The sequence below is a fragment of the Oncorhynchus tshawytscha genome, linkage group LG18, assembly GCF_018296145.1.
Source record: "Oncorhynchus tshawytscha isolate Ot180627B linkage group LG18, Otsh_v2.0, whole genome shotgun sequence".
Taxonomy (NCBI): Eukaryota; Metazoa; Chordata; class Actinopteri; order Salmoniformes; family Salmonidae; genus Oncorhynchus; species Oncorhynchus tshawytscha.
The window spans coordinates 31,097,094-31,241,272 of record NC_056446.1 but is presented as its reverse complement, the minus strand read 5'-3'; the positions used below and the strand labels follow the sequence as shown (position 1 = coordinate 31,241,272).

Sequence of the window (144,179 nt, the reverse complement as noted above, 5' to 3'; positions counted from 1 at the left end):
TGCTCCGCCCACAACCGCAAGGCTCTCCAGAGGGCGGTGCGGTCTGCACAACGCATCACCGGGGGCAAACTACCTGCCCTCCAGGACACCTACACCACCCAATGTCACAGGAAGGCCAAAATGATCATCAAGGACAACAACCACCTGAGCCACTGCCTGTTCACCCCGCTATCATTCAGAAGACGAGGTCAGTACAGGTGCATCAAAGCTGGGACCGAGAGACTGAAAAACAGCTTCTATCTCAAGGCCATCAGACTGTTGAACAGCCATCACTGACATAGAGTGGCTGCTGCCAACATACAGACTCAAATCTCTAGCCACTTTAATAAATGTAGTAAATGGAGTTAATAAAGGTATCACTGGTCACTTTAAATAACGGCACTTTAATAATGTTTACATATCCTACTGTCACGCCCTGACCGTAGAGATCTTTTTATTCTCTATGTTTGGTTGGTCAGGGTGTGACTCGGGTGGGAAACTCTATGTTCTCTGTTTCTATGTATTGGCTGGGTATGGTTCTCAATCAGGGACAGCTGTCTATCGTTGTCTCTGATTGGGAATCATACTTAGGCAGCCTTTTTTCTTTTTGTATTTGTGGGTAGTTGTCTTTGTTAGTGGCCTGTATAGCCCTAGTAAGCTTTGCGTTCGTTTTGTTGTTTGTTGTTTTTGTTGGCGACATTCTTAGTAAAGTAAAATGTACACTCACCACGCTGCACCTTGGTCCGGTCATTTTCAGGACGATGTGCGTGACAGAACTACCCACCACAAACGGACCAAGCGGCGTGGCCGGGAGGAGCAGGCAGAGTGGACACGGTAAGACATTCTGGAAAGAAAGGGATCCAGGACGTGGGAGGAGATCCTGGCTGGAAAGGATCGCCTGCCGTGGGAGCAGGTGGAAGCAGCGAGGAGGGCGGAAGCACCTAGTCAAGGGGAGCGTTACATAGGGTCAAGGCTGGCAAGGAAGACCGGGAAGCCACTCCAAAAGAAATGTTGGGTGGGGACACACGGGGATGTCGGCGGAGCTAACTCCCCGTGCTCACGGCAAGGAGCGTGGTACTGGTCAGGCACCGTGTTATTCGGTAAAGCGCACGGTGTCTCCAGTGCACGTGCACAGCCCGGTGCTCTACATTCCAGCTCCCCGCATTGGACGGACTAGAGTGGGCATACAGCCAGGACGGATGGTGCCGGCTCAGCGAGCCTGGCCTCCAGTGCGTCTCTTCTGCCCAGGATATCCTACGCCAGCTCTGCGCACTGTGTCTCCAGTGCATTTGCACAACCCAGTGCATCCTGTGCCAGCGCCCCGCATTTGCCGGGCGAGAGTAACCATCCAGCCAGGACGGGTTGTGCCGGCTCTACGCTTGAGACCTCCAGTGCGCCTCCACAGCCCAGTGTATCCGGTGCCTGCTCCACACACTAGGCTTCCAGTGCATCTCCCCAGTCTGGTGAGACCTGTTCCGGTTCCACGTACCAGGCCTCCAGTATGTCTCCCCAGCCTGTGGCAGCTCCACCCATACATCTCCTCAGTCCAGTGAGACCGGTGATGATTGATGGCCCGAAGCCTCCAGTGATGATCCATGGCACGAAGCCTCCAGTGATGATCCATGGAATGAAGCCTCCAGTGATGATTCATGGCATGGAGCCTCCAGTGATGATCCATGGCACGAAGCCTCCAGTGAGGATCCATGGCACGAAGCCTCCAGTGACAATCCATGGCCCGGAGCCTGCAGTGAGGATCCACGGCACAAAGCCTCCAGGGTTGATCCACAGTCCGGAGCCTCCAGCGACGGTCCCCAGTCCAGAGCCTCCAGTGACGGTCCCCAGTCCGGGGCCTACGGCGAGGGTCCCCAGTCCGGGGTCTGCGGCGAGGGTCCCCAGTCCGGGGCTTGCAACAAGGGTCCCCAGTCCGGGGCCTGCGGTGAGGGTCCCCAGTCCGGGGCCTGCAGAGAGGGTCCCCAGTCCGGGGTCGGCGACAAGGGTCCCTGCACCAGAGGTACCTCCTTTTTTCCTTTTGTATTTGTGGGTAGTTGTCTTTGTTAGTGGCCTGTATAGCCCTAGTAAGCTTCACATTTGTTTTTGTGGTTTCTTGTTTTGTTGGCGACATTTATAATAAAGTAAAATGTACGCTCACAATGCTGCACCTTGGCCCGGTCATTTTCAAGACGACGTTCGTGACACCTACATTACTCATCTCATATGTATATACTGTATTCTATACCATCTACTGCATCTGGATTATGCTGCACGGCCATCACTCATCCATATATTTATATGTTCATATCCCTTTCCATTTGTGTTTATAAGGTGAATTTGTTAGATTACTTGTTAGATATTACTGCACTGTCGGAACTAGAAGCACAAGCATTTTGCTACACTCGCATTACCATCTGGTAACCATGTGTATGTGACCAATAAAATGTGATTTTATTTTATTGGTAAAATGAATTTTTGTATTATTCTAATCCATTTTAAGAGGAAATTAATCAGATTACATTAGTGAGTTTGGGTAATCCAAAAACTATGTTACGGATTACAATTTTGGACAGTTAACTAGTAACTGATTACATTTGAAAAGTAACCTACCCAACTCGTTACTCCCCAACCGTGATTACGATCCAGGTAAATTTAGATTGAGCACTAGGAGATCTAGTGTGGTCAGGCAAGATTCTCTGGTTGACTCAACACCACCTTGTTTTTTACTGATGTGGAACCAACTAAAAAAAGATATTTCTGTACAGTATGCATCCCACGTTGTCCTGTAGTGTGCCTGCTAGGAAGTAGGGCAGACAGTAGCCAACCTAGAACCACACAACGCATCATTCCACTGGCCTTCCTATCAGTCAAAACGAACAAAAGATCATTAACTGCAGTGCTTCAGCATGGACATTTAGTTAAAGGGAATGAATGGATTTATTGACTATGGAAAGAGCGACGTCGGCCCTCCAGGACTATGACAATGGTCTAGGGTCTATGGGAAATGATAACATATGTATATCCAAGAGCATAGCCTAATATATTAACGGTCTGTATTTGTGTGTGAACTGCACCACCCCAGGCTTGAGTCCTGCCAGGTCACACAGGATGCCTGGCTGGCTGTGGCAGGACTCGCTGGGTGTCCTGTATTCCCTGGTATTATGCTTCACTATGAGGGAAATGGGTTTCTGTGATGGGCAACATGCTTCAAAACCACTGTCATACTCAACACCCCATATTTGCTTAAACAACTCATAATTTTCCTTGCTGCACGCCTCAGTGATCCCTCCCACATCCCAGTCCCCAACCTCAACATCCCAGCAATGTGTCCCGAGTCAAAACCCACAGAGCCCAGCATCATCCTATTGTCATCCATCCTCTCCGGGTTGGCAGGAATTTTGTCATCATCTTCACTCTGGTTGTACCTCAAGCTGACCATACAGGTGAGAGTGCACAGGGAGGCTGTGTTGGGGTCCAGAATCACAGGGCTGTGTTTAGCTATTCCCTACATCTTCTCTGATACACAGAAGGACAGATTGCCCAGGTGTTTGGCCAAGTCTATCAGCATCCTGAGTCCAACTTTGGGTCTGGTAGTCTGCACAGTTATTTTCACTGTGACCTTGTAGGTGTGCAGGAAAGAGATGCTTTCAGCTCCTCCTCTATGGTTGTGATTGTAACTGAAAGTGATGACATCTCTCTGTTCATCCTTTCAATCTTAATATACACTGTTGACTTATAGCAGGTCTGTTTCACTTCATCAAAGGCCATCATCTTCTTCTTTAGGGGCTCCAGTGAAGTTGACTGTCTCCTTACAATCATGTGCAGCTTCGTCAGTCAGGCAGAAGTTGTGAACTTTATGTAGGTTCAAGGTCTGATACCACACAGATGAGCTGTTTTCCCTCCACACAGAAAAGCATGAGTTTCTCCTCCCTGTGCAGACTGCAGAACACCCCAGACCCAGCAGTCTCTGAAGCCCTCCGACTCCTCTCCTGGAGAAAGGCGTCGCACAGGTTCTTTACGACCAGGTTACAGAGTGGATTGTACTTCTTAAATATTTTCCGACACACTGGTCATTCCCGAGGTCCCTTATGTCTCCATTTTTCCTGCAGACATGCTTTACACAAGCTGTGACTACAAAAGAGGATAACAGGATCCCTGAAGATGTCAACACACAGGACAGATCTTTCCCTGTGACACCAGCCATGCTTTACAATACCTGTTCAGAGAGACACAGAAACAACAGGGTTTATAAAAAGGTATGACAAAGGTAATTAAATTCAAAAACAGAGCCAACCAACAGCTGTTGAGGGCCAAAGACTGAATCCCAGCTCTACAGGTATAGATACTAGAGAATGTGACAAATCAAGTGTTCGACAGGAAAACCTTCCCCTTCCAAACAATAGCTGGTTACCACACAAGGCTTTTTCTTCCTGCTTCAAGAAAGGTGAGGGTACATGATGGTCTGTCACCGCCGTGGAAAGCAGGGCTCTCTGAAGACAATCTGTCCAAGGAACATCACACGTAGAACTCCTCAACCTCCAAAAGTCCCGCCTTAGCTTCCTTGTTTTGCTTTATGTAACCATGTTTCGCCACAAGCAATTGTCTTTGCAAGAGGCTGTATCACAAGGTTACAAATTATGAGCTATGACAGAGGACGACTGTGTATCGCTTGGATGTTGCTGGACTCGACCAGCATGCCACAGCTAACTAGCTGTTAGCTAGCTACTCACACACAAACAATCTCAACTTCTTTCTAACCCCAAACCTTCTTATCAACTGTGTTGTTAAATATATAAAGCACAGTTTTCATTGCAATACAATTAGTAGCACTACTCATAATATGTTACAAACCTGTGTTGTATAAATGATTGCACATTTTGATCGTCGGATGAACAACTTTTTTGTTTGTTTTTTACGCTAAAAGTGGAAAGCCACTGACGTCGCAAAACCGGAAGCTAATGTTCACATGTTATGTTAAAATGCTTAATAAGAAAGACAAAATGTCTGACGTTTCTGTTTAATAATATATATATTTTTATCTAGGACTATTTATTATAATCAAAGTAAATATTTTGGTATGCTATTTCATCACCCACAATTGTGTAACTTACGTAATTGGTGTTGAAACTTGAAAGAATGACACACGTGCAGGAATTTATGCTGTCCAATCAACATTCAGATCTAGTTGCTTCCATTTTGTCACATGACATGGAGGTTGATATTTGTCTCAACTATAAATGTGTTGCCCTGCTCCCGAGCAGTGATGCAAACTTAGCAATTTTGTTGCTATATTTAGCAACTTTTCAGAGTACCCTGGCAACTTTTTTTTCAAACAGCACCTTGCAACAAATTTAGCTACTTTAAAAAATGTATTTTCTCTGTCACACACTCAGTCACAACACACGTGACTGGCTGCAAAACTGCATTGTGAGTGATGTCAGCAGCAGGCGCTCAGCTCGTGCACAGGCAGCAGCAGGCCAGCAGGAAATTCAGCAAATTGCAATCATTGTTGACAAACCCAATGAATATAGGTGGTCAAAAGTGTTTGATCTTGAACAGAACTTACAACATCAATCAACATGTCTCAATCAATAATGTACAGACAGAAGTACAGAAAAGAGTGGGAGTCTTTACCTGAATTTAAAGGGTGGCTGAAGCCAGTAATTGGGCATACTGTGCGTACTGCAAATCAGATATGCTTGCAAAAATGTATGACATCAAAAAACATTGCGCTACAGCAACGCATATAAATAAATCAAAACCGTACAACCCCACAACGCAGTCCACATTACCACAGTTGGTTAAAAAAGTGGATAACTGCAAAAGCGCAGAAGCTACTATGGCAATGGCCATTGCGGAGCATTGTTCGCTGCTAGCATGCGACCATTTAGGTGTGGCTTGCAAAGCTGCCTTTTCAGATTCTGTGGCAGCAAACTTCCAAGTGCACAGAAATTATTAGGTGAGTACTGGCTCCTTATTTTCTCTAAAGGGTAACATCAGATGTGGGGGATGAGAAGTTCAGTCTCCTTTTGGATGAGTCCACTGATGTCAGTGTCTCGAAATACCTGGGTGTGGTGATTCAGTATTTCAGTTCTAAAAAAATAACTGTTCTGTCCACATTTCTCAGCCTGGTTGAATTGGAGGAGGGCGATGCCAGATTAATAGCAAAGGCAGTAGTTGAGTTTCTTGAGAAGTGTAACCTCAAAAAAGAGAATCTTCAGGGTATTGGCACTGGTAGTGCGTCCGTGATGACTGGGGTGCACAACGGGGTGCACAAGATTTTAAAGGAAGAATGTGCATTGCCCAATTTGGTACTCATCTGCTGTGTGTGCCAGTCTTTACAATTGGCTGTCTGTGCAGCATCCAAAGAAACCATCCCTAGGAGTGTTGAGTACTTAATCAGGGAAACCTACAACTGGTTTTTGATTTCCCCAAAACGGCACGAGGCGTACAAAGCAGTGTATGCCACCATTAATTGTGGCCAGAAACCCCTGCAGATCACCAAAGTGTGTGCCACACGTTGGCTATCGATTGAGCCTGCGGTAACTCGTATATTGAGCCAGTGGGAAGAACTGAAACTCCACTTTGAGTTGACCAAGGCCAGTGAGCGTTGCTACATGCGGATGTGCTCCACCTCATGTACATGGACAAGTTGCAATGAAGTCATTTGAGAGAGACCAAACAGATCCGGTCAAGCTTTTGGACAATCTGGTACACCTCTTAACATCAATTTGCAGCAGAGTAGTCAACCCTATGGCAAAAATTGATGTCCTGAAGGATGCCATTGATGGACATCTCAGTCCATCGACCATACCTTCAGTATCTTTTCGAGAGCACGGTGTACCAACTCAGTCTTGCGCCAGAGGACAAAAAGGTAATTCAGAGACAGTGCATCAACTACATTCTTGCTTTAAGCAAGGAGCTGCAAGCAAGGCTCCCAGACAACCTAGAAGCCTTTCGACACATGGCCTTGTTCAGTGTTAAGGAAACACTAAAGCACAATATAGGCACCACTGAAATTATTAAAGTAGCTGAGCTACTGGGATACCAGCCCCAAACAATTGATAAAATTGTTTCCCAATGGAGAAACGTCCATCTGTTTAGGTGGGACTCAACTGAAAATACAGCCGAGTTTTGGAGTGAAGTCAATAACTACACGGACTCTTCCAGGTCAAATCCATTTGAAGAACTGTGCAAAGCTGCACTTGCTACACTCAAATGCGGAGGTTGAACGGCTAATAAATAGTTAATAAATAGAATGTCACTGCACACTCTCAACTCCATACTCCTGGTGCGGTATGGACTGAATCTGGCTGGTGATACCTTTTACCAGCATAAACTACCAAGTGAAGTTCTGCAGCAGTTTGGCACCACAGCAGCGTACAGCTTTAAGGCCACTCCATCCTCTTCTGCTGGTTCCAGCTCCGTGACAATGCAGTTGGACAGTGAATATGAAGAGGATTTCCTTGCCAATCTATGATTCATGATGTTTACAGTACGTATGCAAGAAGTGGGCTTTCTGGAACTGGCGGAGACACACAGCTGATGGTGGCAGTGTGCACTGCAGTGTGTAAGAGAACAGTGGCAATATCTGGAGGAAACCATTGAGCAGCTAGCCAGCCAAGCAGCACAACAACCTGAGAGAGCTGGAGAGTGATGCCTAGCGCATACATCATTATTTGAGTTAAGTTGCTTGTTCAGTAAGATAGCATATATACCTTGTTATTAGCCTGTACCTATAATTGTTGATCAGTTAGGTAGCTTGTTAACTAACTACCAAAACACTGCTTAAAACTATAATTGTTCAGAATAAGGAGGGTTTACTAGTTATAAAGAGAATAAATCAAATGTAATAACATATTAATAATTCAATGTGTTGTGTTTAAAAATAAAAATGTGATCATAAAAAATGTGTTGTGTTTATATTCCTTTTACAAATAAAAATATATGATAATAAACAAACAAATCTAAACTAACAAATGCCAAATCATATTTGTCGCCGAGATGGCCAGTCAATTTGAGTAACGTTATTGTGTAATCTACGTAATGACGCTATTTTCGTTATTGCGTAATGGCGTCATCACCCAATGACATCACAACGTCATTTAGCAACTTTTAGCAACAAATCGACCTGCCTCTAGCAACTTTCCCTGAAAATTAGTTGGTAACATTGCTCCCGAGTGTGTGAAAGTGTCTCTGTCTGTTTATAACTTCCTTCAAACGAAGACAATGAACAACCTAATTCGGTCGACAGTTCGCTGTCTTCGGTTGAGTTCGTCGGTCTATCCACCGAAGCAAGTTGATGGACAACATGCATCGTTGGTGTCCTCGGCCAGGCTCATGTGTTCTGCGGCCTTACAGAAAGACCTTGGTGATATGGTGAAGAAGGACAAGGTGGTGGTGTTTATGAAAGGGACGCCTGCCCAGCCAATGTGTGGTTTCAGTAATGCCGTGGTTCAGATACTGAGGATGCATGGTGTGAATGAATATGCTGCATATAACGTGTTGGATGACCAGGATCTCAGACAAGGTCAGTACAGCTCGCTACTTTTTACTTCAAAATACTAGCCTACATTGTATCTCGATCGTTTTAACCTTGTAGTTGGTAACAATAGTTTCATTAAGATGACAGAAATTAACTATATGTGGCTGGCTGTATGTATGTATGGTACATCGACCTGTCCAAAAGTAGTTGTGCTCCTTTTCAAATCTAGCTAACTAGGTTCACAGTATTTTTTTATCAGTGTTTTGCAGCAAGGACAAAGAGGGTGTGGTTCATTTCAAACGTTATACTACTTATGTACTGACATTTATTAGGCTTGTTATAGCAATATGTAGTCCCCTTACTTTTCACTGTGGCTGTTGCTATACAATGGGACTAGTAGAGACAACATTGTGTAACAGTCTATGAACCTTAAGGAAATGCTAACTTGCAACACAACAAGTGCGTCAAAGCAATGTCAGTTGGGGAACTGTTATCTTACAGCATCAGCATACTGCTGAAATTGGGCCATAATGGAAATGTTGTATGGATATTGTTAATAGTTACACATGTTAACTCTTTCTGTCTCTCTCACAGGAGTGAAGGACTTCTCCAACTGGCCCACGATCCCACAGATATTCTTAAATGGAGAGTTTGTGGGTGGCTGTGACATCTTCCTACAGATGCACCAGAATGGAGACTTGGTAGAGGAGCTCCAGAAGCTTGGGATCCACTCTGCGCTGCTGGACGCTGAGAAAGAATCCAAGTAGACAAACCAGTCGGTCGGTTTCCAGTGTAGAGAAAGCTGGTGGTTGACTTAGCCCCATAACCCCCTAGGCACTTGTGTAGATCTTAGAAGATTTGTTATATGTACATGAAAGCGCACCTTTTTCAGCCACATACTGAATGTTTTCAGAAGACACTGGTAAGGTGAAGCTACAAGCATGTTGTGCAGGTAGCTTAGTGGCTAAGAGCATTGTAACCCAAAAGGTTGCTTGTTTAAATTCCTGAGCCAACTAGGTGAAAAATCTGTCGATGTGCACTTGAGCAAGGCCCTTACACCTAATTGCTCCTGAAAGTCGCTCTGGATAAGAGCGTCTGCTAAATGACTAAACTGTTCTGTACATAACCATCTATTTCAGATCTACAAAAGAGCCTGGGGGCTAAGTGTTGATTTGGGATTGGGCGTATGAAATGTTGCCCCTTCCACAAGTCCTATAAGAAGGTGTGTAATACAATACAATAGAACCTGCAGAAGACCAAACTGCCCTCAGGTGCCTAGGATATGAGATATCAAACCAGCCAGGGGATCCCTTCAAAACGTACTGCCTGTATACGTTTACTGTTTGACTGCATTATTCCACAAACATGTTCTCGCTAAAGCATTTAGAGCCGCTCAAATGCAACAATCCACATCTTTCCTTTCTTCCGCAATATGATCACTGATCCAGTTTAATTATATAGCGAGAAGTAGTGTGATGAAGCTTGCTTTTGTCAAGTCAATAGTCTCATGTGGAGGAAGGGAGAGTACACATTAAAACAATATTCAAACAGGACTACTAGACTTCCTGACAATCAGTACATCAACATTTCCATCTGCTGCATACATACATTTATGTTATCTAATGCTCATGTAGTACACTGTATATTTAAGATATTGTACATTGAAATATTATTACATGTATTTTAGGTGCATGTAAACTCTCAATTAAATATTTTCCCACACAAATGGTCAGTGTTCTGGAAATTCTAGATTGTGAGTATGTTGCACTCTTTCCTCAGTGTGAGGAAAGTATTTTGTAGTTGACTTGTGTGCATGTGCAGCAGTCTAGTGCCCTTGTAACTACGGATGCTGGAGCTAGTTGTTGCTTTAGAGGTCATTGTGCCCTGCCTGGAAAATGATCTAGACTTACTTGGCCTATTTTCTCCACCTGCTCTCTCAGGAGGGTTTTCTCATTTGGGCAAAAGTCCATCTTTTCGCCGTGAACTGAAAACATAAGTGGTTGAGTGTGTCAATTTGTTGGTAGGCAAAAAGTGTCTTCCTCGATAGCCACATTTCATTGAGAATACTTGTATCCTACCGTGGAAGAGTTTTGACACCAAGATAAAGCAAAGCAGTGCGACACAAACAACACAGTTACACATGGAATAAACAAAACATACAGTCAATAACACCAATAGGGACAAACGTCTATATACAGTGTGTGCAAATGAGGTAAGATAAGGGAGGCAAGGAAATAAATAGGCAATTTAGCAATTAAACACTGGAGTGATGTGCAGAAGCTGAATGTGCAAGTAGAGCTACTGGGGTGCAAAGGAGCAAAAAAATAACAGTATGGGGATGAGGTAGTTAGATGGGCTATGTGCAGTGATCTGACAGCTGGTACTTAAAGCTAGTGAGGGAGATATGAGTCCAGCTTCAGTGATTTTTGCAATTCGTTCTGGAAGGAAAGGCGGCCAAAAGAAGTGTCGGGTTTGGGGGTGACCAGTGAAATATACCTGCTAGAGTGTGTGCTACGGGGTGGGTGCTGCTATGGTGACCAGTGAGCTAAGGCGGGGCTTTACCTAGCAAATACTTATATATGATCTGGAGCCAGTGGGTTTGGTGACGAATATGAAGCGAGGGCCAGCCAACGAGAGCATACAGGTCGCAGTGATGGGTAGTATATAGGGCTTTGGTGATAAAACGGATGGCACTGTGATAGACTGCATTCAATTTGATGAGTAGACTGTTGGAGGCTATTTTGTAAATGACACCGCCAAAGTCAAGGATCGGTTGGATAGTCAGTTTTACGAGGGGATGTTTGGCAGCATGAGTGAAGGATGCTTTGTTGCGAAATAGGAAGCCATTTCTAGATTTAATTTTGGATTGGAGATGCTTAATGTGAGTCTGGAAGGATAGTTTACAGTCTAACCAGACACCTAGGTATTTGTAAATGTCCACAAATTATAAGTCAGAACCGTCCAGAGTAGTGATGCTAGACGGGTGGGCAGGTGCTGGTAGCGATCGGTTAAAGAGCATGCATTTAGTTTTACTTGCATTTTAGAGCAGTTGGAGGCCACGGAAGGAGTGTTGTATAGCATTTGAAGCTTGTCTGGAGGTGAGTTAACACAGTATCCAAAGAAGGGCCAGAAGTATACAGAATGGTATCGTCTGCGTAGAGGTGGATCAGAGAATCACCAGTAGCAAGAGCAACATCATTGATGTATACAGAGAAAAGAGTCAGTCCGAGAACTGAACCCTGTGGCACCCCCATAGAGACTGCCAGAGGTCCAGACAACAGGCCCTCCGATTTGACACACTGAACTCTGTCTGTGAAGTAGTTGGTGAACCAGGCGAGGCAGTCATTTAAGAAACCAAGGATGTTGAGTCTCCCGAAAATAATGTGGTGATTGACAGAGTCGAAAGGCTTGGCCAGGTCGATGAATACAGCTGCACAGTATTGTCTCTTTTCGATGTAGGTTATGATATCGTTTAGGACCTTGAGCGTGGCTGAGGTGCACCCATGACCTGCTCGGAAACCAGATTGCTTAGCGGAGAAGGAACGGTGGGATTCGAAATGGTTGGTGATCTGTTTGATAACTTGGCTTTCAAAGACCTTAGAAAGGCAGGGTAGGATAGATATAGGTCTGTAGCAGTTTGGGTCTAGTGTGTCTCCCCCTTTGAAGAGGGTGATGACCGTGGTAGCTTTCCAATCTTTGGGGATCGCAGACAATATGAAAGAGAGGTTGACCAGGCTAGTAATAGGGGTTGCAACAATTTCAGCTGATCATTTTAGTAAGAGTGTCCAGATTGTCTAGTCCTGCTGATTTGTAGGGGTCCAGATTTTGCAGCTCTTTCAGAACATCAGCTATCTGGATTTGGGTGAAGGAGAAATGGGGAGGCTTGGGCAAGTTGCTGTAGGGGGTGCAGGGCTGTTGACCAGGGTAGGGGTGGCCAGGTGGAAAGCATGGCCAGCTGTAGGAAAATGCTTATTGAAATTCTCAATTATCGTGGATTTATTGGTGGTGACAGTGTTTCCTAGCCTCAGTGCAGTGGGCAGCTGCAAGGAGGTGCTCTTATTCTCCATGGACTTTAGTGTCCCAGAACATTTGGGAGTTTGTGCTGCAGGATGCACATTTCTGTTTGAAAAAGCTAGCCTTTGCTTACTGCCTGTGTGTATTGGTTCCTACTAACTTCCCTGAAAAGTTGCATATCGCGGGGGCTGTTTGATTCTAATGCAGGATGCCACAGGATGTTTTTGTGCTGGTCAAGGGCAATCCAGTCTGGTGTGAACCACGGGCTATATCCGTTCCTGGTTCAAAATTTTACTGAAGGAATGTGGCGTTGGTCAGCTTTAAGTCCCTTGGCTTGCACATCACTGACAATCTGAAATGGTCCATTCACACAGACAGTGGTGAAGAAACAACTCCCCTTCAACCTCAGGATGAAGAATTTCAAGTGGGCCCTTAAGACCCTCACAAATTACATATGCAGCATAGAGAGCTTCCTGTCAGACTGTATCACCGCTTGGTACGGCAATTTCAGTCTGCAACCGCAGGGCACTCCAGAGGGTGGTGCGGTCAGCTCAACGAATCACCGGGGTACACTGCCTACCCTCCAGGACCCGGGGTCACAGTAAGGCCAAGGATCTGTCACCCGAGCCACAGCCTGTTCACCCTGCTACCATCTAGAACATGGAGACGGTACAGGGGCATCCAAGCTGGTGTGCATGACCAATCAAATGTGATTATAGAGCGTTTAAGCTATAACAATTGTTGTGAAATTAAGATTGAATTGTTACTGTAAATTGTGGAAATAATGCATAATGTAGAAGATTAAGATGTCCTGAAGTATTTGTAACACCTTGGCTTTGAAGTGATGTATTTTGACTAAATGGAGCCTAGTCTCTAGCAGTGTACTATGGGAGCATGACCAAGCTGGTTCATGGCCTCCAAGTGGCAGTATACAGGAACTGCAATGATCAATAATAATGGAATCTCCCCAAATGACTTCTGTAAAGCATTGTCACTTACTCCTTGGTGGAAAAAACAATCGCCTTCTCACCTTTTGTTGATTTTCCCTGAGAGGCTCGAACTGGCTGGTGGGAGGAACTATAGGACAGGGTCATTATAATGGCTGGAATGTAATCATTGGACTTGTACCAAACGCATGGAAACATTTGACTCTGTTGCATTAGATTCCAGTCAAGACAATGAGCCTGTCCTACAACTACCAGCCTCCTCTGGACTAGAATGAACAGTGTACATTTTCTACTGAATGCAGGACTCTTCAGAAAGGATTTGAATATTGGGAATGGACATTTTTTTCTTCTCAAATTGATAAGTGACTCACTTCTTTCCTAAATGTAGTTTATTACAAAATACTATTTTACACATTGATATTACAAAAAGCACTATCTACATACAAGAAAACAAAAATGACATCACTAGCTGTACAAATGAGAGGAGACAAGTAGAGAAAGCCACTTCAACGATTGGGAAAGTGAGTGTTTGAGATTGGTAAATCAGCTAACTGAACTGTGGTAAATCATAATAAGTAGTCATTCAGGATGCGAGCCAGATTTGTAGAACAGTCATTCTGTAGTCGCTGACTAATGTAGTCAATCTCAAACACGCACATGGAGGAATGGAAGCGGTGGCGTTGACGTCAGAGTTAGGGGGTTAAGGTTCATAAGGAAGCGCAGCACCAGATCCCTGAGAGCGGTGCAGAGCGGCTCGTTGTTGTTACACACGATGTGAGTCCAGTCCTCCTCCAGGTGGATCAGTGTCCTCAGCCTGCAGGTGCAGAATGTGGCCCTCCGCAGTCTCCTTCACTTCTGTGTTGCCGTGCTGGCAGGGAACAGGACACATTGATGCTAAATCCCAAAATAATGAACCGTAAGCCTAACTACATGTTTGCATATATGAAACTGAATATAAGTTTGCCTGTATATATGTTTGCATATAAGAAACTGAATTGTTAGGCCGAATCTCTCCCAAGCCAATTGGAAGCTTGGAAGGAGAGCTATCACCATATTGTTGACATCAACCCCATCTCTTCAGAAATGCTGACGCCAATCAGTGTCCAGTGCTTTGAAGGTGTCACTCTCACCTTACGTAACATGGCTAGGAAGGTTTCCAGGGGGTACAGCTCCACTGAGCAGGGGTTTGGGTGCCAGCACCTCTGGGGGCTCCTTCACTACACGCTTCCTCTTTTTACTGGGGGGCAGCAGAGGGGGCTTTGGAACCAGCTGGTATCACACAGACAAGATAGTTAGTGGTGTGTGTGTCTGACATTTCCTTATTCAACGCTGCATACTCTCACACACTGACCTGTAGCATATGCTTGTTATCCTTGGACTGCAGAACTGCGGACACGGTTGCCACGGAGATGCCAGGTTTGATCTCAGAGGGCACTAGGGATTTGGCCAGCTGCAAAGGGACGACAGATAGGGGTTAGAAACTGTTTGGACAAATCCTAAACGACAACTCAATTCCCCATATAGTCCATACTACGTTTGGCCAAAAGGGGTTAATGTATTGCTAGCCTCGATTTCCAGGCTTCCTCAAAAACAGCAGAGTGATGAAGAACAAAACTTGGGAGAATGGTAATGCCAGTCTAGTGTGTTGCAACAGGCCCTACCTCTGGCAGTAGCTGGATGCGTTCCCAGCGGCGTCTGAAGGGCAGGCCCAGCACAGAGCAGCGGCGATAGGGCATGGGAGGGGGCTGCAGCTCCAGCATCAGGTCAGAGCAGTGGGACTGGGTGGGTGGGGGCTGGGTGTACTGCTCTGGATACACCACATGGAGAGGCTGTGAGGGGAGGTTATGGGCAAAAAAGTAAAATATGTGTCCAAGATGAAAAAAGGAAGAACGAGGGGAGAAGTGCCTTCAGAAAGTATTCACACCCATGTTGTGTTACAAAGTGAGATTAAAATGGATGTCATTTTTTTTTGTCAACGATCTACACAAAATACTCTGTCAAAGTGGAAGAAAAATTCAAACCTTTTTTTATTAATGGAAAACAAAACACCAATATATCTTGAGTAGATAAGTATTCAACACCCTGAGTAAATACGTTAAAATCACCTTTGGTAGCGATTACAGCTGTGAGTCTTTCTGGTTAAGTCTTAGAGTTTTGCCCATTATTCCTTTGAAAATTCTGTCAAGTTGGTTGTTGATGTACTTTTTTCCCCTATTGCTAGAAAGCCATTTCCAAGTCTTGCCATAGATTTTCAAGCCAATTTATGTCAAAACTGTAACTAGGCAACTGAGGAACATTCAATGTCATCTTGGTAAGCAACTCCAGTGCATATTTGGCCTTGATTTTTAGGTTATGTAGTGTTGCAGTGTCTCGCTTGTCGTGATGTGTGTTTTGTCCTAGATTTTTAACCCCAGCTCCTGTCCCTGCAGGAGGCCTTTTGGTAGGCTGTCATTGTAAATAAGAATTTCTTCTTAACTGACTTGCCTAATTAAATAATGGTTAAATACAATTTAATAAAAATATTGTCCTGCTGAATGGTGGATTTTCTCCCAGTGTCTGTTGGAAAGCAAACTGAACCATGTTTTCCTCTATTCATTTTTTTTTTTACTCCCTAGTCCTTGCAGACATCAAGCATACCCATAACATGATGCAGCCACCACCCTGCTTGAAAATATGGAGAGTGTTACTCAGTGATGAGTTGTATTTGCGTCAAACATAATGCTTTGTATTCGAGACAAAAAGTTAATTTCTTTGCCACATTTCTTGCAGTATTACTTTAGTGCCTTATTGCAAAAAGGATGTATGTTTTGGAATATTTTTATTCTGTACAGGTTTCCTTTTCACTCCATTTAGGTTAGTATTGTGGAGTAATAACTACAAGGTTGTTGATCTATCCTTGGTTCTCCTATCAAAGCCATTAACCCGTTTGAAATCACCATTAGTTTCATGGTGAAATTCCTGAGTGTTTTGCTTCCTCTCTGTCAACTGAGTTAGGAAGGACGCCTGTATCTTTGAAGTGACCAAAGTGTATGTGATAACTTCACCATGCTCAAAGGGATATTCAATTTGTTTTACCCATTTACTAAAAGGTACCCTTCTTTACGAAGCATTGGAAAATCTCCCTGGTCTTTGTCGTTGAATATATGCTTGAAATTCACTGCTGGACTGAGGGACCTTACAGATAATTTTATGTTTGGGGTACAGAGATGGGTTAGTCATTTTAAACACCATTATTGCACACAGTGTTAGTCCATGCAACTTATTATCTGACTTGTTCAGCAAATGTTTACTCCTGAAGTTATTTATGCTTGCCAAAACAAATGGGTTGAATACTTATTAGCTCAAGACATTTCAGCTTTTATAAATTTGTTATGGCAAGCCTAAAACATAATTCCACTTTGGCATTATAGGGTATTGTGTGTCGATCAGTGACACAATCTAAATGTAATCTATTTGAAATTCAGGCTGTAACACAACAAAATGTGGAACATGTCAGGGGGTGTGAAAACTTTCTGAAGGAACTGTACATGTATAATAGCAGTGCCTTCCTTATAAAAGTTCCAGGTGTGTATTGAGTACCTGGACCTCTGTGAGCAGCTTGGAGACCTGGTGGAAGTTGAGGCGAGTATCGATGGGACAGTACACACACTTCATGGCCAGTGGCTGGTACGGGGCTACCGCATTCAGGTAGGATGCATCCAGGAAGTCTGGTTCTGTGGGAGTAAGATAGAACCATCTAAAAAAACATTCATAGTTCAGTAGACCACATATTTGGAACCATGGGATCTAACCTTCTGTTTTATATCGTCTAATGGTATTCAAACAATGGAACAAAGTTTTAATGACAGGTCAAGTCTCTTGTGACAGACCAGCTAGCGCAGGATTTGGTTTTGGGTTCTGAGATTAGGGACAGGCTACCATGGTTGGTAAACTTGCCATGTTCTGGTACAGTTGTGCTCACCAGTGGAGATGATAGTGTTGAGGCTGGATTTGCCCCACAGTTCCATAAAGTGCACCACGTCCCCGAAGCGAAGAGACGGGTGCCCGTTGAACACCACACACGGCTGCCGGAACTCACTACTGAAGTCGCCATGGATACTAGGGTAGTGCTTCAACTTGTTGGTCTGGATCAACTGAGAGATACATAGACAGAAAGACAGACAAGTGTCTGAGATAGGCCAACATACAACTATAGCTAAATTATCAAATGAACAGTGTCAAAAAATCTGATAGATTGAGTAAATTAAAGATAAAACTGTAAAATATGGTGCAATGTCATTTCAATTGGCACCAACTCTCTTTAAAACGAATCAATTTAAAGACCAGCAGCCTTACCTCAGAGTGAGGGAAAGGAGGTTCTGGAAGGTAAACCTTAGACTGCTTATAAAGCCTTCCAGAAGATAAGAAAAAGGGGAAAGACTGGGTGTCACATCTCCACAGGCCAGCGGCAGGTCTGCTACCAACAGTAAGTTTTAATTTAACCCATTTATGCACAGAGCTCACTGTAAATATTGGTACAGCGAAGTCTTCTTTTGGCTCTATACTCCAAAAGTTTGAATTTGAAACGATGACTATGAGGTTAAAATGCAGCCTGTGAGCTTTCATTTGAGGGTATTTTTTATACATATCAGGTGAACCATGTAGACATTACAGCACTTTATGTACATAGTCCACCCATTTCAGGGGACCAAGAGTTTTGGGACAAATTAACTTATGTCTGTTGAAGTAGTAAAACATATTTGTTCCCTGTTTCTAATGGTAAATAAATGTGTCATTTTGGAGTCTCTTATTGTAAATAAGAATAGAATATGGAGCATATGCTGCAGATGTGCATGTAGGTTGTGTGTGTGAGAGTATGCAGTGATAAGTAAATTGTATGGAAGATGTTGTGGAGATGTTGTTTCCTACCCTCACCACCTGGGGGCGGCCCGTCAGGAAGTCCAGGACCCAGTTGCACAGGGTGGGGTCGAGACCCAGGGTCTCGAGCTTAGTAACACGTTTCGAGGGTACTATGGTGTTAAATGCTGAGCTGTAGTCGATGATCAGCATTCTTACATAGATATTCCTCTTGTCCAGATGGGTTAGGGCAGTGTGGAGTGTGATTGCGATTGCGTCATCTGTGGACCTATTGGGGCGGTAAGCAAATTGGAGTGGGTCTAGGGTGCCAGGTAAGGTAGAGGTGATATGGTCCTTGACTAGTCTCTCAAAGCACTTCATGATGACGGAAGTGAGTGCTACGGGGCGATAGTCATTTAGCTCAGTTACCTTTGCTTTCTTGGGAACAGGAACAATGGTGGCCTTCTTGAAGCATGTGGGAACAGCAGAGTGGGATAAGGATTGATTGAATATGTCCGTAAACACTCCAGCCAGCTGGTCTGCGCATGCTCTGAGGACGTGGCTGGGGATGCCGTCTGGGCCTGCAGCCTTGCGAGGGTTAACAAGTTTAAATGTTTTACTCACATTGGCTGCAGTGAAGGAGAGCCCGCAGGTTTTGGTAGCGGGCCGTGTCGGTGGCACTGTATTGTCCTCAAAGCGAGCAAAGAAGTTTAGTTTGTCTGGGAACAAGACATCGTGGTCCGCATTTGGTTATATCCCCTCCAAAAATGCTAACCTTCCCAGTTATTGTAATGGTGAGCGATTAGCATATCTAAGGGATCTGATATTTTTGCGTCCAACTTTCTCACTCATAATTATCCACGATTCATTCAGAATTATCAGTAATCATGGTAGCATCCACATTAATGTAGAAGTGTTTAGAAACATTCTATTTACAATAAAAGTTACTCCAAAATGATACATTAATTTCATTACCAGCTTGATGTAGTCATTAAATGACATTAAATGATATGGGACCAAATACTAAACTTTTTACTACTTTAATACACATAAATGAATTTGTCCCAATCATTTTGGCCCCATAAATTGAGAGGGGGGAGGCCTATGTACAAAAACTGCTGATATTTCTAAACGGTTCAAATTAAAGTAGACAGTCTGCACTTTAACGTCATAGTCATTATTTGATTTTTACTTTTGGAGTACAAAATTTAAAAAAATACTGTCTCAATAATTATGGAGGACACTGTAGGTAAGTCTCATTAACCCTGTAGGTTAGTCTCATTAACCCTGTAGGTTAGTCTCATTAACCCTGTAGGTTAGTCTCATTAACCCTGTAGGTTAGTCTCATTAACCCTGTAGGTTAGCCTCATTAACACTGTAGGTTAGTCTCATTAACACTGTAGGTTAGTCTCATTAACCCTGTTTTCACACAGTTTTTATGAGTAAAGTCATTCCATGTATTTGAAAAAAATCACGACAGCTGTGATGGAAACAGGAAGTTTTGGTACAATTTTATAAAAGCCGACAGATAATTTGTTCATTTGAAATGGTAGGATCTTTTTGTGTCAGTATAACGTATATGAGAAATGGCGGTGGAAATTATTATAACAAATATTGATTTATTGAACTATCATATCGACGTAAACTTGGAGTCAGGCGATGATGTGGTGTGTGGTCCTCCCACTAGGACTCGGGAAACCATGCAGTTTATTAAGATACAGATTAAATAAGTTATGATGAACTTCACAGGGTGTTGAAGTGTACAGTGATCTTGATGCTCCTTTCCAATAAATATTGAGGGTCAGATTCTTGTGACATGATGATCGATGCTTGACTGCTGTTTCACAAATAAAAATATTCTGTCTCTTCTCCATAATAATGTCATCATGTAGACTAGCCTACCTGCACTGTATCTGCCAGCTGTTGGCTAAAGAGCACATATCAAGACCAGAGTAAGGCACATTTGCTATTTAATGCAACAGTTTGTGACAAAAACTATTGGTAGTTTACTTTTTTTCAGTACAGGAAAACTTCAGCTAAAAAGTACATATTGTGTGCACTATGTCATCACGCACTGATTTTTATCTGGCAACAAGTCTGTTTGGTGGAAATGGTGGGGAAATTAGCATTTTTTCTTTATGTGGATTTTTTAATATTCGCATGAAAATCTGTCACCAATTGGATCGAAACCAAGCTAGTGAGATTAAAAAATTCTATTTTACAAGAGACCTGTTTGAGATAGTCGTAGTCAAATCCACAGATGGCTCAAAGACACGCCCTGCACACTACTTCAGCTCCTGAAGGTAGACGTGTGCAGGAATGTTGGTAAACTCAATTCATTAATAAATCCACAATAGACGAACAATATGTGACCTCATACTTTCTCAAGGTTAATCATGCTGTCTTTAAACACCCATCCTGAGGGCTTGGAAAGCCTTGGGCTGGAAAATATACAGGGTACCCTCATCATCATGGCATGGCACTTGTTGGGGCAAATATGTCTATTCACAGTAAATGTTTTTGCAACGTTAACCTAAGGAAGAAATACAGTACAAAGGAGGAATAACCCCGATGCATACTGAAGTGTGGCCGATGTACAACTGCCTTCTTGTTAACATCACTTCTGTCTCACCTGTGTACCAGAGGCAGTGGTAGAAACTGTAGCACAGATGTGGTGTCCAGTCCAACATGATTGTGCTGGATTTGAATTTTAGGACATTGCAAGGCAGTGTGGGGTGACCTGACAGACAGTACTGAATGGAAGAGATGCTACACATGTCATCTCTCAACAGGCATGATAACAAGTTAGCTAAAACAACAATAGCAACTTGCATAGCAAATGCAACAGAATAAAACGCTGCGATTACGGTCTTGTCAATGATTGGTTGCTGGCTTGTCAGTGTTCAAAAACTTGCAAATGTATGATAGCTAGCTAGCGTGGCAGCCATGGCTAACAACAAACGATTAAAAAACTACTGTAACGTTAGTTGGCTAGCCTAGCCAAGTAACGTTTACCATATCAACTACATTACTTAGCATACCAAAAAATAGCGTATCAGTTATGGGGTAAATTCTCGCCTCTCCGTGTTAAGTCAACTCACCAATTTCATATTTATCTCAAGTTCATCTTCAGCATGTCAGCATTGTGGACACAAACGCCGAGTTTACCACTGAATTTCTAAACTCAGAGGCACAACAAGCTAAGCAGACCAGACCGGGGTTTGGGGTTTTAGAAGTCAACGAGAGAAGTGAACAATTCTTACTTGGTTGTTAAGTTTCTCGAAATCTATAGGTACAATCTAGATTCTAACCAAGGTATTAAGTAGATCAACATGTTATTACTCCAATCTCGTGAAAAAGACAAACTGACATGTTTTCATTTTAGTAAAAAAAAAAATTATTTCGAAGGAGTGCCTTTGATTTGAAGGTCTGTACATGCAAAGTTCGGCGTGAGACGACCGTTAGACTCGAATGTTTCTGCATATCTTCTTACTGTACTGTCTTTAGTCTTACTTCTGGACTACCCACATATAGTTATAGAGGCCTCTAGTGGCCAAAAGGCTGTTATAAACTGGGTGGTTCGAGCCCTGAATGCTGATTGACTGACAGCCGTGGTATATCAGACCGTATACCATGGGTATGACAAAACAATGCTTTTTACTGCTCTAATTACTTGGTAACTGGTTTATAATAGCAATAAGGCACCTCTGGGGATTGTGATATATTGCCAATATAGCACATCTAAGGGCTGTATCCAGGCACTCCGCATTGTGTTGTACTAAGAACAGCCCTTAGCCGTGGTATATTGGCTATAGACCACACCCCCTCCTGCCTCATTGCTTAATTTTACCATGGTCAGCACAATTGAGGGCTTCCACCATTTAAAGTAGTCAAAGTAGTCAACTGGGTGGGGATTAGCCTCAATGACGCTGCCCATGCTGTCACAGACGGCGGTAGAGTAGCCTAGTGGTTAGAGCGTTGGATAAGTAACTGGAAGGTTGCAAGTTCAAACCCCCGAGCTGACAAGGTACCCCTGAACAGGCAGTTAACCCACTGTTCCTAGGCTGTCATTGAAAATAAGAATTTGTTCTTAACTGACTTGCCTAGTTAAATAAAGTCAAATAAATAACAGACATTATAATGGCACAGATATAAAGATGAGTTCTCTAACTCAGTGTTTCCCAGCCTGGTCCTCCAGTACCCCCAATAGTAGGCATTGTTGTTGTTGCCCTGGACAAACACACCTCATTGAGGGATTGTTGAATCAGGTGTGCTTGTCCAGGGTTACAATAAAATTGTGTACTGTTGGGGCTACTCAAGGAGCAGGGTTGGGAAACATTGCAGCTATGGGATTACCACTTTGTTGAAAACTTCATGACATCAATTGTTGCATTTACAGCCCCCTTACAGTCGTGGAGTACCAAATAAATGACATCAATTGTTCCATTACAGCTCCCTTACAGTCGTGGAGTACCAAATAAATGACATCAATTGTTCCATTTACAGCTCCCTTATGGTCGTGGAGTACCAAATAAATGACAGCAATTGTTGCATTTACAGCCCCCTACAAGTGTTCTTGCAAGTCAAACGTAAATGCCAAACAATTAATTATTAGCCAGAAAAACGTTATGTTGTGTAAGGAATATGACATTTTAATGAAAGCTATTCCCAATGTAATCCTTACTTTACTGAAGGATTGGTCAAGCTTTTCATGACATGCACTAATATATCACTAATATATATAAAAAAATGAAATGAAATGTTTTAGATAGATGTGAAAATATGTATCAGTGATAAGGTGGGTAAACCTGTAAGCATTGCCAAATTTGATACATTTTTTATTTTACATACACACACTGACAGCCAATCATTTGTGAATTTGTTAATTTATTAATTAATCTAATTGATTTAGAATATTAGGTAACATCCTTGAAAGGTATACATAGAAAATGATCAAAAAAGTATCTACAGTATTTTTTTATTTCAACTTGTCTAATCATGTAATATATACTTTTTTCAGTGTCTCTCTGGTTTAATTTATTTGCTTTTCTGTAATTGTTTTATATTTTTTTATTTAAACTTTATTTAACCAGGTAGGCTAGTTGAGAACAAGTTCTCATTTACAACTGCGACCTGGCCAAGATAAAGCATAGCAGTGTGAACAGACAACACAGAGTTACACATGGAGTAAACAATTAACAAGTCAATAACACAGTAGAAAAAAAGAAAACGTTTTTTTTTTTTTTTGTTATTTGTGATATTTGCATATTGATCTGTACAATGTTTGCGTCCTGCAATAAATATGTAAATAATTACAAAGCGATTGCCAACCATACTATTATCACCGACAGAACAATGAGACCGATATTTCACCAGATGTATTGATGTGAAGCATCTGCTTGGCGTTTCCACTCACGACCAAATATGATAGTTAGAGGAAATCCAATGTCCTGCAGTGGGAGAAGATGGAACGAGATGGATTTTCGCCGACATTCTGCAAATTTTCTCATCGGCTAAACATTTGATCTCAATACAGTTTTATGTTCCCAAAACTAGAATATGTTACGAACAGAGTGGACTGGTTTTGTAGACGTTACCTTTTGCCAAATGTTTAACAAATTACGTTGTTTAGAACGAGTGCAAAGGCGAATTGAGTTTTTGCACACGCGCACTTTAGAGTAGACGTTCCCCAACAGAAATATGCAAATATGAAATTGTACGCGCCAATCGGATCTTTGATAGCTGTGCTTGGCTCTGCCCACCTCCTTGCTTGGTTATGCCCACTATGACTCATTTGTTCCCGTTTAAAACGACCGGTTGTGGTGTATCTTGGTGTAGTGGTTTAGCTATACAAGCATCTTTGCTACTACAGCGGACAGAAGCAATGAAGACACACGAGACCATGCTTTTTGAAGGCAGTCTGTAGCTAGCAAGTGCTAATGCTAAGCTAACCAGCTAGTTGCTACGTCAGTTGGTGCATCACTAGTCCCGACTTGTCTAACCCAACTCTTACTAAATGTGTGTCCACAGACAGTGAATGCACCTAGGAAGCCACTCCCGAATGACATACTTTTAAACAGGTTTCACCTGATAATGTTGACCTAGCTAGCTAGCAACCCACGAGCAACTGGTACGTCTTTATAACTAACTTTATCAGGCAACCTAGAGGTCGATGTACGCTAATGGTGGACTCATACAGTTATTAGCTAAGAAGATTTATCAGTGGTCAAGGACAGGATCAGGTATGGATACGTTACTGAATTGAATCGAACTAATTTGTCATTGGTAGTTGTTAGCTTTAAAATGTAAACCATATTATAAAAACTAAATAGTTATAACTAGCATCACAAATCAACGTTTTAAACTTTTGGCATCTATCCATTCCTAGTTACTCATGATACTCAGTCAATTTCGTTCATACTTGCTAATGTTAATTCATTAATGTCATGATCTAGTTGGTTGTAACTAAATCAGTCTTAACGTCGTGGCTAGTTAGTTAATGATTTATGTCATGTTTTAACTGTCAGCTACATATACACATTGAGGATCCAAAGACATCTTGCTAGGTGCTGGCATTCATCACATAATTTGACTTCATGCTCCTTTATTGGGGAACTGTAGTCTCTCATGTAATATACGAAGAATGTTGAAATATACTTCCTACACCGTATCTACCATCTAGATATGTGCTTATTCATGCTGACTCAACTGACATTCTAATGCGTTTACAGATCAAAGGTGCACATTGAGTCTCTTTGCAGCTATGGGAAACTCCTGTAGCAACAACCTGGGAATCCCACCAGCAAAAGGGCCTAATGCTGTGGGATGTTCAGATTTCATGATGGATCATACTGTAGAGGTAAACAGTGTTGTTATTTTTCTCATTTTCCTACTAGCTCGGAAAAAGTATCTTTCCCAAATACCAAACCAACTGGTAACAACCATTTAAACTGTCTGTCACCAGGGAACATTTTTTAGGTTATACTATCCATGTGTAGTGTCCGACAATGCTGAAAAACCAGACTGGATCCCATGTAAAGGATATTTCTATGGGCTTGCAGACTTCATGAAAATCAACAGAGGCCTGAGTGAAAAGATTTTCAATTACCTCTTTGGTAAATACTTTTATTCTATGGTACACGTGACCATTTAGTTATTTTAGCTATAGTGATCCTGGAACATCGAACCCAGGTGGGCTAGATTTACAATGTCGCATGTAGTATACAGTAGAGGTTATTAAATCACAAACTGTGCTTGAGTTGTTATAACATGTTGTTTCTGGTGTTTTATAAAGGATCTTTTAAGATACCTGCTGCCCTGAATGGCTCATATAAACAAAATGGGAAGTATCCAGTAGTCATCTTCTCTCATGGACTTGGAGCTTTCAGGTACAAACAGAAGTTTATTGTTCGCCTTACATGTACATTCTCTATTATATGGACATTATATTATGTTATTATATGGACATGATCTTATGCCTCACCTCTTTTTCTCCCAGAACTTTATATTCAGCCATATGCACTGAACTGGCCTCACAAGGCTTCATAGTAGCATCAGTGGAACACAGGTACTCCACACTCTCTACACACACACTGTAAACACAGTCTCTGTCCACTTCATTCATGAAAAGAGACTTTGAGAAGCGCTCCCTAATCTAATGGACAGAGGAAGGGATGAGATTCCAGTCGACAGTTAATGTTCTTAAGCTAACAATGGCATAGGACTCTCCATAAATACACAGACAGTCGCCCTCGTATAGGCAGCAGGCGTGAGCGGCCTGCCTGTTTATCTCAGGGTAGGAGTGGTACAATGGTACAAACTAGGTCATCACATTTTTATCAGTATGGACTGCTGGTACTATATGGATAGCATAATGGCTGGTCTGTGGCCTAACCCTGTCTGTCATGGGGTTATGGCCCAAAGCCCACCACAGCCTATACAGGTTAAGCTTGCTGCTGTGGACTTCTGTGAATTTCAGCAGCACTGAACTGGCTATTGTGTTGTGTTACACATTTGTGTTGTGTTAAAGATGCAGTTAAATATATTGTCACTCTTGCACCTAACAATGGAATGCAATGGAGCAGAATTGTCTGTTTTCTCTTTTCAAAACGGGTTCAATTTTTATTTTTATTTTTTACCTTGTAGGTGCCTGTAACTTACCACAGATCAGATATATTACACATAAACGAGAATCACTTGCCTCCAACCAAATTAATTTGAATTTTGAATAATGTAATCTTGAAAGTTTTTGACTTTCAAGTGAAAAATCTCTATTTCAGTTAAGTTTATTTATTTTTTGTTCCTGTGCAGTTGTAAATCCAACAAATACACGTGTTAACACCAAACGTTTTATCAATCTGTAGGAATCTGGTTGGTTTGTCAACCGTTTTATCAATCTGTAGGAATCTGATTGATAAAACGGCTGACAAACTAATCTGTATGACTCTGATTGGTTTGTCAGCCAAACGAGTGAGTATGATAACGGAAGTGTTAGTGATATGTGTTAGGCCTAGATAGACAATCTCTGACTAATGTACAACATTACTGTTTATCTACACTTAATGTCATATTATATGTATGTATGCATTAATTACATTTCTGTTTATTTACACTTAATAGGTCAAATTATATGTATGTACAATACCAGTCAAAAGTTTGGACACACCTAGTCATTCAAGGGTTTTTCCGTATTTTTACTATTATCTACATTGTAGAATAATAGTGAAGACATCAAAACTTTGCAATAACACATATGGTATCATGTAGTAGTGTTCAACAAATCTAAATATATGTGATATGTATCCACCCTTTGCCTTGATGACAGCTTTGCACATGCTTGGGATTCTCCCAACCAGCTTCATGAGGTAGTCACTTGGAATGCATTTCAATTAACAGGTGTCCTTTGTTAAGAATTAAATAGTGGAATTTCTTTCCTTCTTAATGTGTTTGAGCCAATCAGTTGTTTTGTGACAAGGTAGGGTTGGTATACAGAAGATAGCCCTATTTGGTAAAATACCAAGTCCATATTATGGCAAGAACAGCCCAAATAAGCAAAGAGAAACAACAGTCCATAATTACTCTAAGACGTGAAGGTCAGTCAATACGGAAAATTTCAAGAACTTTTAAAGTTTCTTCAAGTGCAGTCGCAAGAACCATCAAACGCTATGATGAAACTGGATCTCATGAGGACTGCCAAAGTAAAGGAAGACTCAGAGTTACCTCTGTTGCAGAGGATAAGTTCATTTTAGTTACCAGCCTCAGAAATCGTAGCCCAGATAAATGCTTCACAGAGTTCAAGTAACAGAAACATCTCAACATCAACTGTTCAGAGGAGACTGCGTGAATCAGGCCTTTGTGGTCGAAAAACACTACTAAAGGACACCAATAAGAAGAAGAGACCTGCTTGGGACAAGAAACACGAGTACTGGACGTTAGACCGGTGTAAATCTGTCCTTTGGTCTGATGAGTCCAAATGTGAGATTTTTGGTTCCAACCACCATGCCTTTGTAAGACGCAGAGAAGGTGAACGGATGATCTCTACATGTTTTGTTCCCACCGTGAAGCATGGAGGAGGTGTGATGTTTGGTGGTGCTTTGCTGGTGACACTGTGATTAATTTAGAATTCAAGGCACACTTAACCAGCATGGCTACCCCAGCATTCTGCAGCGATATGCCATCCCATCTGGTTTGCGCTTAGTGCGACTATCATTTGTTATTCAACAGGACAATGACCCAACACCTCCAGTCTGTGTAAGGGCTATTTGACCAAGAAGGAGAGTAATGGAGTGCTGCAGGAAATGACCTGGCCTCAATAACCTGACCTCAACCCCAATAACCTGACCTCAACCCAATTGAGATGGTTTGGGATGAGTTGGACCGCAGAGTGAAGGAAAAGCAGCCAAGTGCATAGCATATGTGGGAACTCCTTCAAGACTATTGGAAAAGCATTCCTCATCAAATCAAATTGTATTAGTCACATGCGCCGAATACAACAGGTTTAGACCTTACAGTGAAATGCTTACTTACGAGCCCCTAACCAACAATGCAGTAAAAAGTAACAAGTAATTAAGGATCAGCAGTAAAATAACAATAGCAAGACTATATACAGGGGGTACCAGTACAGAGTCAATGTGCGGGGGCACCGGTTAGTTGAGGTAATATGTACATGTCGGTAGAGTTATTAAAGTGACTATGCATAGATGATAACAACCATTTGGCCATTTGATTATTTGTTCAGAGTTATGGCTTGGGGGTAGAAGCTGTTTAGAAGCCTCTTGGACCTAGACTTGGCGCTTCAGTACAGCTTGCCTTGCGGTAGCAGAGAGAACCGTCTATGACTAGGGTGGCTTGTGTCTTTGGTTATTTTTAGAGCCTTCCTCTGACTCTGCCTGGTATAGAGGTCCTAGATGGCAGGAAGCGTGGCACCAGTGATGTACTGGGCTGTACGCACCACCCCCCCCCCCCTGAGGGGCCCCTGTGTTGAGGATCAACGTGGCGGATGTGTTGTTACCTACCCTTACCACCTGAGGGCGGCCCATCAGGAAGTCCAGGATCCAATTGCAGAGGCAGGTGTTTTACATCCCAGGGTCCTTAGCTTATTGATGAGCTTTGAGGGCACTATAGTGTTGAACACTGAGCTGTAGTCAATGAATAGCATTCTCACATAGGTGTTCCTTTTGTCCAGGTGGGAAAGGGCCATGTGGAGTGCAGTAGAGATTGCATCATCTGTGGATCTGTTTGGTCGGTATGCAAATTGGAGTTAGTATAGGGTTTCTGGGATGATGGTGTTGATGTGAGCCATGACCAGCCTTTCAAAGCACTTCATGGCTACAGATGTGAGTGCTACGGGTCGGTAGTCATTTAGGCAGGTTACCTTAGTGTTCTTGGGCACAGGGACTATGGTGGTCTACTTAAAACATATAGGTATTACAGACAAGGACAGGGCGAGGTTGAAAATGTCAGTGAAGACACTTGCCAGTTGGTTAGCGGATGCTCGCAGTACACGTCCTGGTAATCCGTCTGGCCTTGCGGCCTTGTGAATGTTGACCTGTTTAAAGGTCTTACATCGCTTGCGGAGAGCATGATTACATAGTCTTCCGGAACAGCTGGTGCTCTCATGCATGTTTTAGTATTATTTGCCTCGAAGCGAGCATAGAAGTGGTTTATCTCGTCTGGTAGGCTCGTGTCAATGGGCAGCTCTTGGCTGTGCTTCCCTTTTGTTGTCTGTAATGGTTTGCAAGACCTGCCACATCCGACGAGTGTCAGAGCCGGTGTAGTACGATTTGATCTTAGTCCTGTATTGACACTTTGCCTGTTTGATGGTTCGTCGGAGGGCATAGCAGGATTTCTTATAAGCTTCCGGGTTAGAGTCCCGCTCCTTGAAAGCGGCAGCTCTACCCTTTATCACAGTGCGGAAGTTGCCTGTAATCCATGGCTTCTGGCTGGGGTATGTACGTACGGTCACTGTGGGGACGACGTCATCGATGCACTTATTGATGAAGCCAATGACTGATGTGGTGTACTCCTCAATGCCATCGGAGTAACCCCGGAACATATTCCAGTCTGTGCTAGAAAAACAGTCCTGTAGTTTAGCATCGGCTTCATCTGACCACTTTTTTATAGACCGAGTCACTGGTGCTTCCTGCTTTAACTTTTGCTTGTAAGCAGGAATCGGGAGCATAGAATTATGGTCAGATTTGCCAAATGGAGGGCGAGGGAGAGCTTTGTATGCATCTCTGTGTGTGGAGTAAAGGCGGTCCATAGTTTTTTTCCCCTCTGGTTGCACATTTAACATCCTGATAGAAATTTGGTAAGACGAATTTAAGTTTCCCTGCATTAAAGTCCCAGGCTACTAGGTGCGCCGCCTCTGAATGAGCATTTTCCTGTTCGCTTATGATGCAATACAGCTCATTCAGTGTGGTCTTAGTGCCAGCATCAGTCTGTGATGGTATGTAGACAGCTACGAAAAATACAGATGAAAACTCGGTAGGTAGATAGTGTGATCTACAGCTTATCATGAGATACTCTACCTCAGGCAGCAAAACCTCGAGAATTCCTTAGCTATCGTGCATGAAGCTTTTTGAGAGAATGCCAAGAGCGTGCAAAGCTGTCATCAAGGCAAAGGGTGGCTACTTTGAAGAATCTCAAATATAAAATATATTTTAATTTGTTTCACTTTTTTGGTTACTACATGATTCCTAATGTGTTATTTCATAGTTTTGACCTCTTCACTATTATTCTACAATGTAGAAAGTAGTACAAATAAAGAACAACCCTTGAATGAGTAGGTGTTTTAAAACTTTTGACTGGTACTGTATGTATGTCATCACTGTTTATTTTCACTTAATATGTAATATTATACATGTACTCAAAATGTTTTCCTATATCCTATTAATTAAAGCACACTTGTGTACTTTTTAAAAGAAAACACTTTTTTTCAGATCTCTGTCAGCATTGTACAACAACTGAAAGGATATAATGTCAGTATTGGTGCCGCTGAACGATATCTATTTGATGTTTTACTCTAGGGATGAATCTGCCTCTGCGACATACTTCTACCATCAAAAGCCTCAAGAGCCTAAGAAAGATGAGGCTTCGCCGCCTAAACCCAACCCCGAGGCCCCAGAGAACCTGGTAGAGGAATGGATGTACTACCGATCTCTGAAACCAGGCGAGAGTGAATTCCCCCTTAGGAATAAACAGGTACACATTTGAATATGTCACATTCGGTGTAATCATGTGTAGACCCTTTTATCTGCTTGTCTGAGCCATTCCTCAGGACCATACATTTGAGTAATACATTTGTTTTATGAATGTGATATCACTACTGCCATAACATGGAATATTACATTTTGTATTTTATTTGTACATTTTAGTCATTTAGAAGATGCTTTTATCCAGTGCATACATTTTTGTGCTTGTCCCCTGTGGGAATCAAACCCACAACCCTGGAGTTGCAAGCGCCATGCTCTACCAACTGAGCCACACTGGACATATTATTCCGCATTGCATTCTGTTAGGAAGACAATTTCATGTGTTTGAGAACTAAGCATAATATTGAACTGTCTATTTGTAGGTGAAACAGCGAGCTGATGAGTGCATAAAGGCTTTGGATACACTCATCCAAATCAACTCAGGAAAAAATATGGAGAACGTGCTTCAGACAGAGTTTGACTGGACGACTTTGGAGGTGAATATTTTATGTCTCAAATGAAACAATCAGGGACCAGCGGCTTTGGAACCCTTTTGTGTTCTCTGCCGCTGGGAATGAACTGCTTTTAGACAATACTCCGCCTACTCACAACACCACGTGAACCTTTTATGCAGGTGTTCCCAAACTGGGGTAATCGAAATGCCGTCAGGGGTACGCCAAATAAAAACGTGATTCACATTAAAAAATATATATATATTTTCCATTTATATTTTCCAACGGGGCTATACATTTGGGTGAGTTTTTTTTCCGCCTGAGTAGCCTCGTTTCACTGCCAAAAATAAAATTAAACCATCTAGAGTTCAACGAAATAACAACACAATGTTAAATACAGGTAGCCTAGTCAAATAATTAACATCCAATCACATTAACCGTTAATCTCCCGCGGGAATTCCACTAACGGTCCGTATGTAGCCAAATGTAGCTGTTGCTCATTCTGTTAGCTCGAAAACGGATAAATGGTTAAGAAAAGTAAGGCCCGTGTCCATAGAGACACATACCAGCTCTACTGGTAGTACTGCTACTACCAGCAGTACTACATCTGTACCTGTCAGCGACACAAGTTGTTCTGCGTCCACGAGCCCATCCAATGCTAGAATCAGTAATTCTACATTTGTTGTTAGCCCAGCTAGCTTGGACACTGACAGTTGTGAATCTGATGCAGCCGAAGAGCTACTGCCCCCTTACCCAGGAAAGCACCGAACAACAGACAGGGACATTGGACCATCGAAGAGATGCAAATATGATGAGAACTACATTGATTTGTGGTTCACTTATATTGGGAGTAGTGCCTTTCCTCAGCCACAGTATGTTATATCTGCAAAAGTACTATCTCACAACTCAATGAAACCTTCACTCTTGCGCAGACATTTAAAACAAAACATGCCAATTTGAGCAAGAATTAAGACGACTTTCGAGTAGTAAGACATGTATAAAAGCAACAGATACCATTAATAAGAAGGGGCTAGTAGCATCTTATATGGTAAGCTACCGAGTGGCAAGGACAGGCAAGTCTCATACTATCGTGGAGAACTTAATTCTTCCTGCTACCGCGAATATGGCTGGGAAAAGGCCAAAAAACTATACAGACAATATCTTCATCAAACAACACTGTTTCACGACACATCAGTGACATGGCAGGAGATGTTTTGAAACAATTACTGCTTCATATACAAGCCAGTGAATTATATGCGTTACAGCTAGATGAGTCAACAGACGTGGTAGGACTGGCACAGCTCCTGGTACATGTCTGTTACGTTTATGGGGGGGTCAATTAAGGAAGACATCCTCTTTTGGAAACCAGGACAACAGGAGATGGTATATTTTGAAGTACTGGACAGCTTTGTGACATCAAATGGACTTTGATGGTCAAGATGTGTTGGTATCTGTACTTATGGCGCAAAAGCCATGACATGAAGACATAGTGGAGTGGTAACGCGCATGCAAGCAGTTGCTTCCGACGCCACTTGGGTACACTGCAGCATCCACCGAGAGGCTCTTGCTGCCAAAAGAATGCCTCACAGCTTGAAAGACGTTTTGGAGACTACTGTGAAAATGGTTAACTTTCTTAAAGCAAGGCCCCTGAACTCTCATGTATTTTCTGCACTATGCAATGATATGGGTAGCGACCATGTAACCCTTTTACAACATACAGAAGTGACCTGGTTATGAAGGGGCAAAGTATTGACTTTTTTTTTTAAATTGAGAGACGAGCTTAAAGTTTTCTTGACTGACCATAATTTTCACTTGTCTGACCTCTTGCATGATGATGAGTTTCTCACACGACTGGTCTATCTGGTTGATGTTTTTTCTAGATACTCCACAACTATATTCAATGTGCAGGACAAAATTGAGGCTATGATTAAGAAGTTGGAGCTCTTCTCTGTCTGCATTAACAAGGACAACACACAGGTCTTTCCATTGTATGATTTTTTGTGTGGAAATGAACTCAAGCTTATGGACAATGTCAAATGTGATATAGCGCAGCTCCTGAGTGAGTTGGGTGCGTAATTATGCGGGTACTTTCCCGAAATGGACTACACAAACAACTGGATTCTTTATCCCTTTCATGCCCTGCCTCCAGTCCACTTACCAATATCTGAACAAGAGAGCCTCATCGAAATTGCAACAAGCGGTTTTGTGAAAATTGAATTTAATCAGAAGCCACTGGCAGATTTTTGGATTGGGCTGCGCTCAAGAGTATCCTGCCTTGGCAAATCGCACTGTTAAGACACTAATGCTCTTTGCAACCACGTACCTATGTGAGAGTGGATTCTCGGCCCTCACTAGCATGAAAACTTAATACAGGCACAAACTGTGTGGAAAATTATTTAAGACTGAGACTCTCTCCAATACAACCCATCATTGCAGAGTTACATTTGAAGTTGGAAGTTTACATACACTTAGGTTGGAGTCATTAAAACTTGTTTTTCAACCACTCCACAAATTTCTTGTTAACAAACTATAGTTTTGTCAAGTACTTGTGCATGACACAAGTAATTTTCCAACAATTGTTTACAGACAGATTATTTCACATATAATTCACTGTATCACAATTCCAGTGGTTCAGAAGTTTACATACACTAAGTTGACTGTGCCTTTAAACAGCTTGGAAAATTCCAGAATATGATGCCATGGCTTTAGAAGCTTCTGATAGGCTAATGGACATCATTTGAGACAATGGGAGGTGTACCTGTGGATGTCTTTCAAGGCCTACCTTCAAACTCAGTGCCTCTTTGCTTGACATCATGGGGAAAAGAAAAGAAACAAAAACTCAGAAAAATGATTGTAGACCTCCACAAGTCTAGTTCATCCTTGGGAGCAATTTCCAAACGTCTGAAGGTACCACGTTCATCTGTGCAAACAATAGTACGCAAATATAAACACCATGGGACCACGCAGCCGTCATACCGCTTAGGAAGGAGACGCGTTCTGTCTCCTAGAGATGAACGTACTTTGGTGCGAAAAGTGCAAATCAATCCCAGAACAACAGCAAAGGACCTTGTGAAGATGCTGGAGGAAACTGGTACAAAAGTATCTATATCCACAGTAAAACGAGTCCTACATCGACATAACCTCAAAGGCCGCTCAGCAAGGAAGAAGCCACTGCTCCAAAACCACCATAAAAAAGCCAGACTACGGTTTGCAACTGCACATGGGGACAACGATCATACTTTTTGGAGAAATGTCCTCTGGTCTGATGAAACAAAAATAGAACTGTTTGGCCTTAATGACCATCGTTATGTTTGGAGGAAAAAGGGGGAGGCTTGCAAGCCGAAGAACACATCCCAACCGTGAAGCATGGGGGTGACAGCATCATGTTGTGGGGGTGCTTTGCTGCAGGAGGGACTGGTGCACTTCACAAAATAGATGGCATCATGAGGGAGGAAAATGATGTGGATATATTGAAGCAACATCTCAAGACATCAGTTAAAGCTTGGTCGCAAATGGGTCTTCCAAATGGACAATGACCCCAAGCATACTTCCAAAGTTGTGACAAAATGGCTTAACCTCTCTAGGGAATGTGGGACGCTAGCGTCCCACCTGGCCAACATCCTGTGAGATTGCAGAGCGCCAAATTCAAATACAGAAATAGTAATTATAAAAATTCAGAAAAGATACAACTATTTTACATAGGTTTAAAGATTAACTTCTTGCGAATCCAACCACGGTGTCAGATTTAAAAAATGCTTTACGGCGAAAGCATACCGTAACAATTATTTGAGAACAAAGCCCAGCAGACAAATCATTACAAACAGTAACCAGCCAAGTAGAAGAGTCACACAGGTCAGAAATAGAGATCAAATTAATCACTTACCTTTGATGATCTTCATATGTTTGTACTCAGAAGACATTCATTTATTCAATAAATGTTCCTTTTGTTCGATAAAGTCTCCCTTTATACCCAAAAACCTCTGTTTTGTTTGCGCATTTTCTTCAGTAATCCACAGGCTCAAACGCAGTCACAACAGGCAGACAAATAAATCAAAATTGTATCCGTAAAGTTCATAGAAACATGTCAAACGATGTTTATATTCAATCCTCAGGTTGTTTTTAGCCTAAATAATCTATAATATTTCAACCGGACAATAACGTTGTCAATATAAAAGGTAAACAAGAAAGGCACTCTCTCTGGTCGCGCGCATGAAAAAGCTCTGTGACACGGCAGGGTCCACTCATTCAGACTGCTCTTATTCCCTAATTTTTCAGAATACAAGCTTGAAACAATTTCTAAAGACTGTTGACATCTAGTGGAAGGCATAGGAACTGCAACTTGAGTCCCAAGTCAATGTATACTGTAATGGCATTGAATAGAAAACTACAAACAAATAAAATCCTACTTCCTGAATGGATTTTTCTCAGGTTTTTGCCTGCCAAATCAGTTCTGTTATACTCACAGACATTATTTTAACAGGTTTGGAAACTTTAGAGTGTTTTCTATCCAAATCTACTAATTATATGCATATCCTATCTTCTGGGCCTGAGTAGAAGGCAGTTTAATTTGGGCAATCTTTTCATCCAAAATTCCAAATGCTGCCCCCTACCCTAGAGAAGTTAAGGACAACAAAGTCAAGGTATTGGAGTGACCATCACAAAGCCCTGACCTCAATCCTATAGAAAATTTGTGGGCAGAACTGAAAAGGCGTGTGCGAGCAAGGAGGCCTACAAACCTGACTCAGTTACACCAGCTCTGTCAGGAGGAATGGGACACAATTCACCCAACTTATTGTGGGAAGCTTGTGGAAGGATACCCGAAACGTTTGACTCTAGTTAAACAATTTAAAGGCAATGCTATCAAATGCTCATTGAGTATATGTAAACTTCTGACCCACTGGGAATGTGATGAAAGAAATTAAAGCTGAAATAAATCATTCTCTCTACTATTATTCTGACATTTCACATTCTTAAAATAAAGTGAAAATTGACTGCCCTGAGATGGAATTTTTACTTTGATTGAATGTCAGGAATTGTGAAAAACTGAGTTTAAATGTATTTGGTTAAGGTGTATGTAAACTTCTGACTTCAACTGTATGTGCATCCTTTCAAACACACCCTTCTCATTAACCTGTGGTGAGTTATTCACAATTTTTGATGAAAAATAAAGTTAATATGTAAGATGGCTAAATAAAGAGCAAAGTGATTTGATTATTATTATTTGTGCACTGTTCCTATAAGAGCTCTTTATCACTTCCTATGAGCCGGGTTGTGACACAAACTCACACTCATTGTTATGTTAATAAATGTATTGTATAGTGTGTGTATGTGGCAGGCTTACAATGATGGCAAAAACAACATTTGAGAGTGCGCTGACCCTAGAGGGGGTACACAGCTGGAGGTTGAATGTTTGAAGGGGTACGGGACTATGAAAAGTTTGGGAACCACTGATGTAGAGCAAACTAAAGAATCAAGGCCACCTGTTTATAATTTGTTGAATGACAGTTTTGATAACTGTTTAGACATATTCCTCCACATTGGATAATAAACAGGCCCTACAAGTTGTGCATGTTGGCTGAAAGTTTGATTGGTATTCAGCATCTCGTGTTCAAACCTTTAGTACGATGACTTTTTCTGCTGTTTGAATCATATCCGGTGTTACTGGTAATGAATGACATCACCCTGTATCTTCCCTCTTCCCCAGAACTCGATGGACTTGTGCCGGATAGCGGTGATGGGCCATTCTTTTGGGGGAGCAACAGTGGTAGAAGCCCTCTGCAAAGACGTCAACTTCAAGTAAGAGTTACCCCTCTCAATTTCATCACATTCAAAGTCGCTTCAGTTTTCACATCTTCATAACATTTTCCTCTCTACTAAAGTCTAATCAATTTCATCAAATGGCACATTAAGATGATGGTTCAAAATGATTCCTTGGAACATGGTGTTTGAATCAAATCAAATTGTATGTGTCACATGCGCAGAGTACATCAAGTGTAGACTTTACCGTGAAGAAGAGAAGAAAAATTAAATTAGATTAAAGTAAATAGTAACACAATAAAACACCAGAGTTGTGAGTTTGATTCCCCCCTGGCCCCATATTTTATACTGAAAATAATACACACTATACAGTGTCGCTTTTTATAAAAATATCTACTAAATTAGTGTTTCTTAAACCTCAATGTGATGTTGCAGACCAGTCCCCTGTCGTGGAAATTCAACACCTTGTCGTGGAAATTACCACCAGGGACACCTGAAGTCAATCTTGAATGAATCATTGTTTATTAACAGCAAGCTGGAGAGCTCACAGTCAAACTTAGATGCATAAAGTACCGGTCTGAACTGAGCTCTGTCGGCGCAGTCCCGTTTGTTCTCTTATATACTGCTAACACAGACGAGTTATATTTGCATGGTTCATAGGGTTGGTTCCTGCATGTGTCTGGCACTGTCTCCTATCTTAAAGAACATATTCTGCCAGATGGTCCTAAGGAGGGGGTGATGTCACCTCTCATATATTTACCAAGCATAGGCAGGAACCAAGGATTATTTATGACACGAAAAATAAGAACATTTTCAAGGATGTCTCTTCACACAATAACATTTTCCATCACATCACTCAGATGGTTGTTGGCGTACATCAATTAAGTCTGTTTTTCTAGTGCTAGAGAAGTACCTAGCTCTCTTGCTAAATTAACCCAGTGGCGTAAAGTACTGAAGTAGAAATACTTTACAGTACTACTTAAGTCGTTTTTTGGAGTATCAGTACTTTACTTTACTATTTATATTTTTTACTTTTACTTCACGACATTCACTTCACTACACTCCTTACATTTTCCTTGACACACAAAAGTACTCGTTAGATTCTGAATGCCTAGCAGGGCAGGAAAATGGTCCAATTCATGCACTTATCAAAATTATACATGGTCAACCCTACTGCCTCTGATCTGGCGGACGCACTAAACACAAATGCATCATTTGTAAATTATATTTAAGTGTTGTTGTGCCCATTGCTATTCGTACATTTTTAAAACAAGAAAAGGGTGCCGTTTGCTTTGCTTAATATAACATTTGAAATTATTTATACTTTTACTTTTGATACTTAAGTATATTTAGAACCAAATACTTTTAGACTTTTACTTGAGTAACTTTCTATTAACGTGTCTATACTTTTTCCACCACTGAAATTACTATATTATACTATTGCAGCAACCTTAACATAACACCTAGAAACCTCGTCAAGAGGTTCAGATCTCTTGGCGTAACAGATAAGATGTTGGGTTGACAGTTGCTGGACCCAGGATCGAGTCCTGGTTGGGGCACCCCCCCGAACTCACAATATTATTTGTATATTTATGTTGATCTCCTCAGGTGTGGCATTGCCTTGGACGCATGGATGTTCCCCCTGGATGAAGAGATCTATGTCAGGGTAAAGCAGCCCATCTTCTTCATTAACTCTGAGAAGTTCCAGTGGGCCGGGAACATCAGTCGCATGAGGAAACTGGACTCTTCCTCCACCTCCATGCAGAGGAAAATGATCACCATCAAGTATGGAAAGAGTATACATTCACTGTTACTGAGATGACAATGTGAAAGACAATAGATTAGTAGATTTTGTTTCCACACCTATAGACTGATTGGTTGTTTAGCAACAAAACCGATCCGTGTGCAACTATGGGGCAAAACAGACACAGTTGGCTTAAATTGTTGTAAGCTGTCTTTGGTCTCCAATGTTTATTGAAAACATAAATACATTTGCAGTCTCAAATACATCGTATAATTGTTGGTTAGCTAGCTAGTGAATTTTAGCCATTTAGCACGGTGGTTCCCTTTTGATTAGCCATATTAGTCAAAACAAGAGAAGGTGTCAAGAACAAGATGAAATGAGCCACTTTCTTGTCAGTCTTGCGAGTAATCTGGCTGTCCAGAATCAAAACAACCTCTCCCTCAACGTGATCAAGACAAGGGAGGTGATTGTGGACTACAGGAAAAGGAGGACCGAGCACACCCCCATTCTCATTGACGGGGCTGTAGTGGAGCATGTTGAGAGCTAAGACAGTCGTGAAGAGGGCCTTTCAGTCTCCTAGGATCTTCAGAAAGTTCTACAGCTGCACCATCAAGATTATCTTGACTGGTTGCATCACTGCCTGGTGTGGCAACCGCTCGGCCTTTCGACTGCAAGGTATTACAGAGGGTAGTACCTACGGCCCAGTACATCACTGGGGCCAAGCTTCCTGCCATCCAGGACCTCTGTCAGGGGGTGTCAGAGGAAGGCCATAAAAATTGTCAGACTCCAGCCACCCTAGTCACAGACTGTTCTCTCTGCTACTGCACGGCAAGCGGTACCGGAGCGCCAAGTCTAGGTCCAAAAGGCTTCTGAACAGCTTCTACCCCCAAGCCATCAGACTCCTGAACCAATTATTAAAGGGCTACCCAGACCCCTCTTTTACGCTACTGCTACTCTGTTTATTATCTATGCATAGTCACTTTAACTCGACCTGCATGTACATATTACCTAAATTACCCAGTGCCCCCGCACATTGACTCTGTACCAGTACCCCCTGTATATAGCCTCGCTATTGTTATTTTACTGCTGCTCTTTAATTATTTTTTAATTAACACCTTTTTTCTTAACTTCTTAAAGCATTGTTGGTTAAGGGCTTGTAAGTAAGCATTTCACTGTAAGGTCTACACCTCTTGTATTCGGCGCATGTGACAAATCAAATTTGATTTGACTCCTGTCCCATGGAAGCACTCACATCGTTTTCGTGATGTTGTCGGCTCAGCCCTCTCTTTGGTCCAGTTGAGTAATGCAAGAGAACAAACAAGCACCCTTGCTAAATCTGCTTTCCTGCTGGCCTTTATAACTCCTTTCAGGCTTACAATGCCACTTCCTGATTTTGAAACCAGTATGGGTGCAATAAATACCTCAGTTGTTTATTGCCTTCCAAGGAGGATCTTTTCACTTTTTAAATGGTTTGTTCACCATTCAAAGAATACAGTTGCCTCAATTGTTATGTGAGGGGCACATCATGACATAAAAAAATATATATTCTGTAGCTGACCCTGTTTCTCAGGGGGTTGGGTTAAGAATTGTTTTATTTATTTAATCTGAAAATGACAATGGACACTTGAGTCTTCTTCCCCCACAGGGGAACCGTTCACCAGAGCTTCCCAGACTTCACCTTCCTGACTGGCAACTGGATAGGGAAGATCCTGAAGCTGAAAGGAGAGATCGACCCTCAGGTCGGCATCGATCTCTGTAATAGAGCATCGCTAGCATTCCTGCAGAGACATCTAGGTAAGGATCTGTACAGAGTTAATTTGGTTCAACAGGTGCATCAGACATGTCCAAATGTCATTCTGTGTGCAGAAGCTTTTCTTCTTCGATTTTGTAAAACGGGTTTGCCTTTGTTTTGCAGGTTTAAATAAAGACTTCAATCAATGGGACCATCTAATAGAGGGCAAGGACCACAACCTCATTCCAGGCACCAATGTTACTGAAATATCTTAGTTCAGTTCCATCTGCGCTATGGACCTCAGAGGGATGCATGGTTTCCAGCCAATTCCACTAACTCAAAGTGCCAATATTTATTGCACTGAGCCTTGAATGTAGTTTCAATCATGGTTTTGTCAAATAGAGCACAGTGATTTCTACTACAGTCAGTCTTCACCAGTACCAAATTATGATTGCTTGGAGAGGTATACTGTATCTCCAAGTAATGTCAAGCTAATCAAGTTTTACAGTTTTGTAGGAACACTGCACTCAACAGTATCTATGTACCTGAACTAATTATGGTTGTAGTGTATAACATTTTACACCTGTATGGGATATTAAGTCCATTTTGAAAAGGCAGGAGTCTTTGGAAATATAATTCCAAGACTTTCAGTTTATGTATCTAGCATGATTGCACAGATTGAAGCAAAATACTACTTGAAAAGACGCAACAAAAATAGCATATTGAAAATAGTCACAAGGATGAAATGTTTGATTCCTTTGAACCAGCTCCATAAAGGTGCCTTAATCTACCTGTGTCATATTCATTAGGCACTAAAACAACCTGAACACTCATTACAGCCTTGGATCTCTCAAACGTTTGAATTCTGAAATACTTTCATTTCTACACTACTGTAATCCAATGCATCTGATTTGTATACAACTATAAATGATGGATACTGTGAGTCCTTGATCAATTATTCTGTGGGGAGAAATTACCATAATGGCCTATGTGAAGATGAACCATCTCTGTAGTAATGTTCTGGAATGTCATCAAATAATGCAAACAGCATTGACACGACTGCTGAGGACATTGTAGTAGTGGTGCTGTTGCAAGATTAAAAACAATCATAGCTGCTGGTAGGACAAAGAACGACGCGTGGAAGGAAGTGCAAGATTATGTATTGTGTAAACAAAACAAAAAATTCAGAACACTGCACCTTTCTTTACAGGAACAACCATCCAATATTTGAATATGGAAATATATAGAACTTGGGCAAAATTACTCAAACTAAACAGATCAATTGTGCAGTGTTCCATAAATACACTAGGCTGAAAGGAGTTCCGTTTAGAATACTGATGAAACATATTTCAAAGATTACCAAGTTTAGAAAAATTGACATAGAGAGTAATATACTACAAGGCAGGATTACGAGTTAGCTAACTAATAGGCATAGTCTGATTCAGCCAACTAAAACATCTAAATTTCACTTTTATATTCCAGAAAATCAATAGCCATTTCTGGATGCTTATCAAAGTTCTGGCTAACTCGTTGAACATGCTTTATAGTATACCCTCTGGGGTATTTCTGATCTTGAGCCAAATGAGGTAAAGATGGATGCTTACAGCTAAATAAAGAAGCAACGCAAATTACCAAATAAACTGGACACAGAATGCATACAAAATGCCACTGAACAGATTGATTTAACATCCCAGATTACAACAGAACTGAATGTGTGCCTTCACAACAACACACTAGTCACTGGACTGGCTTTGTTCCTGGGTGGTCCGAATCTCTGACAAAGATGACGTCGTCATCGGAGTTCTCCTCCACTCTCAGGGAGAGATGAGTCACCTGTGACATCCCAACTTCTGTATGGAGAAAGGTGAGGGCAGAGAGATGTGATGAGAAAATCAGAAATACAAATATCCTGTTTTTCCTGGTTACGAATGGTTTATCATATCAATGAGCTCTAGGCCCTCTATTCTTTTCACTAATGACCTGCCATTGGCAATAAACAAAGAGTGTGTGTTGACACAGTTGACAGTGCAATGTCAGAGCAAAATCCAAGCCATGAGGTCAAAGGAATTGTCCATAGAGCTCCAAGACCTGGGGAAGGGTACCAAAACAATTCTGTAACATTGAAAGTCCCCAAGAACACAGTGGCCTCAATTTTTAAACAGGAAGTTTGAAACCCCCAAGACTCTTAGAGCTGGCCGCCCGACCAAACTGAGCAATCGGGGGAGAAGGGCCTTGGTTAGGGAGGTGATCAAGAAGCCAATGGTCACTCTGACAGAGCTCTAGAGTTCCTCTGTGGAGATGGGAGAGCCTCCAGAAGGACAACCATCTCTGCAGCACTCCACCAATCAGGCCTTTATGGTAGTGGCCAAACAAAAGCCAATACTTAGTAAAAAAGGCACGACAACCCACTTGGAGTTTGCCAAAAGGCACCGAAAGGACTCTCAGCAATCACAGCTAATGAAGTCACTGAAACACTTAAGAGTTGCATTCTGTTTTGAAATGTGTAGCCAGTAATAAACTGGTCCTGAACATCTTCAAATAAGAGCATTGTACTTGGTACAAATAACTTCCTAAATTCTAGACCTCAGCTGAATCTGGTAATGAATGGTTTGGCAGTTGAACAAGTTGAAGAGACTAAATTACTTGGCGTTACCTTAGATTGTAAACAGTCCATGGTCAAAAGAGATTCAATGGCTGTAAAGATGGGGAGAGGTCTGTAATCAATAAAGAGATGCTCTGCTTTATTGACACTCCACAAAGCAAGTCCCGCAGGCTCTAGTTTTGTCTTATCTTGATTATCGTAGTGTCATGTGGTCGAGTGCTGCAATGAAAGACCTAAAGCTGCAGCTGGCCCAGAACAGAGCATGTCTTGCTCGTCATTGTAATCGGAGGGCTAATATCAATACTATGCATACCAGTCTCTCTTTGCTAAGAGTTGAGGAAAGACTGACTGCATCACTTATCTTTATAAGAAACAATGTTTTTAAAATTCCAAATTGTTAGCATAGTCAACTTAAACACAATTCTGACACAGACACTTACCCCACCAGGAGTCTTTTCACAGACCCCAAATCCAGAACAAATTCAATAAAGTGTACAGTATTATATAAAGTCATTATTGCATGGAACTCCCATCTCATATTGCTCAAATGAACAGCAAACCTGGTTTCAAAAAACAACAGATAAAGCAACCCCTCACGGCACAACGCCTCTCCCCCATTTGACCGAGACTAGTTTGTGTGTATGTATTGACATGTAGGCTGTGTGAGCCATTTTTAAATTGATGTAGTTCTGTCCTTGTCTATTAATGTTCTGTATTATGTCATGTTTCATGTTTTGTGTGGACCCCACGAAGAGTAGCTGCTGCTTCTGCAACAGCTAATGGGGATCCTAATAAAATACCAAATGAGTGTCAGAAATGATTTTTTTTTTTAAAGTTATCCCTCCATCATTGGCCTGTTTTATCAGACAGTATTATTGACCAACTAGTAACTATGGATCCCGAAGATAAGAACACATACCTGCAGAGTCTTCGCCAGGAAAAGACATCTCTTGCTCAAGCTGCACATCATTCTTAAATTGAATAGAAAATCATTAGTGTCATTCAAAGTTCAGACAATGAGTGCAGTTACATGCACACAAATGTGATTATGGATAGTCAGATTATTATAATAGTTTAATTAAAATGTTAGCATGCTTTCAAGAAGAACGATGTCCCTAATAATCCTGTTTACATGGAATCAGGCTACCTGATGTCACTGATAAAGGAAAAAATAAATTATAAGAATCACTCCTCAAAACAAATGTACCACAGTGAACATGTTATTTTTGGGAGGCATATTTGACTCCGAGTTTGGACAGTTTGTATGTGAAAACTAAGACGCATAAATTGTTGTTCCGAACACACTTCTACACGCGCTAAAGCGGGAAGCTCACTTGGCTGATGCTAACACATGCGCAGATCAAATACACAGCTGGAACACCGATTAAAGCTTTAACAATTCTAAATATTGCTCAGAAAACCAGGTGTTTTAATCAACGTATGTCAACTTCGACCTTACGAGAAGCAGAGTAAGGTGTTTACATGACTATTTCATCATTTGGCTACTGCCATAATCAGTTTAATATTGAAATATTAGTGTGCATGTTAACCTACTCACTGTGAAGAAGCACCCCTCCCTCCAGTGTTACTCAACAGTTCTGTTACCTTGTCCTGTGTAGCAGCACTGGATACTACTTCCACATCGGTCGCCTCTTCAATCTCAGCAAACTGTTCTGCATAATCTAAAAGACATTTACACTGACAATTCACGTCAACAAGTCACTAAACACAAACAGTCATCCCTCAATTGAGAAAATGTCTGAGTTAGTGTTGGAAGTCTGTTGTGTGAAGAGAAATCTTATACCTGAACAGACTTCTTCATGACAGAGCAGATCATCCTAAAATGGCACAGAATAACATTAGTGAAAGTTTGTTGCAGAAAATGTTAAGATTCCCCTCTACTACAACTCAAATAACTTTTTTTGCTGTGTGTGTATATATATATATATATATATATAGAGGCCACACACACTACTGAGCCTCATTTTGACTTGTTTTAAGGACATTACATCAAAGTTGGATCAGCCTGTAGTGTGGTTTTCCACTTTAATTTTGAGCGCGACTCCAAATCCAGACCTCCATGGGATGATAAATTTGATTTCCATTGATAATTTTTGTGTGATTTTGTTGTCAGCACATTCAACTACAGTGCCTTGCAAAAGTATTCGGCCCCCTTGAACTTTGCGACCTTTTGCCACATTTCAGGCTTCAAACAAAGATAACTGTATTTTTTTGTGAAGAATCAACAACAAGTGGGACACAATCATGAAGTGGAACGACATTTATTGGATATTTCAAACTTTTTTAACAAATCAAAAACTGAAAAATTGGGCGTGCAAAATTATTCAGCCCCTTTACTTTCAGTGCAACAAACTCTCTCCAGAAGTTCAGTGAGGATCTCTGAATGATCCAATGTTGGCCTAAATGACTAATGATGATAAATACAATCCACCTGTGTGTAATCAAGTCTCCGTCTAAATGCACCTGCACTGTGATAGTCTCAGAGGTCCGTTAAAAGCGCAGAGAGCATCATGAAGAACAGGGAACACACCAGGCAGATCCGAGATACTGTTGTGAAGAAGTTTAAAGCCGGATTTGGATACAAAAAGATTTCCCAAGCTTTAAACATCCCAAGGAGCACTGTGCAAGCGATAATATTGAAATGGAAGGAGTATCAGACCACTGCAAATCTACGAAGACCTGGCCGTCCCTCTAAACTTTCAGCTCATACAAGGAGAAGACTGATCAGAGATGCAGCCAAGAGGCCCATGATCACTCTGGATGAACTGCAGAGATCTACAGCTTAGGTGGGAGACTCTGTCCATAGGACAACAATCAGTCGTATATTGCACAAATCTGGCCTTTATGGAAGAGTGGCAAGAAGAAAGCCATTTCTTAAAGATATCCATAAAAAGTGTCGTTTAAAGTTTGCCACAAGCCACCTGGGAGACACACCAAACATGTGGAAGAAGGTGCTCTGGTCAGATGAAACCAAAATTGAACTTTTTGGCAACAATGCAAAATGTTATGTTTTGCGTAAAAGCAACACAGCTCATCACCCTGAACACACCATCCCCACTGTCAAACATGGTGGTGGCAGCATCATGGTTTGGGCCTGCTTTTCTTCAGCAGGGACAGGGAAGATGGTTAAAATTGATGGGAAGATGGATGGAGCCAAATACAGGACCATTCTGGAAGAAAACCTGATGGAGTCTGCAAAAGACCTGAGACTGGGATGGAGATTTGTCTTCCAACAAGACAATGATCCAAAACATAAAGCAAAATCTACAATGGAATGGTTCAAAAATAAACATATCCAGGTGTTAGAATGGCCAAGTCAAAGTCCAGACCTGAATCCAATCGAGAATCTGTGGAAAGAACTGAAAACTGCTGTTCACAAATGCTCTCCATCCAACCTCACTGAGCTCGAGCTGTTTTGCAAGGAGGAATGGGAAAAATTTCAGTCTCTCGATGTGCAAAACTGATAGAGACATACCCCAAGCGACTTACAGCTGTAATCGCAGCAAAAGGTGGCGCTACAAAGTATTAACTTAAGGGGGCTGAATAATTTTGCACGCCCAATTTTTCAGTTTTTGATTTGTTAAAAAAGTTTGAAATATCCAATAAATGTCGTTCCACTTCATGATTGTGTCCCACTTGTTGTTGATTCTTCACAAAAAAATACAGTTTTATCTTTGTTTGAAGCCTGAAATGTGGCAAAAGGTCGCAAAGTTCAAGGGGGCCGAATACTTTCGCAAGGCACTGTATGTAAAGAAAATAGTATTTAATAAGAATATTTAATTCATTCAGATCTAGGATGTGTTATTTTAGTGTTCCCTTTATTTTTTTGAGCAGTGTATAAAAACAAATTGTACTGCAATGAGGGCACTAGCACACAAACATTTCACTGGACCTTTTATACCTTCTGTAGAGTATGTACATCACAAATAGAATTCGATTTGAAGAGTTCTGTTACCTTGTCCTGTGTGGGAGCACTGGATGTAACCTCCACAACATTTGCCTCTTGAGCATCAGTTCTCTGTTCAGTGGACACTACAAAAGGCATTTACATTGGCATCAATAACTACACAGAAATACTACAGCCTGAATCCACAAAATGTCATCACAAACCTAAACAGTCTTCATCAGGACTAGACTTTGATTCCCCTAGAAGGTCATCCTAAAAATGAACAGAATATCATAAGCGTCCCAATCAAAGTGGATACAAAAAAACAATGCAACAACTCCTCTCTACCACTACAAATATGCTTACCCTTTCCTGCGGGGTAGCACTTGATATAACATCTGCATAGGTTGCTTTCTTAATCTCAGCACCATCATCTGTGGATATAACTGTAAAGGATACTTACGTTCATCATTTAAAAACAACAAACAATAAGAGTGCATTTGTCCATGTATGGATTTGTCTGACACCAATCAAATCAGATGTGATCACATACCTAAACCGTCTCCTATGGGACATGAAGTCACTTCTCTAAGACATGAGTCTTCCTCTAGCACGTCATCATCCTAAAAATGTAACCGAATATTAAGAGTATTCATAGTTCCATTTTATGACGACAATGTGAATGTCACTTATTACAACCAACTTCTTACCTTATTATCCTGTGTGGGAACACTGGATACAACTTCTACATCAGTTGCTGGTTCAATATCAACTAGCTCTTCTGAAATCACATCTGCAAAGGCATTGATCATGTTCAGAAACAGTACTTTTTTGGTTGTTTGCATTTAGCTAAACCTGTCAAATGATCAAAATGGGCTCTAGCAATGTTCCACTTTCATGTGTCTTCAGTACACCGGCATAAATTAAGACTGAGAATCAACATCATACCATCTTTGCTGATGTGTCATGTACTGCATTAGGTTTTAATCTATGATCTACAGATCTATTATGAAATACCACTCACCACTAGATTCATCTAATGGTGCACAAACATCAGCTAGAGTAGAGTCATCCTGGACCTGCGATAGAGCATGCTGGAGTTTAATTGTGAGTAACAGGAAATCATTCTCATGGGGAGGAAAAATGGGAAAACCAATGTATTAACATCTTGTTACAAAACACGCCCTGGTTTTGTACACTACAACAACGTTTTTGCACGGATCTACAATCTCAGTGTCGAGATACACCAGAAAGCCCTATAAAATACATTTTACAATGGCTCCATTTTAAAAACAGAGAAAATGCATAGAATCAATACAAAAAGTTTACAATTACACCTACCTCTGAGGCAGCCTTGTTCAGGTCATCTCCTGCAACGGTGTTGTCACTGTCATCTGTGTCTTCATGATCTGTATGTTAGCAAACCTGGGATAAGACTCCAAAATAGTGCAAGAAACTTTCACGTCACTGTGTTCTATATGAAGATGAATCCTTTGAGTCATATGAAAACGCTGCGTCTTTAAAGAGATCTGAGACATGCTTACCACGTTCTGACCCAGCATCCGAAGACGCTGTATCGAAGTCATCGCTCTGGTCAAGTTCAAAGTGTAAACATATGATGCTCAAATTAACAAACATCACAATGAAGTAAATTATAAAAAGGCCATTATCTCTATAGGAAATCTTTGTCATGTGAAGATGGAGGGAGAAACATTCATTGTTACAAACCTCTTCTGTTTCTGAAGACAACGGCTCAAATATATTGTGTGGGTCTACTATCATTTCAGTGTCGTGATCCAGCAGCAGAACCTAGCGTTTAAAAAATATATATTTTCCAGATAACAGCTCAGGATTATATTTCAGATACAAATATATGCAGCGATACGTCTCACACATCAGTTGGTCGTTTTTAAACACAGCGTGTGGGGGAGCTTGCTTACCTTTATGGAGTCCTCAAAGATCTTCAAAATCTTTGCTTTACACCAACTCTTCTTAGCAGAGGACCAAACGACACAGGATGATGACCCAACTGGAACAGTCGGCTCAACTCTCTGAAGTTTACCAAACTCTAAAACAGACACACAAAAAAAGTTTAACCTTTTAATATTAAACTAACACACCCAGTGTAATACGTAGCATAAAGTACAAAAAAATGTATGTACTCTACTGCACGTCGCTCTGGTTAAGAGTATCTGCCAAATGACAAATTTAAAATGTAATAAGTACTCAAATAGTACTCAGAAAAGAATGCAAAGTTCAAATAGTAAATAACGTGTAGAACTCACCAGACTCAGCTACAACAGCAGAGATGTTGACATCCTCATCTCTGATTCCAGATTCCTCTTTTTTGGTCTCCAACTCCAAAGCCAAGGTCTCCAGTTCCTCATCTTTGGTCTCGGACTCCTCTGTGACAGCATGTTCTGACTTTACACTCTCGACGACAGGCTCAGCACACAGTTTGAAAACTTCCTCATAGATGTCGTCTTGACCTTGGTAGATGATTGAAAGAGAAGTCTGGTCAAAGTGTTCGTCGAAGTACAGACGTGACTCTGAGTCATCCAGACTGAAGGCTTTTTCCAGTACTGATACACTCCCACTTTCGTCTTTGTCTACTTCCAATGTGTCCTTTTTAGTCCTTGAAACCAAGATGTCTTTGTTCCCTTGGGAGGTTGCCACTTGAGCCTCACATGAGACTCCACTCTCTGAGACACATTCGAGTCCTGCGTCACTTGGTTCCTCACAGATGATGATTGGAATGTACTTAGTCTCTATCCCTTCGTTGGGTGTCTTTACACTCAGACCCTGTATGGCGGTCATGGATTCTTGGATCTCATTTGTGTAAGACTGTTTTTCTTCCTCTTTGTCATCGTCAATTGACTCGGTGTTACCAAGGTGATCAAAACAGTCTGCATCTACTTGGAAACTTATCAGATCCACATCCTCTGCATGACCTTCATCTGTTGCTTGGGTGAGTACGGAGTTGTCCTGTTGCTCATCAGAAATGTCTGTGCATTTGTCCTCATCCACTAACTCATGAGTTTCACTATGGGCCAAAGCATAGTCTGTGTCATGCTCTCTGACTTTTTTATATGGCTCTTCGGGACTTGAGTTGGGCACGGCTGCCGCTTCCTCAACCAACTTAAATTCACCTACCAATGAAGGCGTGTCGCCTGACATTGCAACTCCTGTAGGATCGGACTTGTCTTCATCTTCAGACGTTTCTTTGTCAACAGAGCTCTTCCAGTACAGCTTCATAGTGTCATTTATCATTTCTTTCTCGCATTTCACCTTGAGAAAACATGTGATCCCACCCCGCTTTTGACTGGATACTCTCATAACTGTCAGGTGTAGAAGTTTGTCTTTTATGAGTTCTGATAACTGGTCAGCAGCAGTGTCATGCCAGGATCCTTGTGAATAATCAAACCCTTCAAGCTGACACTGGAACGCCTGTGGGGGAGTGTCAATGAGCACAGTTGGCATTGGCCTCACAGCTTTCAGATTGACTGTAGACTCATTTCCATAGTCCACAAAGAGAATGGATAGGGCATCTCCATCTTTCCTTAGGACTTCTGCACGATACCACTGTTCATCGTCCACAAATAGAGCAATGCAAGGGCTTCCAGTGCACAGGGTTTCAGTGTCAATTAACGTTGATGCCACAGCATTGCCAGCGTCTGCAACAACTTCAGTGATCTTATCAAGTTTGTCTGATTCAGCAGATTGACACCAAAAGGACTGAGGCCCATTTATAGTAGAGGCATAGACTTCTACGGTCTGTCCCTCTGAAATGTCAGGCTTACTATAACGAGCAGTCTTAACGTCGACCAAAGTGCTCATCTCTGGTGGCACACTTCTAGCAGAAGGACTTTGTTGGGGCTCTTCTGCCTCTCGGTTGGAGCCTTCTGATGTCTCATGTATCACATCAGACGAGGCTGTTGCGCTGCTGGGAGATATGTTGCATGTGATTGCTTTGCTGCCGTGCACTAGGCCAACCTCCCAAAAAGATCCAGACTGTTTCATGAACATGCACCCTAACCGTTTGTTACCGTTTAAACCAACTTTCTCTTTGAAGTTGGACACAACTTCCGGATTCAGTTCTGCTTGGTTTCCGACAGTTGTCACTCCACTTAGGAAGCAGTGAATACTGAACCTGGGAATTTCAAGGAAGTGTTTGTCAAGTTGACATATCTTGGAGACTGAAACTGTTGCTGTATTTCCAAAGTCTATGAACTCAACAAGAGCTGTTTCGTTTCCCAGTATTTCACTTACAACTGCACGGTACCATGACGAATCATCTGGAAACTCTGCATTGACCAAGTCTCCTTGACTCAAGTCCTTAGTGTAAATGGTTGCAGCAGTTGACTGTTCAACATTGAGTTTCTCCACAATGGAATAAATGTCGTCTTCCTCCTTGATCAACTGTACAAAGAAACTCTGTGGACTATTGCAATGTGAGACAAAGACATCGGCTACCATGCCTGGATTTATGGATTTTGAGGGCAGGTCTGAGAGTTTTGGAAGAACTTTCACCTTTGCTTTGGGGACTTCAATCTCCTTTTGTGGTTCACTGAGGGATGGCTTTGGCGCTTGTGGGCCTTTAGTTTCCACCTGAGGAATTGGTTTTTCTGGTTGTTTCCTGGCCTCTGAACAAACTCGCTCATTAGGTCTCCTCAGAGGTACCCGTTTTTGATATGTTGTGTAGGGTGCTCGAGGGAGTTTCTCAAACTTTTGGGTGTCCTCGTCTGTTTTTTGTAACACCTCTTTAGTTGTAGACAGAGGTTTGGCCTCAAGAGCTGATGTGTGGCTGCTGGTTCCATCATGTGGTCTCCTGCTTCGGTGTACCACTTGCTCCTCTCTGTGCATCTCAAGATTGAACTTCTCCTTTATCTTTGCATTCACTTGCATTTTCCTGTCATAGAGCTCCACCAGCAACTTGCCCCCAGGGTCTTTTGCCACCACAAGAGCCCTGAAGTTCCGGTCAGTCATACTGGTCTCAAACCAGCCGTTCACCTCACTTGTAACCTCTCCAGGGATATCAGAAAGCCCACACTGGACAGCTTGTACAGGCACAGACATGATCTCACTGGCCTCAATGGGAATGGGAAGCAGATCTGATTTTATTACTTCCAATGTGTCGCCATAATCCACAAAGTGCACCAGGATTGTTGGATTTCTAGACTTGATCTGCCCTCTGTACCACTCTCCGTCCGTGTATTTCGCAAAGCACACAGTTCCAAAAGTTTGGGGACAGTTGGTGATCTCCAACTGGCGACAAAGCGTGTTGATGGTCTCTGCAAGTCCTTTAACTGTATCTGCATTCCTTTTCAGCTGGCAGTAGAAGTGATTGACATTTTTCACACTTGTCACACTGACCTCTTCTTCACTCCCCGTTTTGATGTTGTGAGTGGAATAGTAGTAGGTGTCCAACCGGAAAGGGGAGGAAGGGACTTTTTTGGCAGGTGCACGGTTTGCCAGTCCTTTCTGAACCATCAAGTTGCAGACACTCTGAAAGGGTGTTTCCAGATCCACCACATTGAATACCACTTTCTGGGCATTGTACATGACAGCATATATGGTGCACTTCAAGACCCTGTGGTCGGATGCTGCAGTGTCCACAAAGTCGTGGAACTGTCTAATGGCATCTTCAGGCCATTCAGTGGTGTGAGAAGTAGGAAGGATAAGGTTGTACAAGCTGCAACGAAAGGCTTGACCTTTAAGTTGCATGAAGTTGGGATCTATGCGGCGCAAGTCTTGCAGTGAGACTGTCTTTGTCTGACCATAGTCTATGAACAGCACATCAACGTGCAGTGTTGCATGCTTCTGAATAACCAGGGCTCTGTACCACATTCCGTTGTCTGGGTGGCGGGCAACACAGGCAGGTTCCACAGGTTGCCCAAACTCAGTGTCAGCATAGTGCTGCTGTATGTCTTGCATGAGCCATTTTAGATGATTAGAATTTTGTGCTAGTTGGCACCAAAAGTCATTTGGACTATCAATGTAAGACACATTGGCTTCAACTGAACTTCCTATTGGAAACAGGTATTCCTTGAAGGCAGTTCTGGACTCTTTGACAGTGGAATCGCTGGTGGACAATCCTTGAGGGCCAACACTTGCCTTGAACACATCATAAGGAATGGCACGTGGGTTCTGTGTTGTGGGGGCGATGATTGGCCTTAAAGAGGCCTTGTGAGGGGTCTTACTTGTGTCACCCTTCTCTGCATAGCCAGCACTGCAAAGCAGCTTACTGACATCTCGCTCTCCATGTGCAGATGAGTCCATCAGTTGAACAATGTAAGCACCATGAGACTTTGCAGTTACGTGTACATCCAGGATCTTGTCTGCGATTGATTTTGTGAAGAAGTCTGTAGCATTTCGGCTCCATTTCTCCTCTTTTGGTCTAATACCGGCCAGCCTACACTTCAGTGCAAGTGCTGGCAACTCTTTAAACTTGTCAGGAAGGACTCCTAGATTGAACCAGTCAATCAACTCTGTGTTTCCATAGTCAAAAAAGAAGACCCTGGCCTTGTTCCCAGTGACTTCAGACACAGTCGCCCTGTAAAAAGAGTTATCTTGTGATCTGGCAGCACAATAAAGGCCAACTTTTGGACATTCGATAACTCCTGCACTGACTGGGTTGCTGTACAAATCAGCAAGATCATTCATCATTTGATTAAATGCATCTGCATACATCTGTGTATGAATCCAGAATTCTGAAGGGTTCTCCACATGTTGTACAACTGCCACATGTGAAGAATTCAGAGGGAGATCTTCGGCAGGATATTTAGCCTTAATTTCCATGGGATCACCAGAGTTTGGTGGTGCAGTTTCCTGAAATTTGATTCCATCTGGATGTGGAGGACTTGCACAGTTGTTGCGAACAGCATAATCTCCATGCACCTTCTCAGAGTCCAGCAAACATCTCTCCTTTGTGCCAAACAGTTTGTTGATGTTTGTGTTTTCATTCCCATAGAGTGTTACGTAGTGGACCCCCTCTGACAGACTCTGGTACTCGAACTTGGCGATCACAGTCCTGTTCAGAAGTAGGGATTTCAGATATTCAATCTGGGCAGCCGTCCATCCAACGCCTTTGTCGATGACGCCGTGGAGGGAGCAGACATATGTGACAACAGGCATTCTGAAGAACTCTGTGGCCAGTGGTCTGATGTTCTCCGCTTGGACAAACTGTTTCTTCCCATAGTCGACATGGAGCACTTCAACCACATTATTGGCTGGAAAGACATGTTGTAACATAGACCGATACCATCTTCCGTCACTTGCTCTTGAGGCACATGGGGAACCCAACGTTTCGGGTCTGGTGATGCCCGTTTCCACTCGGCCTTCATAGTGTTGTGTAATCTGCTCCGTTAGTTTCTTCAACTCTTGAGAAAACACCTTCAACTGACAGAAGACGCGCAGTGGGTTGGTTACCTCCGTGACAATGACCGTCTCTACGGTTTCCGTTTGCAGCTCTGGATACATGTAGTGCTGCTGCTTCTCAATTTGCTCACGGGTCTCTAGTGGGTCATTTCTCACGGAGGACTTCTGTGGATATTCTGTAGAGTTTGAAGCCCCACTCTGCAATGACTTTGAAACGTAGAGCTTGAACTTATCGGTGCTCAGCTTCTTAGCAAACCCCATTTCGTGCATCTGTCTAGATACGCAGGGCACATCCAGGAGGAACGTTCTATGGGGTACCAAGATGTCCTGGACACATGCATCAACCGTCTTTCCGCAGAGGGATTTCAGAAATTCTAAGGCCACTGGAGACCACCTGTTCTCAGGTGACACGGGCAACACATTGGAGAGAACACAGAATTCTACCTCAGGGGGTAGGTGGAAAAACTCTTTCTGACCCCAAGCCAACATGCTAGTGGTGACACCAAGCATTCGCCCTTCGTCAATTAGGAACACATTGTAACTTGAGCCATTTCTTGAGACTATGCGTACCCTATACCAAGTTTCATATATCTGAACCAGGCACACATCTCCAGGATTTCCCTCCAACTCACGAAAGATTTCTCTGGGAAACTGAATGTCTTTTCGCAGGCGTTGATAGGCAATTTTTCGCTCTTGATCAAAATTGCCCCATAGCTCCACAATATCACATTGGGGATTGCAGTTCACCCTTGTTATGAGAACTGAAACGTTTGAACCTGGTGTTGGGAGCCCAGGGATTGAACACATTTTGACGTTGTCAAAGTATTCTGTCTTCCATCAACTATCAATGTCCATCCAACAAATCCTAAATGTCAAGGTCCAATGAGTCTAAGAAAAGAAGTCAGTAGATTAAATTCTGTATTTTGGACACAGTGCCATTGAGAAACTTTGATAACAATAAAATAAAAAATACTCAGCAAATAAGTTGTTGGGCACATTGAAGGAGAAAATAGCTTTTTTAATATATTTTTTAAAACCTTTTACCAAATCGAAACTATGTAAATGGTATGAAGGATCCAGACACTTTTTTTTGCGATTTAACTTGTTTTTGAGAAACTTACCCCAACCCGGCTAGTCACTTCGTCATCCTTGTTGTGCTGCACAGGGCTCTGAAAAAAACATGAACAAATGCAGATTGAGTCGCATAAAATCGAATAAAACATTGCGGATAAAGTTCGGAATGACAAATTCATATGTCTAAAGACCTTCATCACTATAATGAGAGCTTTCAGTTTCTAAAAGGAAGTATTTGTATGTTTCAGAGCCCCTGTACTGCACAACCAGGATAAGGACTTTATCATTATAATGATAAAGGTGGGTGCTTATATTTGTCGTATTTCACAAATGTACACGTGTGCATTACAGGCATCTATGATTTGGAAATGTGTTTATGCATATCCCAACTCCCCCATAGACATCCTCGGAGAGTGGGGTCGCAGCCAGGATCTGCCATTATCAATGGCAATCCTAAACCAATTAGGGCACCGACAAATCTTGCACCTTGTCGGCTCAGGGATTCAAACTGGCGACCATTCGAATTTCTGGCCCAACGCTCTTACCACTAAGCTATCAGCTGACTTGCTGGTTGAGGTAAGATTCTCTAAAACAAGTGAAATGGCAAAAAAAAACATGTCTGGAACCTTCAATAACATGCCATTTACACTAACGATAGAGGTTTGGTTGTAAAAAGCCAACTTCTCCTTTAAGTTTGATTGTACAATTCAATCAAAACTAGAGGTCAACCGACTATGATTTTCCAACGGCAAAACCAATTATTGGAGGACCAAAAAAAGCCGATACCGATTAATCTGACGATTTGTTATATATATATATTTGTAATAATGTCAATTACAAAACTGAATGAACAATATACACTTATTTTAACTTAATACATAAATAAAATGAATTTAGTCTCAAATATAATGAAACTTTCAATTTGATTTAAATAATGCAAAAACAGTGTTGGAGAAGAAAGTAAATGTGCAAGATGTGCCATGTAAAAAAGCTAACGTTGAAGTTCCTTGCTCAGAAGATGAGAACATATGAAAGCTGGTGGTTCCTTTTAACATGAGTCTTCAACATTCCCAGGTAAAAAGTTTTAGGTTCTATAACATTTGTATTTCATATACCTTTGACTATTGGAAGTTCTTATAGGCACTTTAGTATTGCCAACCTTAATCTCGGGAGTTTATAGGCTTGAAGTCAAACAGCGCTGTGCTTCAAGCATTGCGAAAAGCTGCTGACACGCAGGAAAGGGCGGTTTGAATGAATGCTTAGGAGCCTGCTGCTGCCTACCACCGCTCAGTCAGACTGCTCTATCAAATATCAAATCATAGACTTAATTATAATATAATAAACACACAGAAATACGAGTTTATGTCATTAACCTCTCTGGGATATGTGGGACTAGCGTCCCACCTGGCCAAAAGCCAGTGAAAATGCAGAGCGCCAAATTCAAATAAATTACTATAAAAATCAAACTTTCATGAAATCACACATGTAAGATACCAAATTAAAGCTACTCTTGTTGTGAAGAGCCAACATGTCAGATTTCAAAAAGGCTTTTCATCAAAAGCAAAACATGCTATTATCTGAGGGTAGCACCTCCGTAAACAAAGAGAGAAAGCATCTTTCAACCCTGCAGGCACGACAAAACGTAGAAATAAAAATATAATTCATGCCTTACCTTTGACAAGCTTCTTTTGTTGGCACTCCAATATGTCCCATAAACATCACAAATTGTCCTTTTGTTCGATTAATTCCGTCGATATATATCCAAAATGTCCATTTATTTGGTGCATTTGATCCAGAAAAATCCCGGTTCCAACTTGCGCAACGTGACTACAAGATATCTCAAAAGTTACCTGTAAACTTTGCCAAAGCATTTTAAACTACTTTTGTAATACAACTTTAGGTATTTTTTTACGTAAATAATCAATAAAATTGAAGACGGATGATCTGTGTTCAATACAGGAGGAAAACAAACTGTAGTTAGCTTTCTGGTCACGTGCCTCTATCTAACAGTACACTTCAAGTGACCCTCGTTCAAGATGGCCGTACTTCTTCATTTCATAAAGGAAAAACCTCAACCAATTTCTAAAGACTGGTGACATCCAGTGGAAGCGGTAGGAACTGCAAGAAGGTCCCTTAGAAATCTGGATTCTCAATTAAAAGCCATTGAATAGAGTGAAATTAAAATTTGAAAAATCTGAATGTTTGTCCTCTGAGTTTCTCCTGCTAAATAAGTTCTGTTATACTCACAGACATGATTCAAACAGTTTTAAAAACTTCAGTGGTGTGTTCTATCCAAATCTACTAATAATATGCATATATTATCTTCTGGGGATGAGTAGCAGGCAGTTGAATTTGGGCATGCATTTCATCCGGACGTGAAAATACTGCCTCGTCACCAAGAAGTTAATATGGTAAAATCCGGAAATTATCATTTCGAAAACAAAATGTTTATTCTTTCAGTGAAATACGGAACCATTGTGTATTTTATCGAACGGGTGGCAACCCTAAGTCTGAATTTTGCTGTTACATTGCACAACATTCAATGCTATGTCATAATTATGGAAAATTATGGAAAATTAATTACGGTCTTTGTTAAGAAGAAATGGTCTTCACACAGTTCGCGTCGAGCCAGGCGACCCAAACTGCTGCATATACCCCGACTCTGCTTACACAGAACGCAAGAGAAGTGACACAATTTCAGGCACCGCATTGATTATATGCAACGCAGGACAAGCTAGTTAAACTAGAAATATCAATCACTAGTTATGTTAAGATTGTTTTTTTTAAGATAAGTTTAATGCTAGCTAGCAACTTACCATGGCTCCTTGCTGTCTGCACTCGCATAACAGGTGGTCAGCCTGCCACACAGTCTCCTAGTGGATTGCAATATAATCGGCATCCAAAAATGCCGATTACCGATTGTTACGAAAACTTGAAATCGGCCCTAATTAAAATCTGCCATTCCGATTAATCGGTCGACCTCTAATCAAAACCAGTAATTGGTGTTGAAGGAAAGGTTGAAAATAACTTCATGTACTGAGGGAATACATATTTTAATCATAGCCGAGTTGATTTGAGTCCGAGCATGTTCTATCGCATTAGGAATGCCCAGATAAAACTGTTGAGTAGCCTACATTAATCAAAACATGTATTAACTAGTAGAATGCATAAAAGGAACAGTGTTATTGATCGCTCCTTACCAGGTTGAATGAATATTGCACCATGTATCAAATTGATCTTTACAGCTGTTTAACAAGAACTAAATCAGTTCTCATCTAAAACTACTCAATACACCGACTGATCATTTAACTTCTTATGGCTGGGTGCAGTATTGAGTAGCTTGGATGAATAAGGTGCCCAGAGTAAACTGCCTGCTACTTAGTCCCAGAAGCTAAGATATGAATATTATAGTATATTTGGATAGAAAACACTCTGAAGCTTCTAAAACTGTTTGAATGATGTCTGTGAGTATAACAGAACTCATATGGCAGGCAGAAACCTGAGAAAATGGGCTGATGAGCAGCCATGAGCGCGGTCTCGCGCGTTCACGTGATAGTTACCTTGCGTTCCATTGCATTTCTACAGACAAAGGAATTCTCCGGTTGGAACATTATTTAAGATTTATGTTAAAAACATCCTAAAGATTGATTCTATACTTCGTTTGACATGTTTCTACGGACTGTAACAGAACTTTTTTACTTTGTCTGCTCGTGCGTCATGAATTTAGATTACAGGGCTGAACGGGCTAACAAAAGGAGGTATTTGGACATAAATTATGAACTTTATCAAACTAATAAAACATTTGTGGAACTGGGATACCTGGGAGTGCATTCTGATGAAGACCAAAGGTAAGTGAATATCTATAATGCTATTTCTGACTTCTGTTGACTCCACAACATGGCATCTCTCTCTTTGGCTGTTTTGGTCTCGGAGCGCCGTACTCAGATTATTGCATGGTGTGCTTTTTCCGCAAAGTTTTTCTGAAATCTGACACAGCGGTTGCATGAAGGAGAAGTTTATCTAAAGTTCCATGTATAATAGTTGTATCTCTTTTCAATGTTTATTATGAGTATTTCTGTAAATTGATGTGGCTCTCTGCAAAATCACTGCATGTTATGTTCAGTAGTTCCAAAACACACCAATGTAAAATTTGATTTTTGGATATAAATATGCACTTTATCGAACACAACATACATGTATTGTGTAACATGAAGTCCTATGAGTGTCATCTGATGAAGATCATCCAAGGTTAGTCATTAATTTTATCTCTATTTATGCTTTTGTGACTCCTCTCTTTGGCTGGAAAAATGTCTGTTTTTCCGTGACTTGGCGGTGACCTAACAATCGTTTGTGGTGCTTTCGCTGTAAAGGCTTTTTAAAATCGGACACTGTGGTGGGATTAACAACAAGATTATCTTTAAAATGGTATAAGATACTTGTATCTTTGAGGAATTTTAATTATGAGATTTCTGTTTGAATTTGGCGCCCTGCACTGTCACTGGCTGTTGTCATATCAATCCCATTAGCGGGATCTCAGTTAGTAAAAAAAACTGTCAATTGAATATGAATAGTCCAATCTGAATTTTGCCAAGGTGGTGCCTGGTTTACATTAGGGCACTGCACAATGGTTCGGGGAATAAAAATTGGTACCCGTTTTCAATACCTCACCTTGTCCTGGGTAAAGTAAACTTCATGATGCCTTTGACCTTAACAAGAGCCCAAGGACCAGTGGAAGCAAAATAGCTCCATAACATCAAAGGTACACCCCCATATGTTACCGTAGGTATGAGGTACTTTTCTGCATATGCTTCTGTTTTTCGACGCCAAACCCACCACTGTTGTGCCCTTGTTAAGGTCAACGGCATCATGAATTGTACTAAATATCAGGACAGCTTAGCCAAAAACCTGGTTGCCTCTGCCAGGAGGCAAACACTTGGCTGCAAGTGAATCTTTCAGCAAGACAATAACCCAGAGCACTAATCAATATCCAGAAAGATATAGTTAAATACAGTCTCTGGACTTGAAGCCCATTGAAAACCTGTGGTTTGAATTGAAGAGGGCAGTCCATAAGTGCAGACGAATGATATCAAGGATCTGGAAGGATTCTCTATGGAGGAACGGTCTATGATCCCTCCCAATGTGTTCTCCAATCTCAAAACATTTGAGGAAAAGGCTCAAGTGTCGTTAGGGGAGGGTGCTAGAGTATTGAAAACAGGGTGCCAATCATTTTGACCCCTATCTTTTTTAGATTTGTTTTACTTGTTAAACAAAATCGCTTTCTCTTGGCAATTGTATTATTACACAATATAACTTCCCCATTTAACTCCCATCCGGCCATGATTGGGAGTCCCATAGGGCGGCGCTCAATTGGCCCAGCATCGTCCGGGTTTGGCCATCATGGTAAATAAGAATGTGTTCTTAACTGACTTGCCTAGTTAAAAGGTTACATTTTTATATATATGTAAAAAAAATACTGAGCATACAATATAGCTAGTAATTGTATTAGTCTTTTTGCTCATCTTTATCAAGAGTGCCAATAAATATGGACGTGACAATATATAAATTGATTATGCACCAATGTAAAATAAGATTTGCATATCAAGGGAATTCAACATCCAGCAAGATTTGTGTTAAGTAGGCCTAAGCTATTTTTACTGCAATTCTTACTTCAACCTCAATCACACAGGAGATATGAACATTCAACATTAATGTATTGTATTGGCATGACCTTGTGCAGTCTTCACCCGCAATGTTACACTGACCAGTTGATCTTACAAGGAAAAAGAACCTGTGAAATGACAAAGAAGCCATTAAACGTGTCCTATTGGGTGTACTAGACAGAGCAGGGTTCCCTGGTTAATTTTATTTTGCCTCCCAAGTTCTGGGCTAAATAAATAAATAAATAAATAAATATATATATATATAGCTGCCAGGTGCACCGATTTGAGTGTGTCAAGAACTGAAACGCAGCTGGGTTTTTCACCCTCAACAGTTTCCTGTGTGCATCAAGAATGTTCCACCAGCCAACTTGACTTGGGAAGCAATGGAGTGAACATGAGCATGCATCCCTGTGGAACGCTTTTGAAGAGTCCATGCCCCGATGAACTGAGGCTGTTCTGAGGGCAAAAGTGGGTGCAACCCCATATTAGGAAGGTGTTCCTAATGTTTTGTATACTCAGTGTATGTGATCTTAAATGTAAGCAAGGTTTGAAATTATTATAGCTGTAGTCAAATGTTTTACATTTTTGGGCTTGTTGCAATCAATTTGCAGTCTACAAATGTGTAATTATGTTCCATAGGCAATCTTTTCAAATAATTCCCATTAGCCTACTATCTAGGACTAGGAACATCATACACAATCGATAATAACCCTTCCAATGAGCAAACCTCTCATTTAGGCCTATTTTACAGACATTTAAATAATGTAACATAGCAGGCAAATGATACAAAAGGCATCTCTTCTAAACAACTTTGTACATAGTCAAAATAGTTGTAGCCAACCAAAGAAATGTTATGATACCATCAATCTGTCAGTCCAGTTATTTCTTCCCATAAAGTCACTATCAACTTTGACGTTACTGCCACCATGTGGGTTAAAACGGTAATGGTTAGTATTCTTATTCGACTCCACCAAGTTGACATGTCTTTGAGCTATTATGGGTTCACAATCACAACAACAGTTGTCGGTCAAATGTGTTTATCGTGCAGTAACATGTGGTATACAGTTTTAAAAACACCAACCCTGAAAGGCGACGCTCTAACTACTAACGTTAGCTAGCTAACTACAGACCAGAAAGAATTACAGCACATGGCCAATGCAACTGCCTGTCGAAACAGTTGGGATAGCCAACTTAGCTGGGTAACCATCTCAATAGCGATCTATGAACAAACCATATTCAGTAAAAACCCGTTAACTATACAATTTCACAGTTAAAATGTCATGTATTAGCTGACAATCCACACAAACGACGAATGTACAATAACTATAGTAGCTAGTTTGCTAACGTTTGTTTGGCTAAAATGCAACCAAGCTAGCCGGAGCAGCGTGCAGGAGACATTAGCTAAAGAAAGGCAAGCTGAAGTCAAAATAAATTGGCTAACTAACTTTAACTAGATGAATTTAGGATTCATCATCCACGTCAAAATAATTCTCAGTAGTAGCTTGCTGCTCACCCTTGCTTTGCAAATAGTTGTCCTTCTAGCGCTGATCAACGACGTTTCTTCAAAAAGGGCAGAACAAGCACTTTCAAAACTTCCCTCAATTACCTCGTTAGCGGCGTCGCGCCATGGCGGGAGACTTCTCGTTCTCAAAATGAATATTAACGTTACTCACGTCATCAACGTTCGGAAGCTAGTATTATTGTGCAAGTTAAATAAAATATTTGATGCGATCTGCTTATCAATAGGCTACAGTTACATTTGAATCTGTTGGAAATTTGCATGCAGAAAAAGTAATACGATGCTTTGAAGATGCCGCTGTTGTTTGCAACTAGCTAGCTTCTTTTGCAGTAAGTGGAGTGAGTGACCGGATGAAAAACAATGCAACAGCAAAAAAAATGTTGCACTTGGCTTCTGTTTTCGTCTCCACCCCACTCAACAGGAGTTGGACTAATGGTATCATCAAATCACATATAAAGAGCTTTATTATCATCCGTATATTTAGCTTTCCATGCCTGCACATTGAGAAAGGGCATATGCCCTACACAAACCTACAAAAATCATGTAAAAAAATATATGAATGCTGTTGGATGGAAAACCTGGGTTACTTATAATGACATATAATGAAAGGCCGAAAGGTCAAATACATTTACCCTAAATTCTTTGAGGGACATGATGATCTGGGTTCTAGGACCAAAGAAGGTAGACTGGTTGCTGTCTCTGTTCAGCTGTTACATTCCACCCCTTGCCACTCCTACATTTGGCAAATGACCGGAGTGACAAGGAGTGGAATATTAGTTAGAAAGACTGGTACCCACACTACAAAGACGGGTCCACAGAAAACCATCTTTGACGGGTCTTTGCATATCAGTTTTATTATCAAGAGGCACTGCATAAAGACACTTCATCCTCATTGCAGGCAGAGGGGCTTGAGTTTGACCCTGAATTACAAGGCAAGGCCCCAACACATATGCCTATGTTTTCAAATCAAATTGTATTAATCACATGCTTTGTAAACAACAGGTGTAGGCTAACAGTGAAATGCTTACTTATGGGCCCTTCCCAACAATGTAAAGAAAGAAAATAGATCAATAATAGAACATTAAGACACGTAATAATAAAAGTAATACATTTGCACTCCCCTCATCTCCAAAGTTGATCTGAATAGGTGAAAGCAATATTGTGGGAGTGTATTACATAGTGTAATACATTGGGAGATCATTCAAAGAGTTTGAGTCAGATAAAAATGGTGGGAAAACAAGAGATGGTTTGTCAAAGAAGAATGGTAGAAAGTGTAAGCAGAGGGAGTTGAAGACAGAAGGAGAAACGGAAGTGAATGAGGGTGAAGTATCGAAGGTGGTAGGTAGGGTAAAGTCATCGGAGACCGAGGTATGCACCGAGGATCAGGATGAAGAAGAGTCTTTGACAATAGGAGTGAAGTTTATGAAAAAAGTGGACTCTTGCCTTTTGGCTGATCCATTTGTGGTTTCACGGTGGGTGAAATCGGTGAGGGTAACTAGAAGTGGTCTAGTGATAATTGTTTGTGTTTCTGATGGGCAGAGGAAGAATGCACTCAAAGTAAAATGACTAGAGGTAAGTAAAGTGAAGTGTTTCATTCTCAAGAAAAAGTCACCAATGAAAGGAGTGATAACTGGGGTAGCAGTAGATATAAACGTTGACCAGCTGAGGGCAAAGATTCCCGGTGTATGTGATGCCTGTTGTTTGATGCGACACAGACAGGGTGGCGAGAGTGGGGAAACAGAAGAGTCATTGTCTGTTCTTTTGAGTTTTGAAGTTGAGTCTTTGCCTGACAAAGTGAAGTTAGGATATATAAGTTATCCTGTATGAGCTCATGTGCCGATTACGTTAAGACGTTACAGGTGTCCAGCTTATGGACATGTGGCAGCAGTGTGTAGGAGGGAGGGTCCAAGGTGTGAGAAATGTGCAGAAGGGCATGAGACAAAGGAATGTGTAGTATTGAGGAAAGTAGTGGAATGTGTTAATTGTAGGGGTGCCCATTGAGTTGGGAATCAGAAAAGTTCCGTGCGAGAGAGGCAGGTTGAGGTTTCCAGGGTTAGAGTAGAGCAGAAGATGTCATATGCTGAGGCAGTGAAGAAAGTAGAGGAAGATGGATTAAGAGGGAGGAGTGGTGAGAGTAGTAAAGATATACCAGTACAGAGGAATAGGCCAACAAGTGAAATACGTTTCAGTAAGATTGGATTTTTAGCATTTATAAAAATGGTTATTAATTGTACTGCAGGGATGGATCGGGAGTCTCAGGAAATTGAGGTTGTGGTGGCAGCTGCAGAGAGGTAATTGGGTGTGCGAGACTTGACAGCAGAAGAGTTACAGGATGTGTTAAGTGGTGATGTCTCATCCTTTCAGGGTGATGGCATGAGGTAGGAATAAATACATTTAATTTGTGGAGTAGGGGGTGTTCATTTTATTTTATATAATTTTTAAATTGGTGTGTATAGCGTTAGATGGTAGGGTATTTATATAGTCCATTTTTATTTTTCAAGTAAAGTAAAATGGAGTTGTACTCCGGTCTAGTAGGTGGCGGTAATGCAACAAATTGGATGCCAACCGCCGTTAAACCTCATAGAAGAAGAAGATATCAATCAATGACTCAAGCCAGAACAGTTACTGACAGTTGTGGCTGCTTCATGTGATGTATTGTTGTTTCTACCTTCTTGCTGTTGTCTGTGCCCAATAATATTTGTACCATGTTTTGTGCTGCTACCATACTATGTTATTGTTTTAGGTCTCTCTTGCTGTGATGTGTGTTTTGTCCTATATTTTTATTTAATTTTTTATTTCTAATCCCACCCCCCGTTCCAGCAGGAGGCCTTTTGTCTTTTGGTAGGTCATCATTATAATAATAATTTGTTTTTAACTGACTTTCCTAGTTAAATAAAGGTTAAATAGCTACAATTCAATTCACTTTTCACATGAGTGCAGTGTATGCCTCTGCCAAGAAGGGTAGTTTTTATGCCAAAACCAGGTGGTAGGATTGAGGATAAATATCAAATGAAGATTTAGAAATACAGTCTATGAAAACTTTACTGACGGAAATATAATGTAATTTAAATAGCACTTCATCCTTAAATGACGTACCCGGAACTGTATCGTCTGGAATCGGAAATACGTAAAAAAATTATCTGCGTTCGTGTGTTGTCGAATATATTTTTCTTAGCACATTTTCTACACGAAATATACAAGCATGGCTATGCAAGCAGCTAAACGAGCTAATGTAAGTTGGCATGTATCATGTTTTTGGATTCAAATGATAGCTATAGCTAATCAACCTCGTCATGTTTAATTTATACTTAGCGTGGTAGTTGGGTGGCTAACGAAGCTAGCTCGCTAACTAGACACTGTAACGCTAAGATAAAGACAGGCGATTGGCTTGATCGATTTAATAATAATTTGATGGGTGCTTGTATTTGTCCCATTTCACACATGTACAAGCTATGCTTTATCGTTAGCCATATTATATTAAGACGTAAATATCAAACACCATTCAACTAAAACGCTTTTTTTTTGTGGGGGAAATGTTAATGTTATCTAACGTTAATTATTTTCACTCAAGTTAGCCATCTAACTTGCTTTAAACTGCGTAACTAACATCACTTAGTAGCATGATCATGAAACGTTACTGTTTACGCAACTTGTCACAGTTTATACTCATTTTACGTTATTTAGTTAAGTAAATTGAGCGTATCAGTTGCAAATGCTGTTTTCTATGCAGATTCGATTACCACCTGAAGTCAACAGAATACTCTACATTAGAAATCTACCATACAAGATCACAGCTGAGGAAATGTACGACATCTTTGGGAAGTATGGACCAATACGGCAGATTCGAACGTAAGTGGAAGATTGTTGATCTGGATGGAATGCTCAGATATACCATGGGTGATGTAGTTTACATAGTTTATTTAATTATTTGATTTAATGGCTGGAAATGGCTGCCTTTTATTTATTATATTTATATTTTATTTTATTTATTTAATTTTATATTTTTTAACCTTTATTTAACAATGACAAATTCTTATTTACAATACAATTTACAATAAGGCAACAGGCCTCGTGTGTGGACGGGGCCTGGGATTTTAAAAATAATTTCAATATAAATATAGGACAAAACACACATCACAACAAGAGCAACACATTACATAAAGAGAGACCTAAGACAACAACATAACAAGGCAGCAACACATGACAACACAGCATGGTAGCAAAACAGCATGGTAGCAAAACAGCATGGTAGCAAAACAGCATGGTAGCAACACAACATGGTAGCAACACAACATGGTAGCAACACAACATGGTAGCAACACAACATGGTAGCAACACAACATGGTAGCAACACAACATGGTAGCAACATTATTGGGCAAAGTCAACAGCATAAAGGTCAAGAAGATCGAGACAACAATACATCATACAAAGCAGCCACAACTGTCAGTAAGAGTGTCCATGATTGAGTCTTTGAATGAAGAGATTGAGATAAAACTGTCCAGTTTGAGTGTTTGTTGCAGCTCGTTCCAGTCGCTAGCTGCAGTGAACTGAAAAGAGGAGGGACGGACCCAGGAATGTGTGAGCTTTGGGGACCTTTATTTTTATTTCACCTTTATTTAACCAGGTAAGCTAATTGAGAACAAGTTCTCATTTGCAACTGCGACCTGGCCAAGATAAAGCATAGCAGTTCGACACATACAACAACACAGTTACACATGGAATGAACAAAACATAGTCAATAATACAGTAGAAAACAGTCTGCAATATGAGTGCAAATAAGGTCAAATAAGCGAGTTATGGTAATAAATAGGCCATGGTGGCGAAATAATTACAATATGGCAATTAAACACTGGAATGGTAGATGTGCAAAAGATGGATGTGCAAGTAGAGATACTGTGGCGCAAACGGAGCAAAATAAATAAATGCAGTATGGGAATGAGGTAGATAGATGGGCTGTATACAGATGGGCTATGAACAGGTGCAGTGATCTGTGAGCTGCTCTGACAGCTGGTTTTTAAAGCTAGTGAGGGAGATGGGAATCTCCAGCTTCAGTGATTTTTGCAGTTCGTTCCAGTCAGTGGCAGCAGAGAACTGGAAGGAGATGCGACCAAAGGAGGAGTTGGCTTTGGGGGTGACCAGTGAGATATACCTGCTGGAGCGTGTGCTGCGAGTGGGTGCTGCTGTGGTGACCTGTGAGCTGAGATAGGGCGGGGCTTTACCTAGCAGAGACTTGTAGATAACCTGTAGCCAGTGGGTTTGGCTTTTGTTGAATGTGGAGAATGAGGGCTGCAGTAGATATCTTAGATAACCAGATGTTTTTGGAACTAGTGAATGTAACGCAACAATGTATACTGAGATTTTTTTATATAAATATGAACTTTATCAAACAAAACATACATGCGTTGTGTAACATGAAGTCCTATGAGTGTCATCTGATGGAGATCATCAAAGGTTAGTGATTAATTTGATCTCTTCCTGCTTTTTGTGACTCCTCTCTTTGGCTGGAAATATGGCTGTGTTTTTCTGTGGCTTGGCTCTGACCTGACATAATCGTTTGTGGTGCTTTCTCTGTGAACGCCTATTTGAAATCGGACACTGTGGTGGGATTAACAACAAGATTACCTTTAAAATATATAAGATACTTGTATGTTTGAGGAATTTTAATTATGAGACTTCTGTTTTGAATTTGGTGCCCTGCTCTTTCACTGGCTGTTGTCATATCGATCCTGTTAACGGGATTTCAGCCCTAAGACGTTCTAAGGGTAGAGAAAGCTTGTTGGACACTAAGTAGTAAGCTTTGTTGTAGAGCATTTAACACAAAACCCGGGGAGGAGCCAGCTGAGTATAAGATTATCATCTGCATATAAATGGAGGAGAGCTTCCTACTGCCTGAGCTATGTTGATTTAAATTGAGAGGAGCGTGGGGCCTAGGATTGAGCCTTGGAGTACTCCCTTGGTGACAGGCAGTGGCTGAGACAGCAGATTTTCTGACTTTATACACTGCACTCTTTGAGAGAGGTAGTTAGCGAACCAGGCCAAAGACACCTCAGAGACACCAATACTCCTTAGTCGGCCCACAAGAATGGAATGGTCTACCGTATCAAAAGCTTTGGCCAAGTCAATAGAAATAGCAGCACAATGTTGCTTAGTATCAAGGGAAATGGTGACATCATTAAGGACCTTTATTAAGGTTGCAGTGACACATCCATAACCTGAGCGGAAACCATATTGCATACCAGAGAGAATACTAGACATCAAGGAAGCCAGTCAGTTGATTTTTGAAAAGTTTTTCCAACACTTTTGATAAACGGGGCAAAAGAGAAATGGGCCTATAACAGTTAGGATCAGCTTGATCTCCCCTTTTAAATAAAGGACAAACTGTGGCTGCCTTCCAAGCAATGGGAAACTCCCCAGAAAGGACAGACAGGCGTTTGACATGATACGGTCATCAACCTTAACTTCTTAAGGTATAGGGGGCAGTATTTTCACTTTTGGATAACAATATAAGATATGCATATTATTAATAGATTTGGATAGAAAACACTCTGAAGTTTCTAAAACTGTTTGAATTATGTCTGTGAGTATAACAGAACTTAGGTAGCAGGCAACCCCGAGGACTAAGCGTTCAGAATTTTTTTTTTTTTTGGTCTCTGTCTGTTCACTGTGTTCTCATTGGCAAACGATATTTCTTAGGAACTTGTTTTCAGTTCCTACCGCTTCCACTGGATGTCACCAGTCTTCGTAATTTGGTTGAGGTTATTAATTTGTGCAATGAAGAAGTAGGGCCATCCTGGAAAAGGGTAATGCTGTTGAGAGTTGGTCAAGACTTGAAAAGTAGTGTTAGTTTCCTTTCGTCCTCTATTGAAAACAGATAGACCCATCTTCAATTTGATCGATTGTTAACGTTTAAAAAATACCTAAAGTTGTATTATAAAAGTAGTTTGAAATATTTTGGCAAAGTTTATAGGCAACTTTTGAAATATTTTGTAGTGACGTTACGCATTTTGGAAGCTGTTTTTTTTTCTGGATCAAATGCATCAAATAAATTGACATTTTGGATATTATATGGACGGAATTAATCGAACAAAAGGACCAATTGTGATGTTTATGGGACATATTGAAGTGCCAACAAAAGAAGCTCGTCAAAGGTAAGGCATGTTTTATATTTTAATTCTCAGTTTTGTGTAGCGGCTGCAGGGTTGTAATATGCTACCCTCTTTGTTTACTGTTGTGCTATCATCAGATAATAGCATCTTATGCTTTCGCCGAATTTGCAGCGCTGCATTTTCCCTGGTTTTTGGCCAAGTGGGACGCAAGCGTCCCCTATACCATAAGAAGTTAAAGAAGAAAGGGTCTAAACCATCTGACCTAGATTGTTTTTTGGGGTCAAGTTTAAGGAGCTTCTTTAGGAGCTCTGACTCAGTGACTGCCTGCAGGGAGAAATGTTGTAGCGGGGCAGGGGAAAAAGAGGGAGAAGCATTGGGGATAGTCGCATTAGGAGGGGTGGGAGATGAGGAAATTTTGGACGGGCAAGGAGGCATGGCTGAGTCAGGATTTCTATTTGACTTAATGAAGTGGTGATTAAAGAGCTCAGCCATGTGCTTCTTGTCAGTAACAACCACATCAACTTTAAGGGACATGGGCAGCTGTGAGGAGGAGGGTTTATTCTCCAGGTCTTTAACTGTTTTCTAGAACTTCTTGGGGTTAGACCAACAAGGAGAGAACTGCTCCTTAAAGTAACTAACTTTGGCCTTCCGGATAGCCTGAGTGCACTTATTTCTCAATTGCCTGAACGATAGCCAGTCAGCCTGAGTGTGTGTGCCGAGCCTTTTGCCAAATGCAATTCTTGAGGTGGAGTAACTCTAAGATCACGGTCGAACCAGGGGCTGAACCTGTTTTTTTTATTTTATTCTCTTTTTTTATGGGGGTGTGTTTGTTAACAATACCACTGAAAATATTAAAAAAAGGTCCAAGCATCTTCGACAGAGGTTATCAAGCTGATCCTTTACCATTTTAGAGGCCAGGTCATGAAGGAAGGCTTGCTCATTTGTTTTTTTAGCAAGCATCTATGACAAATCAGGACAGGTTGTTTCACTGAGCAGCCATTACGAACACAGGCTGTAAAACAGTTGTTACTAAGGTCATTACAGAAAACACCAGACTGATACCTATCAGGATTATTTGTGAGGATAACATCGAGGAGAGTAGCCTTTTCTGGGTGTTTGTGGGATTGGTGATAATCTGAGAAAGATTTAGGGAGTGCCATTGCTTTAGGACTTGGTCAGGTGGTTTACGCATGTCCCAGTTTAGGTCACCTAGCAGGACAAATTCAGACTTTGTGTAAGGGGCCAGGAGAGAGCTTTAGGGCAGGTAGGATACAGGCAAGTGCTGATGGAAGACGATAGCACCCAGCAACAGTCAACAAAGAGCTATTTGAAAGTTTAATTCTTAAACCAGCAAATCAAATTGTTTGGGTACAGACTTGGTGGAGACAACCGAGCACTGAAGGTCATCCTTGGCAAAGATTGCCACTCCCCCACCTTTGGAAGATCTGTCTTGCTGAAAAAGGTTATAGCCAGAAAGGTTAACATCAGTATTCAAAACACTCTTCCTTAAACACGTCTCAGTAATGACCAACACATCTGGATTGGAGCTGTGAATCCACACTTTCAATGGATCCACTTTAGATAATAAGCTTCTAGTGTTAACATGCAGAAAACACATGTTTTTTTTGAGAGCAGAAATCAGTGAAGCAGATATCAGAGCACAAGTCAGAATTGGGGCTAGCAACAGTAGATGGGCCAGGGTGTACATACACATTTCCAGATATCATCAGCAGTAATACAATCAAGGCAAGGCAGAGGACCGGGAGAGCTCTGCAGTGTTGATTTGACATCTGAATGTGCATCAGATGGCAACAAGATCATATTGTACAGCAATTTCATCAGGTAACATGAATACAAAGCCAGCGAGAGATGGTTAGAATAGGATGGGAGGCCAAAAGTCTATGTAACCAATAGAGTCAGAGTCCCGAGTGTGGGGACAAACAGTCTGTCCCACAGTTGGGTGAAGAAAGTTTGTAGTCAACAAAGTATGCAGGATTCATGAGGCAAAATACGAAATATTTTTATATATATATATATATATATATATATATATAACGACTTGGGGCTAGCCATTGTAAGTTCAGAGTCACTTGCCCCAACAGTGCTTTTGTGCTGGGGGCGAGCGAAAGCTCGGGAGATAGGGGTGAGTCTGTACCAGACAGGGGGAGACAGGCCAGGGCAGACAGTGAACAAATTGCCAGGTGGAATCCAAGTAGCAGCGCAGCAGGCAATGGGAGCAGGTGTCACACCCACTTGGAAGAAGCTTTTATTTCTGGAGGCAGATTTCTTGTAGAAAATGCCAGTGAATGGTCTTTGAACAGTAGGAGGGGGCTTCAGAGGGCGCTTCAAAGACTCCTGACACTTGTTGGGTCAAACGCCCTTTTACTTTACACCTTAGTGCTAATTGAATTTGTATCTGGTCTGTCCTTTCAAGCCTGGGAGCTCACTTCCAGGTTGGATGGTGTCCTCTGGTCCCTGCTGTTTGCTAGTTCATGTATCATCTCCTTGTGTGTAGGCTAGTCTGCAGAACTGTGGCAGGTATTCAACCACAGTCTCATCATTGTCTTGTCTAAATGTATGTATTCTTATGCACTGTCTTTCAGTGGAAACACACCGGAATCAAGAGGGACAGCTTATGTGGTCTACGAGGACATCTTTGATGCCAAGAATGCCTGCGATCACCTTTCTGGATTCAACGTCTGCAACAGATATCTTGTAGTTTTATACTACAATGCAAACAGGGTACGTAGGCCTATAATCTCATCAATCAAGGACCTGACAAAGTCTCCTCTAACCATTGTTGATATATTTTCTCAACAGGGCTAGTAACTTTCATAGTTTTGCATATGGAGAAAATACCATACTGAACAAACATTGTAGGCCAGGGCTCTCCAACCCTGTTCCTGGAGAGCTACTGTCCTGTAGGTTTTCACTTCAACCCTAATTGAGCGCAGCTGGTTGTAATAATTATCTGGTTGATAAGTTGAGTCATGTTAGATACAGCTGTGGTTGCAGCGAAAACATACTTGAGGAGAACCCTCCACGAACAGGGTTGAGCCCTGGTGTTGGCATTAGTCAATGCTGGTACATTACATTTGTAGGTGTCTGGAGGAAGAGTGAAACTGCTTATTTTTATTAAACTGAGAGTCTGCAATATTATGCTGCTGCCAGAAACTGGATGAACCACAGATATCGCAGACGAGCGTGACTCAAGACGACAGAGGATCTGCACATGTACACTGATGTGCCTCACTCTGCTGCAACGTGTGATAGCTGCTAGACCAAAACGGCGAAGAAGTTTAGCCTTGCGCTTCGCACTCTTAGTTGTTGCGGAAGTCGGCCTGATATTTTTGTGTACTTTGTTCATCACTGACTAACTTTTAAGGCACTAATGTGAGGTAAATGTTGTAATCAATATGTTATTTTCTTTCTGACAGTTCGGCCTGTGTCTGGGTGTCACATGTAAACAGTGTAAAGTTTTGCACTTAAACATGCGTAACTCATGATTTTCATTCCACTGTTTCTCACAGGCTTTCCAGAAGATGGACACCAAGAAGAAAGAGGAGCAGCTGAAGCTTCTGAAGGAGAAATATGGCATAAACACAGATCCCCCAAAATAGTCTCCCCTCTTCCCCCTTTGGCACAGAATGTGCATTTAGACATCTGTACAAATTCATCTATTGCTTGTTGTAAGCCAATAATGTTTGCTTGTAGGACTCTTGTCTCCTGAAATGCTTTTTATTTTATTTTGCTTATTTTTTTCAATTCTAAATAATTTGTACATCTTAATTTGTCCAATTGCTAAAGGGGGGTTCTACTGATTGCTATGTGATAGTGGTTGCATTTTACAGGCTTTGACAGTCTTTTTGTTTAATTTCAGTTTTGGTATGTCTCTTTGGTGTGCAGTTTGAACACATACAATCTCTGTGGAAAAAATCTTCTGCAGTTTGATGTAAACATATTCATAAAAAAATGTTAATTCATACAGATTCACTTGCGTTTTTAGATTCTGTCAAATAAATTGGTATTTTCTGTAAAATAAATGGTCCTTGTATAAAAGATGCTGGCCATACGTCTTGCATGAATGCACTTCTGTCATAGCACTGTCCTCTTCCTGAACCCATAAAGGTCAACAGTAGTAGGTAGGTTCCAGCCCAGGTCAAAGTAGAGGTGTAGGTCACTCCTAGACAGGCACACACACGACTGCCAGCAGCGCTATTGTAATTCTACATACGCAATGCACAGGGTCTTTCACACTATCCTCTAACCAGGGCTCTTTGCAGTCAGTATTGCACAGTTTAGTCAGCCTGCTTTCCTTTCACATAGCTTTGTATAATGGCCAAGACCATATTTGTCACTGGGCCAGTTCAACTCGTATTTAGAGTGGAGATGTTCTGGATTGTGGTAGATCTATACCCAAGACATCCTCAAGAAGACAATCTCTACCGTTGGTTTGCCTGCTTATTCTAATATGAACACAACTATACAGATTGGTTTTATGTGCAGTACTGCATACTATCACAACCCCCCTCAACTCAATCTAGTATAGTTTCATTTTGTGCAATCTAATTCACACCTTCAGAAAACAGCCCATAGAGTTATTTTATTAGTTTAAATCACAACACAAGGACTAGCGCAGCCATGTCATCAGGGACACAATACATGCTACATGTACAACATAATCATTTAGTTTACATGGTTGCCATTGTTTACATTTGGTATCTCAGTTTTTTTCAGTACAAACATTTCTGGGCAAATATGTTCATGGAAAGTTTTAGATGACAGCCTAATCTCTTGAGGAATCGTGATGGATTTGGTCTTGGCATTGCAGGTCAATTTGAATATGATTAGCATAACTTCTCCCAAATATGCAGATGACATGTGAAACAAAATGGGTAGTTAGTTACTAAATTGTAATAGTGATTTATACAAGCAGGGTCTACTTTAAACTAATATGTACAGGGGAATTATTAAATATTATCCAGTCAGGCTGGGGTCTTACAGCCTGGTCCCAGGTCTGTTTGTGCCATCTTGCCAACTCCTATGTTGTGCCGTTACAATAACCAATAGGAGTTGTAAACCCGCACAAACCAATCTGGGATTAGGCTAGGTGTCCGAGGCTATTTCCAAGCTGGTGTCTTGCGTGGATGATAGAATACACTGCACCTGAAAAGGAAGAAGCTACTGTACAGTTTGCTTCAGTATGTGAGAGAGGAATAAAAAAGTAGAAAAATTCGAACAATAAAGAGCAGCGTATTGTTAGGTACACTTTGGGCAAACTGTATAGCCTACCAAAACACATGGCTTAAGGGGTTTAGTCCTCTTGGCTTGGTTCATTAGGAATGGCATTCACTAGTTCCTTTAAGACATTGTTTTTAAACACTAATTTTTTAAACTGAGAGAGACAAAACAGTATGAGGTTATACTGATCGATGTTTAACACAATGTTATACTGGCCTTAGTTATTTTTTTCTTTACACCTATGAGTGGTATTAATAAACTCATGACAGGAACTTCGTCGAATTCAGCACATTGATATGCAACCTGTATCTTCATTGAAGAAATGGTGTGATGACATAGGACTAAAACTAATTGGACCAATAGTAGGTAGGATAAAATACACTTAAAACCTCTTCATTGTTAAAGGGCTGAGATTCATTTTCAGATAGCTTTTTATATTACAACCTCTCATTGGTTATGACTCACAGGGTATAATTCCCCTGACAATACTGATGCTTTTATTTCAATTTATTTCATTTCTTTTAGACAAATATTTTTGTTGACTATTGGTTTTGTCATTGTTAAATATGCCACATTCAATATCTCCTCATTCCTAAATAGAGATGCAACAGGGATTTCTTAGCATCATAACTATTATTATCTACAAGTTTCATGCTCCCACAGGTACGGCAGTCAAAAAGAATGTCATGACCAAACACAAAAAATACATCCCATACATCAATACTTGTAGAAGGATCTATACGGTAATATGATTTTTCCTATTAAATTATTATTATATGTTATGTTTAACTAACTGCAATTCATTAATAAGGCTTTGTCTTCATTATTCTAATAGAATGCAAAATTAAGGAGATTATTTTTAAGGCGAAACCTAAAGGCATGCAAATGAACTACATTTATTTTTTCACCGACAGTACAAGCACGTTTGGAAGGAAACGTTTGTGATGAATAGGCTACTAATCCATCTCTTCATCTATCCAAATCTAATCTTTTATAAGAATGGATACATGGTTTATCAGAAACAGTTACGTTACCATAGGAATTTGGTTTGGTTGACATTACTCAATATATGAAACACATAGCTAGTGTCAGTAAACTCAGAACAATAAGTAGTAGCGTAATTCAACATAGCACATCACTGATGCTAAAGCGCCAGTGGATTGAGACGGTATCTATGGAAAATACATTGCACACTTTACATTTTGGCAGTTGATTTTAAATCATTTAAATAATATTTATATATCTCTAAATATATTTGTGCGTGGTGTGAATATGTAGTGAGTGTGTGGTGATGCGTGTGTATCTTTGTGGGGTGTGTCTCAGTAGGTGTGTGTGTATATGTAAATATTTTATAGCAAATTAACATTCTCATGCACACAAGTGTTTCAAACACAAGAAGCAAATCCATTGAAAGGTAGTCCAAGCAATATTTTTTTTCAGTGGAAATAGCTGCAAACTGAATGGAACATGAATCTTCTGTGCAGTCCGTGGTGGTTCTCAATCCTCCCTCTCCTCTATTTCTGCAGGTCACACTGCAGGAGTAATACAATGGAAGGGTCGCTCTTTGCTGCCTCTTTGAACTCGTCCAGTGATATCTGGTCGTCGTTGTTCTTATCCATCTTGCTGAAGATCTTGTCCACTCGCTGCTGGGGCGTCAGGCCGTCCTCATTCATCTTCATCATGATCACAGTCCCCACCATTTTGTAGATGGCCTTAACAGAGGGGGAGAAATGATAGTTCAGTCATTGTTTACTTAAGTTGAGACATTTATAGGTCAAACACGCTCTCTGAAAAACCCAACCAGATTAGTATTCAAGGCACACAAGAGGGCATTTGGGGCTAGAGGAGAAAATGTCAAAGATTCAGAAGGTAAAGAGTAGGGCCGGGACAATACTCCTTAGTATCTTGGCAAGGAAACAAAACAGCCCGAATGTTGGAAACAAACATCTTTATGTTGTTGTCCTCCAGTCACATGTATTTATTTTCTAAGCCATAGAAACACAATGTTTTACATACAGCAGGTTTTTAAAGGACCAAAGAGTTTGGTCTACTTCATGTTTTTATTTTTGCCATGGAAAACATATTGCGATATTGGTATTGTCCCAGCCCTAGTAAAGAGTAAACCCTGGCCATAAATTGGAGAACAAAAATATATATTTTTGATACTAATTTCCATGAATAATATCTCAACACTAATATGACATGAATGGCCTAAATGGCACACTATTCCCTATAAAGTGCACTACTTTTACAGAATAGGGTGCCATTTGCCACTGAGCATATGATTCATGATTAATCTCTATGGGCTGAACTCTGAACTTTACCTCGATGATCTCCAGCATCTCCACCCGTGTGATCTTGCCGTCTCCGTCCAGGTCGTACATGTTGAAGGCCCAGTTGAGTTTCTGTTCGAAGCTGCCTCGCGATGTGATGGACAGGGCACAGATGAACTCTCTGAAGTCGATGGTGCCATCTCCGTTCTTATCAAAGGTCCTGAACGCATGCTGGGCAAACTTTGATGCATCTCCGTACGGGAAAAACTGAAAGAGAGAATGAAAACAGAAGAGATCCCATTTGAATTAGTTAGAAGGTGAACCCTGGCTTATAGACAGCATAATCAATCATTCAAGACAATATCACATGTAGCTGGCTATACCTTTGATACACAGGAGGCTGGTGGGAGGAGCTATAGGAGGATGGGTTCATTGTAAAGACTGGAATAGAATAGTTGGAACGGTACCGTGTGTGTGCATGCAACTCTGATTGTGTGTCTGACGCTCAGTGTGTATGATACCAGCCCTGCAGCATATTGTTGAGATCCAGCAGAGGACTGCAATGCAGACCTAAGCTTTGTAGTCAGTCTGAGAGAGAGAGAGGAGGAGAGCTGAGGAGAGGAGAAAAGTGGAGAGGAGACAGGGAGAGGGAGAGAGAGGTGAGAGGCAAGGCTAATAGAAAAAGGAGAAGAGGAGTGAGAGGAGAGGAGGGAGCAGGGAGAATCCTCCATTCATCAGAGGGAACATTGTGGTGTTTTAACATGATTAAGCTCTCAAAAGGGCTCATGGCTCCAAAATGGCACAGCGGTCTAAGGCACTGCATCTCAGTGCTTCAGGCGTCACTACAGACCCTGGTTTGATTCCAGGCTGCACACAATTGGCCCAGCGTCGTCTGGGTTCGGGTTTGGCCGAGGGTAGGCCGTCATTGTAAATAAGAATTTGTTCTTAACTGACTTGCCCAGTTAAATAAAGGTTAAAAAATATAATAAATAAAAGGCAGCCATTTCCAGCCATTAACTTTAAACAGAGCCTTTCTACTTTAGAGCAGTGGTCTGACTTTTCTTAAGGATATATTTTTTGTTTTGATTCCACTTTTTTCTCCAGAAAAAATAACTGTTGTGTCACGTTCTGACCTTTATTTCCTTTGTTTTGTCTTTATTTAGTATGGTCAGGCGTGAGTTGGGGTGGGCAGTCTATGTTTGTGTTTCTATGTTTTTTCTATTTCTGTGTTAGGCCTGATATGGTTCTCAATCAGAGGCAGCTGTTTATCATTGTCCCTGATTGAGAACCATATTTAGGTAGCCTGGGTTTCACTGTTGGTTTGTGGGTGTTTGTTTCCTGTGTCAGTGTTTGTGCCACACAGGACTGTTTTGTTCATATTCACTTTGTTATTTTGTATTCTGTCGTGTTCAGTTTAACTATTAAAACATGGACACTTACCACGCTGCGTTTTGGTCCGATCCTTGTTACACCTCTTCAGACAAAGAAGAGGAAATCTGTCGTTACAGAAACACCCACCACAAAAGGACCAAGCGGCATGGTAACGGGCAACAGCAGCAGCGAACCCAAGACTCCTGGACTTGGGAGGAAATTCTAGACGGGGGAGGACCCTGGGCACAGCCAGGGGAACATCGCCGCCCCAAAGCAGAGCTGGAGGCAGCAAAGGCAGAGAGGCGCTGGTATGAGGAGGCAGCACGGCGGTGCGGTTGGAGGCCCGAGAGTCAAATTATTGGGGGGGGGCACACATGGAGTGTGGCAAAGCCAGGTAGGAGACCTGCGCCAACTTCCTGTGCTTACCAGAGAGAGGGACCGGGCAGGCACCGTGTTATGCGGTGGAGCGCACAGTTTCCCCAGTGCATGTGCATAGCCCGGTGCGGTACATTCCAGCTCCTCGTATCGGCCGGGCTAGAGTGGGCATTGGTCTCCAGTGCGTCTCCTCGGCATACATGGCACCAGCCTTACGCATGGTGTCCCCGGTTCGCCAGCACAGCCCAGTGCGGGCTATTCTACCTCGCCTCACTGGCCTGGCTACAGGGAGCATACAACCAGGTAAGGTTAGGCAGGCTCGGTGCTCAAGAGCTCCAGTGCGCCTACACGGTCCGGTCTATCCAGTGCCATCTCCACGAACCAGCCCTCCGGTGGCAGCTCCCCGCACCAGGCTGTCTCTCCGTTTTCTGCCTACAGGGTCTCCCGTCTGTCCAGCGCTGCCAGAGACTCCAGTCTGTCCTGAGCTGCCAGAGTCTCCTGTCTGTCCGGAGCTGCTAGAGTCTCCCGTCTGTCCGGAGCTGCTAGAGTCTCCCGTCTGTCCGGAGCTGCTAGAGTCTCCCGTCTGTCCGGAGCTGCTAGAGTCTCCCGTCTGTCCGGAGCTGCTAGAGTCTCCCGTCTGTCCGGAGCTGCTAGAGCCGCCAGCCAGCCAGCCAGGAGCTGCCAGAGCCGCCAGCCAGCCAGGCTATGGTAGAATAGCCCTTCACTCCTTAGCTGCTGGAGTGTCCCGCCTATTCGGGACCCATTTCTATGGTCCCCAGTCCAAGGTCGGTGGCGAGGGTCGCCGCTTTAAAGAGGCCACGGAGGCGGGCGACGAGGCGCACTAGAACTATGGTGAAGTGGGGTCCACGTCCCGCGCCAGAACCGCCACCGCGGACAGACACCCAACCAGACCCTCCCCTATAGGTTCAGGTTTTGCGGCCGGAGTCCGCACCTTTGGGGGGGGGGTACTGTCACGGTCTGACCTTTATTTCCTTTGTTTTGTCTTTATTTAGTATGGTCAGGGCGTGAGTTGGGGTGGGCAGTCTGTTTGTGTTTATATGTTTATTCTATTTCTGTGTTTGCCCTGTTTATCGTTGTCCCTGATTGAGAACCATATTTAGGTAGCCTGGGTTTCACTGTTGGTCTGTGGGTGTTTGTTTCCTGTGTCAGTGTTTGTGCCACACGGGACTGTTTAGTTTATATTCACTTTGTTATTTTGTATTCTGTCGTGTTCAGTTTATACTATTAAAACATGGACACTTACCACGCTGCGTTTTGGTCCGATCCTTGCTACACCTCTTCAGACGAAGATGAGAATCTGTTGTTACAGAAACACCCACCACAAAAGGACCAAGCGGCGTGGTAACGGGCAACAGCAGCAGCGAACCCAAGACTCCTGGACTTGGGAGGAAATTCTAGACGGGTGAGGACCCTGGGCACAGCCAGGGGAACATCGCCGCCCCAAAGCAGAGCTACAAAAGGCCTTTAATCTGTTAAATGCACTGATAAAACAGACTCTTAAATTGACAGCTAAGATATTTTATGTAAAAAAAATGCTACCACTCCGCGAATGGTGGTTTGGTGGTCCCCGGAACAAAAAAGGTTGGTCTGAAGTGGCTACCCACTAGGTATTGTCAAAAGTAGTGCACTTCAAAGGGAATAGGTTGCCAATTGAGATGCACACCTTGAGTGTTCCTCCCGCTAAGCTCATAGTCAGTGGTGTAGTGGAGGGTAAACAGTTTACCCACCTTTTGCAGAAAAATGAATTAAAAGTATTGGGAGTGTTACTTTTTTCACCGCAACCGGTGAGTTTACACACGTTTTTACCACTACTTCACTGTGCTACCGACTCAGTGGTCTTGTGGTTAGAGCATCCGCCCTGAGATTAGAAGGTTGTAAATTCAATCCCTGGCCTAGTCATACCAAAAATGGGACCTGATGCATCTCCGTTTGGCACTCCAAGCTATTGATAGATTGGGGGTTAAGCCCTGTGACAGGCTAGTGTCCTGTCCAGGGTGTGTACATCAAGCTGCCTCATGCTACAGAAACAGGAGATAGGCTCCTGCCCTATGAGCCTCTAAGGCTTGTGCAAGGCTATTTAGATCACTGCACCCAGTGATAAACAAAATACTTTAGCAGTAATATAATTGATAATTCTGCCTAAATCTTAGTGCATATTTCCAGAATTGTTATTATCACGTCACATTTCAAGGACATCATCGTCAATACAACATTCATTTGTTCATCTGTTTTAGGGAGGATGATGTCCCTAAATTCAAAAGTTCTTTACTACACTGGGATCAGCAACAACAAAGAAATCCCAGGACAAAGACATATCTGATATGGGCAGAAAGCTTAAATTCTTTTATTTTACCTTTATTTAACCAGGCAAGTCAGTTAAGAACAAATTCTTATTTTCAATGACGGGCTAGGAACAGTGGGTTAACTGCCTGTTCAGGGGCAGAACGACAGATTTGTACCTTGTCAGCTCGGGGGTTTGAACTTGTAACCTTCCGGTTACTAGTCCAATGCTCTAACCACTAGGCTACCCTAACTGCACTGTCAAATTTGCAGTAGCTATTACAGTGAAAGAATGCCATGCTATTGTTTGAGGAGAGTGCACAATTATGAACTTGAAAATGTATTAATAGACTAATTAGGCACATTTGGGCAGTCTTGATACAACATTTTCAACATATATGCAATGGTTCATTGGATCAGTCTAAAACTTTTGCATACACTCCTGCCATCTAGTGGCCAAAACCTAAATTGCATCTGGAATAATACATTATGCGCTTTCTCTTGCATTTCAAAGGTGATGGTACAACAATGAAAAATACATTATTTTTATTATCTTTTACCAGATCTAATGTGTTATATTCTCCTACATTCATTTCACATTTCCACAAACTTCCACACATTTCCACAAACTTCAAAGTGTTCCCTTTCAAATGGTATCAAGAATATGCAGGCAGTTAGATTTGGGTATGTAATTTTAGGTGACAATTTAAAAAAAGGGTTGGATCCATAAGAGGATTTATTAACTTCTACATAGTTAACTGAAACCTTTCTTGTTGAGTGCTGAATAAAACAAACATTCCCCAAATTCCCTGTTTTTTCAGAAATCCTGATTGGAAGATTCTGTATTTCATTCTTAATTCCAAGAACCTTCAAACCTGGATTTTTTTTTGTTGCAACCCTAACACTGAACCATATCCCTATTCCTGGACTTACTTTAGGCTGTGGTTCAAATAGTGCATCCATAAGCAATACACAGATGGACAGGGTAGAGGCTAATGGGCTACAAAGAAACACTATGTAGAATATGATGAGTTTCTGTAATCTAGATGGGAGGTTGTGGTTTGGTTGGGTTTTCCAGGGGACCAGGCTAATTCATTAGAGCAGACCTTCCACTTGCCCTATCTGATAGCAGGAGTAGAGGTGTTGGGGAGCCCTGCTCAACTCTCAAAACACATACAACACAATGGGATGTGCTACTGCCAGACTAATCACTTCAGATCTAATTGTTGTGAAAATGTTGCTTTGGTGTGTGGCACTGCCAGGATGTAATGCACACTGTGATGCAGCATGCACAAATGCAAAGTGACTCCCTCACAGGGCTGGCCCTGCTGCTCCATATAGCCTGGCACTGTCTGGCTGTTCCTGTTCAGCACATGTCCCTAATCAGTGCCTGTCCTTGTTCCAGTACCTGTCCCTGTTCAGTACCTGTTCCTGTTCATCACCTGTCCCTGTTCAGTACCTGTCCCTGTTCAGTACCTGTTCCTGTTCATAACCTGTCCCTGTTCATCACCTGTCCCTGTTCATCACCTGTCCCTGTTCAGCACCTGTCCCTGTTCAGTACCTGTCCCTGTTCAGTACCTGTTCCTGTTCATAACCTGTCCCTGTTCAGCACCTGTCCCTGTTCATTACCTGTTCCAGTACCTGTCCCTGTTCAGTACCTGTCCCTGTTCAGTACCTGTCCCTGTTCAGTATCTGTTCCTGTTCAGCACCTGTCCAGTACCCTACCCTGTCCAGTACATGTCCCTGTTCAGTATCTGTTCCTGTTCAGCACCTGTCCAGTACCTTACCTTGTCCAGTACATGTCCCTGTTCAGTATCTGTTCCCGTTCAGCACCTGTCCCTGTTCAGTATCTGTTCCCGTTCAGCACCTGTCCCTGTTCAGTACCTGTTCCTGTTCAGTACCTGTTCCTATTCATCACTTGTCCCTGCTCAGTACCTGTTCCTGTTCATTACCTGTCCCTGTTCAGTACCTGTTCCTGTTCATTACCTGTCCCTGTTCAGTACCTGTTCCTGTTCATCAACTGTCCCTGTTCAGTACCTGTCCCTGTTCAGTATCTGTTCCTGTTCAGCACCTGTCCAGTACCTACTCTGTCCAGTAAATGTCCCTGTTCAGTACCTGTCCCTGTTCATCACCTGTCCCTGATCAGTACCTGTCCCTGTTCAGTAACTGTTCCTGTTCAGTCAGGAGGGTCAGGACAGTAGAAAGGGAAAGAAAGACCTGCAGAAGTGGAGAGAGAGGGGCAGGGAGATAGAGAGAGCCAGAGATAGCAACACATAAATAGAGAGATGGAGAGGGTAAGATAGAGAGTAGAGGGAGAGAGAAAGAGAGGGAGAGGGAGAAGAGAGACTGCATCTCCTGCTGATTATTCCTCCCTGAGAATATATCCAGTTATGAAACACCTATGATTTTTTTTAATTTTTTTTATTTAATAAATGATTGCTAAATGACTAAAACCTAAACGTAAAATGTGAAAGCTCTAGAGAGATGTGGGCCAGGACAATTGGACTGACTGACTGTGAAACGTCTCCTTTTAAGCCCTAATTTACCTGGTCCTTTCCATTCCTGTCCTTATCTGATATGGAGGCTATGCATTGGTTAAAAACCAAGACAGAAAAAAGAGCAATACTGTACATGGAGAATTAGTAGTGGCAGGTATTGGTCATAGTAGCCTAGTAGTGGCAAGTACTGGTCATAGTAGCCTGGTAGTGGCAAGTACTGGTCATAGTAGCCTAGTAGTGGCAAGTACTGGTCATAGTAGCCTGGTAGTGGCAGGTACTGGTCATAGTAGCCTAGTAGTGGCAAGTACTGGTCATAGTAGCCTGGTAGTGGCAGGTACTGGTCATAGTAGCCTGGAATTGAAACTGATATGCTCAGTTTCATAATTGTTAACAGAGCACATAGCACTGTGAATATTATAACAGCCCATTTTCGCTTAACAGCGTGATGATGACCCAACACACACAATGTCTCTATGAATTACCAGTTAATATCCCCTGATAACGGACAGCTCATTAGAAAATAGCCATAACCTATATTTTATCACCACCATATTTTACAGTAGGTGTGGGTTTCTTTTCTGCTTCTGCTTACCCCTCTAGCACTGAGATGCAGTGCCTTAGACCGCTGAACCAGGGTTTGTAGTGACCCCTCTAGCACTGAGATGCAGTGCCTTAGACCGCTGAAACAGGGTTTGTAGTGACCCCTCTAGCACTGAGATGCAGTGCCTTAGGGGGTTTGTAGTGACCCCTCTAGCACTGAGATGCAGTGCCTTAGACCGCTGAACCAGGGTTTGTAGTGACCCCTCTAGCACTGAGATGCAGTGCCTTAGACCGCTGAACCAGGGTTTGTAGTGACCCCTCTAGCACTGAGATGCAGTGCCTTAGACCGCTGAACCAGGGTTTGTAGTGACCCCTCTAGCACTGAGATGCAGTGCCTTAGACCGCTGAAACAGGGTTTGTAGTGACCCCTCTAGCACTGAGATGCAGTGCCTTAGACCGCTGAACCAGGGTTTGTAGTGACCCCTCTAGCACTGAGATGCAGTGCCTTAGACCGCTGAACCAGGGTTTGTAGTGACCCCTCTAGCACTGAGATGCAGTGCCTTAGACCGCTGAACCAGGGTTTGTAGTGACCCCTCTAGCACTGAGATGCAGTGCCTTAGACCGCTGAAACAGGGTTTGTAGTGACCCCTCTAGCACTGAGATGCAGTGCCTTAGACCGCTGAACCAGGGTTTGTAGTGACCCCTCTAGCACTGAGATGCAGTGCCTTAGACCGCTGAACCAGGGTTTGTAGTGACCCCTCTAGCACTGAGATGCAGTGCCTTAGACCGCTGAACCAGGGTTTGTAGTGACCCCTCTAGCACTGAGATGCAGTGCCTTAGACCGCTGAACCAGGGTTTGTAGTGACCCCTCTAGCACTGAGATGCAGTGCCTTAGACCCTCAGAAGCAGGGTCTGTAGTGACCCCTCTAGCACTGAGATGCAGTGCCTTAGACCACTGAACCAGGGTTTGTAGTGACCCCTCTAGCACTGAGATGCAGTGCCTTAGACCGCTGAACCAGGATTTGTAGTGACCCCTCTAGCACTGAGATGCAGTGCCTTAGACCGCTGAAACAGGGTCTGTAGTGACCCCTGTAGCACTGAGATGCAGTGCCTTAGACCGCTGCGCCACAACCAACAAATGTAAACACCTGGAATTTCCTAAACGGCACTGGCACTTGGATCGGAACCGATGCTTTGGGCAGATGACATGAAAAAATATTTTATATTTTATATTTTCGGCCACCAGTGGTGGGTTTGGCATCGAAATGAGAATGCATGAGCAGAAAAGAAACCCATACCTACTTTTTGGGGGATTTTTGATGTTATGGGGCTATTTTGTTTCCACTGGTCGTGTGGCCCTTGTTATTAAGGTCAACGGCATCATGAACTATCCAGTATCAAGATAATTTGGTTGAAAACTTGGTTGCCTCTACCAGAAGGCTGAAAACGCAAGTGAATCTTCCAGCAAGACAATAACCCCAAGCACTAATCAAAATCCACATAGAAATGGTTAATTGGCCACATAATCAACATTTTGCAATGGCCATCTCAGTCTCTGGACTTGAAACCCATTGAAAACCTGTGGTTTGAATTGAAGAGGGCAGTCCATAAGCACAGATGAAGGATATCAAGGATCTGGAAGGATTCTGTATGGAGTAACGATCTAAGATCCCTCCCAATGTGTTCTCCAATCTCATAAAACATTTGAGAAAAGGCTCAGGGTCGTTATCCTTGCAAGGTGAGGTATTGAAAGGCATTGAAAACAGAGATGTAAATCTTGACCTCTACCTTTTTGATAAAAGAAATGTATTACTTGTTAGACTAAATATCTTTCTCTGACCAATTGTATTAGTATGAAATAATATAATCTCCCCAAAAATTTGAACAACATAGCTCAGTATTTGAATGATTTATTTTATAAAGTCTGGAGAGTTTGGAATCTGATTGATTGATTGCTTCTGTGGACAGGTGTCTTGTATACAGGTAACACACTGAGATTAGGAGCACTCCCTTTAAGAGTGTGCTCCTAATCTCAGCTCGTTACCTGTATAAAAGACACCAGGGAGCCAGAAATCTTTCTGATTGAGAGGGGGTCAAGTACTTATTTCCCTCATTAAAATGCAAATCAATTTATAACATTTTTGACATGCATTTTTCTGGATTTTTGTTGTTGTTATTCTGTCTCTCACTGTTCAAATAAACCTACCATTAAAATTATAGACGGATCATTTCTTTGTCAGTGGGCAAATGTACAAAATCAGCAGGGGATCAAATAATTTTTCCCCTCACTGTATAGACCCAAGCTCAGGCAGACACAGCTGGCCTAGTAAACGCGGATGTCAGTGGGGTAGAGAGGAATAGAGCACAGGTGAACAACGCCAGAAGCACAGCCAAGGGATGGAGAGAGACTGGAACAGGAAAGAGGGTGAGAGAGAGATGATCTATTTCACTTCCTTTGGCAATGTAAACATATGCTCCCCATGCCAATAAAGCCCTTTAAATTGAATTAAATTGAGAAAGCGATAGACAGATAGAGAGAGGGATAAAGAAAGAGAGAACTGCAGAGAGAGAGAGAGAGATGCAGAGACCTCGCTCGCTGTGGCCACATTAACTATGCAGTCACACTCATAATGGAGGCCATTTCACACTCTCATAACAGTAGTGGCCATGATCAGGCTCTGGATGGAACAAGGCTTATACAAGCAGAATGACAACAACCCTGTCTGTGGTAAATCACTCTACTCTCTGAGACATTATTTCTCTTAACAATGATAACAGGAGAACAAGTCAGAATAAAAGCTTTCACTGTAGCCTACATAATCTGAAACAGTTAGGATATCTTTCAAACAGCTATATTGTTATTTTAGTGACATGCTAACTGGAAGTGGATGAAAGGTAGAGACTGGGTGGATACCATCATAAGACCATGGCCATTACTATGCAACAACATAAACATCCATGGAGACTTCCCATAGGGAATAGGGTGCTATAACACAACAACATAAACATCCATGGAGACTTCCCATAGGGAATAGGGTGCTATAACACAACAACATAAACATCCATGGAGACTTCCCAAAGGGAATAGTGTGCTATTTGCGACGGAACCCTGGGCTGGATGGCCTGCCATCTCGCTAGTCTCTGCTCTAAACATGGCATGCTGAGTGACAACGCACATAGGACAACCAATAATGCCTGGGCCGGACGGGTGCTATGGCGACTCTCTCTGTCTCTGTGACACAACATTTTCCACTGGCAGTATGTCACATGGAGACATGGAGAGGAAGAGCATGTTTGTGCTAGAGGCTAGCCTTGGATGGGCCAGTGATATACAGCTAAATTAATGGAGTTGTAACCTGCATCTTTCATCAAAGAAACAGTTTTCCACAACACTTATTAATCACTTATTGATTAAAAAAATATTTAAAAAATAAAGAAATCAAATCAAATCAACTTTTATTGGTCACACTCACATGGTTAGCAGATGTTAATGCGAGTGTAGCGAAATGCTTGTGCTTCTAGTTCCGACAATGCAGTAATAACCAACGAGTAATCTAACTAACAATTCCACAACTACTACCTTATACACACAAGTGTAAAGGGATAAAGAATATGTACATAAAGATATATGAATGAGTGATGGTACAGAACGGCATAGGCAAGATGCGGTAGATGGTATAGAGTACAGTATATACATATGAGATAAGTAATGTAGGGTATATAAACATAAAGTGGCATAGTTTAAAGTGGCTAGTGATACATATATTACATAAAGATGGCAAGATGCAATAGATGATATAGAGTACAGTATATACATATACATATGAGATGAGTAATGTAGGGTATGTAAACATTATATTAAGTGGCATTTTTTTAAAGTGGCTAGTGATACATTTTTTACATTAATTTCCATCCATTTCCATTATTAAAGTGGCTGGAGTTGAGTCAGTATGTTGGCAGCAGCCACTCAATGTTAGTGGTGGCTGTTTAACAGTCTGATGGCCTTGAGATAGAAGCTGTTTTTCAGTCTCTCGGTCCCTGCTTTGATGCACCTGTACTGACCTCGCCTTCTGGATGATAGCGGGGTGAACAGGCAGTGGCTCGGGTGGTTGTTGTCCTTGATGATCTTTATGGCCTTCCTGTGACATCGGGTGGTGTAGGTGTCCTGGAGGGCAGGTAGTTTGCCCCCGGTGATGCGTTGTGCAGACCTCACTACCCTCTGGAGAGCCTTATGGTTGCGGGCGGAGCAGTTGCCGTACCAGGCGGTGATACAGCCCGACAGGATGCTCTCGATTGTGCATCTGTAGAAATTTGTGAGTGCTTTTGGTGACAAGCCAAATTTCTTTAGCCTCCTGAGGTTGAAGAAGTGCTGCTGCGCCTTCTTCACCACGCTGTCTGTGTGGGTGGACCAATTCAGTTTGTCCGTGATGTGTATGCCGAGGAACTTAAAACCCACTACCCTCTCCACTACTGTCCCGTCGATGTGGATAGGGGGGTGCTCCCTCTGCTGTTTCCTGAACAGATCGGTAACTGTCACACAAAATCCTGACATTGAGTCTACAGGGAAGAGTACAGAAGTCGAGGTTGTCATGAAACAAATCCTTCACTGAAAGTACAGAGTCATCAATAGATGCCTTGTCCCTTCCAAATAAGCCTACTAGCATACTACAATAGAATGAATCACCTGCAGGTATTCCCAAACTGGGGTACGTGCAATGCCGTCGGGGGTACGCCAAATAAAAATGTGATTTGCATTTTTTTTTTTTAAGATATCATTTTTTCTTCACATTTTCAAACAGTCCATTTATATTTTCCAACGGGGCTATAGTGCACTGGTTATCAAGGGGCAAAGTATTGACACGTTCTCTTTAATTGAGAGAAGAGGTTAAAAGTTTTTTTTACTGACCATAATTTTCACTTGTCTGACCGCTTGCATGATGACGAGTTTCTCACACGACTGGCCTATCTGGGTGATGTTTTTTCTCGCCTGAATGATATGAATTTAGGATTACAGGGACTCTCTGCAACTATATTCATGGTGCGGAACAAAATTGAGGCTATGATTAAGAAGTTGGTGCTCTTCTCTGTTTCCATTAACAAGGACAACACACAGGTCTTTCCATCATTGCATGATTTTTTTGTGTGCAAATGAAGTCAAGCTTATGGACAATGTCAAATGTGATATAGCGAAGCACCTGAGTGAGTTGGGTGTGCAATTACGCAGGTACTTTCCCAAAACGGATAACACAAACAACTGAATTCGTTATCCCCTTCATGCCCTGCCTGCAGTCCACTTACCGATATCTGAACAAGAGAGCATCATCAAAATTGCAACAAGAGGTTCTGGGAAAATGTAATTTAATCAGAAGCCACTGACAGATTTCTGGATTGGGCTGCGCTCAGAGTATCCTCCCTTGGCAAATTAGGCTGTTAAGACATTGATGCCCTTTGCAACCACATACCTATGTGAGAGTGGATTCTCGTTCCTCAATAGCATGAAAACTAAATACAGGCACAGACTGCGTGTGGAAAATTATTTAAGACTGAGACTCTCTCCAATACAACATTGCAGAGTTATGTGCATCCATTCAAGCACACCCTTCTCATTAACCTGTGGTGAGTTATTCACTATTTTCGATGTTTTACATGTAAGATGGTTCAATAAAGAGCTAAATTATTGATTATTATTCTATTATTACTTGTGCCCTGGTCCTAAAAGAGCTCTTCGTCACCCGCCACGAGCCGGGTTGTGACAAAAACTCACGCTCATTCTTATGTTTAATTAATGTATTGTATAGTGTGTGGCAGGCTTATGTGTAACAGTACAACTTTAGACCGTCCCCTCGCCCATACCCGGGCGCGAAACAGGGACCCTCTGCACACATCAACAACAGTCACCCACGAAGCATCGTTACCCATCGCTCCACAAAAGCCGCGGCCCTTGCAGAGCAAGGGGAACTACTACTCAAGGTCTCAGAGCAAGTGACGTCACCGATTGAAACGCTATTTAGCGCGAACACCGCTAACTAGCTAGCCATTTCACATCCGTTACACTTCCAATGATGGCAAAAAACAACACGCAGCTGGAGGTTGAATGTTTGAAGGGGTACGGGACTAAACACATTTTGGGAACCACTGATCTAATACATTACAAGTCGTTGCTATAAACCCATTGGCAGACTACGACAGCATTACAAGGCATTGACATAAGCCCAAGTTGAACTCTTACCACTGTTGCATTATGAGAACCGTGACACTAAACAAGACAGTGAGAGAAAGACTTTGTTTTTGATAAAGACATGAATCATGCATGAATAAGGATTTGTGTTTTATGCAAGTTCTCCAACTACAAAAGATACAGTTGGCCTATTTTCAGACCCTGACAGCACACAAGAAGCAGACCTTGAGTAGAAAAGCAGACAGAGGTGGCAGGGAGAGGGAGCTGTCAGCATTTTACTGCAATTGGCTGTTGGCAGGGAGCTGTTAGCATGTTACTGCATATAGCTGTTGGCAGGGAGAGGGAGTTGTCAGCATGTTACTGCATATGGCTGTTGGCAGGGAGCTGTTAGCATGTTACTGCATATAGCTGTTGGCAGGGAGAGGGAGTTGTCAGCATGTTACTGCATATGGCTGTTGGCAGGGAGAGGGAGCTGTTAGCATGTTACTATGTTAGCATGTTAGCATGTTATATAGCTGTTGGCAGGGAACAGTTAGCATGTTACTGCATATAGCTGTTGGCAGGGAGCTGTTTGCATGTTACTGCATATAGCTGTTGGCAGGGAGCTGTTTGCATGTTACTGCATATAGCTGTTGGCAGGGAGCTGTTAGCATGTTACTGCATATAGCTGTTGGCAGGGAGAGGGAACTGTTAGCATGTTACTGCATATAGCTGTTGGCAGGGGGACAGTTAGCATGTTACTGCATATAGCTGTTGGCAGGGAAGCATGTTACTGCATATAGCTGTTGGCAGGGAACAGTTAGCATGTTACTGGATATAGCTGTTGGCAGGGAACAGTTAGCATGTTACTGCATATAGCTGTTGGCAGGGAGCTGTTAACATGCTACTACATATTGCTGTTGGCAGGGAGAGGGAACTGTTAGCATGTTACTGCATATAGCTGTTGTCAGGAAGAGGGAGCTGTCAGCATGTTACTGCATATAGCTGTTGGCAGGGAGCTGTTAGCATATTACTGCATATAGCTGTTGGCAGGGAGAGGGAGCTGTTAGCATGTTACTGCATATAGCTGTTGGCAGGGAGAGGGAGCTGTTAGCATGTTACTGCATATAGCTGTTGGCAGGGAGAGGGAGCTGTTAGCATGTTACTGCATATAGCTGTTGGCAGGGAACAGCTTAGCATGTTACTGGATATAGCTGTTGGCAGGGAACAGTTAGCATGTTACTGCATATAGCTGTTGGCAGGGAACAGTTAGCATGTTACTGCATATAGCTGTTGGCAGGGAAGTTAGCATGTTACTGGATATAGCTGTTGGCAGGGAACAGTTAGCATGTTACTGCATATAGCTGTTGGCAGGGAACAGTTAACATGTTACTGCATATAGCTGTTGGCAGGGAGCTGTCAACATGTTACTGCATATTGCTGTTGGTAGGGGGAACTGTTAGCATGTTACTGCATATAGCTGTTGTCAGGAAGAGGGAGCTGTCAGCATGTTACTGCATATAGCTGTTGGCAGGGAGCTGTTAGCCATGTTACTGCATATGGCTGTTGGCAGGGAGAGGGAGCTGTTAGCATGTTACTACATATAGCTGTTGGCAGGGAGAGGGAGCTGTTAGCATGTTACTACATATAGCTGTTGGCAGGGAGAGGGAACTGTTAGCATGTTACTACATATAGCTGTTGGCAGGGAGAGGGAGCTGTTAGCATGTTACTACATATAGCTGTTGGCAGGGAGAGGGAGCTGTTAGCATGTTACTACATATAGCTGTTGGCAGGGAGAGGGAGCTGTTAGCATGTTACTACATATAGCTGTTGGCAGGGAGAGGGAACTGTTAGCATGTTACTACATATAGCTGTTGTCAGGAAGAGGGAGCTGTTAGCATGTTACTACATATAGCTGTTGGCAGGGAGAGGGAACTGTTAGCATGTTAATGCATATAGCTGTTAATCTTGGTTATGTCTCAAACGGCACCATATTGGGTGTCGCTATGGGCCCTGATCAAAGGAAGTGCACTATACAAGGACTAGAGTGCCATTTGAGACGCAACGCCTTGTCCTGCCAGCGCATCACTCACACAAAGACGCTGGCTTGTTCACAGAGCAGAAAGAGAGAGAGAGGGCTGCTGAGTACATGCATAATTCAGCATCCATCATTTGGATGTTTCAAGTTTTGTGTGACAGACTGACCGACCTACTGATGGGGGCTCTAAGATGCTTTCTGAATTCTTACATAAACGTCAGTGACATGCAAGGCAGAGAAAGGAGAGGGAGAGAGGAGAGAGAGAAGAGAGGAGAGAGAGGAGAGAGCTAAACTCAGGCAGCATAGCCAGCAAGCACCCTTCGGGACCCCAGTCTCAGTTATAAAACTCACGCACACAACCACACAGAGAGAGAGAAAGAGAGATGAGGCTACAGGGAAAGGGTTCACAGCAGTGCACCCACTCCCCAGTATCCACCATAATGGAAACATGAGAAAATACCAAACTAATTATGACAGATTATAGAAAAAAACTGTACACTACAGATATCCTCTAAAACAGCAGGGAGGATGGAAAGATAAGGTTGGAATTCTAACCACATTATGGTGTCAACAAACTGACTATCCCAAATGGCACGCTACTCCCTATATAGTTCACTCATTTTGACCAGGGAGCTGGTCAATGGTAGTGCACTACAGTATATAGTGAAGAGGGTTCAATTTGGATGCACTCTAAATGCCAGTATTATGCAAGTAACTTTTGTCCAAAGTCTCTTAGGATCATTCAGGTCTTGAAAAATGAGACACTGATTGTGAAAGCCTTCACGGGGGAAGTCACTAAATGAAAAAACACAGCCTTGTCAGATTATTTTATCAGTAATATTGCTTGTCTCTGTATTAACCAGCTAGTAAGTGAAGGTGTCTGTTTGTTTCAGCATTATGAAACAAAAGTGTTCAGCATAGCCCATGGGAGTAGGGTGAAGTTAGACGCTGATCTTGGATCAGTTTGGCATTTTCCCCACTAATGGTTAAAGTTAGGGTTGATCAGTAACTAGGAGAAACTTCACCCTGGTCATCATCTCGGCACAATACTGTCAGTGTGTTTATCAGCCAGCAGAGGGGGGCAGTGAGAGAGGAAGCAGAGGAAGGAGGGCCATCCAAAATGCCGGCATCCCTCCCTCTGACTCAGCTTTTAGTGGCTGTCAGGTAGACCCGGGGACAGCCCTAGTTTCTTACCCTAACCCTTTTAGTGGCTGTCAGGTAGACCCGGGGACAGCCCTAGTTTCTTACCCTAACCCTTTTAGAGGCTGTCAGGTAGACCTGGGGACAGCCCCAGTTTCTTACCCTAACCCTTGAAGTGGCTACCAGATACCTTCTTCATTTGCACAAGGGGCGACATTTAAGGCTGAGGAGTGAGTTTTACACCTCTCCATCTGCTACATATACATGTGAAGCATCTAGTCATGATTAAAATATATGCCATTTAGCAGTAGCTTTTATGTGCATACATTTTTTACCTACGGTTTGTCCCGGGAATCAAACCCACTATCCTGGCATTGCAAGAGCCATGCTCTTAATATAGGCTTCACTTAACAAGCCACAAGTTAACCAGCTTCATGATGCATTATGTAACATAACATTGGATTTTTCTAACTAATGTCTCCTCACGTCTCCTACCATCGTTAAAATCACACCACATATATTTAGTGACAGGGAACACTAATTAAGAGAGCATTCAATTGTTATGAAGTTAATTTAAAAAAGAGTTCAGTTCACACCATCAACATATTTAGTGTAGCATCTAACTATCTTTCTCTCCCTCTCTCACCCTTCCTCCACCCTCTCACACCCCCTCCCCTCTCTCTCTCTCTCCCCTTCTCTCTCTCTCTCACCCCCTTCTCTCTCTCTCACCCCCCTCTCTCTCTCTCACCCCCCTTCTCTCTCTCTCTTCTCTCTCTCTCTCTCACACCCCCTCTCTCTGTGTTTCTTTCTCTATCTCCCACATCCTCTCTCCATTTCTATAGTCAGAGGAGCAGTGGATGGGTATGTTGCCCTTTCTCTAGTGATTGAATTAGATGTGCAGTTGGCCTGCGGGATAACAAGGCCTGGCTGGCACAACACAGCACAACCCCCCTCTACTCTACTGCTCCAGACCTGCACACACACATACAGTATGCCCCCACACGCACAACACATATGCACACACATTATTATATAAAGGCTTTTTAGCTTGTCTCAAGTGGCCATAGCTAAACAAACTCAATACCCTCCCCTCCCCTAGCCCAGTACCCTCCCCTAGCCCAGCCCAGTACCCTCCCCTAGCCCAGTACCCTCCCCTCCCCCAGTACCATCCCCTCCCCTCCCCTAGTACCCTCTCCACGCCCGGCACCCTCCCCTCGCCCAGCACCCTCCCCTCCCCTCGCCCAGCACCCTCCCCTTGCCTAGCCCAGTACCATCCCCTCCCCTAGCCCAGTACCCTCGCCCAGCCCAGTACTCTCCCCTCCCCTCGCCCAGTACCCTCCCCTCCCCTCGCCCAGTACCCTCCACTATCCAAGTACCCTCCCCTCCCCTAGCCCAGTACCCTCCCCTCGCCTAGCCCAGTACCCTCGCCTAGCCCAGTACCCTCCCCTCGCCCAGCCCAGTACTCTCCCCTTGCCTAGTCCAGTACCCTCACCTCCCCTCGTCCAGTAACCTCTCCTCCCAGAGAGAGAGAGAGAGGGAGAGAGAGAGAGAGATACGGGGGCACCCAGGCCATCATTTGATTTTCAGGAAAGGCTTTACAATGTAGTAAAAAAGGTATATTCTAGGTAATAATGTTGTACTAATCTCATCAGGCATTTCTAAGTTATTTTCCTCAAGAATCAACTGGTATAGGCTTCAGCATTATTGAACAGCAGGTAATATTGCAGATTGCACCTTTAAGCCAGTGCCTGCTCTCCAGAACTCTAGTTCCAGTGACAAAGACAGAGTGTAACATACAGCATCTGTCATGGAGGTATTACGTCCTGTCTGTCAAACATCTGATCACATTATTACATCCCTCGTCATATTATGGAGTGTTGCTGCCCTCGTCTCTGTCCGTCACTGACCATAGGACTGTTTCCATTTGTGGAAATTAAAGCGTCCCACAGGGTCATTAATTCCAAACTTATGATAGTAATGCTGGGACTGTCTGGGAGAGGGGGTGGGTCTCACACACACACACACACACACACACACACACACACACACACACACACACACACACACACACACACACACACACACACACACACACATACACACACAGCATCAAATGCCCTGCAGGTATTGAAGTGAGAATTGCCAAACCAGAATATATCTATCCAGCCCATCAATCCAGGTCAGGGCACTGCGCTGTGTGTCCTGGTGTGGTGCAGTGTTAGGGATAGGTTTCCATCAGAGTGTGTGTGTGTGTGTGGGGAGGGGGGGGTGTTCGATCTGTGTGATTGCCTGCTGTGTAGAGAGAGACTAAGTTCCTGCATGGTGTTGTATGGGGTATTGGTGATGTCACTATAAAGGCTTCTGCATTGTGCTGTATGGGGTATTGGTGATGTCACTATAAAGGCTTCTGCATGATGCTGTATGGGTGGTTAGTGATGTCACTATAAAGGCTTCTGCATGGTGCTGTATGGGTGGTTGGTGATGTCACTATTAAGGCTTCTGCATGGTGCTGTATGGGTGGTTAATGATGTCACTATAAAGGCTTCTGCATGGTGCTGTATGGGTGGTTAATGATGTCACTATAAAGGCTTCTGCATGGTGCTGTATGGGCGGTTAATGATGTCACTATAAAGGCTTCTGCATGGTGCTGTATGGGTGGTTAATGATGTCACTATAAAGGCTTCTGCATGGTGCTGTACAACCCAGTGCATAAGCTCCCCTCAGGCCAATTATAGTCTGATAGCTGTATTCAGCAGGAACCATACATTAAGTCCGTTACTCTGCAGCTTATCACTGATGACACAGCAACATCTATATCATCACAACAAGACCAAACACACACTGGGAGCCCAGTCACTTACCTGACACTAATGTCATCACCCCGGACCCTAGGCTCTCTCTCTCTTTTGTGTGTGTGTGTGTGTGTGTGTGTGTGTGTGTGTGTGTGTGTGTGTGTGTGTGTGTGTGTGTGTGTGTGTGTGTGTGTGTGTGTGTGTGTGTGTGTGTGTGTGTGGAATGCCACAACATCTACTTAAAACTCAAAAGTAAAATGTCACTGAAAATGTAGTTGTACAGTATCTTCTTTACACTGGGATTACATACAACTCATCTCCTTCAAAACTGAAATTCAGCTCTGAGCAACGCGTCTTCACTGTGTTTTGATGGAAGCCAATGACGTAATAATCACCAACCATAATGGCCTTTTTTAACGATACTACCACTGACATTTTGTCTACTGTTAAACCACAAGTCAAACATTCTAAATTGTACACTTTCTTACTTCAATGTAGCCCATTCCAAACCCAGTAACCCATTCCAAACCCAGTCCAGACACCCTTGTGCTTCTAGTTCCGACAATGCAGTAATAACGAGCAAGTAATCTAACTAACAATTCCAAAAAAAACTACTGTCATACACAGTGTAAGGGGATAAAGAATATGTACATAAGGATATATGAATGAGTGATGGTACAGAGCAGCATAGGCAAGATACAGTAGATGATGAAAACAAACATGCTAGCAGTTCATTGTGCTCACAATAGCGCAACTCAATCTATAAAGCTGATCGATTTCTGAGTTCAGTCTGGAAAACTATAATTGGAAATCATTGGTATGGAGCTACACACGTAGAATAGAAATTGAATCTACCACCACAGAGGGGGGAAAAAAGCACCAAAGCCCTCAACATGCACTGATACTGTGCTCACTCAAAAAGCGTTCACTCCCTTGACGCCGATAAAATTATTGCCACTACAAACGCAGTTGAAATGAAAAGGAAGAGACTGAAAACAAAGATTTAACCCTGTTTTAACCTTGCCTATTTGAGCACACTGGGACTCAATAGACGTATAATAATTCAGTATTTAGCAGTGACAGAAATGGCATCTGGACAGTTGGCTCAGGTGGATGGAATGTGAACGAATCAAAGGCATGATGTCACGGTCGACTGCCCCTATCTCCCTTCTATCAATGTTTGTAGCATGTTCCTTAATTCCATTCTTTACATTTAGGTTGTGTGTATTATGTGTATTTTTGTCAATTGTTAGAAATTACTGCACTGTACAAGCATTTCACTACACTAGAGGTCGACCGATTAATCATGGCCGATTAATTAGGTCAGTTTTCAAGTTTTCATAACAATCGGTAATCTGCATTTTTGGACGCTGATTATGGCCGATTACATTGCACTCCACAAGGAGACTGCGTGGCAGGCTGACCACCTGTTACGCGAGTGCAGCAAGGAGCCAAGGTAAGTTGCTAGCTAGCATTAAACTTGTCTTATAAAAAACAATCTATCTTCACATAATCACTAGTTAACTACACATGGTTGATGATATTACTAGTTTAACTAGCTTGTCCTGCGTTGCAAATAATCAATGCGGTGGCTGTTAATTTATCATCAAATCTCAGCCTACTTCGACCAACGGGTGATGATTTAACAAAAGCGCATTCACAAAAAAGCACTGTCATTGCACCAATGTATCTAACCATAAACATCCATGCCTTTCTTAAAATCAATACACAAGTGTATATTTTTAAACCTGCATATTTAGTCAAAAGACATTCATGTTAGCAGGCAATATTAACTAGGGATATTGTGTCACTTCTCTTGCGTTCTGTGCAAGCAGTCAGGGTATATGCAGCAGATTGGGCTGCCTGGCTCGTTGCGAACTGTGTGAAGAAGACCATTTCTTTCTAACAAAGACCGTAATTAATTTGCCAGAATTTTACATAATTATGACATAACATTGAAGGTTGTGCAATGTAACAGCAATATTTAGACTTGGGGATGACACCTGTTCGATAAAATACATAAAGGTTCCGTATTTCTCTGAAAAAATAAACGTTTTGTTTTTTAAATGATAGTTTCGGATTTGACCATATTAATGACCTAAGGCTCGTATTTCTCTGTGTTATTATATTATAATTAAGTCTATGATTTGATATTTGATAGAGCAGTCTGACTGAGCGGTGGTAGGCAGCAGCAGGCTCATAAGCATTCATTCAAACAGCACTTTCCTGCATTTGCCAGCAGCTCTTTGCAATGCTTGAAGCACAGCGATGTTTATGACTTCAAGCCTATCAACTCCCGAGATTTGGCTGGCAATACTATAGTGCCTATAGGAACATAGGAACATCCAATAGTCAAAGTTATATGAAATACAAATGGTATAGAGAGATATAGTCCTATAATTCCTATAATAACTACAACCTAAAACTTCTTACCTGGGAATATTGAAGACTCGTGTTAAAAGGAACCACCAGCTTTCTCATGTTCTGAGCAAGGAACTTAAACTTTAGCTTTTTTACATGGCAAATATTGCACTTTTACTTTCTTCTCCAACACTGTGTTTTTGCATTATTTAAACCAAATACGTTTCATTATTTATTTGAGACTAAATTGATTTGTATTTCTGTATTATATTAAGTTAAAATAAGTGTTAATTCAGTATTGTTGTAGTTGTCATTATTACAAATATATATATAAAAATCGGCCGATTAATCGTTTGCGGCTTTTTTTTGGGTCCTCCAATAATCGGTATCTGCGTTGAAAAATCATAATCGGTCGACCTCTACATTACACCGCAATAACATCTGCATGTGACAATAAAATTAGATTCGATTTTGCGCCCTCACTCACAGTCACTGAAATGACCTAAGTCACACAGAACATACTTTCACACACACACGCACATCATTGGGACACACACGTGAGGGCGCATGCACACACACACGAGTGCACACACACACACACACACCCATTGGGACTCACGAGTGAACGCGGGGACACACACACACACCATTCCTTTTCAGAGGAACAGTCTGTCCAGCTAATGTGAGGTAATCAATGATCTCACTATCAGAGCCTTTGGATTTAAATAAAACCCTTTCACTGATATCCTGTTGCCTGGAAACACAATAGGACGCCGTGATAAAAGGTTAACTCGCCAGCAGCCATCAGCCTCTGAAACCTCTTTGGAACACCACTCTGTATGGTACATCAGTTTCACCCACAGTGCACTCGATGCATTGGTTGTCAATTATAGTAAGACGGTCTCCAGCATGTACATGTTCATACACTCTGTCAGCCTGTCACAAAGAACCCCAAATGGGGTTACGAGGGTGTACATGTAGGTAAACACCACAGATATTTGAATGTGTGTTTTTGTCTTATGGCGTTTTCTAAAGCCTCTTAGCTAATGCAGACTAGGTGTGCTTCCGAAAATGGCACCCTTTTCCCTTTATAGTGCACAACTTTTGACTTTGACCGATAGGGAATTAGGTGCCATTTGGGACACAGCCTAGAGCAGCATTGTCACGTTCTGACCATCGTTCGTATGTGTTTTCCTTGTTTTAGTGTTGGTCAGGACGTGAGCTGGGTGGGCATTCTATGTTGTGTGTCTGGTTTGTCTATTTCTATGTTTGGCCTGATATGGTTCTCAATCAGAGGCAGGTGTTAGTCATTGTCTCTGATTGGGAACCATATTTAGGTAGCCTGTTTTGTGTTGGGTTTTGTGGGTGATTGTCCTTATTGTCCTTGTTCCTGTCTCTGTGTTAGTTTACACTAGTATAGGCTGTTTCGGTTTTCGTTACGTTCTTTGTTTTTGTAGTGTTGAATATTGATTCGTGTTTTACGTTTGTTCATTAAACATGGATTGCAATCTACACGCCGCATTTTGGTCCGACTCTCCTTCACACCTAGAAAACCGTTACAGAATCACCCACCACAACGGGACCAAGTGGCGTGTTAACAGGCAACAGCAACAGTGGGAGGAAATCCTAAACGGAGAAGGACCCTGGGCTCAGCCTGGAGAATATCGCCGCCCCAAAGAAGAACTGGAGGCGGCGAAAGCGGAGAGGCGCCGGTATGAGGAGGCAACACGGTGACTCGGAAGGAAGCCTGAGAGTCAGCCCCAAAAATTTTTGGGGGCTCAGGGAGAGTGTGGCAGAGTCAGGAGTCAGACCTGAGCCAACTCTCCCTGTTTATCGTGAGGAGCCAAGGAGGAGACCAGAACCAGAGCCGGTGTTGGAGGTGAGCGAAGCAGAGACTGTGAAGGAGTTAATGGGGAAATTGGAGGAGAGAGAAATGAGGGAGTTGCTGTGTTGGTGCTTTTTGCATGGAATTCGCCCGACGGAACGTGTCGGGGATTTGATGGCACCTGGGTCAGCGCTCCATACTCGTCCTGAGGTGCGTGTTAGTCGGCTGGTGAAGTTGGTGCCAGCCTCACGCACCAGGCCTCCTGTGCACATCCCTAGCCTTGCACGTCCTGTGCCAGCACTGCTCTCAAGATCTCCAGTACGCCTTCACGGTCTAGCCCATCCTGTGCCACCTCCACACACCAACCCTCCGGTGGCAGCTCCCCGCACCAGGCTTCCTGTGCGTGTTCTCGGCCCAGTACCACCAGTGCCAGCACCACGCATCAGGCCTACAGTGCGCCTCGCCTCTCCAGCGCTGCAGGAGTCTCCCGTCTATCTAGTCTGCATGGAGCAGCCAGAGCTGCCAGTCTGCATGGAGCAGCCAGAGCTGCCAGTCTGCATGGAGCAGCCAGAGCTGTCAGTCTGCATGGAGCAGCCAGAGCTGTCAGTCTGCATGGAGCAGCCAGAGATGTCAGTCTGCATGGAGCAGCCAGAGCTGTCAGTCTGCATGGAGCAGCCAGAGCTGTCAGTCTGCATGGAGCAGCCAGAGCTGCCAGTCTGCATGGAGCAGCCAGAGCTGCCAGTCCGCATGGAGCAGCCAGAGCTGCCAGTCCGCATGGAGCAGCCAGTGCTGCCAGTCTGCATGGAGCAGCCAGAGCTGGTCTGCATGGAGCAGCCAGAGCTGTCAGTCTGCATGGAGCAGCCAGAGCTGTCAGTCTGCATGGAGCAGCCAGAGCTGTCAGTCTGCATGGAGCAGCCAGAGCTGTCAGTCTGCATGGAGCAGCCAGAGCTGCCAGTCTGCATGGAGCAGCCAGAGCTGCCAGTCTGCATGGAGCAGCCAGAGCTGCCAGTCTGCATGGAGCAGCCAGAGCTGCCAGTCTGCATGGAGCAGCCAGAGCTGCCAGTCTGCATGGAGCAGCCAGAGCTGCCAGTCTGTATGGAGCAGCCAGAGTGTCAGTCTGCATGGAGCAGCCAGAGATGTCAGTCTGCATGGAGCAGCCAGAGATGTCAGTCTGCAAGGAGCTGCCAGTCTGCAAGGAGCTGCCAGTCTGCAAGGAGCAGCCAGAGCTGCCAGTCTGCATGGAGCAGCCAGAACTGTCAGTCTGCATGGAGCAGCCAGAGCTGCCAGTCTGCATGGAGCAGCCAGAGCTGTCAGTCTGCAAGGAGCTGCCAGTCTGCAAGGAGCTGCCAGTCTGCAAGGAGCTGCCAGTCTGCAAGGAGCTGTCAGTCTGCAAGGAGCTTCCAGTCTGCACGGAGCTGTCAGTCTGCAAGGAGCTGTCAGTCTGCAAGGAGCTGCCAGTCTGCACGGAGCTGCCAGTCTGCAAGGAGCTGCCAGTCTGTAAGGAGCTTCCAGTCTGCAAGGAGCTGCCAGTCTGCACGGAGCCGCCAGAGCTGCCAGTCTGTAAGAAGCCGCCAGAGCTGTCAGCCTATATGGAGCAGCCAGAGCCGCCAGTCAGCGTGGAGCAGCCAGAGCCGCCAGTCAGCATGGAACAACCAGATCAGTCAGTCTGCCATGATCCGCCAGTCAGCCAGACTCTTCCAGATCTGCCAATCAGCCAGACTCTTCCAGATCCGCCAGTCAGCCAGACTCTTCCAGATCCGTCAGTCAGCCAGACTCTTCCAGATCTGCCAGTCAACCAGACTCTTTCAGATCCGCCAGTCAGCCAGACTCTTCCAGATCTGCCAGTCAACCAGACTCTTCCAGATCCGTTAGTCAGCCAGACTCTTCCAGATCTGCCAGTCAACCAGACTCTTCCAGATCTGCCAGTCAACCAGACTCTTCCAGATCTGCCAGTCAACCAGACTCTTCCAGATCCGCCAGTCAACCAGACTCTTCAGATCCGCCAGTCAACCAGACTCTTCCAGATCTGCCAGTCAACCAGACTCTTCCAGATCTGTCAGTCAGCCAGACTCTTCCAGATCCACCAGTCAGCCAGACTCTTCCAGATCCACCAGTCAGCCAGACTCTTCCAGATCCGCCAGTCAACCAGACTCTTCCAGATCCGCCAGTCAACCAGACTCTTCCAGATCCGCCAGTCAGCCAGACTCTTCCAGATCTGCCAGTCAACCGGACTCTTCCAGATCCGCCAGTCAACCAGACTCTTCCAGTGCCGCCAGTCTGCCCTGCGCCGCCAGTGCCGCCAGTCTGCCCAGCGCCGCCAGTGCCGCCAGTCTGCCTAGTGCTGTCAGTGCCACCTGTCTGCCCAGCGCCGTCAGTGCCGCCAGTCTGCCCAGTGCCGCTAGTCTGCCCAGCGCCACCAGTGCCGTCAGTCTGCCCAACCCTGCCAGTGCCGTCAGTCTGCCCAGCGCCGCCAGTGCCGTCAGTCTGCCCAGCGCCGCCAGTGCCGTCAGTCTGCCCAGCGCCGCCAGTGCCGTCAGTCTGCCCAGCGCCGCCAGTGCCGTCAGTCTGCCCAGCGCCGCCAGTCTGTCCAGCGCCGCAAGTTCCGCCAGTCTGCCAGGATCAGTTAGATCCGCCAGCCAGCCAGGATCCGCCAGTCTGCCAGGATCCGCCAGTCAGCCAGGATCTGCCAGAACTGCCAGAACTGCCAGGATCCGCCAGTCTGCCAGGATTCGCCATTCAGCCAGGATCTGCCAGGATCTGCCGGAACCACCAGCCAGCCAGGATCTGCTAGATCCATCAACCTGCCGGAGCTTCCTTTCAGTCCTGAGCTTCCTCTCAGTCCTGAGCTTCCTCTCAGTCCTGAGCTTCCTCTTGAGCTTCCCCTCAGTCCTGAGCTTCCCCTCAGTCCCGAGCTACCCCTCAGTCCTGAGCTACCTCAGTCCGGAGCTGCCCCTCAGTCCAGTGGGGTCCGTTGTTAGGTTTCCTAGGCCAAGGTTAGCGGCGAGGGTCGCCACTCAAGGGACGCTAAGGAGGTGGACTAAGACAATTATGGAGTGGGGTCCACGTCCAGCGCCAGAGCCGCCACCGCGGACAGATGCCGATGCCCACCCAGACCCTCCCCTATAGGTTTAGGTTGTGCGTTCGGAGTCCGCACCTTGGGGGGGTACTGTCACGTTCTGACCATCGTTCGTATGTGTTTTCCTTGTTTTAGTGTTGGTCAGGACGTGAGCTGGGTGGGCATTCTATGTTGTGTGTCTGGTTTGTCTATTTCTATGTTTGGCCTGATATGGTTCTCAATCAGAGGCAGGTGTTAGTCATTGTCTCTGATTGGGAACCATATTTAGGTAGCCTGTTTTGTGTTTGGTTTTGTGGGTGATTGTCCTTAGTGTCCTTGTTCCTGTCTCTGTGTCAGTTTACACTAGTATAGGCTGTTTCGGTTTTCGTTACGTTCTTTGTTTTTGTAGTGTTGAATATTGATTTGTGTTTTACGTTTGTTCATTAAACATGGATCGCAATCTACACGCCGCATTTTGGTCCGATTCTCCTTCACACCTAGAAAACCGTTACAAGCATTGATATTTCTAGCCATGCCTTTAGATATTCTCTAACATGGTTTAACATCTTTCATTATGGAGCATTTCCTGAGAGGACGGACCAGGGTTAGGATGTCAGTAGCTATACAGTGCCTTCAAAAAGTATTCATACCCTTTGACTTATTCCAAATTTGCTTTTGTTACTGTAAGGTATGCGTAACTGGCTGCAGGGAAGTCAGCCACAGAGAGAGCAGAATTGGGTAGCCAAACGGAGCCCCTTTATTACGGTGAACAGACACACGGCACTAAGAACAATAAACAAATACGGGTTGACATAACCCGGCGCAAACTTGTCTGACGTGCACATACACGTAACAACAAACAATTCCACACACAGACATGGAGGGAACAGAGGGTTAAATACACATCAAATAATGAGGGAATGTAAACCATGTGTGCAGGAAAACAAGACAAACCAAATGGAAAATGAAAAGTGGATCGGCGATGGCTAGAAGACCGGTGACGTCGACGGCCGAACGCCGCCGGAACAAGGAGCAGAACCGACTTCAGCGGATGTCGTGACAGTTACAGCCTGAATTCAAAATTGATTCAAATACACACAACACACCAAAATGTGTATTAAGGCGCTGCATCTAAGTGCTAGAGAGAGCACTAAGTGCTAGAGAGAGCACACCGACCCTGGTTCGATTCCAGGCTGTATCACAACCGGCCGTGATTGGGAGTCCCATAGGGTAGCACACAATTGGCCCAGCGTCGTCGGGGTTAGGGTTTGACCGGGGTAGGCCGTCATTGTAAATAACAATTTGCCTAGTTAAATAAAGGTTATATCAAAATAAATAAAAATTATGTGACTTGTTAAGCACATTTTTAATCATATTTAGGCTTGCAATAACATAGGGGTTGAATACTTATTGACTCAAGACATTTCAGCTTTTCATTTTTCATTAATTTGTACAAATTTCTAACAACATAATTCCTCTTTGACATTATGGAGTATTGTGTATAGACCAGTGACACAAAATCTCAGGCTGTAAAACAACAAAATGTGGAAAAAGTCAAGGGGTGTGAATACTTTCTGAAGGCACTGTCATCCACTAACAACAAATCTACACTCCAGGATGCATGATACTTCATTAATGGTCAATATTCATACATGGCTGTAGCTATAAGATCTTAACAATCTTATTTCAATTAATTAAATAGAAGATTATAAAGATTACATTTACCTATATAAAATTAACTGAACGTTTCATTAAACCTCTGTATTTAGGACTAGAAAATATAAAATTCTTCTCACCTCCCGCCTGTGAATAATAATTTCTCCCCGAGCCCCGCTACAGATGAGGAGATAAATATTAAAGGAGATTATAATCAAAGTGCTCTTGAGTTGTTCTTGAGTTGCTTTACCGTCGATTAGTTTCCTGCCCGGATACAGGAGGGAAAGAATAACATAACGGATACAGCTGAGGGAACGAATAAGACAGGAGAGTGATATCACATTCTGTAATGTACTCGTTACTAATTACAGTACTGTTATTGAGCTTGCCATAGAATCATGTTGTTTTGATTGCTTTTCCACTGCGATGACATATGCTTCTGTTATACTTACAAAGCTCCAAAACCTCTGCATTTCTGCTAGTTCTCAACATTTCTGTAGAGTATTGAGATGTATGGTTTTTGAACACATTCACTTGTGGAGAAATTGAAAGAATGTTGTACGACATCGCTTCCTCAACTACCAAGCCTTGGGGGTCCTATATCTATCCTTGTGTATTTCATTCCACTGCTAAACCAATTGGCCTATCGCACCAATAACGAGTGTACTATTCTACTCTACTCTACTCTACTCTACTCTACTCTACTCTACTATATGGAGATATTGCTGATAAAAGGGTCCGTGTCTGTGCAGATGTTGGGAAAGTGACAGGGTGCATCCAAAATGGCACCCTTATTCCTTATATAGTGCACTACTTCTGATGAGATCCTGATGGGCTCTGGCCAAAAGTAGGGCACTTTATAGGGAATAGGGTGCATTTAGATGTTGGCAGAGTGACAGTGTTCTGTAGCTACCTTCACATAGAGTTGTTGGAACTCGTCCAGATTGAGTCGTCCACTGGGGCAGTCTTTGAGGAAGCCTTTGTACCACTGTTTCAGCTCGTGCTCGTTAAATTCTGTGCTCTTTACCAGATCCTCCATCACCTCTGGGGTCAGCTTGCTGTTTTTCGCTCCCATTTTATCTGTAAAAGAATGGCAGGAGAATTATTTTAGAATGTCAGAGGAAGAAAAAGTAATGGGACATTATTTTTTGAGAATGTCTGGATGGAAAGAAAGAATGGTGCCTGATTACTTTGGAAAGTATGCAAAGAATGAATGGAACACATTCTTTTTCTATCAGAACAGGTTAAATACCTGTGGCAGTCTGGACTAACAGTGACAGAAATCTCTAAAAGGTATCAGCAAAGTCATTCATCAGGCTTGAATTGAAGAAAGGAGAATTTTCTAGCACGGGTAATTATATTCTAAACAGCTGTAGCTAAAAATAGCTGTAATGTATAATAAATCCCCTCAATCCAATGAATTATGTGATATTTAGGGCAAAGTAATAATGTTGAACACTATGTGTGGATTTATATACCATGTCTCTATTTGGCTACACCAGGAACGATAAAACACAGATGATCGAAGAATATTCCTGGATAGCTTTGATGATTGTCTTATGTTTTAAGACGTTGACACATTGATAGATCTTACGAGCACTAGGGAGTGGCCTACCTCCCCTTAGCTGGCTGCTACACCAACGCATATTGTATAATTAAAACAAAAATAAAGCCATGGTTGGCTGGAAATAAAGTATATACCATCACTTCTGCTCCACCTAAGTATCTACAATCACTCAACAACAAACAGGCACCAGGTCAGACCACTGGAGATTGAACTAGCAAACGAGTCTGTATCCAACAGCAATTCCTTGAGGTTGTTAGGCTAAGTGTCCCAGGTTGTTTGTTTTATTGTGATCTGATGCCATAATTGTGACTCTGTGTCTAATTTCCCTTTCGGCCCACTTTGCTTAGCCTTAGGGCAAGGGAGATTGGGCTATCTCCTTTTCTTAGCCTTAGCCCTATCTCATTTGCTTAGCCTTAGCCCTATCTCCTTTGCTTAGCCTTAGTCCTATCTCCTCTGCTTGGCCTTAGCCCTATCTCCTTTGCTTAGCCTTAGCCCTATCTCCTCTGCTTAGCCTTAGCCCTATCTCCTTTGCTTAGCCTTAGCCCTATCTCCTTTGCTTAGCCTTAGCCCTATCTCCACAGCCTGCAGGTGTTTGCACCCCAGCCTCTGTATCCAGCCCAGCTCACACTGCTACACACACACACACACACTGCTACACACACACACACACACACACACACACACACACACACACACACACACACACACACACACACACACACACACAAACAAACACTGCTTCTAATTCAGCCAGATTAGTTCATTAAGCACTCTGTCATTAGTATAATGAGCATGCCAAACGAACCAATGCTACAATGTGACTTTTACCATTTAGAAAATCTGGCCCCTCTCTCTAGTCACCAATGCTCTCACTGAATCACAAAAGGTCCCGAGCAGAGAAAGCAGATCTGAAATCTGGAGATTTTATTGTCAATGTGTAATGGTTGTGTAATTCTTAGTACGCTAGATTCATGTAAAAGGGGGAAAGAGCTAAAATTAATTCTGCTCGTATTAAACAATGAGAGATTATATGATACCATCGGAAAGGCCATATCAATTAATTAGGTGCATCCTATAGCAAACAAACGACTAGCACTTTAAAGGGTCAATTCTATTGTTTCTGATTGAATTATCACAGATATGACGAAGAGTATTCTCTATAATACATTGCAGATGATGATTTAATTACAGGCAGCATTTTAACTTTGTCTATGCTAAGGGGAAAACAACCACAGAAAAAATGATTATTCATCCAACACCGAACGCTTAATAACACAGAGTTCCGAATGAAAAATTATTTAATTTAATTTAATGGTTTAGAGATAAAACCCAATGCGAGACAATCACAATCACATTGCCATCACCAAAAACAATGATAGAGATTGCGAGCTAGCCACAGAACAAAACTGAATAACAATGGTGTGACATCACCAATAGAATACCTAGCCTAGTGCAAGGCGAGGCCTCAGATTGCCTGATAAATTAACTGGATGTCAGCCTCTCTGATCTATGGAGTGCAGTAGATAGATGCTCTTTGTCCTTGGAGATTACCTCAGCGTACAATGGCCTAGTCCCTTGAGATGTAGAGGGTACACTCACTATCACCTGCGCCTTGGCTCGCACTGACGAGCGGGGCAAAACAACCCTGATGTCAAGTCTCATACACTTTCATTGTAGTGAGTGAGGTAGCTATGATACAAATACTCTGTTCCATGTCCCATACTCTTTCATTGTACTGAGGAAGCAGCATGAGCCAGAACGAGAGAGTTAATTACACTGAACAAAAATATAAACGCAACATGTAAAGAGTTGGTCCCATGTTTCATGAGCTGAAATAAAAGATACAAGAAATGTTCCATAAGCACAAAAAGCTAACACTAGATACTAACTGGTTTTCTGATCCACGCCCCTACCTTTTTTTAAAAAGGTATCTGTGACTAACAGATGCATAACTGTATTCCAGTCATGTAAAATCCATAGATTAGGGCCTAATGAATTTATTTAATATTGACTGATTTCCTTGTATCAACTGTAACTAATTACAGTTGTTTTAATTGTTGCATGTTGCGTTAATATTTTTGTTCAGTGTGTATAATGTGAATTAATTACTGTGATATATTCTATTTAATGCTGACCCAAGTGATTCTTAGCCTCAACGGACAAGGCTTCAGTGAACGCCAAGGTAGCGATTGTTAGGCTACATCAAAGGACCATCACCAGACCCCTTGACATTTTTTATGTCATGGACACATTTGCAGTTCTGACAAGCACATACTGATTGCCTTCCCCAAAAACAACTCTATCATGTTCTTCTTGTGGTTCTTAGAATAACTGAAGAAGACATTCCACTTACTCTATTTCTGGAACTTTCATGTCATGGAATGAGATTGTACTCTAATGACAAATCATCAAAATGAACAGATATCAACTCTTAAGTACACCTTCTGAGTACCCAAAGTAGTGGAGGTAGTTTGGAGAACTGTGTTCTCATGATGCCATGGCTATGCTTTAGCTCAGTGGGCTATAAATCTGGCGATGGTATAGGCCTAGTAAAGGCTGGGGGGGGATAGTTCTCATTTCCATCCAGCCATTACTGTCTCCATGCCTCTAATGTCAATTATCTCTGGATCCTTATTAACTAGGGCACAAGAGGACTGAACACCAACACACACAGGACCACACTATGAACACACACACACAGGACCACACTATGAACACACACACACACACACACACACACACACACACACACACACACACACACACACACACACACACACACACACACACACACACACACACACACACACACACACACACAGGACCATGTTATGAACATACACACCACACTCCTGACCCACCATTGCAGCAAACCAGTGAACATGCTGACAGTGATAGTCAAAGCACATCTCCAGAAGAAGTTGTGTTGTTGTTAGCATAGAGTTACCCATAAGGCAAACATCCAGGGATAGATGGTGCTGTGTTCTCGAAGCAAGCAGTAGCCTATGTTCTGAGACATATAAACTGGTGACATTTTCCTTGTCACAATACGTGCCGTCACTCTCAATGAACTATGGGCCTCAAGACAGCAGCAGCACCAGACAGATCAGTCCCATGTGAGCAATGATGAGCATGTATAATCCACTACCGGGCTACTCCACTCAGAGGTGTGACACTTTAAAAGATCTTCCATTCACACAATAGTGGAGGAGCAGAGTACAGACTGCTCCAAGAGGTGCACCTGTATGCCCCAGTCTCATGTTTTGCATAGCACTCGAACACAGCACCGTTGTCAAGAGACTTAGGCGGCAGAGTAGGCTTTACGCTGATGATGAAAACGTCTGTATTGCTTCCCTACAGGTCCATTTCAGAGCAGCAGCATCATCATCAGATGCTCAAGGGCACATTGGCAGATTTCTTATCTAGTCAACTCAGGGATTCAAACCAGCAACCTTTTGGTTACTGGCTAAACTCCACTAACCAAAGTATATGGGTGTTAAATGCAATGTAAAGGTGAATGGAGGGAGGAGTAGAAGAGATGGGGCGGCAGGTAGCCTAGTGGTTAAGATCATTGAGCCAGTAACCGAAAGGTCGCAAGTTTGAATCCTCGACTAGGTGAAAAATCTGTCGATGTGCCCTTGAGCTCCTGTAAGTCTGCTAAATGACTCAAATTTAAATGTAATGATGTGAAGGAGAAGAGATCATGTGAAGAATAAAAAATGGAAATTGCAAGTCAGTTAAGAACAAATTCTTATTTACAATGATGGCCTACCGAGGAACAGTGGGTTAACTGTCTTGTTCAGGGGCAGAACGACAGATTTTTAGCTTGTCAGCTCGGGGATTCGATCCAGCCACCTTTCGGTTACTGGCCCAAAGCTCAACCACTAGGCTACCTGCCACCCCAAAAGGAAATGCTTTGACTTGACAATGACTAATTCCAGGAAAATCAGAGTCTGAATCTACTGCTGCAGTCGTGTTAGTGATGACAAAAGACCCAGATAGTGCCACTCGGTCACAAAGAAGTCTGTCTGCAGTGCATTGCAGAGGGCAGCATGCTGTCATCCACTCAGTACACTGAGACAGGGCCAAATAGATACATACAGTACATGTTTCTAAGGATCTTGGGCAGCCTCTTGGTACATTTGGTCATTTAGCAGATGCTCTTATCCAGAGAGACTTACAGGAGCAATTATGGTTAAGTGCCTTGCTCAAGGGCACATTGGCAGATTTCTTACCTAGTCAACTCAGGGATTCAAACCAGCAACCTTTTAGTTACTGGCTAAACTCCACTAACCAAGGTATAGTCATCAGCTGATTCTCTAATATGAACTAATAGTCCTCCTCTCTCTGTACACTGACCAGCCACATTATGTAACAGCATGTCCCTTTTCCATCATTTTCCAATAGAGAATGACCTTGAGAGTCAAAATCCAGCAAAGTACAACATACATTAACACATGCTCAGATCTATACATACAAGCACTATCGATGACATATTTAATACGCACTGCAAATCTTGCAATCATGATTTCTTAGCACTACCACAACAAAGAGCATGGTTTTAAGAAAATATATCAGTCTACGATGAAAGGACATACGATATAAAACAAATCTACATTTAAAAGTCAGTTTTCAGTTTTGGGATTATTTCTATCATTATTTCACCATGCCACGCATGCATTTGTTTCTAAACTAGCATCGCCCGGCAAATCAAATGGTTCCATCCTTGCAGCCAAACCAGCGCGAGCCCAGTCAGGGTGAGCGCATACAAACGTGCCAGAAGCGAGGCAGCATCCCCTAAGCACTACATCAGAACCACAACAGAGGAAAGAAAGCTCAGAGAAAAATGCCACATTACAACTGCATTTTAAAATGTCATATATTGCATTTGGAAAATGAATGAAAACAACACCACACATTAACTGTATCTATTGACATGTAGCCTGTTTCTAGTTGTAGGCTACTCTTGATACTTTTGTTTTTGAAAAATCCACCAGTGAAGTAGGCTAAACCACTCCCGCCCCATTCAGTACCAGGCTATTTGTTTGGGAAACAAAGAGCCATAACTGACATTATTGTTTTCTGTATTCTCTTAATAAATATATTATATGATTTGCAGTCCTGCTGTTGATCCATTATGATATAGCCTCTTAAGAAGATTGAGATATGCTTCCCCAATGTAAAATTACATCTAGCCTAACCTAATTAATTAATACAACTGTATTTGGCTGTAGTATAATGTATCTAGCAATGACTTATAAAGCTTATCTTTACAAATGATAATTGAATAGAGGGAAAGTTTCACTATGCATTTTACTGTAATCCACAATAAATAAAAAAACATATTTACCTTGCAAGAGTGCGAAGTTAACTGGTCTTTGCTCTCTTCTTCAGAGTAGGTTATATGTGCGGACAGAGACTATTAGTCAAACGTCTTGTCGAGGCTTGTGGTGACGTTTTCTTGGGAAGAAATGAGCCTCGTCGAAAATCACTGATGCAGTTCCAAGGGTTCTGCAAGTAAGTAGGACCGTCCACACGCACACACACACACGCTCGCTGAGGACACAATGAAGCGCAGCGTCAGACTGTGCGTATCACGACTCTCTCTCTCCCTGTCGCCCTCACACAGAGTGGTTGATGCCAGGCATGCAATGGACCACTGTTTTGGTGGGGTGTTTTTTGAGTTTGCGCATGAGGAAATGAATACGCCTTCTACTGCACCTATGCTATCTGTGAAGTAGAATGATTTTTATGTGGATTAAATGTGCAGTCTCATGAGGGTCGTTGTCAACATATATAGCCTATGATAGGAATATAAATTGAAAAATATATTAATATCAAAGTACATTCCCCAGATCCTGGTGGTAGGGGTAGGTCAACTACATGCTATCAATCTGTTATTATGCCTATTGATTATATTCTGCCATTACTATCAAATCAGTCCTACTTTCAAAGGGAACAACAGCATTTGAACAGTCAAAAAATACCGACTGATAATGTAACAAAGCATCTCTTTATGCTTATTTTTTTTAAAGGCTTCCACTACCAAAAAATAGGCTGATTATCTGTTCTTACAGCAAATCTGGCGCCAAGGTTTTTACTTACCTTCGTTGCCCCACGCACGCGCAAGTGGCATTTCGCGCCAAACAGCAACACAGCTGGTGGTGGCAGCAGCATCAGTACCGCACAGACCACAGCGTCCAGTTTCGCTACAAAATAAATGGCTAACTAGCTAACTGTAGCTAGTTACTTTGTTTTGAATCTGTAAAAGGTTTCTCTGGTAAGTCATCAAATAAGTGTCGGGTTGTGAAAACGCTATTATTGTAGGTAGCCACTTGTATTTTACAAACTATACACATCTACAATATTATGAGCTAGCTAGTTTGGTTGGTAGGGTAACTAAAGTTTGCTAGTTAGCTAGCTAGGCTTGCTAGCTATTATTTTCATAACGTTCAGGGATGTCAATAATTACATTATTATCTGAATCCATCTAAAACGGCTCTTCATTTAGTATATATTTAGATTTTGAACCAATACAAAGCAGGGACTTTTGTTCAACAATAAAATGATGTGCTTGTGGTGGCAGCCTATTCATATGGTTTTTAATTAAATTCAGAAGGTACAGTCGTGGCCAAAAGTTTTGAGAATGACACAAATATACATTTTCACAAAGTCTGCTGCCTCAGTTTGTATGATGGCAATTTGCTTATACTCCAGAATGTTCTGAAGAGTGATCAGATGAATTGCAAAGTCCCTCTTTACCATGCAAATGAACTGAATCCCCCAAAAACATTTCCACTGCATTTCAGCCCTGCCACAAACGGACCAGCTGACATCATGTCAGTGATTCTCTCATTAACACAGGTGTGGGTATTGATGAGGACAAGGCTGGAGATCACTCTGTCACGCTGATTGAGTTTTTTATTTTTATTTAATTTTTTATTTCACCTTTATTTAACCAGGTAGGCCAGTTGAGAACAAGTTCTCATTTGCAACTGCGACCTGGCCAAGATAAAGCATAGCAGTGTGAGCAGACAACACAGAGTTTCACATGGAATAAACAATTAACAAGTCAATAACACAGTAGAAAACAAAGGGGGGAGTCTATATACAATGTGTGCAAAAGGCATGAGGAGGTAGGCGAATAATTACAATTTTGCAGATTAACACTGGAGTGATAAATGATCAGATGGTCATGTACAGGTAGAGATATTGGTGTGCAAAAGAGCAAGTAAATAAATAAAAACAGTATGGGGATGAGGTAGGTGAAAATGGGTGGGCTATTTACCAATAGACTATGTACAGCAGCAGCGATCGGTTAGCTGCTCAGATAGCTGATGTTTGAAGTTGGTGAGGGAGATAAAAGTCTCCAACTTCAGCGATTTTTGCAATTCGTTCCAGTCACAGGCAGCAGAGTACTGGAACGAAAGGCGGCCAAATGAGGTGTTGGCTTTAGGGATGATCAGTGAGATACACCTGCTGGAGCACGTGCTACGGATGGGTGTTGCCATCGTGACCAGTGAACTGAGATAAGGCGGAGCTTTACCTAGCATGGACTTGTAGATGACCTGGAGCCAGTGGGTCTGGCGACGAATATGTAACGAGGGCCAGCCGACTAGAGCATACAGGTCGCTGTGGTGGGTGGTATAAGGTGCTTTAGTGACAAAACGGATGGCACTGTGATAGACTGCATCCAGTTTGCTGAGTAGAGTGTTGGAAGCCATTTTGTAGATGACATCGCCAAAGTCGAGGATCGGAAGGATAGTCAGTTTTACTAGGGTAAGCTTGGCGGCGTGAGTGAAGGAGGCTTTGTTGCGGAATAGAAAGCCGACTCTTGATTTGATTTTCGATTGGAGATGTTTGATATGAGTCTGGAAGGAGAGTTTGCAGTCTAGCCAGACACCTAGGTACTTATAGATGTCCACATATTCAAGGTCGGAACCATCCAGGGTGGTGATGCTAGTCGGGCATGCGGGTGCAGGCAGCGATCGGTTGAAAAGCATGCATTTGGTTTTACTAGCGTTTAAGAGCAGTTGGAGGCCACGGAAGGAGTGTTGTATGGCATTGAGTTTCAATAACAGACTGGAAGCTTCAAAAGGAGGGTGGTGCTTGGAATCGTTGTTCTTCCTCTGTCAACCATGGTTACCTGCAAGGAAACACGTGCCGTCATCATTGCTTTGCACTAAAAAGGCTTCACAGGCAAGGATATTGCTGCCAGTAAGATTGCACCTAAATCAACCATTTATCAGATCATCAAGAACTTCAAGGAGAGCGGTTCAATTGTTGTGAAGAAGGCTTCAGGGTGCCCAAGAAAGTCCAGCAAGCGCCAGGACCATTTCCTAAAGTTGATTCAGCTGCGGGATCGGGGCACCACCAGTATAGAACTTGCTCAGTAATGGCAGCAGGCAGGTGTGAGTACATCTGCATGCACAGTGAGGCGAAGACTTTGAGGATGGCCTGGTGTCAAGAAGGGCAGCAAAGAAGCCACTTCTCTCCAGGAAAAACATCAGGGATAGACTGATATTCTGCAAAAGGTACAGAGATTGGACTGCTGAGGACTGGGGTAAAGTCATTTTCTCTGTTGAATCCCCTTTCCGATTGTTTGGGGCATCCGGAAAAAGCTTGTCCGGAGAAGACAAAGTGAGCGCTACCATCAGTCCTGTGTCATGCCAACAGTAAAGCATCCTGAGACCATTCGTGTATGGGGTTGCTTCTCAGCCAAGGGAATGGGCTCACTCACAATTTTGCCTCAGAACACAGCCATGAATAAAGAATGGTACGAACACATCCTCCGAGAGCAACTTCTTCCAACCATCCAGGAACAGTTTGGTGATGAACAATGCCTTTTCCAGCATGATGGAGCTCCTTGCCATAAGGCAAAAGTGATAACTAAGTGGCTCGGGGAACAAAACATCTATATTTTTTAACCCACAAATTCTGACAAACTCCAAGCATTGATTATGCAAGAATGGGCTGCCATCAGTCAGAATGTGGCCCAGAAGTTCATTGACAGCATGCCAGGGTGGATTGCAGAGGTCTTGAAATAGAAGTGTCAACACTACAAATATTGACTCTTTGCATCAACTTCATGTAATTGTCAATAAAAGCCTTTGACACTTATGAAATGCTTGTAATTATACTTCAGTATTCCATAGTAACATCTAATAAAAATATCTAAAGACACTGAATCAGCCAACTTTGTGGAAATGTATATTTGTGTCATTCTCAAAACATTTGGCCACGACTGTACAATAGCAAATGGAAATTAGTGATGGGCATTCCGAGTCTTTTCGGTGAGCCGGCTCCTTTGGCTCCCAAACAGCTCTTCGTTGAAAATCGTTAAAATCTAACTAGAACCATGAACAAATCTCCGATGTAAATACCATTATGTCAGATCATGAAATTCAAATACAATTTTACCTGGCCAAATTATTAGATGGTCAGCTATTGTTTATGTGTGGACCAGATTGACGAACTTTCCGCACAATTTATTGTTTCTGAAGTGAGGATAATTATTTTGTAACTTAGTTGCAGAAAAATGTTGTTTTGAGCTCAAAAAGTAGTAGCACTATGCAAATCAGGGAGCCAAATTAACGCCTCTTTCATCGATGCGATTCGGTTCCCGACATTCACCAAAATGATCCGTTCAAATAGAGCAGTTTGTTCACGAAAGACTCATCACTAATGGAAATCAGACACATACAATTTACATTGGTTACATATTCAAACCGTTTCTCACCTGCTGTAATGTTATGTAAACATATATTATGTATATGGACCGTTTGTTTATTCAGTGCTACAGTATTAAAATCCAGTAACTGATGATTATATATTTTGCTTTGAAGGTTTTTGCTGAAGTACCTTTCATCTGTTGAGATTTGGTTTCACTGAAAGGTAAGTCATAGGAATAAACTACTGCTTTGATGTATTTTCAGGGTGCAAAGCTCCATTTTCAGCAGTTGGTTATAAATGCTGAAAGAAGTATACAGTTGAAGTCGGAAGTTTACATACGCTTAGGTTGGACATATTAAAACTCGTTTTTCAACCACAAATTTCTTGATAACAAACAATAGTTTTGGCAAGACGGTTAGGACATCTACTTTGTGCATGACACAAGTAATTATTGTTTATAGACAGATTCCAGTGGGTGAGAAGTTTACATACACAAAGTTGATGTGCCTTTAAACAGCTTGGAAAATTCCAGAAAATTATGTCATGGCTTTAGAAGCTTCTGATATGCTAATTGACATAATTTGAGTCAATTGGAGGTATACATATGGATGTATTTCAAGGCCTACCTTCAAACTCAGTGCCTCTTTGCTTGACATTATGGGAAAATCTAAAGAAATCAGCCAAGACCTCCACAAGTCTGGTTCATCCTTGGGAGCAATTTCCAAACGCCTGAAGGTACCACGTTCATCTGTACAAACAATAGTACGCAAGTATAAACTCCACGAAACCACTCAGCCGTCATACCGCTCAGGAAGGAGACACGTTCTGTCTCCTAGAGATGAAGGTACTTTGGTGAGAAAAGTGCAAATCAATCACAGAACAACAGCAAAGGACCTTGTGAAGATGCTGGAGGAAACGGGTACAAAAGTATTTATATCCACAGTAAAACAAGTCCTATATTGACAACCTGAAAGGCCACTCAGCAATGAAGAAGCCACTGCTCCAAAACCGCCATAAAAAAGCCAGATTACGGTTTGCAACTGCACACGGGGACAAAGATCGCACTTTTTGGAGAAATGTCTGATGAAACAAAAATAGAACTGTTTGACCATAATGACCATTGTTATGTTTGGAGGAAAAAGGGGGAGGCTTGCAAGCTGAAGAACACATCCCAACCGTGAAGCATGGGGGTGGCAGCATCATGTTGTAGGGGTGGTTTGCTGCAGGAGGGACTGGAGCACTTCACAAAATAGATGGCATCATGAGAACGGAAAATGATGTGGATATATTGAAGCAACATCTCAAGACATCAGTCAGGAAGTTAAAGCTTGGTCGCAAATGGGTCTTCCAAATGGACAATGACCCCAAGCATACTTACAAAGTTGTGACAAAATGGCTCAAGGAAAACAAAGTCAAGGTATTGTGGAGTGTCCATCACAAAGCCCTGACCTCAATCCTATAGACAATTTGTAGGCAGAACTGAAAACGTGTGTGCGAGCAAGGAGGCCTACAAACCTGACTCAGTTACACCAGCTCTGTCAGGAGAATGGATCAAAATTCTAAACTTTTCAGGAAAAGTTTGACTCAAGTTAAACAATTTAAAGGCAATGCTACCAAATAGTAATTGAGTGTATGTAAACTTCTGACCCACTGGGAATTTGATGAAAGAAATTAAAGCTGAAATAAATCACTCTCCTATTATTCTATTATTTTACTAGAATTAAATGTCAGGAATTGTGAAAAACTGAGTTTAAATGTAGTTGGCTAAGGTGTATGTAAACTTCCGACTTCAGCTGTACAGTTACTATCAAATCATACAGTAATGTTGTATTCCATTTAGCTGGCCAAATGTATTGCACTTGCCGTAAGCCTATATGTAAATTATCAACCATATTGAAATAAGAAGCTACAAAAGATTTCCTTTGCTTTTAATTCTGTAATCATTAGCTCAACAGTCTATAAGTGTGTTTCTCAAATGAATTGCATATTTGATATGCCATACAAACTTTATAAACACGTATTACTCAATCTTACTCAATGTGTTCTCTCTGGAATAAATATAGGTTGAAAGTAAATCTGTATTTGTTTTAGGTGTAGTGGATAAAAAAGGAATGGATCAACACACACAAGATGTCTGTTTTCCCATTGAGGAAGATACCGCTCCATTGTCTCCTAAACGACTAAGGACAGATTGCACAATAACAAACAAACACAGTTGCAAAACCCATTTCAAATTCCCAGAACCATTGAGTTTCCGGAACAACGATGGTGTCACATCACTGCAGAATAGGCCTATTCTTCAGGAGGATGAAACACATAGAGTTGAATCTGACCATGAATATCTCAAATACACAGTGACAGGATTTCATTGTGAAGAAATGGGAAAAGAGGAGAGTACAGCTCTCGGAGATAATCAGACATGCGCAGGTTCATGTGTAATCAGTCCTCACAGTACAGATGATGACTCTCAAGGTCTATGTCAAGGGCTAGATGAGCAACATGATCCACTTAGTGAAACAGGCACCTCTTCTTATAGCTTTCATTCTAGAAATGAAGCAGGGTCTGTGTCAGCAAAGTCTCACTCTTCTGATGACAGAACAACTGATACATCCTCAAGTCATGATTTCAATCAGCCTGGGAAATCACTCAAATGCAGTCTCACCGGTACTAGTCCCTCAGCAGATGAAGAAGCAGTGACTGAACAAAATGGTGAAAGCCGCCTCCCAGGAACCGACCACAGCTCAAGTGTGAGTGACGGTACTGAAGAATCTGATTACACCTGTGAAAGCCTGGCTCTGAATTCAGCCATTTACAGTATGGGCTTCATCAAAGGATCTACTGAAGGTGAAAATAATCACCAGATTCAGAATGAGGATAAACATGGATTCAATCAAAGTATCTGCTGTGAGAAAGAGGCCAGGCGTTACCCATTACCCAGTGATTACAGAGAGGGCTGCGTGTCATCTGGCTCTCATGCTGAAACTGAACCTTTTGGGAACTTTACAGGAGTGAAAAAAAATGAGGGATATGTAGCCAGAGAAAATGCAGATGTCTGCGATAGAGAAGCAAAAGCCCAAGTTAACAAGGAGTACTTCATGCATAATGACAGCTCTGCCGCAGCTGAGACAGTAGTTGAATATGTAGATGGCTCCGTTGTCACTTGTTATACGATATTAGACAGACCTGTACTGAGTGATGGGGCTGAGATCAATATGGGTCTTAAGCATGAGGATCTCTGTGAACAAACATTAGGGCACGCTGTTGGCACTGTGACAGTTGAAACTTTGTGTGAACTGGGTGTTGATCACAACACATCACAGAAACTGTCGGTTTCAACACACCTCAGTCAAAAGCCAGCTGATGTTAATCGCAACAAGATAGCAAGTGTAACCGATCATTCAGTTATCTCTGACATCAACGGAGTGGCTCTAGAAACGATGTCTCCTCTCCACCCACCACAATCAGAATATACCACGTCTCCTCTCCACCCACCACAACCAGAATATACCACGTCTCCTCTCCACCCACCACAACCAGAATATACCACGTCTCCTCTCCACCCACCACAACCAGAATATACCACGTCTCCTCTCCATCCACCACAACCAGAATATACCACGTCTCCTCTCCACCCACCACAACCAGAATATACCACGTCTCCTCTCCACCCACCACAACCAGAATATACCACATCTCCTCTCCATCCACCACAACCAGAATATACCACGCCTCCTCTCCATCCACCACAACCAGAATCTACCACGTACCCACCACAACCAGAATATACTATGTCTCCTCTCCACCCACCACAACCAGAATATACCACGTCCCCTCTCCACCCACCACAACCAGAATATACCACGTCTCCTCTCCACCCACCACAACCAGAATATACCACGTCTCCTCTCCACCCACCACAACCAGAATATACCACGTCTCCTCTCCACCCACCACAGCCAGAATATACCACGTCTCCTCTCCATCCACCACAACCAGAATATACCACGTCTCCTCTCCACCCACCACAACCAGAATATACCACGTCTCCTCTCCACCCACCACAACCAGAATATACCACATCTCCTCTCCATCCACCACAACCAGAATATACCACGCCTCCTCTCCATCCACCACAACCAGAATCTACCACGTCCCCTCTCCACCCACCACAACCAGAATATACTATGTCTCCTCTCCACCCACCACAACCAGAATATACCACGTCCCCTCTCCACCCACCACAACCAGAATATACCACGTCTCCTCTCTACCCACCACAACCAGAATATACCACGTCTCCTCTCCACCCACCACAACCAGAATATACCACGTCCACCCACCACAACCAGAATATACCACGTCTCCTCTCCACCCACCACAACCAGAATATACCACGTCTCCTCTCCACCCACCACAACCAGAAGATACCACGTCTCCTCTCCACCCACCACAACCAGAATATACCACGTCGCCTCTCCACCCACCACAACCAGAATATACCACGTCTCCTCTCCACCCACCACAACCAGAATATACCACGTCTCCTCTCCACCCACCACAACCAGAAGATACCACGTCTCCTCTCCACCCACCACAACCAGAAGATTTCCTTTTGAGGACTGCTGAATATGTCAGGAATGCTACTTTGGAGCTGTCTTTACATTTTGATGCTCAAAATGGAACACAACTCAAAGGTGAATATGAAGACACCTGTCAGTTATTGGTGGAACAGTGCAGCTGCACAACGGAGGAACATGACACAAGCAGCCATGGGATCCATCATTGGGAGCCACTTCTCAGCAGCACTCCTGGCCATGAAGAGAGTTATGATGCTGAAGAGGGAAGCAAAGTAAGTTCTGACACAGCAAAACACCTTTGTGAGGAATGGGACCCAGCTGGCCAGGTTTCTACCATTAAAGACTATCTAAAGACACTTGAGACTGTTAGTTTTCCATCTGAGTACGCAGTTCTGGATGGGATAATGGAGGAAAACGGTGACAGTGTTACAGAAACTGACCTGCATGTCGATTCAGTGAACCAGGAACTTGGGATGATACCTCGATGTGACATGCTAAGCACAGGGGTCATAGGTGCGATGACTGGTGAGTGGATCAACAACTCGCCCAAAATTGCCAACCTACCAGTACTCCACCTTCCTGCAGAAGCTACACCTGGAACTGTTCTCTTGCAGGCTGCCAAGGAGGATCCAGCAGTTGATCACACCGACGGAACTGAAGCACTACTCAAGATTGAAAACAATCATGTGGTCCCTTTCACCTCAGTACCCAACGATGCTGTCGTCCCAGGATCAGATTCTAACCCAGAGGATGACACAGTACGGGACCGAGAGGAGGACCGATCAGTCTCAGTCATGCCATCTGCGGCACACATTCTCTCTGACTGTGTGCCAGCTGGGTTTGACACATTTGAAAAGATCCAGCTCTGTCCCCTTGACACCAATGGCCTGGAGCACAGCCCTCTCCTCAGCAGCTCGCCCAGTCGAACGTTTAAAACTGAGTTCCAACACCACAGTGCTGGTGGCACTATGCACTCAGGAGAGAGTGATGAAGAGGACATAGCAGAGGAAGAAGAGGACCAGTGCCAAGAAGAAGCTGAGAAGGGATTTTTTCACTGTGAAAACACCAAGTTTAATGAAGTTCCTGTCCCCGACTTTATCTCACCCCAAATCTCTCCATCATTGAGTCCAGAAATGCCTTGCCAGTCTTCTATTCTTTTCTGTGAAACTTCCCAGTTTGATTCTCCCCCTCAGGCAAAACTCCCAACTCTCACCTCTGACAAAAACATCCATCCGGTCTCTGAAACCCATGACTTCCCAGAGTTTGAAATAAAGGAGAGGTTCGACATGGTCATGGAAGAGCTCAGTTTGTATTTCGAGATCAGTGACGAGGCAGGTTATCAATCATCCAAAAGAGCAACGTCTGAACAGTGCAGCGTTAGGGACCCTGGAGCTGAGGAGGACAACACTGATTTAATGACGTGAGTGTTTCTATTGTTTTTATTATGGTTACTGTGTGACTAACTAATTTACCTTTGGGGATTAAAGGGATACTTTTGGATTTTGGCAATTAAGCTTCTTATGTACTTCCCCAGAGTCAGGTGAACTCCAGGATACCATTTTTATGTATCTGCATCCAGTATGAAGAAAGATAGAGGTAGTTTTGCGAGCCAATTCTAACTAGCGTTAGCACAAAGACCGGAAGTCTTCGGGATCAGCTAGCGTTGGCACATGAAACTACCTCCTTATGAACCTCCTTCATATCCCAAACTATCCCTTTAATAAAGTATTATCGCTCTCATCTCCTAGACGGAGCAGTAGTGACCGTCCAAGCAGCCAGGTTGCAGTGGAAGACGAACCACGTGGAGGCACATCAATGGGAGATGGTGACCACGGTCTGAAAACATATCAAGCAGAACCAGAAACTACATGTACCACTGGGGGCCTTGACTGCGAGCAGGAGGTGCCTCTTGAATGCTGCCATCACAGCACAGAGGGAGAGGACTCCATGTACTCTTCAGTCAAGCACAAAGGTTGGTGTGATTCGACATTGAACAAAAGGCCTTGGTCTGATACTTCACTCTCTAGATAAATGTCTTGCATAAAGATGTCTTAGAAAACAAGTTTTTTGATGTAACCCCAACAAGAATGTTAACTGAGTAGTTTGTATTTTTATTTTTATTGCATCAATCCGACACCTATCGGATGGTGTTTTTTTTCTTTCTTGTTGTCAATTTGCAGACGATCAATACAGGTTCCAAAATTATATGCAACAATAGAATTAAAACACAGCCATAGAAAAAATAGTTTTGTTGTTGTTGTTGTTGTGGGGACAGTGATAGCTTATCAAAACATGAACAGAGTAATCCTGCCTTAACATGACAGTATTATTATTGGATTGTGTCGACAGATCACTCCAGGGGGCAAGGAGCAGATGAGAAATGCAAGCTGTGGTCTCCTGCGTTCATGTTTCTCCCATGCCTGGACCAGTTAAACCAAAGTGGGTTACACATTCCCACTCTGAGAGGAGTATTTTGTTAAAAATCAGCAGGTTGTAAAAGGTTTTAGTTGAAGTAAGGCGTTTCAGTAATTGGAGTTATTTATTTATTCACTGAGGCCTTTTACAGCTCTTGGAGCATCATGCTATCGACAGCAGCTCTCTAACATATCTGGCCTGTTAATTGGAGGCCTAGATATTGTACACTACACTATACTGTATGCAGCAGGTGGTAGTCTGTTCACACACATAAGTACAGTACTAAATAATGTATTTATTCTTGTCTCCTTGCCCCCAGGAAAGCCTGAGCAACCAAAAAGATTGGAGCCTCTGAAAACATGCACACGTCCCATCAGGGTTGGACTCTCCAAGAAGGCTAAGACTAAACAACTTCACCCCTACTCCAAGTGAGCACTTGATGAAATGTATTTATGCAGGATATGTTAACTTATTTTATTTTAACTTCATTAACACAGGGAAGTTCACCTTGAGACCCAGTTCTCTTTTACAAGTGAGCCCTTAACACATAAAATACCTTCGTCTTTATAGTATACTATTTCTGGGTTTAACTCTAGCTCTATGCTATACTATTGAAAATATAAGAGATTATTACAAGCCTTACTTTATATGAGAAACTGAGCACTTCATGTAATGTATTTACAGTGCATTCGGATAGTATTCAGACCCCTTTACTTTTTCCACATTTTGTTATGTTACAGCGTTATTCTAAAATTGATTAAATAGTTATTTTGCCCTCATCAATCTACACAAAATGCTCCATAATGACAAAGCAAAAACAGGTTTTTAGAATTTTTTTGGAAATGTATAAAAAATTAAATAATAAACGGAAACAGTACATTTACATAAGGATTCAGACCCTTTACTCAGTACTTTGTTGAACCATCGATTACGGTGATTACAGCCTCAAGTCTTCTTGGATATGACGCTACAAGCTTGGCACACCTGTATTTTGGGAGATTCTCCCATTCTTCTCTGCATATCCTCTCAAGCTCTGTCCGTTTGGATGGGGAGTGTCGCTGCACAGCTATTTTCAGGTCTCCAGATATGTATGATTGGGTTCAAGTCCGGGCTCTGGCTGGGCCACTCAAGGACATTCAGAGACTTGCCCTGAAGCCACTCCTGCGTTGTCTTGGCTGTGTGCTTAGGGTTGTTGTCCTGTTGGAAGGTGAACTTTTCCCTCAGTCAGAGGTCCTGAGTGCTCCAGGATCTCTGTTATTTCTCTGTTCATCTTTCCCTCGATCATGACTAGTCTCCCGGTCCCTGCCGCTGAAAAACATCCCGATAGCATGATGCTGCCACCACCATGCTTCACCATAGGGATGGTGCCAGGTTTCTTCCAGAAGGGACGCTTGGCATTCAGGCCAAAGAGTTCAATCTTGGTTTCATCAGACCAGAGAATCTTGTTTCTCATGGCCTGAGAGTTCTTTAGGTGCCTTTTGGCAAACTCCAAGCGGGCTGTCATGTGCCTTTTACAGAGGAGTGGCTTCCGTCTGGCCACTCTACCATAAAGGCCTGATTGGTGGAGTGCTGCAGAGATGGTTGTCTTTCTGGAAGTTTTTCCCATCTCCACAGAGGAACTCTGGAGCTCTGTCAGAGTGACCTTCGGGTTCTTGGTCAGCTCCCTGACCAAGGCCCTTTTCCCCCGATTGCTCAGTTTGGCCTGGCGGCCAGCACTAGGAAGAGTCTTGTTGGTTCCAAACTTTTTCCATTTAAGAATGATGGAGGCAACTGTGTTCTTGGGGACCTTCAATGCTGCAGACATTTTTGGTACCCTTCCCCAGATCTGTGCCTCGACACAATCCTGTCTCGGAACCTCTACGGACAATCCCTTCGACTTCATGGCTTGGTTTTTGCTCTGACATGCACTGTCAACTGTGGGACCTTATGTAGACAGGTGTGTGCCATTCCAAATCATGTCCAATCAATTAAATTTACCACAGGTGGACTCAAAGTTGTAGAAACATCTCGATGATGATCAACGGAAACAGGATGCACCTGAGCTCTCATAGCAAAGGGTCTGAATACTTATGTAAAGAAGGTATTTTTGTTTTACATTTTTAATACATTTGCAAAAATGTATAAAAACCTGTTTTCGCTTTGTCATTATGGTAATTGTGTGTAGATTGATGGGGAACATTTTTTGTTTAATCCATTTTAGAATAAACATAACAAAATGTAGAAAAAGTCAAGGGGTCTGAATACTTTCCGAATCCACTGTATGTACTATCTTATGAATAATATGTTACCGCATTCTAATTATTTAAATTTTTTGAGTATTTATTGATGGAAGTTATGTATTTCATATTGTTTTGCAAATGTACATTAGCCCTTGCTACATTATTGTGGGAGGTTTGGAGATGTTGAAAAAACTTGTTCACCAGAGGATACATATGGTATACTTGATATATCGAGATACTTGATATATCCCTAGGCTAAACTCTTCTCTCTTACATACTTATTATCATTACACACTGACTTCTCATTCTGTTAACACTACCTTATGAACAAGTAAATAATTTAGAAAACAAGCCCGTCTCCAATAAATGTGTCAATTTTTCTATAATGCTCCACAGGCTCCACTAAAATCCTGATTTAGTATAATTTCCCTGGGACAGTCTGGGACAGGTCCCCCAGGTGATGAGGGTGACAATGAAATATGTATTTGCGGAAATGTAATGGCGGGGATGATAATAGTCTAGTATACCAAGAGAGACTGTGCGTGGCTTTGCAAAATAAGGCTGATATTAAATATTTCAACTTTTGTTGCTAAATCCATAATTTTTAATCATGATCAGACTAAACCGTCAGGGTACTGAACACGGGCGGACAAACTGGTGGATGTGACAAACTAAAACCCACAAATTCTGACAAACTCCAAGCATTGATTATGCAAGAATGGGCTGCCATCAGTCAGGATGTGGCCCAGAAGTTCATTGACAACATGCCAGGGCGGATTGCAGAGGTCTTGAAAAAGAAGGGTCAACACTGCAAATATTGACTCTTTGCATCAACTTCATGTAATTGTCAATAAAAGCCTTTGACACTTTTGAAATAATTATACTTCAGTATTCCATAGTAACACTGACAAAAATATCTGAAGACACTGAATGAAGCAGCAAACTTTGTGGAAATTAATATTTGTGTCATTCTCAAAACTTTTCGCCACGACTGTGTGTATTCTGCAAAAGAATATATATATATACATATATATATATTCATACCCCTTGACTTATTTCAGTTCTCTGCCAGGTTTTCAGTTTTCTAATGCTTTTCTGATTACATTAATGGTCAGGTTTGTACTTCATTGAAAGAGATTGCAACTAACTGACAGACCTTCATGCAGTCCTACAGGTTACTGCAGGATTTCTTAAAAAGCTACTAGCAGGAAGTTACATGCACCTGCAATCTAAACTAAGTTTGATTGCAACGAAAAACCCACAAGGATAAACCAGTAGATCACTTGAGCTCGCGTTATTTTAGCACGTATTGATGGTTTAACAACAGATCAGATGGCGATAATCTTGTGGCTTTCGATGGTTGCAATTGGCCCATTAAGGCGCTTGATGGGATTGAGAAACACTTCAAAGCCTCACTCAGAGCCAGGAGGTATATTTATTTTTTGAAGATCTTAGAAAATTACTCCTCTCAATCCTTCGCAGATGCTCCCCCATGTGATTAATTTACCGCAATTATGAGCACCAATAATTATGTAACCCGGGATCCAAGATCTTAAATACTACTGACAATGAAAACGTGTTATTAGAGGGGAGGGTCCAAAAATGTGAGAATTAGGCACACTTAGATATGTTTGTTTTTATTAAAATGGACATGGCATATCCAAGGCACCAGGAGACTAGAAACTGCAACATTCAGCTAGAGACCTCGCATATACCATATACAGTGCCTTCGGAAAGTATTCAGCCTTATTCTATTATGGATTAAATTGTTTTTCTTCCTCATCAATCATCACAGAATACCCCATATAGAGGTTTTTAGAAATGTTTGCAAATTTATTCAAAATAAAAAACTGAAATATTACATTTACAGAAGTATTCATACCCTTTACTCAGTACTTTTTGAAGCACCTTTGGAAGCGAATTATTGAGTCTTCTTGGGTATGACGCTACAAGCTTGGAAAACCTTTATTTGTTTATTGTTCTATGCAGATCCTCTCAAGCTCTGTCAGGTTGGATGGGGAGTGTATCTTGCACAGCTATTTACAGGTATCTCCAGAGATGTTCGCCATTACATAAATATAATTGTACACTTGAAAGGGATCTCTTTTCCCTTCATACCCAGCCCCCCTGCAGATAGATGTCAACTGTATCAGAAAAATGTGACCAGATATTTTTTATGAGTATAGAAAGGCCCAGCGAAGACCGATATACCATATTTCACAGCATGTTTCTCCAATGGAAGACAAACTGTTACATCATCCACTTTTTATTTTGATTTACCAGATCAACAGCTACAGCATCTATCACACACAAATCCAAAGCATCAGGTATCTGTCATCATGGCCATTGACAATGTTATATACTGTACCTCTTGAATAACAGAAAACAGTACCTTAGTGAGGTTATTTTTGGCTGCGTTTAGACATGCAGCCCAATTCTGATATGTTTTCCACTAATTTGTCTTTTGACCAATCACATCAGATATTTTCACATCATGTCACACCCTGACCATAGTTTGCTTTGTATGTTTCTATGTTTTGTTTGGTCAGGGTGTGATCTGAGTGGGCATTCTATGTTGTGTGTCTAGTTTGTCTGTTTCTGTGTTTGGCCTGATATGGTTCTCAATCAGAGGCAGGTGTTAGTCATTGTCTCTGATTGGGAACCATATTTAGGTAGCCTGTTGGGTTTTGTGGGTGATTGTTCCTTGTCTATGTGTTTGCACCAGATAGGGCTGTTTTGGTTTTCCACGTTTGTTGTTTTGTATTATGTTTAGTTGTCTTATTAAAAAGCATGAATAGAAACCACGCTGCATTTTGGTCCGCCTCTCCATCACACCAAGAAAACCGTTACACATCAGCTCTTTTTCAGGGCTGATCTGATTGGTCAAGTGATAAGGTTAACAGTTAGTTTCTGACCCTGATGCCTCTTATTTAGCATATATTTAACTAAACAACAACTGTATCAGTAGACTATTACACCATCATGACGTTTCTGCCAGAGCAGAATCATAGAATTCAGATGAATTCTGAATCACATATATGAAACATAACAGTAACATACAGTGGGGCAAAAAACGTATTTAGTCAGCCACCAATTGTGCAAGTTCTCCCACTTAAAAAGATGAGAGGCCTGTAATTTTCATCATAGGTACACTTCAACTATGACAGACAAGATGAGAGAAAAAAATCCAGAAAATCACATTGTAGGATTTTTAATGAATTTATTTGCAAATTATGGTGGAAAATAAGTATTTGGTCACCTACAAGCAAGATTTGACTAAATACTTTTTTGCCCCACTGTACACTGAGTGTACAAAACATTAGGAACACCTGCTCTTTCCACGACAGACTGATCAGGTGAAAGTTATGATCTCTTGATGTCAGTTGTTAAATCCACTTCAATCAGTGTAGATGAAGGGGAGGAGACAGGTTAAAGAAGGATTTTTAAGCCTTGAGACAATTGAGACATGGTTTCTGTATTTGTGCCATTGAGAGTGAATAGGCAAGATAAAATATTTAAGTGCCTTTGAACGGGGTATCGTAGTAGGTGCCAGGCGCACCGGTTTGAGTATGTCAGGAACAGCAACGCTGCTGGGTTTTTCGCGCTCAACAGTTTCCTGTGTGTATCAAGAATGGTCCACCACCCAAAGGGCATCCAGCCAACATGACACAACTTTGGGAAGCATTGGAGTCAACATGGGCCAGGACCCCTGTGGAACGCTTTCGACACCTTGTAGAGTCCATGCCCCGACAAATTAATTGAGGCTGTTCTGAGGGCAAAAGGGGGTGCAAACTCAATGTTTTGTACACTCTGTGTATATGTTTTATTGTCACATCCACCAGCAAGGATAACTTCCTCAAAAGGCCCAGTGCAGTGAAAATGACGTTTTCCTGTGTTTAAACAACAGCTGATGAAACTAACACTGTAAAAGTGTGATAGAAATGTATCAGTGGGGTAAAGCACTTAAGTAAAAATACTTTAAAGGACTACTTAAGAATTTTGGGGGGTATCTGTACTTTACTTCACTATTTATATTTTTGCAAACTTTAACTTTTATTTCACTATATTCCTAAAGAAAATAATAACACTGAACAAAAATATGAACGCAACATGTAAGGTGTTGGTCCCATGTTTCATGAACTGAAATAAAAAGTCCCAGAAATGTTCCATACACACAAAAAGCTTATTTCTCTCAAATGTTGTGCACAAGTTAGTTTACATCCCTATTAGTGAGCATTTCTCCTTTACCAAGATAATCCATCCACCTGACAGGTGTGGCATATCAAGAAGCTGATTACAGCATAACCATTACACAGAGGCCCTTTGTGCTGGGGACAATAAAATGCCACTTTAAAATGTGAGTTTTATTACACAACACAATGCCACAGATGTCTCAAGTGTTGAGGGAGCGTGCAATTGGCATGCTGACTGCATGATTGTCCACCAGAGCTGTTTCCAGAGAATTTAAATTTCATTTCTCTACCAAAAGCGGCTTCCAATGTCGTTTTAGAGAATTTGGCAAAATTTCCAACCGGCGTCACAACCACAGACCTACCATGGCACCCCTGTCCAGTCATGTAAAATCCATAGATTAGGGCCTAATGAATTTATTTCAATTAACTGATTTCCTTCTATGAATTGTAACTCAGTAAAATCGTTGAAATTGTTGCATGTTACGTTTATATTGTATACTTTTTACTCCAAACATTTTCCCTGACACCCAAAAGTACTTGTTACATTTTGACAGGAAAATGGTCCAATTGACATTCTTATGAATCCCTGTTCTTCCCTACTGCATCTGATCTCACGGAATTGGTAAACACAAATGCTTTGTTTGTAAATTATGCCTGAGTGTTGGAGTGTGCCTGGCTATTTGTAAATTAAAAATTATGCTGTCTGTTTTGTTTAATATAAGGAATTTGGAAATATTTATACTTTTACGTTTGATACTTAAGCAATTCCATTTACTTTTGATACTTAAATATAGTTAAAACAAAATATTTTTAGACTTTTACTCAAGTAGGATTTTACTGGATGACTTTCACTTTTACAGTGCATTCAGAAAGTATTTAGACCCCTTCCCTTTTCTACATTATTTTACATTACAGCCACGTTCTAAATTCCTTTTTTCCCCTCATCTATCTACACACAATACCCCATAATGACAAAGTGAAAACAGGTTTTTAAAATTATTTGCACATTTATTTGCACATAAAAAACATAAATACCTTATTTACATAAGTATTCAGACGCTTTGCTATGAGACTCGGAATTGAGCTCAGGTGCATCCTGTTCCCATGGATAATTTTTAGATGTTTGTACAACTTGATTGGACTCCACCTGTGGTAAATTCAATTGATTGGACATGATTTGGAAAGGCATACACCTATCTATATAAGGTCCCACAGTTGACAGTGCATGTCAGAGCAAAAACCAAGCCATGAGGTCGAAGGAAATGTTTGTAGAGCGCCGAGACAGGATTGTGTCGAGGCACGGATCTGGGGAAGGGTACCAAAACATTTCTGCAGCATTGAATTTCCCCAAGAACACAGTGGCCTCCATCATTCTTAACCACCAAGACTCTTCCTAGAGCTGGCAGCCCGGCCAAACTCAGCAATCGGGGGAGAAGGGCCTTGGTCAGGGAGGTTACCAAGAACCCGATGGTCACTCTGACAGAGCTTCAGAATTCCTCTGTGCCGATGGGAGAACTTTCCAGAAGGACAACCATTTCTACAGCACTCCACCAATCAGGCCTTTATGGTAGATCGGCCAGACGGAAGCCACCCCTCAGTAAAAGGCACATGACAGGCACCTATTGGACTCTCAGACCATGAGAAGCAAGATTCTGTGGTCTGATGAAACTAAGATTGAACTCTTTGGCCTGAATGCCAAGTGTCACATCTGGAGGAAACCTGGCACTATCCCTACGGTGAAGCATGGTGGTGGCAGCATCATGCTGTGTGGATGTTTTTCTGCGGCAGGGACTGAGAGACTGGTCAAGATCAAGGGAAAGATGAACGGAGCAAAGTACAGAGAGATCTTTGATGAAAACCTGCTCCAGAGCTCTCAGGAGGGGTGAAGGTTCACCTTCCAAAAGGACAACAACCCTAATCACACAGCCAAGACAATGCAGGGGTGGCTTCAGGACAAGTCTCTGAATGTCCTTGAGTGGCCCAGCCAGAGCCCAGACTTGAACCTGATCGAACATCTCTGGAGAGACCTGAAAATAGCTGTACAGCAACCCTCCCCATCCAACCTGACAGAGCTTGAGAGGATCTGCAGAGAAGAATGGGAGAAACTCCCTAAATACAGGTGTGCGAAGCATGTAGCATCATACCCAAGATGACTCGGTGCTGTAATCGCTGCCAAAGATGCTTCAGCACAATACTGAGTAAATGGTCTGAATACTTATGTAAATTAACAAAAAAAAATCTAAAAACCTGTTTTTGCTTTGTCATTATGAGGTATTGTGTGTAAGGATGAGGGAAAAAACAATGTAATCCATTTTAGAATAAGGCTGTAACGTAACAAAATGTGGAAAAAGTCAAGGGGTCTGAATACTTTCCGAATGCACTGTATTTGAGTCATTTTCTATTAAGGTATCTTTACTTTTACTCAAGTATTTCAATTGAGTGGTTTTCCACCACTGTCTACACAGTGACATCACCATGCGTTAAATTGGTTAATAGACCAATAGCATGGAGAGTTCCAAACCTCTCTGCCAAAAACAGCTAGTTTTCAGTTTTTCCCCTCCCCTCTCAGACCACTCCCAGGCAGTCTTAGCAAAATTCTTGCTTGGGAAATGTTTTTTTGATAAAAAAGCTATTTTTGCCGATTTTAATGTTAATATAATACAGTACCGTATTTAATTGTTACACAGAAATTAGTTGAAAACCACTGCTTGGGGCCTTTAAAACTGTCACTGAATGTTTTAATTAGACTTAATAACACTAGCTTATTTCAGGTTAACTTTTTAGAGCTCCAAGCACAGATAGGACACATGGAAATTAATTTCCTTAGGCATTAGTCATGTAAATAATTAACCTGTTCTCTATCCATGGGATTCTCTATCCACTGCTAGCATGCCATGGAGCTATCATGCCAGGTTTTTTACACAAACAAAGCTGTTCATTTTAGTCTATTCAAACAGACCCCATTTCAAAGGAAACAAGCCCTCATTAAGATCAGGTGTTGCCAATTAGTGGGTAAAGCCAACACACCTGAGCACACTTAACAAGAGAGGATAGAGAGTTTTGTTGATGCTGAGAATAGAAAGTATATGTTTTTAAATAACATTCTTAGAATGTTCTCTGAACATTACTAAAGTTTTTTTGTGGTTTTTATGGAAAGTTCTCTTAATGTTCTCAAAAATTACTATATAGAACCATGAGGAAACGTTATGCTGAAGTAATGAAATTCCCACAGAAGAACGTTGTGTCTCAACGTTCTCTGAACTATTTGAGAACATTCCCAATGTAAAACCAGTTGGAGAGCGTTCCTAGAAAATTACCCAAATTTAAATTAAATGTAACCATATTTGAACTTTTAGGAAACGTTCTGTTAAAGTAATGAAATACCCCAAAAAGTACGCTTTTTTTTGTCAAGTTCTTTAAATGTGTTGAGAATGTTCCAAAGCTAAGCAGCTACCCTGCACCATTCCCAGAGAGTTGTGGGAAGATTGTATACAAATAACCATAGGACAACCACACTCTCACCAAAATCTAAGAACGTTGTGTGCTAGCTGGGAATAGACACTCCTTTTTTGAAGACTGATGAAGCTCAGGGAATACTTTGCAACGTTAATTTGGGGTTTTCCTCTGCTTTGATTAAAGTGGATTTTATTCAAACTGTCGTTGCATATTAAGAAATTCAGTCAAATCAAATATGCTTGTTATTATGTATTTCACTACAGTATATATTTTTTATTAACCATTCAATATTCTCAAAATAGATATTAATTTGAGCGGAACAATGCAGAAAACGCTTAAAAGATTAACAAATGTTCTAGTCCCTACAATGTCTGCACATACCTTTTTGTTATATCATGTACTCGCCTTTCTCAAGGGTAAACTGTTATCACAATTGTATTACTAGTCTGACACATTCTATATCCCCAGGAAGGTATTATCAAACCTCTGACCCAGGCCACACTTCCCTAGTCAACCATCTCCCACCAGGACTATTGGCATTGTTTGGGTCTGTCACAAATGACACCCTATCTGCTTTTGACCAGAGCCCTCCCTATGTAGTGCACTACTTTTAACCAGAGCTCTATGGGCACAGGTAAAAGTAGTGCACTATAAGAGAATAGGTTGCCATTTGGGACGAAGACATCGACTGATTGCTGCAGAGAAAAGAAAGGGAGAGTCTATGTGTGTTGAACAATCAGCCATGGATTATTCTCTTCCCAACGAGGGAGAGGGTTTGGTGGGAACGAATACTGCAATGCCGCAAAACAAATGGTGAGAATCAGTTAAGTGGTCCTATTTTCCACAAGAGCACTTGGTATGTTTCCAGTCTGACGAGCTGACTACCTAAAACTGAACACTAATTAATCAAGGTAAACTTTAAAGTTCTAATGCAACTGTTTTTTACAGTACCAATCAAAAGTTTGGACACCTACTCGTTCCCAAGTTTTTCTTTATTTTTACTATTTTCTACATTGTAGAATAGTAGTGAAGACATCAAAACTATGAAATAACTCATATGAAGCTGTGTTAAGCAAATCAAAATATATGTTGTATATGAGGGTGATTGTAGAGGCCAGGTCATCTGATGCAGTACTACATCACGCTCCTTCTTGGTCAAATAGTCCTTACACAGTTCGAGGTGTGTTGGGTCATTGTCCTGTTGAAAAACAAATGATAGTCCCACTAAGCGCAAACCAGATGGGATGGCGTATCGCTGCAGAATGCTGAGGTAGCCATGCTGCATAAGTGTGCCTTGAGTTCTAAATAAATCACAGACAGTGTCACCAGCAAAACACCATCACACCTCCTCCTCCATGCTTTACGGTTGGAAATACACATGTATAGATTATCTGTTCACCTACTCTGCGTCTCACAAAGACACAGCAAACTGGATGCAGTCTATCACACTGCCATGCGTTTTGTCACCAAAGCCCTATATACTACCCACCACTGCGACCTGTATGCTCTCGTTGGCTGGCCCTCACTACATATTCGTCTATAAGTCTATGCTAGGTAAAGCCCCGCCTTATCTCAGCTCACTAATCACCATAGCAACACCCACCGGTAGCACGCACTCCAGCAGATATATTTCACTGGTCAACCCCAAAGCCAACACTTACTTTGGCCGCCTTTCCTTCCAGTTCTCTGCTGCCAATGACTGGAACGAATTTCAAAAATCACTGAAGCTGGATTCTTATATCTCCCTCTCTAACTTTAAGCATCAGCTGTCAGAGCAGCTTACCGATCACTGACCTGCCACTGGCATTAAACAAAGCATGTGTGTCCACAATAAGAACAATAATTCTGATGATTCAACCATATACGCATCAGCAACCACAGCTGAAGTCACTGAAACCCTTAACAAAGATTAGCAATCTGTTTTGGAATGGGTGGCCAGTAATAAACTGGTCCTGAACATCTCTAAAACGAAGAGCATTGTATTTGGTAGAACTCATTCCCTAAGTTCTAGACCTCAGCTGACTCTGGTAATAAATGGTGTGGCAGTTGAACAAGTTGAAGAGACTAAATTACTTGGCGTTACCTTAGAATATAAACTGTCATGGTCAAAACATATAGATTCAATGGTTGTAAAGATGGGGAGAGGTCTGTCCATAATAAAGAGATACTCTGTTTTTGTGACACCACACTCCAAAAAGCAAGTTCTATAGGCTCTAGTTTAGACTAATCTTGATTATTGTCCAGTCACGTGGTCCAGTGCTGCAAGGAAAGAACTAGTTAAGCTGCAGCTGGCCCAGAACAGAGTGGCACATCTTGCTCTTCATTGTAATCAGAGGGCTGATATAAATACTATGCATGCCAGTCTCTTGGCTAAGAGTTGAGGACAAACTGACTGCATTACTTCTTTTTATAAGAAACATTAATGTGTGGAAAATGCCAAATTGTTTGCATAATCAACTTACACACAGCTCTGACACACACACACACCCCACCAGACATGCCACCAGGGGTCTTTTCAAAGTCCCCAAATCCAGAATATAGAACCATTATTGCATGGAACTCTGTTCCATCTCATATTGCTCAAATAAACAAACCTGGTTTTAAAAAAACAGATAAAGAAACACCTCACGGCACAACACCTCCCCCTATTTGACCTACAGTGCTTTGCGAAAGTATTTGGCCCCCTTGAACTTTGCGACCTTTTGCCACATTTCAGGCTTCAAACATAAAGATATAAAACTGTATTTTTTTGTGAAGAATCAACAACAAGTGGGACACAATCATGAAGTGGAACAACATTTATTGGATATTTCAAACTTTTTTAACAAATCAAAAACTGAAAAATTGGCTTGTTTGGACCCCAGGAAGAGTAACTGCTGCTTTTGCAACAGCTAATGGGGATCCTAATAGAATACCAAAGCTAGGCTGCACAACATGCAAAAAGGTAGGGAGCTTGGGTCTCGAAACGACTGGAGGGATTGAACTAGCAAAAGAGTGGGTGGAATGTACAGTAAGTTAACAGCCTCAGCCTTAAGAAAAAAACAACAAAGAGCCCTCAGAAAACAGGTTTTTGAACATACCTGAACCAAGGCGCATTTGATGGCAGCAGACTAAAGAGGACACCCGGGTTATAGTTAACTCAAAATGAAAAAATAGACTCTACAGCCAGTCTTCCGAACAGCCTTAGAAGGAGGCTAAACTTCACAGCCAGAGGCCCACTCATAGCTTTGAGCAAGAAATTGACTGTCAGGAGTTAAAAGGACTTGACACAAGAAGAGTCATTGTGACAGGTTTTGAAAACTAAGATAGGAATTATTTTTTTTACAAATGTTCCATACTGTGAAATGTATCTTAATATGTGCATCATATTATCACATAGGAAGGATACCTATATATTATCATACAATATGTGTGTTCTGCTGTAGCCTACACTCTAAAAAGAAAAGGTTCCTGGAGTATCCTTTAGGGGTTCTTCAAATTTAAACTGTGGGGGAACCCCTATATGTTATGGCTTCGATACTCCTCTATGCACAAGGATAGTCTACTGTCCAGTAATACACCTTCATATGACGTAGTCCAAGACCTCCTGCTTTATAGGGGAAGTGTAAAACTGTCAATTTGACTCTTGAGGTCTTTCCATTCAAAATGAAGTTGTCACAGTGTCAGCTTTGAAAATACCTCCACATCACTGAGGATCTGAGGTGTTTTCTTATACACACACAAAGAAGAACTATACAAAGCACCCACAGACCAGATGAAAAAATACCACTCTGACAGAAACAAATGACAATGGGTTTATCTTCACAGTTTAAACCCAGAATAGACTGCTTTTCATGGTTGCTAATGATTTGACACCAAAAAAATGAAGATGTTTTATTGTCACATACTGTAGAACAGATAGGTGCAGTGAAATGTGTTGCTTTACAGGGTCAGCCATAGTAGTACGAAGCAGATTCTGATATTTCAGGTCATGGCTAGAAGGGATCCAGCTTTTGTCAAATTAACATCAAAAGTATCATTTCATTGCATTTTAACTAACCCTAACTAACCATTTTCCTAACCTTAACCAAGTTCTCCTAACTTGCTATGTTAATTCTCCTGACCTGCTGGTTCATTTTCCCTAACCTGCTACGAAAAGTTAAATCTGACAAATGGATCCCTTCTAGCCATGACTTGGCATCTGCCAAGAATGTTTTCATTAATCAAGAACGATATTTCAGGGGAGAAATTAGTCTGAAATCTATTGCTTTTTCCTTGGTCTCAGTGGGCTGAGGCCGCTACGGTCCTACATGTGCCATACAGAGTTAGTCGATGTGCCGTGCAGAGTTAGTCGATGTGCCGTGCAGAGGTAGTCGATATACCATGCAGTTAGTCAATGTGCCATACAGAGTTAGTCGATGTGCCGTGCAGAGGTAGTTGATGTACCATGCAGTTAGTCGATGTGCCATGCAGAGTTAGTCGATGTGCCTCCTGCTTGAACGCTCTACCGGCATCCCAAATGGCACCATATTCCCTACTTAGTGCACTACTTTTGATCCGGTGCACTGTATCGGGAACTAAAACTAAACAATACGACTTAATTTGTGCTAGGATAGTAGGATACCTGTATAAAATGATAAAACATTTGCTCACATTCTCCTTAATCAGTAGTCTAACAGGTATGATGCAAATACAACATTGTGAGGTTTGCCATGGATACCGTGGCATCATACAGAATTTAAAATAAGCGATTACCTATACATAATATAGGCTAAAACAAAGGTTGATGAATGTTGTTTTATGCAGTACAAGGTAGATATGACTCATACAACAGAAATATGTTTGATATGGCAGCAGACTAAAATGGTGGGCTCTGTACATTTATGATGAAAGGCATCTCTTCACCATCACAACCAATCAATCACTGTAGACATCATTCATAACATCTTATTTAACCATGGAAATGTCACGTCACCATCATACTAAAAAGTCCCAACAGGTGTATCTTCCTGAGGAAAAATTGTATTACATTCTATAATGCATAAAATCATTTGGATGTTAAAGAGTATGTTATCACCAAGCGATATAATTTGCTGTCACTGAAAAACAGCAAATACCCCAAAACATTCTTGCTCTCATTATTTAACAACATTAATGCACTCGTAAAGCAAAGTTGGTCAGGAATAACAATGTTCACTAACAGTGGAGACCTATCGCTATGGTAACAGGCCATGCTAACAGGCCACCCTCAGCCTTCTGCTTCTCAGGATGGCACTCCTCATGCCTCCATCACCGGTGCTGTCAGATGAGCTGTTCCATTAATGAATATTCACGAGTTGATGACATCAGTTGGCACACACGCACCGCCAACTGATGCCACCTCAGCACTCATGACAGCAGCAACATCCTTTTGGATGCCTCATCGCCATGGTAATTAGCATTCACCCCCTTTGAACAAACTGTTGTGACACTGGCTCGCCAGGATCAACCACTGTTTACCCGACACTGGCTTTTTTCCCCACCGCATAATGGACAATCACAGTACAGTCGGTTTGGTGATCATTTCCTCTGTTGGTTACCTGGAACACATTCTGATGGGAACCTAGCTTCCTCCCTGAGGGGGGAGAGCCACTAATTTAAATAGGGAGGCCCTATTTAAATTAGTTTTTCCTAGCCACCGTGCTTCTACGCCTGCATTGCTTGCTGTTTGGGGTTTTAGGCTGGGTTTCTGTACAGCACTTTGAGATATCAGCTGATGTACGAAGGGCTATATAAATAAATTTGATTTGATTTGATTTGATTTTGCTCCACTAGGAGCTAACAGGAATTAGTCAATTGTGAAAAGAATGAATGGAGGCTGGTGGGAGGAGCTATTGGAGGACAGGCTCATTGTAATGGCTGGAATGAAATAAATGGAGCGGAGTCAAACGTGGTTTCCATATGTTTGAGTTTGATACTGTTCCATTTATTCCATTCCAGTCATTACAATGAGCCCGTCCTGCTATATCTCCTCCCAACAGCCTCCACTGACTGTCACATTCACTCATGCAAGGCCCAGAACTCCCTGGAAACAGTGGCAATGTTACTGAGTGGACTATCCTGGCTAAACCAATTAAATGAAATTACTATTGAACATTTTGCTGTCAAATTTTTTATATTGAACCTTTTTAACAGGTTATCTATAGCTTGACTGACATGGACGTGTGTGAGCATAATACCAAGTCTATAGGTGAGATTCTGACTCTGTTTCATTCTCCCAAGCAGTGAGTTTGTGCACTGCAATGCTTTATTGTAGAGGCTTCATACAGCTGAGTCCCTCTTTCTGTATTGCAGAGGGAACCAAATACCTGATCCTCTTATTGTAGCAAAAGCTCAAACAGAGATACACTACATGACCAAAAGTATGTGGACACCTGTTCATCAAATATCTCATTCCAAAATCATGGGCATTAATATTTCACTTTCCTGCTATAACAGCGTCCACTCTTTCGTGAAGGCTTTCCACTAGATCTGGTATTCCCAAACTGGGGAACGCACAATGCCGTCAGGGGTATAAAATGTGATTCGCATTTTTTTTAAATATTTATGTGTATATATAACATAAACTCACCCCATTCCGTACAAATGTGCGCAAAGGCAACATTCAAACGAGACTACAAAAAAAACTAATGGGACTGTAGCGACTGTGTTGACGTCAAAATCGGGGGTGTGAATTAGGTTTCTATTCAAGCGTTGATCGACATGGTAATGGCTCTATAGTATTGGAGAAAGGTTGAAAAGATGGACATGTTGACGTGTCATGTCATAACGTACAGCACGCATAAAGCAACTATTTCTGTCTTACAATCTCTCTCCACCAGGTGTAGCACTTCTATCATCCTTTAAAAACAAGAAATGGACAGTGACGGGGGTAAGGGGGGATACCTAGTCATTTTTTTCGTCATCATTGCATGCGATCATCATTCTCAAAGCCGCTGTTTACTTCTAAGATCACTTTACCACCGCCCTAAAAACCCGATTCAAATTTGACACAAACCTTCAAATAGGTATTTAATGACACATTATGTCATTAAACTCTTTATAGTGTTTTATTTATATTTTAGAGGCGATAAGGTGATAAGGTGATAAGTTGGACAGATCGAGTGAAAAAAAGCAATTTTCCCACAAAATCTCTCCTTCTCACTATCACGCATTAGTTTCGCTTCCCCACCCTCCATTTTTAAAAAGACCCGACGGGGCTCATTGCCTGCTTGAATTATGCAGAAACAGGTAGCGTGGGGGTCATGTAATTGATAGTGTTGGAAAGGGGAGAAATTGTGCTTTACAATGGTATTGACATTACAGTTGATCTGGAAGTATTACGTTTTTTGGGCGCTAAAATAAGGGCTATTGTACGGACCAAGGCGATGTACGAGTTTACGTGAGTTTACGTTAAAAAATAATAATAATAATCTTCACATTTTCAAACAGTACATTTATATTTTACAACTGGGCTATACAATTGGATGAGGATTTTTTCTCGCCTGAGTAGCCTCGTTTCACAGCTAAAAATAAAATTAAACCATCTAGTGTTCAGCGAAATAACAACACAATGTCAAATACATTTTAAGTTTTTTTTAACTGACCATAATTTTCACTTGTCTGACCGCTTGCATGATGACAAGTTTCTCACACGACTGGCCTATCGACTTGCCTGAATGATATGAATCTAGGATTACACGGACTCTCCGCAACTATATTCAATGTGCGGGAAAAAATTGATGCTATGATTAATAAGAAGTTGGAGCTCTTTTCTGTCTGCATTAACAAGTACAACACACAGGTCTTTCCATCATTGTATGATTTTTTTTGTGTTCAAATGACCTCAAGCTTACGGACATTGTCAAATGTGATATAGCGGAGCGACTGAGTGAGCTGGGTGCGCCGTTAAGACACTGATGCCCTTTGCAACCACGTACCTATGTGAGGGTGGATTCTCGGCCCTCACTAGCATGAAAACTAAATACAAGCAGAGACTGTTTGTGGGAAATTATGTGCATCCTTTCAAGCACACCCTTCTCATTAACATGTGGTGAGTTATTCACTATTTGTTATGAACAAATAAGGTTTTATATGTAAGATGGTTAAATAAAGAGAAAAATGATTGATTATTATTATACTATTATTTGTGCCCTGGTGCTAAAAGAGCTCTTTGTCACTTCCCACGAGCCGGGTTGTGACAAAAACTCACACTCATTCTTATGTTTAATAAATGTATTGTATAGTGTGTGTGGTAGGCTTACAATGATGGCGAAAAACAACATTTGAGAGTGCGCTGACCCTGGTGCTAGAGGGGATACGCAGCTGGAGGATGAATGGTTGAAGGGGTACGAGACTATAAAAAGTTTGGGAACCACTGGCCAAGATGTGGGAACACAGTGAGGTCGGGCACTGATGTTAAGCGATTAGGCCTGGCTCGCAGTCGGTGTTCCAATTCATCCCAAAGGTGTTTGATGGGGTTGAGGTCAGGGCTCTGTGCATGCCACTCAGGTTCTTCCACACCGATCTCGACAAACCATTGTCATGCTGTAACAGGTAAGGGCCTTCCCCAAATTGTTGCCACAAAGTTGGAAGAACAGAATCGTCTAGAATGTCATTGTATGCTGTAGAGTTTAGATCTCCCTTCACTGTAACTAAGGGACCTATGAAAAACAGCTCCAGATCATTATTCCTCCTCCACAAACTTTACAGTTGGCACTATGCATTCGGGCAGGTAGCGTTCTCCTGTCATCCGCCAAACCCAGATTCGTCCATCCAACTGCCAGATGGTGAAGTGTGATTCATCACTCCAAAGAACGCGTTTCCACTGCTCCAGAGTCCAATTGGGGCAAGCTTTACACCACTCCAGCCAAAGCTTGGCACATGGGGATCTTAGGCTTGTGTGTGGTTGTCGGCCATTTCATGAAGATCCCAGCGAACAGTTCAGTCGACCGGGGCAGCTCTAGCATGGCAAAAATTTGGCCAACTGACTTGTTGGAAAGTTGGCATCCTATGAGGGTGCCATGTTGAATGTCACTGAACATTTCAGTAAGGCCATTCTACTGTCAATGTTTGTCTATGGAGATTGCATGACTATGCTCGATTTTATACACCTGTCAGCAACGGGTGTGGATGAAATAGCCGAATCCACTATTTTGTATATATAGTGTATCTATTGGAGAAACAGAGAGAGAGTTTATACTGTATTTATTGGACATGTTCTGAGAGGAAAAAGTTCCCTATCCTTTTGAAAAAAACACCTTTCTCAGCCTCAACCTTTCACTGTAGACTGGTGCAATTTCTTTCTAAGGGTACATCCGAGAATATTCTCTGTGAACTGAGTGTGGTTCGGTTGCCCAACTTTGGCTAAACATCAGAATGGAAGGAGAGTTTCAAGGCAATTGTATTTCTTGAGAGAGAGAGAGAGAGAGGGAGAGAGAATCGATAGCTGGTAGCTAGCTACACTTATATCAAATCCTACCTTTGAGGACAAAGAGCTGAGAGGTTGGTTGAGGAATGAAATAGCTGCTAAACTCTGCAGAAAGGCAGAGGGCGACTCGGCACTTAAGACCTTTGGTGCACCCTATTTGCATATACTGCACTACTTCTAATAGGGCCCGTATAAGTAGTGAACAATATAAGGAATGGGTGCTAGCTCTAGTCAGAAGTATAGGGAATAAGGTGCAAGCTGTAGTCAAAAGTTGTGCACTTTATAGGTAATAGGGTGCCACTTCAAACTCAGCCCTTCTGAACAGAAATGACACATCCTTTCTCGTTGCTCTGCCAGTAAATATTGTAAACGTGCTCAGGGCAAAGACAGATGGGGAAATGAGGTTACTTACGTTGGTCTTTTCAGAGGAGCAATGATGTAATATCCTAATGCTACAGAGTATGTTATGGATGAAATAAAGCAAGGATCATCAACTAGATTCAGCCGTGGGCTGATTTTAAAATAAGTATATGTATTTTTTTTTCTTAAGCGAATGGTTGGGGGACCGGAACATAATTGCAAATAATTTGTACATTGCAAATTGACCGCAAGCCCAAACAGATATATTTGACAAAAACATAATAAATCCCAACCTTGCTTACATTTGTATACAATCACGTCTCTTTATTATGCATGGGAATACTTGGGAACAGATCCAATAAAGCACCCGCGGGCCACCAGTTGGGAAGCCATGATGTAATGGATGCTATATGAGGAACCCCAGCTCAGCACCGCTAGCTCTTTCAACTCTGAAGAGACAATTAAAATACGTACTGGTACAACTCATGCATGTCCTGACCTGGGTGAGAGAGGCTCATTTATCAGAGTCTGGGTGGCTCTGGCTTTAACCCTATGGTCTCAGCCAACTAACAATACAGTATCTTTAAAATACTAGACCTGGGCTGAACACTTATTTGAAATATTCAAAACTCTTTTGAGGTGAGCTTGATTTAGCTTGTCAGGCACACCATAGCTCATTAAATAGTTTTCAAAAGTGCAAACTCTGTATGGCAGGCAAGCTACATCAAACGCTCCTCAAGTATTTGAAATATTTTATATAGGTATTCTATCCAGATCTGATAGATGATACTAGGT

At 42.2% G+C, this 144,179-nt stretch overlaps 7 protein-coding genes, 1 non-coding gene and 1 pseudogene across 9 annotated transcripts; 5 read left to right on the top strand and 4 right to left on the bottom strand.

The window, feature by feature from the left end:
- Window positions 1-4,320: 4,320 nt before the first annotated feature.
- Window positions 4,321-4,607, bottom strand: LOC112218140. Its single transcript, XR_002948587.1, has one exon.
- A 3,451-nt stretch (window positions 4,608-8,058) lies between these two features.
- On the top strand, window positions 8,059-10,181 carry LOC112217870 (glutaredoxin-related protein 5, mitochondrial). Its single transcript, XM_024378466.2, has 2 exons — window positions 8,059-8,500; window positions 9,050-10,181. The coding sequence occupies exons 1-2, from the start codon at window positions 8,200-8,202 to the stop codon at window positions 9,220-9,222; spliced, it is 474 nt and encodes a 157-aa protein (XP_024234234.1). The 5' UTR covers window positions 8,059-8,199; the 3' UTR covers window positions 9,223-10,181.
- A 3,615-nt stretch (window positions 10,182-13,796) lies between these two features.
- LOC112217869 lies at window positions 13,797-18,366 on the bottom strand (annotated as a pseudogene).
- A 5,737-nt stretch (window positions 18,367-24,103) lies between these two features.
- On the top strand, window positions 24,104-41,572 carry LOC112217868 (platelet-activating factor acetylhydrolase). Its single transcript, XM_024378465.2, has 11 exons — window positions 24,104-24,494; window positions 24,984-25,111; window positions 25,217-25,367; window positions 25,547-25,640; window positions 25,751-25,819; window positions 30,780-30,954; window positions 31,328-31,441; window positions 37,101-37,192; window positions 38,762-38,938; window positions 40,543-40,691; window positions 40,813-41,572. Exons 1-11 carry the CDS (start codon window positions 24,425-24,427, stop codon window positions 40,902-40,904), a joined length of 1,311 nt encoding a protein of 436 aa, XP_024234233.1. The 5' UTR covers window positions 24,104-24,424; the 3' UTR covers window positions 40,905-41,572.
- A 200-nt stretch (window positions 41,573-41,772) lies between these two features.
- On the bottom strand, window positions 41,773-63,162 carry tdrd6 (tudor domain containing 6). Of its 2 annotated transcripts, XM_042300942.1 has the most exons (18): window positions 62,763-63,162; window positions 55,637-55,684; window positions 49,424-55,403; window positions 49,079-49,206; window positions 48,867-48,947; window positions 48,683-48,728; window positions 48,480-48,547; window positions 48,163-48,217; window positions 47,849-47,931; window positions 47,692-47,761; window positions 47,505-47,584; window positions 47,363-47,411; window positions 47,208-47,284; window positions 45,036-45,069; window positions 44,837-44,913; window positions 44,151-44,202; window positions 43,283-43,343; window positions 41,773-42,479 (listed from the first exon to the last, which is right to left on the bottom strand). In XM_042300942.1, the coding sequence occupies exons 3-17, from the start codon at window positions 55,320-55,322 to the stop codon at window positions 43,306-43,308; spliced, it is 6,837 nt and encodes a 2,278-aa protein (XP_042156876.1). In that variant the 5' UTR covers window positions 55,323-55,403; window positions 55,637-55,684; window positions 62,763-63,162; the 3' UTR covers window positions 41,773-42,479; window positions 43,283-43,305. The 2 variants fall into 2 exon arrangements, with proteins under 2 accessions (XP_042156876.1, XP_024234231.1); XM_024378463.2 differs by lacking the exon at window positions 43,283-43,343 and having other exon boundaries at window positions 62,763-63,159.
- Window positions 63,163-65,846: 2,684 nt separating this feature from the next.
- Window positions 65,847-73,936, top strand: LOC112217866 (splicing factor 3B subunit 6). Its single transcript, XM_024378462.2, has 4 exons — window positions 65,847-66,000; window positions 66,499-66,617; window positions 72,479-72,617; window positions 73,406-73,936. The coding sequence occupies exons 1-4, from the start codon at window positions 65,971-65,973 to the stop codon at window positions 73,493-73,495; spliced, it is 378 nt and encodes a 125-aa protein (XP_024234230.1). The 5' UTR covers window positions 65,847-65,970; the 3' UTR covers window positions 73,496-73,936.
- Window positions 73,937-74,463: 527 nt separating this feature from the next.
- LOC112217865 (visinin-like protein 1) lies at window positions 74,464-112,711 on the bottom strand. The gene is made up of 4 exons (XM_024378461.1): window positions 112,416-112,711; window positions 106,412-106,578; window positions 77,441-77,656; window positions 74,464-76,828 (listed from the first exon to the last, which is right to left on the bottom strand). Exons 2-4 carry the CDS (start codon window positions 106,571-106,573, stop codon window positions 76,631-76,633), a joined length of 576 nt encoding a protein of 191 aa, XP_024234229.1. The 5' UTR covers window positions 106,574-106,578; window positions 112,416-112,711; the 3' UTR covers window positions 74,464-76,630.
- A 507-nt stretch (window positions 112,712-113,218) lies between these two features.
- Window positions 113,219-121,353, top strand: LOC121839927. The gene is made up of 3 exons (XM_042300512.1): window positions 113,219-113,345; window positions 116,911-116,959; window positions 118,829-121,353. Exon 3 carries the CDS (start codon window positions 118,849-118,851, stop codon window positions 121,351-121,353), a length of 2,505 nt encoding a protein of 834 aa, XP_042156446.1. The 5' UTR covers window positions 113,219-113,345; window positions 116,911-116,959; window positions 118,829-118,848.
- LOC121839936 lies at window positions 121,096-124,514 on the top strand. The gene is made up of 4 exons (XM_042300521.1): window positions 121,096-122,734; window positions 123,063-123,286; window positions 123,664-123,753; window positions 124,049-124,514. Exons 1-4 carry the CDS (start codon window positions 121,719-121,721, stop codon window positions 124,159-124,161), a joined length of 1,443 nt encoding a protein of 480 aa, XP_042156455.1. The 5' UTR covers window positions 121,096-121,718; the 3' UTR covers window positions 124,162-124,514.
- Window positions 124,515-144,179: the final 19,665 nt, after the last annotated feature.

Bases quoted from the DNA above. Each gene is read 5' to 3' on its own strand.
- LOC112217870 (XM_024378466.2), top strand. From the start codon at position 8,200: ATGAACAACCTAATTCGGTCGACAGTTCGCTGTCTTCGGTTGAGTTCG. The intron at 8,501-9,049 runs GTCAGTACAGCT...TCTCTCTCACAG, and splicing joins TGACCAGGATCTCAGACAAG to GAGTGAAGGACTTCTCCAAC.
- LOC112217868 (XM_024378465.2), top strand. From the start codon at position 24,425: ATGTACGCTAATGGTGGACTCATACAGTTATTAGCTAAGAAGATTTAT. The intron at 24,495-24,983 runs GTATGGATACGT...ATGCGTTTACAG, and splicing joins GTGGTCAAGGACAGGATCAG to ATCAAAGGTGCACATTGAGT. The intron at 25,368-25,546 runs GTAAATACTTTT...TGTTTTATAAAG, and splicing joins GATTTTCAATTACCTCTTTG to GATCTTTTAAGATACCTGCT.
- LOC112217866 (XM_024378462.2), top strand. From the start codon at position 65,971: ATGGCTATGCAAGCAGCTAAACGAGCTAAT. The intron at 66,001-66,498 runs GTAAGTTGGCAT...TTTTCTATGCAG, and splicing joins AAGCAGCTAAACGAGCTAAT to ATTCGATTACCACCTGAAGT. The intron at 72,618-73,405 runs GTACGTAGGCCT...TGTTTCTCACAG, and splicing joins TATACTACAATGCAAACAGG to GCTTTCCAGAAGATGGACAC.
- LOC121839927 (XM_042300512.1), top strand. From the start codon at position 118,849: ATGGATCAACACACACAAGATGTCTGTTTTCCCATTGAGGAAGATACC.
- tdrd6 (XM_024378463.2), bottom strand. From the start codon at position 55,322: ATGTGTTCAATCCCTGGGCTCCCAACACCAGGTTCAAACGTTTCAGTT. The intron at 49,207-49,423 runs GTGAGTTCTACA...TGTCTGTTTTAG, and splicing joins TGCTGTTGTAGCTGAGTCTG to AGTTTGGTAAACTTCAGAGA. The intron at 44,914-45,035 runs GTATAAGATTTC...AATGTCTTTTAG, and splicing joins TCATGAAGAAGTCTGTTCAG to ATTATGCAGAACAGTTTGCT.
- LOC112217865 (XM_024378461.1), bottom strand. From the start codon at position 106,573: ATGGGAGCGAAAAACAGCAAGCTGACCCCAGAGGTGATGGAGGATCTG. The intron at 77,657-106,411 runs GTAGCTACAGAA...TCTCTCTTTCAG, and splicing joins TCCAACAACTCTATGTGAAG to TTTTTCCCGTACGGAGATGC. The intron at 76,829-77,440 runs GTAAAGTTCAGA...CCCTCTGTTAAG, and splicing joins AGATGCTGGAGATCATCGAG to GCCATCTACAAAATGGTGGG.
- LOC121839936 (XM_042300521.1), top strand. From the start codon at position 121,719: ATGGAGGAAAACGGTGACAGTGTTACAGAAACTGACCTGCATGTCGAT. The intron at 122,735-123,062 runs GTGAGTGTTTCT...CTCATCTCCTAG, and splicing joins GACAACACTGATTTAATGAC to ACGGAGCAGTAGTGACCGTC. The intron at 123,754-124,048 runs GTGGGTTACACA...CCTTGCCCCCAG, and splicing joins CCTGGACCAGTTAAACCAAA to GAAAGCCTGAGCAACCAAAA.